We start from the raw sequence: 144,179 nt of genomic DNA, 5'->3' as shown, positions 1-144,179 counted from the left end.
TGGCAAATAACGTGTGTATAGCCTTCGAAGAAGTTATCCCAGCCTTCCTCTCAGATGACACCATTGAAACCAGGATCAACCAGACACTTGAGAAAATCATAGCAGAAGCCCATGTTAATGTCATTGTGGTGTTTCTGGGGCAAGTCCATGTTTTCAATCTCTTCAGTAAAGCCATCGAAAGGAATGTAAACAAGGTCTGGATTGCCAGTGATAACTGGTCGACTGCTACCAAGATCACCACCATTCCTAACGTTAAAAGGATTGGCAAAGTTGTGGGGTTTTCCTTTAGAAAAGGGAACGTTTCCTCTTTCCGGTCCTTTGTTCAAAGCCTGCATATGTTTCCCAGAGATCATAACAAACCCTTAAATGAATATGCCATACTCTTGTCTGCCTGTGCTCACGTCAAGGACAGTGATTTCAGTCAATGCATTTCCGACCACTCTCATGGGACTTTGGCCTACGAGGCTCACAAGGATACAGACAGGAACTTCTCCCTGAGAAATGACATTCTGTGGGATTACACTGAGCCAGGACTTGTTCACAGTATTCAGCTTGCCATGTTTGCCCTCGGTTATGCCCTTCGGGACCTGTGCCAAGCTCGAGACTGCCAGAAGCCCAACGCCTTTCAACCATGGGAGGTACTAACTCATACCCCAAGAAAATCCCCCTACCATAATCTCTTCCATCTCTTTCACTGGTTTAATTTGCAGAGTTACACGAACAGCTCTTAACATTCCTTTTAGTAGGAGATACCTTCAGTGCTTGATAACCTGCTTTTCCACCATTTGCTTTTGTTCTTCAGGATAATAGAGCAGTTATTTTACCCGCACCCACTACTCTGACCCACCAAAGTTGTGTTCCTTCTTATTTCATAGAAAATTCTGTTGATAGTGCTATTTTCCTTGAGTTCATGGATTTGTATCTGATCTACAGTTTTTAAGCCTTCATTAAGAATTACTTCCTTTAATGCTCTTATTAACAAACACAAGATCAAGCATGCTTAATGATTCTTTTTATAATTACTAAATATTATGGATTAGAAAACTAAGCAACGAAGTGCCAGAAATGTGATTCTAGTCTGGATCTTCACTCTCCATGCCCTTTCTTTTTCGTGGTGTCTCTGGTGGCTTGTGCTCTCAAAGCCTCCAATTATGACTCTTATCTAGAGCGGTCTCTCCAGGACACCAGTCTTCTTCAAATGACTGTAGGTCACTCATCACAACTCCCATGATACCTCAGTTCACTAATTTTGCATAAAAGAAGACTTTCCCTTTTTCTCTTTGATTAGTTTGTACAAACTCAAAGCTTAAGGCGGACTTATTTAGTAAAAATTTTCCATTGTGTTTTAAATGTCCCTGAACAAGTCACTTAAAAGCAAATTGCTGCTTTATATGATGATAAATTTTACTCATCAAGAACAAATTACTCAATAATGTGTATTCAAAGCCAAACTTAGCTGCCTTGAGGCAGAATCATGTTTCAAAAATATAGTTGTTTTAAACGTGTAAAGGAAAAGAAGGTGAAAGGTATTCAGTTCTTCTGATCTTACAAGTGGGAATCCAGGACAAGCTATTTCTACTTTTGTAATTTGTACTTTAAACACCTATAAACACAAGCTCCAAGGTCTGAGGTGATCAGCTTACATTTGTGCGGCTCATGTGATGGTCATGGGGTGTTTTAGTTGGCTGATTTTAAAGCTAGTTTTCAGCTTGGAAATGCAAAACACAAAACCTAATGAAGAGGTAAGATTAGAAATTAGGATCTTTTTCAAATTACAACTCTATTTTAAAATATATATTTATGTGCCTAGTAATTGTAAGATGTCTGTTTGAAAGCATACTCTTTGTAGTATGACTTTTAATAAGGGATTGGTAAAAACTATAAGTTAAGTGGACACCATAATGAAACCACAACATAGAATTTTAGGAATGAGAGATTGAGAAAGAGTAATGGAGAGAAAATAGGCCAGCATAGAGACAGGTTAAATGGGAGGAGACAGAAAAAGCCTCTTAAGGAATGCGAAATACGAATAACAAGAGCTGTTTATCCCCTCAAAACCTGGGAAAGTAGTTTCAATCAGGAATAAATCTCAAACATTCTGAGGAGAAGACTGGAGAGAGTACAATGTGAGCAGAGTCTGCTAAAATGTTTTATTTAAACACTAGAAGCCCAGGGTCATCCTTTATGTCCCTGGGACTCTGTTTATCTAGAAACAAACAAGAACAGTCTGGAAAGGAGGAAGAGGGGAGTGACTAGTTCCTTTCATCATGATGTGTGTGAGCTACATCTGCCCCATATTCAGTAGGACAAATAAAGTAATAATTTTACCTTTCTATGAGGGAATATCCACAGACATTAAATTTAAAAGATCAGCAACATATAGAATCACTATCAAAGATACATTCCTAAAGATAATTTTGTCCCCTGGCAAAGTTCACTAATACTTAAGTGAGAGTTTCTGTATGATTTTAGATCCAAATAAATTTGGAGGATTTAGTTTTTCCCAATATTGGAGGATAATCCTTACTTTGGCCCTACCTGTGGTGATATTCGTGAGCAGCACTCAGAGACAGCGCGATCAGTGACTTTGGCTTCCTTTTTTATTTCTTTTTTTTTTTTTTTGGTGATATACAAGGTAGTTCCTGAGTATGTGGGGTGAGAATGTCTGACAGTCAAACTTCTGTAAAGGCATTAATTTAGCACATACTTGTTCGATGTCTCAAGGTTCCAAGCATTGTGCTGAATGGCAAAAATATTATAGAAACGGAGGCACTTTTATCCCTAAAGGACTCATCGGTCTAGTGAGGAGGACAATCGAACCCTGAGGCGCTGACTACAATGCAGGGTAGTGCTCAATGACAATGTTACATATAAACACGAGATGGCAGAGAAGCACACAACGGAGGCATCTGATCCCATGTTGGCCACCGAGAGAACTTTCTCGTGACATCTCTGAGGAATGTGATGACTAGGTAGAAGTTAGCCAGGGCAGAAATGCTCCAGTGAAGTCCCAGAAGGGAGAGACAGCATGGTGTTTTTAGGAAGCAGAAAACAGCACCACAAAACCGGAGTCTTTTGTGGAAAGGAGAGGCAAATGTGACTGGGGCGGGGAGGGGCATGTCTGTGAAGGATCCGTCAGGAGGGTTTGTCAATTAGACCATCCCAAACTTTGATGTGCAGTTGAAATGTCTGGGAGTATTATTATAATGCAGATACTAACTCAGTAGTTCCAGGGGAGAAGTGAAAATCTGTAGTTCTCACAAGCTCTTGGGTACTACCCATCCTGCTGGTACAGGGACCCCCCTCCCAATAAAAACATCTGCAACACATGTTTAGTTTGGGAGGTGGTAGAGCCAAGGGGAGCCAATTAAAGATACTTTCAGACAGGAGAGGGATGGAACCTGCTTTCCGTGATAGAAACAGCATTCTCCCTGCAGGGTGCATTGATGGAAGAGCACAGGACTCCAGGGAGAGAGGACAATCTGGCAATCCAGGCTGAGGTAAGGATGCATCATACTGCAAGTACGACAATGAGGACGGAAAGACATACACCAGTGAGGCAAAAATCGATTTACAAGTGTTATGGAAAGCAATACAAGAATTAATAAATAATAGTACAAGAATCAACTCTATGTTTCACATACAACTGCAAACCTACTTTTGCCCCGCCCTGTACTTGGTACATCCATATATTTAAGAGGAAGGAGGAAGAGGGCATCTGAAGAGAAACTGTGTGTGAAGGATGATAGACAGAAGCAAAGGTGCCACAAATCATTTGAAAATTTGGGCAACTGGTACCATTTGTTGAGATGAAAACACAGTGAAAAGGAGAGGTGTAGGTGGAACAGGAAATAGTAAGCATCCCACTCTGAAAATGAAAAACTCATGAGACATCCTAGTGTAGTGGTGGTGGGGGGATATTAGTCCAGAAGTCAGAAGAGATGTGTTGAAAGAAGACAGTGATTTTGGAGTGAGTGGGCAAATGATAACTAAAGAAATTTAGGGCCATCTGTACTAGGCACAGACACACATTGTTTGTAGTTTTTATATTAGGACTCATATGCTTTACTCTCCATCTGAAAGACATGACAAGAGGAAGTGTTACTGGTGACTGAGACTTGCAATAATTTAGAGATGGAAGGGACCTCAGCAATAAGGCTCTGGCCCGTGGTCACCCACAGAGTTAGTAGTGAAACTGCCCCAGCCTTTGTCCAGCGGGCTTTTCACCACACCACAGACAACTTCACAAAAGAAAAATAAAAACGTGGGCTGGACGTCAGAGGTACAAGGGTGTTTCCTCTGCTACTCTGTAAACTCCTCACAGAGATACCTCTTTTCAGAAGCACAGCAGGCTTGTGGAGACAAAGCGAACATCAGAGTAGTTGGAGAAGTGGGAAACATCCACCGCACCCGCTTAGCTGGTGTGGCCTCCTGGGACTTTGTTCTCAAAAACAGGTCGTTATCATACAGAAGTGAATCAGCTGATAATGAAAATGCAAATCCTACTCTCTAAACTTTTCCGTGCTGGTTTAGAGGGGATTTCAGAGTCCCAGTGAAAAATAAGTAAATAATTGGTGGGAAAGGCATTTAATGGCTTAATAACTGGAGCTTAATGCTTAAATTCTGCCTCAATGCAGAGAAAATGTTCTATCGCATTTAACTAGTAATGAATGCACTGTTTTATTTGCCTCCACCCTCTTTCCTGTAAGAACAAGCATAGAATTGCACCAGTGTATTTACATCCTCCAATGTTATCATTATTTACAGAACGTATATGTGTCAGAACTTTACCCTGTAAAACCTGATTAAATGCTGGAAAAAGCAGGTGGCCATTACAGTTCAAACACAAAGGTGGAAAAGAACATGTTCCCTAAGAACTGAGTTACTGGGGCTTCTGTGTGTGAACTGCTTCACCAGCAACAGGAGAAAAATCAATACAGAAGCAGAGGTGGGAGCACAGACAGCAGGCCCTCACTTATCCTTTTATTTTTATTCCCTCCATTTTTTTCTTCCATGCATTTGCTAGAATAAGATTTGTTTTTGGTTGATTTCACCAGATTAGATCTAATATCCTGCTTCTTTAACGTAATGGTAATTAATTTACATTTGTTGCACTAATTTACATTCATTACAAGAACTATGAAATCTATGAGGATGCATTATAGTATCAATATACTTAGAGAGTTTACTAAAGTCACGTTTGGTCATTGACATGACTTTCATAGCTAATAGATTTACCTTAAAGTATAACCTGATTTTCTTCTATTGACAAAAAATGGAGGAAAGAAACATTCAGAAAGGATTCACTGAAAAGGAATAAAATAAGAATAATTCCATTAAAAGAGAATAATTTTTGCCTCATTTCATAGATTTTGCACCCAAGAAAAGCCACAAATCATCACAGACCTACATACTGAGTAGGTCTGGCGTGTTCACAGAGGGTATTTACTTAGCCATGACCATATATCAAGTGAGCGGTGGAGAGAGACTGGCAACCTGCTCTGTGTTCTTCTTCTGCAGCATAAGCTCAGCGTAGCTCCTTGTTTGTCAATAAAACAGTTACCGTTTTAGCTGTACTGCACACGAGTGCTCACTGAACAAACTGGGTAATGAGAAAGTAATTTTGCATTGTGTTCCTGTCCTTTCAATTAAAAAAGACATTTTATGAACTAAATTATAAATAGAGTTCAGAAGTCACTATGCTATGCATTCAGTCACTGAAGCAGAAGTGAAAACCACTGGAGATAATAAGATCCAGACCTCCCACAGGGGTAACATAGTGTGGCCTTAGGGAGGACACTACTGTGTATACCCATCAACTCAACTTCTCTGACGGGAATGCTACTCAGTGCATGCCCAAGAGCAGGCTGCTCCTGTTACTGGACTACCTCCCAGATGTTTATCTCTGTCCCCTCAGCCTTCATTTGGGGGGCAGTGAGCAGGACAATGACTGGCTTGGGTTACCCATTCAGACTGGGCCAGTGACGCAGGCCAATGGTGACTCTAGAAGGAAAAGATGCAAATGATAATGGGACAAAAATACAATAAAAATGAACTATTAAAAAGGATGCATTTTCCTGCCCTCCACAGCTCCAATGAAACATAAGTGATTACTTTGAGTCAGAAACAAAAAATAGTGAGAAGACTTTGAATTAATATATTGTTAGATGCAATGGAAAGACCACAAAATGAAAGTCAAGATGTGTGTCCTCCGATTTCACCCTTTGGCTGAGGGTCCTCATATAAGAAAACAGGAAGGTGATCCCTGCTCAATGTGCTTCACCAAGCTGTTATGGAATAAAAAGATATCACAGATTTGAGTATTAGGAAGTACTGTATGAATATCAGGTGACATTATTAGTTGACAGGCTCAAAGTATGTTTCTTTATTTGCGCAATATCCCCATTCACTAATAACAAGCATTAACAGGTATGAAGATAGCCTTTATTAACACTTAATCTGTGCCAGGTACTGGGCTACAGTCTTTACATTCAGAACTATATGTAATCCTCCCAATCACCCTACCAGGTAGATTTCATTTATTTTCTTTTGCAACTGGAGAAGCTGAGCTCTAGGGACAAATTATAATTGTCAAGATCACACTGCTAGTGAAATATAGAACCAGAATCAGAGCCTAGGCATCGCTCCAGAGGACTCATTCTGAAATTCTGCAGTGTGGGAAAATGAAGATGCTCAAGTTTCAATGGCAGGGGCGAGAACAGCTACCTCCCATAAATACTGACTTGCTTTCTCAAATTCACAGAGCAAGACCTTGGCAGAAATGAGGCTAGAATTCTCAAATTGTTGCCAGGTACTTAAGAACCTTCACAAGTAGTTACCACACTCACTGATTCAGGGTGTCTTTTTTTCTCATTTTTAAGTGATATGCCTTGTAAGGCAGTGTTATGATTGATATAATGTACACACTTACAATATTGCTACTAGTGTTTATTTCTACAATTATTTTTACAGTTACTCGGTGTACTGAAAAATGTGACATTCACGGATGGAGGGGAGCTATTCCATTTTGATACCCATGGGGATATAAACACTGGATATGATGTTGTGCTATGGAAGGAGATCAATGGCCACATGGCCATCACCAAGATTGCACAATATGACCTGAAACATGATGTCTTCACTGTCACAAACCAGGAAACAAAAAATGAGTTCAGGAATCTTAAGGTAATTCTGCTGTAAGTTGCTTTGTAGCATTCAGATTAATTGGTATCTCAATTGCAAAAGTCCTTGAGCCCAACAGGACCTCTAGTAATCCTACTGCCTGTTCACTGTCCTCAACTTCTTTCATTAAATTCCACAATCCACCTGTATGTTTTCTCCCTTGCACATGCCCTCAATTCTCTTGTCCCCTTACTCTCTCTTGGTCATTCTCATTTGACCAAAGCAAAATCCTTGTTAAAGTCTCTATGTAGTCAATGTAGCCCCCACGTAGCTGAACTTGGGAAGGGAACATCTTGCTGACCGGTCTCTCTTTAAATTCATGACCTCTGACCTCTAACAAAACGGAAACAATCAGAGAACTCCAGTGCTTCCCTGCCTTCCACCTGGCGCTGCAAAGAGATTATCTGCTTTCCTAGCCAAAGTCACCTCCTCCCATTGACCTCTGGATCCCAACCCCTCTCACTTACTCGAGGATATTGCCCTGGCAATTCTCCACTCTCTCCCCCATCCTCAGATATCTGCTCTTCTAGGTTATCTTCATGATGATATAAATATGGTCTTATTCCTCTCTTCTTAGAAAAAGAGAAGAAAATCCTTTGCTCCTTTTTGGTATCCTACTTCCCCTCCACATGCTGCCCATTCCTCTATTTCCCTTTAAGACAAAACTCCTTGAAAAATTTCAGCATAATCACTGGCCCCAGTTTCTCTCCTCTCACAATTTTTTACTTCTTCCAATCCATCAAAGCCCTTTATGTTTAATTCACCAATGTTAATAAATCCCAAAATCATCTTATTTACCAGCTAATCATGCTCCCCTCTTTGCGATGCTTCAGTTGCTTCCATGAAACCACACTTTGACTTCCTTCCTGTCTCTGGTCACTGCTTCTCAGTCTCATTGGCCGGTTCCTCCTCATTCCCACTGCCTGTAAGTACCAGTGTGCCCAGAGCTCAGATGCTCCTTTTCTGTCTTGACTTTTTCTTGATCTCGCACAGGATCATGGATTTAAACAGTGTCATTATATAGAAGACAAATGACTCCCAGACTTTTACCTTCTGAATTTCAAACCAAATAAATGCACAAGTGCCTAATGGATAGAATATCTACCTGGCTGTCTAACAGTCACATACACAGATTTTCTCTAAAACTGAGCTCCCACAAGTACCCCATCTCAATAAATGACCACTTCCTTCTAGTTGGTCACAGAAAAATCTGGTGCAATCCTTGTCACTTCTCTTTCTGTTATGTTTCAAATCTAATCAAAGTTTCACTTTCAAATGGATCCAGAATCCGACACTTTTTGGCCTCTACTTGGCTGCCACCACTCCAACTCCAAGCTGCTGTCATCCGACACCCAGACAAAGCCAATAGATTTCTAACTGTTTTCTGCTTCCACTGTTACCCACTTCAGTGTGTTCTTACAACAGCAGCCAGGGCAACCCCATAAAATATAATATTCTGCTCAGAACCCCCCACACACCCTATTTCTCTCAGAGTAAAAGGCAATGCCTTTCAAATACCTCACATGACCTGCCACCGTACCTCCCCCCCCACCCTTGTTCATCTCCTACTACCTTCCTTCCCCTTGCTCTCATCCCCTCCTACAGGCTTTCTCTCTCTTGCACACATACCTTCCCTTCTTCTAGCTCAAGGCATTCACCTGCTGTTTCCTTTGCCTGTCTCTGTGGTTTGCTTTCTTACTTCCTCTCCTAAAGCGTCACTATCTCAGGGGGTCCATCCTTTGTCACCTCGTTTACAATTGCAGTGTCAACCTAATACTTCTTAAACACCCTCCTGTCTTTCTTTTTCTTCTTAACACTTATCACTGTCTAGCATTCTACATATTTTGCTTATTTTTGTCACACTCGTTGTCACTTTGTCAACTAGAACTGAAGGTCTATGAGAACGTGGATTTTTGTGTTTTAAACCCTGCTGTGGTTTCAGCAATCACAGCGGTGCCTGGCATATAACAGGAAACCAAAAAATATGTGTTGGATGAGAGAATAAATGTAGTAATGCTGCAAGCCACTATCCTTGTTCTAATTTCCCTTCTGATGTTTCAGTAAAGCAAAGAACTGGTTCCTTGAAAGACAGAAATGAATTTGTCTTTCTGTTTCCAAGATTTATCTTCAGACTTTTTAGGAGAGATACTCAGTGAGGGGGAGGTGATACAATGACAACTAACTGATTGGTGCCTTTAGTGACTAAATGGAAGGGGATGACCACCATGAAAAGAGAGACACAAGTTTGCCTTTCTGATGGAAGGGTCATGAATATTTCAAGGAGGTAGTAGAAACTAATAATACCTGAGATCAGTTAGGTAAGATTTCATATCCCTTTGTCAATACACAGGCTAATTGGACTATCAGCATTTCTGGGGAGTCCTCAAAACTCATAGTCCAACAAATCAGATAATCCTGAATCTATTGACTTCCCAAAGTTATGGATACCATAGAATGCCTTTGCTGTCCCTTATGTGGGGGGATACAAACAACTGTGTTGCTGGGAAGAAAGGTTTCGCTTTTGTCCCTGTAATGGGTCCAGCTTATCTCGGTGTTAAACCCTTCGGTGCTCTCGGAGCATTCTATGGGAGTGTGGGCATTTCAGGTTCGACGTGGGCCCTGCAGAACAACCCACAAGGCAGTTTTACTGTCTGCAGTATTTTCTGTTTTTCAGACTGGTTCACATTTCTTCAGATGACACTATTTTTTAAAAAGACCAAAATCTATGTAGTAAATATGTCTTTAAATTAAGTCACAGTTAGTTAGAATGAATCTTTTCAAAATGTATTTGAATTTCTTTTCACTTTGCAGCAAATTCAATCCAAATGTTCCAAGGAATGCAGTCCTGGGCAAATGAAGAAAACCACGAAAAGTCAACACACCTGCTGCTATGAATGTGTGAACTGTCCCGAAAACCACTACACTAATCAGACAGGTAATACAGTCCCTATAACATGTACAGCGACACACCTGGACTGTCACTCTCAAGTTGATTTTTTTGTTTACGTGAATCCTATTTTGGATTATTTTTTCATTTGCAGGGGGGGAAAGCATCTCATGCTACTGCTAGATGAAATTCCAGGGAAATTTTATTTTATCTTGGAATTTTTTCCATTATATTAGCAGACTCACAGCCATGTATAATAGAGATATGAAAGTAACTTATCTTCCAAGGGGAAATGTCATCCCCTCATCTGGATTCCTCTCCAGCGGTTCTTAAAACAGTGGCTGTACTCTGTTAGTTGTTAGCCATGAATCTCTCTCTCTCTCACACTCACACACACACACACACACACACACACACCTCACTTGTGGTTGGGGCACAATAACTGTAAATGCATACATGCTGAGCACACTAAACTAAGTGTGCTAGAAATCTCTGTGTGCACAGAGGTTTACATACCCTGGAGATCTCACTATTCCTACCAAGAGGCGACAGTGGAGCCTAAAAAAGAACTTTCTATGAGACAAGGGGATGAACTGTTGACAGAGATGAGATGCTACTACCTGATTATTTGCCGAACCTGTTAATAATTTGACAAATCAGAGCAGAATACACAAATTTGAAAATGGAGAGAGGTCAGCAGCCTTTGGAACCCAAAAAGGGGCTGTTGGCACTTTCCCTGGAATTAAGCCTACTTTAAAAACATTATATTCCTTCATTATGGTAGCACTGCTATTCACTGTATAAACGCTGAGACCCCAGAGCCAGAATAGCTCCCAAATGCTTATTCTTTTTTTCTTATTGGCTCCAAGGGGAAGAGTATCCCAATGTAAACACTCCAATACCCATATTCTGTCATTGTTTTACAAAAATGCCATTTACCCCAAACTGAAATGGGATTTGCTCCGTAAATAATTAGGTAATGAGATTGGGGGGTGGGAGTTCCAGGCAATACGGTATCTAGCAACTCTCTGCCAAGTGGGATAAATAAAAACACCAAGAGAGTATGTAGCATTTATTTCCCATAAAGATGTACTAGAGTTTTTCAAGATAAAACCTGGGCTGTCTTTTGATAACCAGGGCAAATTGCTTCCAAGAACAAGTACAAAAGACTGACCACAAATTTGGAGGAAAAGCAAGGATTTAGGCTAATCTAGAACATAGCATCTATCCCTTTCGACGTCTCCAGTGCACAGCTGGCCACAGACAAGGCCAATAAATGTTCACTGAATGAATAAAATGGAGGACTCTAGCAGCAATGGTCAAGGAAGGACAGGGAAGAATGACTAGGGGAAATAAAGAATGACTCCTTTGCAGGGAAATTGATTTGGAAGAGGAGGAGGCTTGGAAGGGAATGAAGTTTATAAACAGAAACACAAGCTAACTGTGAGGTTAAGGAGGAAGAGACGTAGGCACTGTATGACGCTTTTTGGAAGTAGCTGGGGCCCTATCACTAGGGGATGGAAGCGGAGAGCAAATGCAACCACTCTGATATCAACTGTCTGGGTGGCACCTGCAGTCAGACTGGGCATAAATCATTTCCAACCTTATCACTGCCTGTGGGAGAGGCTCAAGCTTCCTTACCTCCCGGAGGGAAAATAAACTTTAATTCTTATCAGCTGTCATTGATGATAGTCTCGTGTTCTCTCTCTTTGAGAGGGCTTTAGGGTGACCCAGCCATACTGTCTCTGATTTAAAAGAACTGCAGCCTTATTTACAACAGCAGTTCCCGCCACAGTGAGTGTCTGCTCCATGGCAGGCACCACAAAAAGCGTTTTATAGTTATTATCTCACGGAAAGCAGCACCCCAGTGAGGAAGAGTCTTTTTTAAAAGAGAAGTGGAAAAAGGCTCAGGAAATTCAATTAACTTGTTCGAGATCGCAGCAATTATAAGTGATAAAGAGAAAGAGTCAAGATATGTCTGATTCTAAAGCCTTTATCCTTAACAGAGCCCCTGAACCGCCAGCTATGGACAGCAAGTTCACAGTAGACTAACATCTAACTCGAGTATATTAATTTCCTAAAGACTCACAGCCTAGCTGGCTTTTTTCCCCCTTTCTCTTTTTTACTCTCCCTCTCTTCCTTTTCCCTCGCCTTCATCCTTTCTCACTTTCTTTGGGTCCTGTGCATGCTTTATTTGAATAAGTAACCATTGCGACAATTATCTATAGCCATTTTCAAGTTAGAACTATTGCTGAGGAGGATTCTATTTATAGCATTCTGGACAATTGCCTAGTTTAAATGTTTGCGATGTAACCGAATCTCCTCTGTCTTTTAGACATGGATCACTGCCTTTCATGCAACAACAAAACTCACTGGGCCCCTGTAAAGAGCACAACGTGCTTTGAAAAGGAAGTGGAATATCTCAACTGGAATGACTCCTTGGCCATCCTGCTCCTGGCCCTCTCCCTACTGGGAATCGTGTTTGTTCTGGCTGTTGGCATAATATTTACAAGAAACCTGAATACACCTGTTGTGAAATCATCTGGGGGATTAATGGTCTGCTACGTGATCCTTCTCTGTCATTTCCTCAACTTTGCCAGTACAGGTTTCTTCGTTGGAGAACCTCAAGACTTCACGTGTAAAACCCGGCAGACACTGTTTGGCATGAGCTTTACTCTCTGCATCTCCTGCATTTTGACAAAGTCCCTGAAAATTCTGCTAGCCTTCAGCTTCGATCCCAAGTTACAGAACGTCCTGAAGTGCATCTATAAGCCAGTCCTCATCATCTTCACTTGCACGGGTGTCCAGGTTGTCATTTGCACACTCTGGCTAATCTTTGCAGCCCCTGCTGTGGAAGAAAACATGTCCTTGCCCAGAGTCATTATCCTGCAATGTGGGGAGGGGTCCCTCCTTGCCTTTGGCACCATGCTGGGCTATATTGCCATCCTGGCCTTCATTTGCTTCATATTTGCCTACAAAGGCAGGAAATTACCCGAGAATTACAATGAAGCCAAATTCATAACGTTTGGCATGCTCATTTACTTCATAGCCTGGATCCCATTCATCCCTGTGTACGCTACGACATTCGGCAAGTATCTGCCAGCTGTGGAGCTCATCGTTATTTTAATATCTAACTATGGGATCCTATGTTGCACATTCTTCCCCAAATGTTATGTTATTCTTTGTAAGCAAAATACTAACACAAAATCTGCCTTTCTCAAGATGATTTACAGCTATTCTTCCCACAGTGCAGACAGTCTTGCCACGAGTCATGTTTCACTGGTTTCCACTAAGAGCAACATCACCACGGCCACTCCCAGCTCTGGTGGCCAGCCTGCAGCCTGGCAGAAAAGCAAAGATCTTCAAATACCATCATGTGCACACACAGGCAAAGAAAATGCTACAAGTGCATGTAAAACTTGGCCTCGAAAAAGAACTTCAAGTATATGAATGCATCCTTAAGAGATGGCATGTTCCAGCATAAAACGTTTCTAGGGTCTCTGCATTTAAGATGTACATCTACTTTCCAAGCAAGCATATTCTATGTGTTTCTTCACTGTCAGTATTTTAACCAAAATTTTGTTGAACACTCGCCCTCTGTCCAACCAACCATTTAGCAAAGAAAGTAGATTCCTCAACCCGAACCTCGCTTCGTTCCTTATGACTTCCATCTGCCTCCATCTTGACCTCCTTCTTCACAGGCACATAGTTAAAGGTGTCTCCCCTAGTCAAAATTAGCCCACGATGTAGCATCCTTATTCTATCCTCCACCAGTTCCTTCAGACCTCTTTGTTGGGTTCTCTCCTTGTCTCTTGAGCACTTTTACTTTCCCATCTCCAGTGCCCAGTCCAGCTGAAGAGGCCTTTGGGCAGCCACCTGTGCCAGGGGATACTAAATGCAAAGGAACAGGAGGATCAAGGCATCATTTCTGACTCCCAGGAGCTCAAAATCCAGGGGGAGACTGTCACATAGAGATACCTGCAACTCAGTATGGGAATTCTATGATTGTAATCTGTGTGGGACATTCTAACCACATAGTGAAGTGGCAGTTAGCCACCGTAGGCAACGATGAAAGCCACATAAAGGGTGTGATGTTTAGTTGAAATCCTGAAAGATGAATAAGAGTTAGCTAATCAAAGCAAGTACACAAAGCTGTTCCAGATAAAGAGGGACAGCAAGAGCAGCCACAGAAAGTATGTTGAGGGAAGTGCAGTTATTTTGGTATTACTAGAGAGGAGTCCTCTTTCGCACGTGGAGGCCGGGTCATGACTGAATGCCAAAGAGCTTAGGTCTTCATCATATGGTTAGAAGGTGGCCATCAAAGTTTGTGGCAGAAATATGACAAGCTCAGTTTTATTTTAGGAAGATAACTCTGACACAAGCTAGAGGATAGAGCAAGCTGAGAGAAGACTAGGATCTATATCAGGAATAGAAAAGAGAAAATGTATATGTAATCAAACTCTATAGAAGATGATATATATTTGAAGTAGCTGGTGAAGGATAAAGTATAGGCTTCTAGTTCAGCTTATTGAAGGGTGCCGTGGAATAAAACTGAGCATTTGAAAGGACAGTGTCATTGTTGACTTGCGATCCATTAGTTCTGAAGCCACTGAAATCTGGTTCCTAGTTACATCACTCTGCTAAAATTGTCACAGAAAAGTTACCTGTGACTTTTTACTATCAAATTCAATGGTCATTAATGACACCTGTGGTATAATTCCTCCTTACTTTTTTTCTTCATTCTCATTATATTTTAAAGTTTTCAGTTACCAAAACTCTTCAATCTGATGTAAAGGCTCTTTTGGCCCTACTCTGACATCCCTGACCACTTAGTTCTGGCCTGTGCTGCTGGCATGTCCTCCTTCACTTGACTCTTCAATGTGGGTATTCCACAGAGTTCCAGCCTCAATCTAAACATCTTTTCTGTCAATACACTCTCTCGCTACAGTATTATCCAACTTCATGTCTTAACTATGACCCAGACCTCCCCAAACTACATGGTCCAGGTCACTCTCTAACCATCCCACCTGCTTGTCCCTCTAACACTTCAAAGGCAGTACGTCTAAAATTCAATTCATTATTTTCTTCTTCCAGCTCTTGCTCCTCCTGTTTTCCATTTCTCAGTATGCTGTATTACCTTTGGACTAAGCAGAACCCAGGGATTCATCCTATCCATCCTTGATGAGATTCTATGCTTCACCCTGTACATCAGCTGTTTTTCCTTTTCTAACTCCTGCACTTTCCCCAAACCTTGCCATTTTCCTTATCCCTCTCATTGCTTCCTTAACCCAGGCCTGCATCATGTCTTTCATAGATTGTTGCAATAGCCTTCTAATTTGACTCTTCTCTCCCAATGTTTCATCCCAAACTACAGACAGAAGTTTTCATTAAACCTTCCACTCATTTCCACTAGATATATTTAGATAACTTAAACACCTCTTTGCATTACTCAGTTGTTTTAAGACCTGCACTAAGTCCTAAGTTACTGCTTAGTCTAAATGCATTCACATACAATATGGTGGTAATTTCTCATTCAGTGATTTAGGGTATAAAGTATTCTGGTGAACATGAACATGGTAAGAAATGAGTGGTCTGTTTGTGATTTTACTGACTCATTGCTCTGTTGATTCCAAAACAGTTTCTCCTATCGACATGAGAGCAAAGCTGCAGGAGGGCTTTCCAGATTCTTGAGTGTGATCATGCAAAGCAGACGTCCCAGCAGTGTTGTGCCAATAGAACAATAAAAGAAATATTGTTTCATAAGAGTTGTCAGTTTTACTACAATTAGATAGCTCTCAACAATTATTCCAGAAGAAAATGCCACTCAACATAAGAAATTAAGTTCTGAGTTCCATGAAGCAAAAACTCTATCCATTCCATCATGTGAATCACACAGCTAAGAAAATGACTGTTGTACTTTTAATTTTTCTGTTAACTTTTGAGGCTTTTAAAATCAATTGGATTTTAGTTAAATGATTTACTTACTCTTTTTGTAATAAAAGGTTTCCTCTTTTTATTACAAAGGCAATACCTAAATATTTTAAAGAAATAAGAAAATAAAACTAAGCAAAAAGAACACATATTAAAAGACCCAAACTGTATAACCAACCAACAATCCTCGATTACATTAGTGGTCAACCCTTTGTGGGCAGAGTTGTCTTCATCAAGACAACCTTGATAAAGACAAAAGTTGTCTTTTTCAAGTCCAAACCACTGTTTAGCCAGAAACTTTCCCATTGCTCCAGACACAGAGAGCTGGGGGGACAGGGAGGCATCTAGAGTTCTATAACAGATTGACCCATACAGAGTTACCCTCTGACCCTGCTTGCAGAAACACACACACACAAAATTATTTTATTGTTCAAATGCAGGGGTCAGGGAATACTGCACATTGTACCACACACAGCCTGTATTGACAGAATGAAATCAGAAGCCACTCAGTCCAAGCCGTGAGGATCTCTGAGCAAAGTCCAAGCGAAATAGTTATCTGTGCACCCTGGGTTTTAAAAAGTCCACCCCCATGTCTTGGCAGGTGTGGCTCAGCTAGTTGGAGTGTGCTCCCATAGACCAAGAAGTCATGGGTTTGATTTCCAGTCAGGGCACACTTCCAGGCTTCCAGTGCAATCCCTGGTTGGGGCCATATATGAAAAGGCAGCCGATGGATGTTTGTCTCCCACATTGATGTTCCCTCTCTCTCTCTCTTCCCTTCCCTCTAAAAGTAATGAAAAAATGCCCTTGCATGAGAATTTAAAAATTTTTTTCAAAATTCAGAAGCCCACCCCCAAATTTGTATTTAAAATAATGTTGAATAAGTTTAATACTATCACAAATATTCTTTTTTCTTAATAAAATGTATTTATATTTTATTTTAATTATTTTATTGGTGTTCAATCACAGTTGTCTGCATTTGCTCCCCACCACTCCTCCCCACCCCAACAAAACCCATCTCCCTCCCTTGCTTCCATCCTCCCCCTTGGTTTTGTCCATATGTCCTTTACAGTAGCTCCTGAAAATCTCACAAATATTCTTGATATCTTGATCAGCACGGTAATTCAGTGATTTTTTTTACAACCTTTTCCTCTAATAACTGAGTGTCCACAGCTCTTGGGCTATCTTTAAACCAAAACTTCAGATAGGGCCTCAATGCCATTGCCAGCAAAATAAGACTCACACCAAGTTAGAGTAGCAAAAAATTAACTCGAAATTAGGGTTAGAAAACAGAAAGATGTCTAGTCACTGGGTCATATACCTGAAACTAATATGTCTATGTCAACTACAGCAGAAACTTTTAAAATATATTTAAAGTTTTAAAAAAAGATGGAGACAAAACATATGAATAGTTAAACATGAAAATGATTGGAACGTTAAAAGGAAAGGAGTATGCCCTTGTGGCTGACTGGCCTTAAATCCCTCCTATTGACCTGCCAACAGCAATCAAGGCTCAACTCGGCCCACATGATGGGTGCACCTTGAATATCCAGATTGCGTGATAGGGGAGGCTGTGCCACTGGACCCTACAGGACACCTACCACATTAAGCCACACTATCAAGACAGGAAGTCATAGGAGCTCTATCTAATACATAGAAACAAACACAGGAAGACTGCCAAAATGAGGAGATAAAGACACATGGCCCAAAGGAAAGAACAGATCAAAATTCCAGAAAAATAACTAAACAAAAAGGAGATAAGCAATCTATAACACTGGTTATAGGATTCTCAAGGAACTTAGGGAGGACCTTAACAGCATAAAAATATCCATTCAGAAACAAAGGATACACTAATTGAAATAAAGAACAATTTACAGGGAAACAACAGCACAGTGGATAAGCCAAGAATCAAATCAATGATTTAAAACATAAAGGAGCAAAACCAGACAATCAGAACAGTAAGAAAACAGAATCCAAAAGATGAGGATAGTGTAAGCAGCCTCTGGGATAACATCAAGCATTCCAACATTTGCATCATAGGGGTGGAAGAAGGAGAAGAAAAAGAGCAAGAAACTGGAAACCTATTTGAAAAAATAATGAAAGAAAACTTCCTAATTTGGTGAAGGAAATAGACATGCAAGTCCAGGAAGCACAGACAGTCCCAAACAAGATGTATACAAAAAGGGCCCATTCCAAGACACACCATAATTAAAATGTTGAAGGTTAAAGATAAAGAGAGAATCTTAAAAGCAGTAAGAGAAAATAAGTTAGTTACCTACAGGGGAGTTCCCAAAAGACTGTCAGCTGATTTCTCAAAAGAAACTTTGAAGGCTAAAAGTGATTGGCAAGAAATATTCAAAGTCACAAAAAGCAGGGACCTACAGCCAAGATTGATCTACCCAGCAAAGCTATCATTTAGAATTGAAGGGCAGATAAAGAGCTTCCAAGACAAGAGAAAACTAAAGGAGTTCATCATCACCAAACCATTATTATATGAAATGTTAAAGGGACTTCTTTAAGAAAAAGATCAAAACTATGAACAATAAAATGGTAATAAATACATATCTATCAACAATTGAATCTGAAAAACAAACTAAGCACAAGAGGAGCAGAGACAGAATCATGGATATGGAGAGCATTTTGATGGTTGCCAGATAGGAGGGGGCTGTGGGGGAATGGGTGAAGAGGTGAGGGGATTAGCAAGTACAAATAGGTAGTTACTTGCTATTTGTAGCAAGTACAAATAGAATAGCCATGGGAATATAAAGTACAATAAAAGAAAGGGAGTAGCCAAAGAACTTACACATATGACCCATAGATATGAACAAAGGTGTGGGGATTGCCTGAGGGAATGGGGGGTGTTGAGTATAAAGGGGCCAAGGGGGAAAAATTGGGACAACTATAATAGAATAATCAAAAAATTATATATAAAAAGATATTAAGTGAATTTTATTTAATATATATATATATACAATAAAATGCTTAAAATAAATATTTTTAAGACAAATATGTAATGGAACAGGGCAGATAACTAAATAAAGTCTAGGAATAGTGGCTGCTCTTTCATGAAATTCAGTTCTGGGCATTCAGTCAAAAGAAGTGGACACCACCACCCTCAACAGGTACAGCCAACCATCAGTGACATTGAAAAAGCCATAGTCTAGGAGGCTTGTTTTCTGGTCACAGCTTGTAACAAAGACCAGATATTTGCTATGTAACCTTACAAGTCCCCATCCTTCCTCACAATTCTTTAAAGAACTGTCTGCTCTACGTGCCACTTGGAGGGACTGTCAGTCCTGGAGGACCACAGTGGTGGAACGGTGACTCTGACTGAGCCAAAGAATTCATCTGAGTCCTTTCTGTCCTTGGAGGGAGACAGAAACACTCTCCCAGACTTCAATTTGTGAATGATAAGGTTCCAGTCATCATCTTTCTTGTTACATGAGGACACTTGTTTGAAACAGAAGAAAGCAAGTTTGAAATAAAAAGTGAAGTAAAGCCAAGTAAAGAAAAGGAGGAAGAGAGGAAAAGAAAAGGGGGGGAGGGGAGAGGAAGGGAAAGGAAAGAAAAAGGAGAGGAAGAGAGTGACTTGAGCATCTCAATTCAGCTGTGCTTAAAGCTGAACTATCCTTAAACTATTGCCAATGAGAACCAATGCATTTTTTCCCTTCACCATATTTTCTCAGATTTCTATTTTTTAAATGAAAAAATTATGATTAAAACATTTGTGCTTCACACCATTGGTTACATTTTTTTCTATCCATAAAATGAAAAGGAACGAAATAAATTTATTTCAAATTTTCCTTTCAAGTCTAAAGTTCCATAGTTTTCCCTACATTAATTGTGTGAACTTCTGGACAGGGGTATTATCTGACTTATTTTGGTACCCCAAATTCCTGACAATTAGTAGGCTTTCAACAACTATTTCTTTTAGTCAATTAAAAAAACAGGCTGGCCATTCTCAAACATATCCTTTTATAAAGCATTTACCTTTATCATTTTTGTTTGCTTATTTCCTTCCGTGTTTATAATAAAGTGGTGTCAGACAAGAGCTTACAGGTTTCCCTTTTCTGGGAAGGGAGCTAATAACGTAGTTAAATCACTGACTGTGTTTAATCACTAACTGAGAAATATGCATTGTACTGTAAATTTGATTCCATGGAAAATACAATATTCCAAAAGTTATGTATTATTGACATAATCCAAGCTAGAGAAAAAATATTACTATAATTTATGTACATTATAATATAATAAATTATTAATTATGCAATCATTCTATCATAATGGACTTTAGGATTTAATATTTCTTGCTTTCTGCCCATAGAAAACAAAGAAATGTGAAGGAATTTATTGGAACTGTACATTTTTTTTTAAAGGATAAGCCAACTTTTGGAACTTTAGGTTATAGTTCTGTTAATGTCTGTACTTTTATTTTCAAGTATCTTAACTCCCCCCCCCCTCAAAATATATATATACTTTAACTGACCCTGCAGGTTGGGCAAGAAAATAACAAATCACTTTGCTAAGCACATAAGTTCTTTTCTTGTTCTCCTCTAAGACCGTATGCACAGTGTGCTGGGGCTAACTCTTAGAACCTGGTGTGCAACCCACCCAGAATGAGTTTAGCCGTGCCCTAAATCACTGCTTGTAATGAAGGTCTATGGGAAGCTAAGAAAATATAAGTTACTAGTTAGATGGACAACCAAGGCTTCCCATGGTGGTGGAGAGAAGAAAACTTAACTATCCTATTTCCACTGGGCATGGGTAACAAGAATTTCTGTATAAAAGCAATGATTGTTCAATAATTTTCGGTATTCATATAATGTATACATTTATAAATCAAACACATACCTATCTTATGGAACTTAATTTTTTCTCTATAACCATGCACAGGGAGTTTGGGTGGGAAAAGCAGAAAGAAAAGGGTCCTCAGAAATGGTGGAAGAAATGCTGTACGCACACGCTATTCCCTTGAAGTGCCTTGCTAGGAACACTATACAAGTGTGTCCGTGTCCTTGGTATTACATCTGCATAGTAACTTGAACATCTCAAAAACATTTCTCGATATTGTTACCAAGCCTTAACTGTGCCTTAGTTTTCTTATGTGAAAAAATGATGATAAATACACTTGCCTTGTCCACCACATAAAGTTCTCATGAAGATCAAAAGAGATAATGCACATTAAAGTGCTTTGAAAGCTATAAGTCACTATTCAAAATATTATTACTATCCTCATCACTGTTCTTATTTGTTTTCACAACAATCTGGTGAGGTTGGTAGCTATTACTAAGGAGGAAATTAAGGAACAGTAAGATTACATGTTTTGCCTGAAGTCAAACAGCTATTTGGTGGCCAAGTTGTTATGAATTCAGGCTTGTTTACCTACTAGTACACTATACAAATTTATGCACACTGAAAATCAGAAAAAGAAGAGATTTTCAGAGTGGTATATGAACACTTTTTCACTCATTTGACCTAAGATGTTTAAACTTTTAGAAAGATTTATTAATAATCTTACAGACATCCAAGTCAAACTATCAGGTTAAAATCATAAACCTGTTTTTCCAGTGAAGCATCAAAACCAGATATGGCAAAAAAAAACAGATACTGTATTCTCAGAGTTCAAAATTTGTGACATTTTCCGAACAACTTTAGGGGGATGGATTTGTCAATATTCATCACAATCAAAGAAACAGTCTCTGATTTATCAATTCCTCTGCTAAGAATTTAATCTTCAGAAATATAATCTGACCTACTCAGAGATTTTTTACACTGTATTCTTTGTAACAATCTTTATAATAATTTTAAAAAGGTAAAAATTTTAAACACTTAAACTGTCTATAAAGAATCCACTATAAAATGGAACATTTGTTTAACAAAAGACTGTCCAACCATTTGAAAAAGTGAGGTAAGTTTATGTAAACGGACACTAAAAGAGCCTGCCATTCATTGTGAATGACAGAAACCAATGGCAGAAAAGTCTGATTTTTGCATATATTATATATATAAGATTGGAAAGAAGTATCTAGCTGATAACATTAGTTTCCCCTCAAGAGCACACAATCGAGTAGACTCACTCTCTATGTTGCATGATTGTTTGAATTTTCATGACAATGAGCATGTTTTATTTCAGAATGAAAAACTGAATAAAAATAACTTCTTAACCAGTCCATTTGCTGATTTATTTTTATCTCAATGAAAATCATGTTTTATACAATAAAAATAGAAAAATAAATGATAAAGAATATTCTAACACAGAATGATAATGATAAACATAAAATTAGAAATATTCCATGTCCACCATAGCAATAAATTAAAATATAACCTATTTTATAACTAAATATTATGACACTATTTAAAACGATAAAGATTAGGAGGCAAAATAGAAATTGCTTATGAGGTCATAAGTAAAAATTTGTAAATGTTTTGGGTACTATAACTAGAACTCTATAAATATGGATAAAAACTCTATAGAAAAATAGAAAAAAATTTTCAGGATATATGAATATGGGATAATTCTGTTACCTTTAATGTTATTTTAATAGTATATATTTAAGTACCCTAATGGAGTACATAGACATTTACAGATTACAAGAGTAAGATTGTTCCCATCAACGTGCAACTCCATTGCTACTAGTTAGGGTGAAAGAATACACTATACAGTGAATGTAATCAATGTGAACTGGATGCCGTAAATCACAACTGTTTTCTATTAAATAAATTCCAGTTTCAATTGTCTGGAGGTAGAGAAAAAATCCTAAAAAAATGCAATGTCTGAAACCACATCTGTTTTTAGTGGAAAGATTATTACAGAATATCTAATAGATTTACTTCTGAGGGGCCGGGGGTTTGACATTAAGCTCATAATTGGACTCCAGGCACATCACGTAACTCACTGGTCGTTCAGGCTACATGGCAATAGTGTACTCACACTTTTTTCTGAAACGTGAGAAGAGTCTCTACTTAGAATTTTTAACTACCAGAAGAAAAAACAAGACAAAAAATACATGTATTTGAGACTCAGAATACAAACTGTGAATTAGTTGAGGGCAAGGACAGAACTTATCCTCATCATATTCCTGGAATTTCGTGAAGTGCCCCTACTGTCTGGGTGTTTGGAGAACAATTTGAAATACTACTGCCACCTGGTGGGAAATTACATTTTTACTGTTTTTATTTATAGACAATACCGTCACGGTTAAAAGTAGGTTTGCAGTTGTATGTGAAAGTATTACCATTTATTAATTATTGTATCATGTATTTCTATTATAACCATAAACCTAATTTTGCCTGTCCCTGTGTAACTGGAACTAAGACCCTCATGGAATACCTGTAGAGCAATTTCATGATAAACCCTAATATTGATGTTTTCATTTAGTCCAATACTGACAAATGCAGGTATTAAACTAAAAATTACATTTTACTAGTTTACTAAACATAAGGAAATGTAAAAATAGAAATGCAAAGATAAATTCTTAAAAGCAAAATTTTTTTCTATCTTAAAATTTTACGCCTAGCAAATTTCTGATGAAGAATGAGGCTTCTCTGATAATTACAGGGGGCAGGGAGGGTATGTGGAGGTGAAAGAAGGTATGTAGGAGATAAATGGTGATGAAAATATAAAATAATTTTTTAAATAAGGAAAAGAAGAATAAATGTCTTTTAAAGAAATCTATTGGCTAATTGAAATTCATTAGTATATCAAAAATAATACAACTTCACAATCAGCTTTTAATCTAAGCATCCAAAGTTTGCTACTGTAATAACCCCATTTTACCTGAAAAAAAGTATAGAATCTCTTAATGAGTTCCACTCTTTTATTCTTTTAAAAATATCTGTACAAATTAAGCCCTGGCTGGTGTGGCTCAGTGGAATGAGTGCTGGCCTGCAAACCGATGGGTTGCTGGGTCAATTCCCAGGCAGGGCACATGCCTAGGTTGCAGGCCAGGTCTCCAGTAGGGGGTGTGCAAGAGGCAACCGTACATTGATGTTTCTCTCCCTCTCTTTCCCCATCCCTTCCCCTTTCTAAAAATAAATAGATAGATAGATAGATAGATAGATAGATAGATAGATAGACAGATAGATAAAATATCATTGCAAATTAAGAACCGAAGAAACATTCTTTACCTGATCAAATCTATCTACTTTACTGGGTTGAATAGTACCTCCCCAACTCCAAATTCACATGTATCTGGAACCTATGAATATGACTTTATTTGGAAATGAGAGCCTTGTAGATGTAGTCTGGTTAAGACATTCACACTGGGTTAATGTACACCCTAAACCCAGTATGACTGGTGTATTTATAAGAAGAAAATTTGGAAACTGAGATAAACACACAGGAGAGAAGGTGATGTAAAGACAGAAGAAAAATTGGAAAGATGCATTTATAACCAAGAACTCCAAGAAATGCTAGAAACCACCAGAAGGTAGAGGAGACAAGGAAACATTCTTCCCCATAGTCTTTGGAGGAAGGAGGGCCCTGCCAACACCTTGATTTTGGACTTCTAGCCTCCAGAACTGAGATAATACATTGATACTGTTTCAAGGCACTCTGACTGTGATAATTTGTTATGGTAGCCTTAGGAAACTAATACTCCACACTAGCTTCCAAGCCAATTGTCTTAGTACATTCAGGCTGCTATAACAAAAAAAAATGCCATAGACTAGGTGGTTTATAAACAGCAAACATTTATTTCTCACAGTTTTGGAGGCTGGGAAGTCGGCAAGATCAAGGTGCTGGCAGAGTCCATATCTGCTGAAATCCCACTTCCTAAATGGCTGTCTTTTTACTGTAACTTCGCATAGCAGAAGGGGCGAGGGAGCTTTCTTGGTCGTTTTCAATAAAAGTACTAATCCCATTCCCAAGGGCTTCATGATCATGACCTACTGACTTCCCAAAGGACCCACCTCATCACACCACCATCTTGGCTTTTAGGATTTCAACACCCCAGATTGGAAGGGGGGTCATGGAATGAGGTCATAAATACTCAGATCATAGCACCGGTATTAGACTTCATGGTGAGATGTGAAAAGTTTCCCATTAAATTCAGGGACAAAATCCACTATCCTATCTTCTCATAAACATTGTTCTGTAGGTCACAGCCAATGATTACAAGGAGGTATAAAAGTGGGAAGGAAACAATGCCTAGTTTTTTTAATATTATTAGATAAATAGAAAATTGAACACCTGCAAAGCAGTTAATAGTATTGTAAGAAAGTCTAACAAGATTGATGGATACAAGATCAGGATAGAAAACAACATAGCATTTCCATTCATGGGTAATAACCCATCAAATAAGAATCATTAATAATAGTCATTTCCTGAAGTAATAATTATAAGGTACCTAAGAATAAATCAACTGAAATACAGAGAAATACTTTACAGAGAAATAACTAAGTGTTTACTAAGGATATAAAAGAAAATCTGGATAAATGCAGACTTCAAATCACAGATTAGACAACTTACTACCACAGGGACAGTAAACACTGCCTACTCAAGACTCTTCAAGATTCTTCAGACTGATCAACTCTTCAAGACTGATTTCAGCAAACATCTCAACAGGACTGGCAAACAGACTCTAAGATACATAGGGCAGAACAAAGAGTCTAGATCCTCCTGAAGAACAAGGTAAAGGGATCTAAGATAACACAGAGGCTGGTGAAGGGATAGTGATGTGACCAAAGAAACAGAAATGAATACCAGATCTGTTCTAGTCATATTAAAAATCAATGCAGAAATATGGATGGCAGAAATATTAATGATGGTGGGAAAAATGGCTCTCTCTGTTGAAAAAATAAATAAATTAGAGCCCTAACTCACAACATACACAAAGCAATAGGTGCTAAATATCCCCATGTCTCAAAGCAAGGCACTGTGCTATCTTTGAAGACACGAAAAAGAAATCACCATCCTGGCCAGGGAGCTAAGTAGGTTAGAATGTTGTCCTGATAATCCAAGGTTCTGGGCTCCATCCCCCATCAGGGCTCCATCCCCCATCAGGGCACATACAAAATTCAACCAATGAATGCATAAATGAGTAGAGCACCAAATCAATATTTCTCTCTCCGCTCTCTTTCTGTCTCCCTTCCTCTCTCTAAAATCAAAAAATAAAAATAAAAATAAAAATAGCCCTGGCTGGCGTAGCTCAGTGGCTTGAGTGCGGGCCTGTGAACCGGAGGATCGCGGTTCAATTCCCAGTCAGGGCACATGCCTGGGTTGCAGGCTGGTTCCCTGCAGGCTAACTCCCAGCAGGGGACGCACGAAAGGCAACCATACATTGATGTTCCTCTCCCTCTCTCCTTCCCCTCTAAAGATAAATAAATAAATAAAATCTTTTAAAAAAATAAAAAATAAAAATAAAAACAGAAGAAAAGAAAAATAAATCGCCAAAAAGAACTTTGTGGTTTATATTGGACATGTGGACATACTCATGGATGTCCATTATGAATGCTGCCTTTTCGAGATGAAATAAAAAAACAACAGCATATATTTCCCATCTTCCTCACTGTTGTTATGCCCTCCTACGAGATTTTGGTTGAGCAGTGACCTATATATGGAGAATTGGGAAGAGGCAACGTGTTCTGAGGTCAACTGCTGCCCAACTGGAACAGAGCTCCAAAGTCGTAGGAGGCAGAGCTCCCACTAGGCCAATTCTGTGGGTGGTTCCAAGTGTATTGGGAATCTCAGCTGAGAGTCCAGTCCCCCAGCATTCCCATGATACCACGAGCTTTATAACATCCTTAACAAAATCTGCAGTTTGACAAATTAGAAAGCATTCTGTCACACTCAAAAGACCCAAAATCATCACTTACCTTATGAATTCTTAAGATGTTGGAAAGGCCAGGAGAGTAGGATGGGGAAGAGTTCTTTTCTCTCACCTCAAACCAAAGAAGTGAAATTTTGAAAGAACTGCCTGGAGAACTTGACACATGCAGCCTGGAGTCTGACCCATCCCTGTGAAATTTAAATGCAAAATGTTGTGACTAAAGCAGCAAAGAAGAGATGTATCTGCAAGCTCTAACTCCACTGATGGTGGTGGGAGGGGAAGAGGGTATTCAAAGGAGCCCACACGAAGCAGCTTACCTCTTAGACAAAGAGTCAGCTGGAAACAGCCATCAAAGACAGAGAGTGCCACATCAGATCACAAACGAATCTCTTCAGGCAGACCTCTCCTGTGCCTTTCCTCTTCTCCCAACCTTTCTCATTCCCAAATTTAAAGAATCCCTATAGGACCAGTGAAAAGGGCGAGGAGTTTGGGCCAGTCAGAGCATCAAAAGAAGTGTAGGTGGGGAAGTGATGGAAAAGAAACTGATGGCACACTCCCTTCTTTGGAAGGCTTTCCTTGGAAAATAGACCTGAGCTCAGAGAGGGAGGAGAGTTTAATTTTAAGGAAAGTTCAGAAAATCTACCTCACAAGGCTGACTCCGGTGTACAGTCAGGATTTCGGCAAGTCCAAGTGGCTTCTGTATTAAGAAATCTACTTGTCTTGTAGATGCCCCACTCTCCAATCAATTTCATAAATAATACAGGTAAAACTTTAGTCTCCTGTCCACAAACTCTTATTTCTTGATTGCTTTACAATTGGCAGGAAACAGAGGTATCATTTATTGGGCCTCCTCAAATACCCTAATATTCTATTGTTAGAAGAGGGTCCATAAGTCTGTATTTAGGGACCTGTTACTGACTTTAACATTTTTCTTCTTGTATTTTATTATATGATTCACATTTTAATTTTTCTCTAAAATTTCACAGTAGTCTTCTCTGTGCATTTTTTGTATATTTTTGTGCATTTTGAACATTGTGGTAAAGATTCATCTTATGGTTAATTACAGCCAATTACTCCATGAGGCGGGAGATTTTTCACTTACCTGTAACCAAATTTATTCTATAACGGCAATTGAGATAGCACACATAAAAGTGACCTCACAGTTCAGTTTTTCACAAAACACCTGCACAACTACTAAGTGCTGCAAGCCCTTCTTTAATGGCCTCTTCAAACAGCCTAGCCCCTCGTGAGCTAGCTGTCAAGATTTTAGAGGACTACTAGAGGAAGCTACTTCAATCTCAGACCATGATGGTTGTAACAGAAGCAAAGACTAATTAACTTTTAGGTATGTACACCTCCATCCCATTTAATCTGCTTTTGCATGATCTAAACAGAACTTTACTACTGAATAATGGATGTCAATGTCATAAATGCTTTTGTTTTAGAGTTAGTATTTAGTCTAAGTACACATAATACATTAAAATTGACTATACATTCAAGGAAACAGTTATTTTACATATTTTTAATGACTGATTTGGGGGTAGCCTAGTAGGGATAACTCTTGCATATGCAGTAATACATATTTAATCTCCACTTTCTGGTTGAATGAAGAAATAAATTATTTTTAACTCTTTCACACTCTGTCTCTTGGTTATCCAGTTCAACCTTTAAAAAATTCCTGTAGATTTTGTTTTTTTAACCCAACCCAGACCACTTCTTGGAGAACTCTGATAATTTATGTGATTTGTAATACTAGTGCCCTGCTAATTATATTTAACAAATTCTCTTGTAAATTTTCATTATAATTATCATAAATAACGGTTAAGTTTTAATTAGTAAATGGTGATATAATGGGAAATGTACAAAACAAACAAAAAGCAACTTAATCTCAGCTTTTTAACTTAGTTCTGTCTCAATATAAGTATATTTCACACTGAAAATTAGAAATCAGTGTGAGCAATCCCAAGGAAAAAATGTCTGAAAGAGAAAAAGAAATTCTCCCAATAAGTTGGGGTCTTCTTTTAGCCTTAAAGAAGCAACACATTCAAATAGGCCAGTTCCCAATTTCTGAGAAAATATGAGCATATAAGCTAAGAGTGAGACAAGCAGCTGAGAGAAGCCGAAGAAGAATTGTACAAACACATGTAAGACAAGAGGTTACTGGTTTAAGGGAATTTGGGGTAGTGTCATTCACATCATGCTTATGAACAACCGTCTTAATTTGTAACCAGATAAGGTGCTATATTGTACATTTATAGTGGGTGTGGTTGATTTTGCAAGTCCCGTTTCCTATGTGTACTCGAATGCATACGTGTATGTGAAGGGTGGTGTGGGCCTGGGAGCTGGAGAAGTACCAGCAAGTCATCATAGAACTCTACTGAAGCATGCAGATTTGAACCAAGTAAAGTCCTCATTGTGCCTCAAGGGTGAAAAGTCTGTAGCAGATTTACCACTTCTTGGGACCACAAAATGCTAACTTTGTCATACAGTATGGTTACCAGAACTTGGGAGTTTGAAATTAATCAGTAGGGGCCATAGCAGATGCCCCTTAACTGTACTGAGGGCAGTTTACATAAACAGTACTTCATAAATATGCATGGATTTGATATTTGTTATTGCTAGAACAAATAAAAGCTATGTAGCATGGAAAACATAAAAGACTTTGAACAGTGCCGGCAGCAGTCAACCTAAGCCTCTTTTCTTCTGCATGTATTTCTCAGACTAATGTCTATAACAATGGGACAGCAGGTAACTCAACCAGTCAGAACTCAGCGGGGCCCTGGAGAGCGCATACGCAGTGCGTACTCTGCCATCTGAGCCAGAACTACACAAACTGTGATGTTAGTTGATTGCTGCTATGCATCACCATTACCACAGAGAAATTCAGTGTGACCTACCTACCTGTGGCTGGTGCCATTTTAATTATCTGGGACAGTGATTTTCAACCTTTTTCATCTCATGGCACACATTAACTAATGAGTAAAATTCTATGGCACACCAAGAAATATATTTTGGCCAGTCTGACCAAAAATTGGCATAATTTTTAGTCATTTACACCAGACAGCTATTGTTGTGTTAGCTATTGTCATTTTTTTTTATTTCACAATCTAAGGCAAAAGTAGTCAGTACCCCTGACTATTTTAAATAGTTAAGTATTACTTGTGTGTTTTAAAAACTCTTACAGCACATCATTGAACGTTGCTGGTCTAAGGACATGACAAGGGCAGAAAATTTGAATCAGACTATGCAAAATACCAAAGAAGGAGACTTGCAAAGAGTTCTCCCTGGCTCATCATGATTTTTTTCAGAGTTATTTTTGTAGTCTGTGGATAAGGATATAGGCTACAGGGGTAGAGACGGAGTAAGAAAGAGAGTAGCACCGTGAAAGTTTTACATGATTGTTTTAGAAAACAATCTTTGAAGTCTAGGCAGAAAAAGGATTGGAGGAAGAATTGACCAGAGGTGGGGAAGAATTGACCAATACTTTGTTGGTCATTATAATATGATGGTTGAAAGAGAATAAACGACTGAACTACAATGAAAACAATGAAAATGGGAATTAAGAGGAATAACTTGAAGACCTGTGTGTGTAGGAACTCACTAAAGGTTTTCGAGATCTCATGTTGAGCTTTGGCTGGTGTCCTAAGCCCACGCTTAGCACCAGTAAGCGACTGGCCCTGGCCTAGACCACCCACTGCCAAGGTTGCCACAAGTCCTGGAGACAACTGTGAGCTGGGTCTGCAGGCGAACTGTCACTTTAGAACGTCCCCTACAAAGAGAAGAGTACAGGTTTGGACAAGTTAGTTAGGGCCCCTCCCAGCTGGTCCTCTCCGAGCGAGGCATCTCCTGATGAGGGAACACCCCGGCCAGACTGGGGCTTCCCAGGGACAGCTCTGCAGCAATCTTCAAATTTCCTGCCTTAGCGCAGGAAAAGCACATGGCAGCTTTTAATAATGAAAAATAATAATGATTTTGAAATGATCCACACTTTCCACTCGATCTACATAATGACTTTATTTAGAATGTATTCCTAGTTACAACAGTATACCTTAAGAAGTAACTATTTTACTCTAAGAAATGGAAACATAAACCATACTAATCAAAAACAAGCCTTGAGGGAGGGACTCTCAGGGGAAAAGGGGAAGGGTTTACAGGAACAAGTATAAAAGACACATGGACAAAAACTAAGGGGGGTGGAAATGAGAGGGAGGTGGGGAGGGCTGGGAGGGCAGGCTGGGACGGGAGTAAAAGACAGAAAACTGTACTTGAACAACAATTAAAATAAAATAATTAAAAAAACAAGCCTTGAAGGAACAAAACTGAAAGTGCTATACACAAATCAGATGAACCATAAGATTGAAAAACAATACAGTATGGAATAAACTGAAAACACCGTGGATTAACAAACTTTGTGAGGGGCAAAGATTTTTGTGTGCTTACCTGCTGCAACCTCAGAGCCCAGAAAAGTGCCCAGCACATAGGAGACACCCAGTGAATAAACGAGCTATCCTGGTGGAAGAGGAAGGAGGAGGAGGAGAAGGGGTAGGGAAAGGGGAGGGGTAATGTAATACAATTAGCTTTTTCTTTTATTAGAAATTGATTCAAGTCTCTTTTGAATTTGTTCCAATTCTAGAACTAAAGAAAACATCTCTCACGCAGCTGTAATTTTTAAATGTAGCTCACTGCCAAGAGTGGTATTTTAATCCCATCAGGAATAGAGACTAGAATGGAAATTGTCCTTTCTCTCATGACAGAAGCCCTTATTCTCTTGCCTGTCCTTCAATGCTAGAAAAACATGAAATAGAAAATCACGTGTAGATGCCTGACATTTGGATCTCTCCAGGGAAATAAACTTACTTAGCTAGTTCTATATTCCTTAGTGAACTATTAATGATTGGCTGTCTCCCAGAGATGTTTTCCTCTACCTGTATGGATAGTTCTTCTCAGTAACATGAAGAAAAATAAAGTATTAAAAGCAAAAATAATACATTTAAATAATGGAAGAATAATTCCATTTAATAATGGAATAATAACACATTTGAATAATTGTCAAGTAGCATATTCCTGGAACAATCAAATATTATGTACGGCAGCCTTCTTTGTCAGGCAGGCATTCTCTCAGTTCGTTTTGTAGCAAGTCCTCAAGCGTTTCATTCTTTTCTGAAACTAGCCCAGAGAGAGTCCATTTACTATTGAAGACTTGCACTCATGTATCCATTTATTTAACAAATTAAGCATCTGCTAAATGCCAAATTTTCAGCAATGTCCTGAGGAATCCTTACAATCAGGGAGCTCAGTCCCCTACAATTCCCCACAAAAGATGTCATGAATTACAATGCCTTTGCGTTTGGGGGCGAGTTAAACAAACAAGAAAATGTGAAAGGAAAGAAACCATACATTTTCTGAAGTGCTCTTTTGAGCCAGGCACGTTTCAGAAGGGAATCCCTAATCATTCTTTCTAAATAGCTTCCACCCCACCCCTGCTTACTTTTTTAAATTGTTTTTTTTTCTTCCTCTATTAATCCTCACTTGACGTCGTCCACAGTTCTGTCCAGCTCTGAGAATGGCTGCCATATAGCAGGGTTTTTGTAGTCACTGCATGAATGAACTTAAGAGATAGTAATCTTTGTTTTACAAATGAGACTGAGATTGATGATGTAAATGATTTGTTCATGATCGTGCAACAACTAAGTCACAGATCGGGAGTTTAAACCTCAGTACAAAGGCAAAGCCCGCTTTTTTTCTGCAATGATTCCGCTCATTGCACATTTCTTTACAGAGGTAAGGCTGTCTTCTTTTGTTAAACATCATTATGTGAAAGACACAGGTATAGAGATCTTGCCTTCAAGAGCCTGACACTATATAGTTGCTAAGAAAAAAAAAAGCATATCTGGAGATCCAAGTGAAAGTACCAGGCAATGTCTAGGTGTGGAAGGAGTCTTAGCCACAGTGGACAAGCAGAGGGTAGGCTGGGCCTGGTCTGGGTCTCCAGAGCACTTTCACCTGCCTGGGGCCTGACCCTGCAATAGGAGAAAGTAAATTCCTTCAGCATAGACAGCTTTCCTACAAGCCCTTTTCTGAGTCCCTGTTCCCATTTAGACACCACAGAACAGTTGATAGATACGTCCTGCTTTTCATAGAGGGGGGATGGGGGAAGGTAAAAGAAAGGCTCATTTTGAAGCAAGTTTGGGGAGTCTGGTCTTACTAAGAGGTGGAGGAAAACAATTGTAACAACTGAGGTGGTGTTGCCTGGAAACGAGAAAAAGGATGGGCACAGAGTGGGGGGTGGTGAGGAACTAACTTCAAAATCAGAAGCGTGTGCCTGTCTTTACACTCACTTGGCAAACATGTGCAGCGTCCTCCGGCACTTGCATTTACTGTGCTCTTGTATATCAAAAAGTGGAACCGAAGGGAGAAAGCCTGATGGAAACACGTTTCTATTCAATACAAAGATATATACATGTCTTTAAATGAACCTTTAAAAACAGATGATGGGTCTAAGTGCTCAGAGCTTTCAAGCAGAGGCGGCTCCTCCCCGGGCCCAGCTTGCAGAAGGAATCTGCGTCTAGGGTCGTGACCCCCTATTCCCCGGTCGCCCGCCGGGTGGGGCAGGCAAGGGGGGCCGGACCGAGAGCCGACTGTACGTGCGTCAGAGGCTCCAGCTGCGCGTCTCAGCTCCCCTGGGAGCGCCACAGGCTGAGACTGTAGTGCAGGGAGGTAGTGCCCTGGTCCGACCTGTAGCTGCCGGCGCGGGAGCAGGGCCCAGCATGCCGTCCGGGAGCCTCCTGCGCCTCCTCTCCCGGCGCATCCTCCGCTGCGCCCCGGGGGCTCTTCGAGAAGCCGCACGGGGGCGGGGGGCGGATGTCCGTCCCCAGGGTCTCCCCCGCTACTGCAGCAGCGGGACCCCCAGCAATTCTGGGCCCCAGGGTGCGGGTGAGTCAGGCGTGGGAAGAGGGTTGGGACCGGGCGGGCGAGGAGCCAGGGCTGGGGGTCCAGGCGTGAGCGCGCGCTCATCTGCTGTGCCGTCGCTGTCTCGGTTCTTCTGTCCATCTCCGCTGCTTTCGCAGCAGGGAAGGTTCACAGGGTTCCCGCCGAGCACAAGCCCTCCCAATTCGACAAGAAAATCTTGCTGTGGACCGGGCGTTTCAAATCGATGGAGGACATCCCGCCTCGAATCCCGTAAGTGTGTTCCGTTCCGGCCCCGAGTTGGGTGTGGGGTCCATCCATAACCCGACCTGGGCGCGCCCTGGAACGGAGGCCGCCTTAGTGCTACACAGTGCTTTACCCTAACACCTACTATTTTAAGGAATTTACCTACGGCCCCCATTCGGGTAAACGTCCAGTTTCCAGGCTGCGCAGTGGGCAGCAAAGCGTACAGGGAAATTGCTGAAGTTGCGTGAAAACCCAGAAATTGAATAAGCACTTACCCTGAAGCTCAGACACGCGCCTCCGGCTGGCTCCCAGCGAGCTCCCAGCCTAGAGGACTCTCAGACAGAACTGAAGGCGCGGTCCCTGTCTGTACCGTGGGCGGCTACGGGGGCTCCCGGGGTTGGGGCCGGAGCGGCTGGACGTTCCCAGCAACACCCAAAGAAGGATCGTGGCCCAAGTGTGGGCTGGAAGATCCCCGGGAAGGGGTAGCATCGTGCTACCTCCTTTTCTGGGGTAGCGGACGCCTGGCCTGTGTGATGGCTTTAATGCCGTCGGAGCGCTGGCTCTAGTCGGGCTGGGACGCCAGCATCGCTGAGTTGTTCACCATCCCAAAAAGAAGAAAAAGGTTCTATAAATGATAAAGCAAGCTGACAACTTCATCTCTAGGGTAAATGCAACCTGTTAAAAAAAAAAAGTAAATGTAAACTAAAGAAAAGTAAACTATTCTTTCTGCAGTTTCAGTCTATGCAAAGCAAAACGACGCAGCATTTTGGCGAGGTAGTGGGTAAAAAGGGAAGGAAAATAAATAAAATCAATCCAGTACTTTTTAAATTGATTTTAAAATAGACTAGAACTACAACATCAAATAAGAACTTAAGATGGACTGTATGTTATCTTTATACAATATAATCAATTCCTTTTAGACTAGATAATGAAACCTGGGCGTACATCTTGTCTTGCACACATTACCTACACTTTTATTGCTTATTAACTTACAAGTCACCAAAAGCGTCTTAATTAAATGAAAAAATAAAACGTGCTGAAAAATGTTCACTCAGTAATGAATTCTCAAACATTTATTCCTTTCTTGAATGAAAGTATTCAATGAAGAATAGATTAAAATTTTGAAATACCGTGGAATATAAAATGTGTTTTCAGCCTTTATCCATACACAGAGATGGATGGATAATATTATAAATATTATAAAATTGGGTAATTTTTAAATTTTTAATGGATAATATTTTAAATATTATAAAACAAATTTTCTTTCTTTTTCTTTGAGATCTATACACTCCAAACTGCAGACAGCCCGAAGAGGAAATTAGCCTCAGCAAGCTAAAACACCACCCTCGATTTTGGGGGGGTTGAGTTCTAGTGCTGTAAACAAAGAAATCAAGAATGTGAAGAACCATAAATGAGACTAGGCCCTGGAGGTGGAAGAGGGGATTAGGGGGATAAATAGTGTTGGGGGTGGGGAATTTAACTTAATTTAATTAATTTAATTTAAAAAGAGACACTAGTCCCAGTATTGCATTAACATATCTGTGTGTGTGAAGAGCCCATTGTATAGCAATAATTTCCTCAGGATCACAATTAAAAGTAGTATTATAAACAGGAAACTTTTTCTTTTTTAGACTTTCAATCTTTTATTTATTATTATTTTTTAATTATCATTTAGTCCCCATATACCCCCCTCACCCTGCAACACCAAACAGGGAAATTTCACTTGAAACAGGATGCTTATGCAAAGTATTATAGTTTTGTAGTGGAAACGTGTAACTATTTGAATATTTTTCATTTTTTTTATTTTGAATAATTTTAAAAGCATTATTCCCTAGAAGGGATATTCCTGTTGTGCTAAGTGTTAGACTTACAGGGTAAACAGCTTCCACTGTGTATGCTCTTAATGGGCATATAATTGCCAAGTGACCTATAATTGTTGTACCAGCTATTAATGAGATTTAATAAAGACTGTTCTCTTTCTTGTTCTTTCAGTGCTAAACTAATTTGGTATAGTAGATCAAAGCCAGATGGATGGGTAAAAAATATCAGATCTTTTAGGTTCCATCTGGAACAAAAGCCAACAACAAATATAATCTAATAATGTCTTCATATTCACCTGTTTGCAATTAACATCTTAAAACTTACACCAGTCTGCCTCAAATCTAAGGAAAACAGGCTAGGTGTTGGTTTTCTGTGTTCTTTCAACTAGTAGAAAAGTTTTTCTTTTTTTTAAAGATTTTATTTATTTATTTTTAGAGAGAGGGGAAGGAAGGGAGGGTGAAAGAGAGGGAGAGAAACATCAATGTGTGGTTGCCTCTCACATGCCCCCTACTGGGGACCTGGCCTGCAACCCAGGCATGTGCCCTGACTGAGAATGGAACCCACAACTCTTTGGTTCACAGCCCACGCTCAATCCACTGAGGCAACACCAACCAGGGCATGTTTTTTTTATTTTTAAGAGAAATTGCAACTTGTCTTTATGGAATTTTTTAATGTAACTGTATTTTATTTAAACTTGACATTAGATAAGAAAGAGTACTGCTGAGTACATTCTCCAGAATCACTTTTTAATTATCTGTAAACTGGTACTTCATATTATTGCAAATTTTTGAAGTTGATTTAAAATAAAAGGCTTACAGACATAATTAGTCTTGTAACACTACTTTGTAAGTAGTATATCTAAAATTTTGGACAACTTGCATATAACTTTATTAATGTATAGGACTACCCAATTTCAAGTAAGCATATCAAAGTTCAGAATAATAATAAGAAAATGGAATCTTCTCCTTTTTTGACAAATTGTTGTCATTTTAATCATTTTTTAAAACTTCATGCGAAAGCCATGAAGGAAATGCCTTTTCTGTATAGTTATTCTCATAAAAATATGTAATGTATTATAATAGTATCGTAAGTCATCCTCACAAAAAGTATAATAGTCTCTTTAATTTGGATGCCGTGGGAGGTGACAAGAAGATATTGGGAGGCCAGTAAAATGATGAAAATGAGTTTTAAAAAACTGCTTGTTTAAAACTGAAAACAAAGACCACAAGGACCAACTGAACATGAGTCATAGACTTTAATTCTTACTTTTACCCCCCCCCCCCCACCTATCAGTGGAGGGGACAGGTCGGAGAGTCGGGCTGTACTATCTAGTAGTTCTATTTTGAGCTGTTGAAAACTAAATACTACACTGTGGTTTCTCAATGGCTGACATTAGTAAACACCTAAATAAATACCCGTCCTTTTGAAGTTGATAAGATAATGACCTAGCATTTGGAGACCTTCATTGTCTGCAATTTGCATTAAGGGAAATTTTTGGAATAGTAACATCACAAATCATTGCCTATTATGCCAGTCTGAAAATCACCTTGCTTTAATACAATTAACAGAATACATATCTTGATTTAGGCCAGAAATGATAGATGCCGCAAGAAACAGAGCTCGAGTGAAAGCTTGTTACATAATGATTGGACTCACTATTATCGCCTGCTTTGCGGTGATAGCGTCCGCCAAAAGGGTGAGTACCTCTTTAAAAATAAAGATAGACTTAAAAATAAAAGACAGACGGAAGTACAGTATGTTCTCACTTGGGATCGTGGGGAAAAAATAGAAGTGAATTTTAAGAAATATTATGAGCTTTCTCAATTTGAGGACTATTGCTGTTCTTTCAACCTAAGAACAGTGTTGTCTTAGATGCCTTCAGCCACCCACATATATATGTCTACACTGGAAATAAACTTGTTCATGGAAATTTGAATCAGCTAATTAACTATATGAGCAGGAGGCACAAAAGCTTGTTTCCATTTGTGAGATAAGCAAAAACCAAAACCCAGAACAATATATTACCTGATTAAAACTCTGCAGAACAAGAACTTTGCTGTATGAAAGTTATCCAGACTAGATCATTCTTTAAATTAAGAAGTCAATTAGCTATTGCATAGAATTGTGAAATGCAAAAGTTGGAAGTAATCACAAAGGCTGACTACTTTGTCTGTATCCCTGTATCTAAGCACTTTTCTTGCCATCTTTAGTTCGGGGTTTCTAGATTGAAATTAAAAGCTAATTCATTCTTCTCTAATTTTTTTCTTGCTTACCCAGATCCTTCCATCTGCTTATCACTTTTTACCACGTATAGCAGCCCCACGAATATTGGGAGACATCTAATACATCCTTGCGAGTCTTCCCCAGTTTTAATTACTCTCCAGTCTCCCTAAAAACTTTCCTCTATTTGAAGCTCTCCTGTGGACACATTCTGGTTTATTAGTGTCTCTATTCATGGTGATACTAAGCCTGTTAGTGATTATCTTTCTTGTTTAGGAATATTATGTTTTAGTAGTGCAGTAAGAGTTGGAACTAGATTTTGACAGCTGCATACACAGAATGGTTGGCTTGGATCCATACATCTTAATTCTCTGGGCTGGTGCCCAGGGAATGGTAACTTAGATTGGTAATTGTTTGTATTGCTCTTCTCTACTTCTCAGGTTTTCAAGGGCGATTGAGCCCGATGATTCACATATGGCCTAGGGTCTGTAAGCTTACTGATGCTATGATGTGTCCATTTATTTCTATTATCTTATCTTGGCAAAGGACTTCTACTTTGAAATTATTCTCACCAGATGGAAAGTTTCTTAAACATTGGCTGGGCTGAACACTTACTTAAACAGAAATAAAGCAATTTGGTCATCTCTTTTTTTAGCCTACCCTAATTAAAATGACTGCCCACCAAGTCGAAGGTTTTCTGGCTGTTAAATGACAGATCGAAGCCTGTGACTGTCTGGACCCTCCTCATTTCATACCATCTTCTCTTTGTTCATTGTGCTCCATCCACACTGGTTCTTTTCTATTTTTTAATACACCAAACTCCTCCTCCTCTCTGGGCTTTCCTTCCTTTCCTTGTTCTCGCCTTAGATGGCTTCCTCTCATTGTCCTTGGAGAAAACTTCACTAACCACCCCATCCATGATGGCCTCTTCCAGATATTCACTATATTATCATCTTTCCGGCTGCTCATGAGTAAGTCGTGACAAGTCATCAATCCTGTTGGGTGTATTTGAAAATATATCCACAATTGGACCCATCCTCACTCTCTCTCTTGATATTGCCCTGGTCTGTTGCCTAATTTATTGCAGTATCTTCTAAAATGGTCTCCCTGCTGTCCTGTCCCTCTTGCCTCTCTCTAATTCACCTTTTATTTTGAGTTGTTGATGCAATTACCTTAACTAAGATTGTGGCAGATGGAGGTGGAGGTTAGAAATTTGAAATATATTTGGGGAGGCACAAAGAATAGACCTTTGTGATAAATTCAAAGTGAGAAGATGTGAGAAAATGGAACAAAGAAACCCCAAAGCCTGGGTTTTTGACTTGAACAACTAGATGGAATCCAGCGCCGTCCTTGAGGTAAGGCTGGAGAAAGAACTCGGTGGCATGACAGTCCTCAATTTTAGATGTGTTAGGTGAGGCGCATGTTAGCCACCAATGTCAAACTTTTACTTATTCTGCTTAGGACATTGTATGCTCTTTAGTCTGAGAATCTACAAGGGGGAGCCCCTCCAAATCATAATTATCTCCTAGAGGGCAGGCCCTTTGTAGTATAGGCTTCCCTGCTAGGTGAGGAGGGTTCTAGGAACCCATCTGTATCAGTACACCAGCTGGCGTTGTTGTGAGAGGCTGCATTTGGCCTCATTGAATTTTGGGGAAGACTCAAAAATTGGGAGAGTGTTTGCCCATTCCATGGATCTACAAGTGCACCTGCCCACACCACACTGAGTACTCCACAGTTTTGACCAAAAATGACATGACGACTCTGCTCCATCCTCCCTATTTATCTGATCTCACTCTAAGCAACTTAACTTTTTTTTGTTTCCCTGGATGAAAAAGTCCTCAAAGGGAAACATTTTGCCCCTGTGAAAGAGGAGAAACCAAAAATGGCAGAAGCACTAAAAGGCATCAAAATCAACAAGTGGAAAAACTGTTTTAAGCAGTAGAAAAAACATCTTGCTAGGTGTTCTGCATCAAAAGGGAGTTCTTTAAAGGTGACTGAAGATTAAACATGTGAGAATAAATACACAGTTTTTATAAATAAATTCTGTTTGGGGGGGTCTCCCCTCACATGACTTCCCTTACTCCTGAAAAAGTCTAAGCTGTCATGGCTTTAAATACAGCCCCTCGCCGCAGTGTATCTACTGTCTCTCTACTACTATGTGTGTTGCATATATGTTACGAGTGTGTGTTGCAACTCCTCATTCTGTCCTCCGTATCTCTTCTCTTTTCTATTCTTTGTGTCTTTATCTCTATGCTGCATTTAGATTTACTTCCTCAGATCTATTTTCTAGCCAGAGTTCTTCCTATTAAGATACTAATTATCTTTCCACAGGTGATTTTTTTCCTTCTCACATAAATGCCTATTTTCTTTGCCAGTTCCTATGGCTGGTGAGAAGAGTTTTAAAACTTCATTTCCTGATACTTCTGATTTTTTATTGGTAGCTCAACTCTATTCCCAGCACCCAAATCCTGGATATTCCTGTTGGTATGGAGGTTAAATTCCCAGGCCACTGCTGTGAAAGCCAGGATTTTTTGCTAACACTCCCAGAATGAAACCATTTCCTTCTATCCTGGCTCCAGTCCTTCTCATTCCCCCATCAATTCATGCCTTTTCAGTTCTTTTCATTTCTGGCACCTGAGGACTTCCCTTTATTTATTTTGAGCTAGCATTTTTGTTACTTTTTATCCAACAGTATTATCTATGTGTGCCAAGAGAGGGTGGGACGGATTTCTGATACCATCTGCCCTGTTGACTGGAAGTGGAATAACTGAAGCAATTTTTTTCCTGTACCAAAGGATCATTTTCTTGGGTACTACGTGTGATGGATGTTTTAAATTACTTTTCTCCTCTTCACAAAATCTCTTCTATATATGTTTACCTAAAACACAAATTTTTTCTCAAGAGTTACAATGCTTTTTTTTTTTGTAGGCTGTAGAAAGACATGAATCTTTAACAAGTTGGAACCTGGCCAAGAAAGCTAAGTGGCGTGAAGAAGCTGCATTGGCTGCACAGGCTAAGGCTAAATGATACTCTGAGTGATGAAGAATTGATCAGAATATGATCACTATTATTAGCAGCAATAAAAGATAGGTAAAATGGAATATTTAACAAAATATTTGCCACTGCATTTTTTAGTGTCAAGAAGCACAGAGCCTTCTGTATTTTTACCTTTTAGTGAACTTTTATTGAAACATACATTCAGACATGTGCACAATGAACAGATTTCACACAGTGAGCACACCTGTGTAACCACCGTCCAGGTGCGGACACCGCACACCCTCAGTGCCCCTGAAGCCTCCTCTTTCCCCTCTGCTCCTCATTGCCCTCCAAAGGGCACTGTCCCTGTGGGTTTTACCACCACACAGTGGTTTCGGACCTTACATAAATGGAATTACAGAGTATGCACTTGCGAGTATAGATTCTTACACTCAACATTATGTTGTGAGATGTATCCACAAGTTATGTATAACATTAATTCATTTACTTTCAGTGCTACAATATTCCATTGTATGAATATGTCACAATTTATCTGGCTGTTTGGTCCAGTTTCTGGTCATTACAGATAATGCCAAAATGTTATTCTGTGCATGTCATTCAAACGTTGTTAAACTAAAATCACTAAGGGGTCTTTGAAATCTAATCTTTGAGCCCACATTCTACTATATTTGGTAATTGGATAGTCCCCCTAGTTATTTTTTATAGTTTGTAACTAGGTGGAACAGAATTAAAAATTCTGATAAACCAAGAACTCTTCATTTCAAAATATATTTTAATATTATGAAAGTACTAAGACTATACTTGTATAAGCAATTTTAAAAACACAAACATTAAAGAACGAAAAATGGTGGTCTTCAAGCTCGTTTGAATAAGCCTTAGAGAAGCTTTTAAAAGTATGTATCTCCTCTTGCGGTTTTAATTTAGCATCTATGTGTTTAATTAAATTTATTGGGTTTAAAACATCACATAAATGTCATGTGTGACTTCTGTATAATTTTTAAATCATCAGTGTAAGTAGTTGAAATGGCATAATTTCCAGCTTATTGTATATTACATGTGCCTTGTACGTTTTCCATCATAACCCTGAAGCTACATAATTAGCTCCCTCATTTTAATGAGGATGTCTGCTTTGTAACCTTAAGGAAAAGGCCAATCCTCCTTGTCAAGCTGAAGAGCCAGACCACACTTGCACTTTACATTAGAAGAAGTCTGACTTTGATTTGAAAATGACAGTGTTAAAACACATTTCTGTGATGACAGTCTCACTTATGCATTCAGCTCCAGGACAGAGACGGCACGCGGCGTTGCTGCACCCGCCCCGTGGGTGAACCCGGGGGTTAGAGCCGGCTGCTCTAACTCTCCACACACCAGCTTGCTCTGCTCTGCCCCGTGGAACTCTCAGTAGGGACCCATTGCTGAAGTATCACTTTTGTCACCCAGAAGTTTCCTGCAACACAGAGAAAAGTATGAGTAAGATCCAGAGTCCAGAAATGCATGAGTAAGATGACAAGTACCCTTCTTTCTTCCTTTTCCTTCCTCCCTCCCTCCCTCCCTCTTTTCCATCCTCCTTTCCTTCCTTCTTTCCTCCCGCCCTTTCTTTTGGCATAATAGTACAAAGTTCATTAAGAAAAGAGGTGAGAGGCCCTGGCTGGTGTAGCTCAGTGGATTGAGTGCGGGCCTGCGAACCAGAGGATCGAGGTTCAATTCCCAGTCAGGGCACATGCCTGGGTTGCAGGCCAGTTCCCTGCAGGCCAACTCCCAGCAGGGGACACACAAAAGGCAACCATACATTGATGTTTCTCTCCCTCTCTCCTTCCCCTCTAAAGATAGATAAATAAATAAATTTAAAAAAAAAAGAGGTGAGAAAGAACCAGTACGCTACAGTCTTTTCTCAGACAAACCAGTTTAGGAAAGAGTATATATTCAAGTTTAAAGATCTGGAAATCACTTCTCTTAAAAATATCTTACTCTGTATGCTTCCTTGAAAGTCTTCTTGTGCACCCTGCTTGAAGACTCCTGGGACACTCTAAATGTTAGAGAAGAACTCAAAGAAAATGTTTATAAGGATAAATATGATAATTTCCATTTCCTGTTAGATGGAAAATTAGATGTCCAGAGAAGTCATCTAGTATGGAACTAAAAATTCTGAATAATTTTTAGAGCATCTTTAAAAGTACTTGGCTGAACTGTTTGGAAAAGAAGGAAGATCCTTGCTATAGATAAGGAAGTAAAAATCCGAGGCGTTAAACCAATCTAAGGTTGGCTGCTATTTGCCAAGTGGGCATCTGGCTACCCTAGGGTTTTGCACAGGAGGGAGAACAGACAAAAACGAGAGGCCTGTAAAGGCCGAGAGGATGGCTATCCACGTGAAGCCAAAATTCCAGAAAGCCTATACTGTGACAGGGTTGAACTGGGGTTTTGTGGTGACGGTCGTGTGCCTGTTATATCAATTCAGGTTCTACCACAGAAACAGAACCAGTAAAAGAAAGTTTTATATGTATATTTGGAGAGAGAAGTGAATGATTAGACTCAAGTGAAAAAAAGTAAAAATAAACATTGAATGTGTATTCTAAAAGGATCTAACTTCTGGGTCAGAAAATATGCATAGCACGTAAGTTGTAGAGAAATAAGATCTTGTATTAGTTGAGAGGAAGGTAAAGTTATCAACTTGAGATTTTGTTAAATTCAACAAGTATGTTAAAATCCCTAGGGTAACTTAGAAAAATTTGAACTTTCAAACAAGCAGAGATTGTTAAAAACCTTCCCTGCTTTTTGACTAATTGAAAGAGAGAAAAGGAAAAAACAAGGGAAACAGGACACAACAGCAGAGTCAAAATGAGTCCAGATGTAATCAGAATAATAAACCAAACTCTGGTAATAAATATAAAAATACTTAGAATGTATTAAAAATAATAATATTCTGCATACAAAGTACACAACTAAAACGACAGTAACAGAAGGTAAAATGGAGAGAATTTATAGCAGACAATTCTTAAGCAAACTATTGCTACCGTAGCTATATTAGCTGTGGGGGCAACTTTGCCCACAAGTCCGCTGTCCACCACGGATGAAAGTAACACTAGCAAGACATGATCTGCTTGGGGAGGAGAGGTGGCCAATCTCTCAGAGGAAAAAGGCCAAGGGCCCCTTCCTCAATGGCTTTTAGTAGGTTGTAATACATAGGTGATAAGGATCAAACAGTAGATAACATTTCAAAGAATCTGAGGGCTTAGTCTGAGTCAGTGTCTGTCAGGAAAGGGGGTTGTAGAAACTTTGGGAGACACACACATTTCTTGCTCGGACCCTTAACATACAAATGAAAGCACTCTTAGCAAAGCAGGCTTCACAGAACTTAGGAATTCTTTCTTATGCCCGATCACTCCACATCCCACTTTACTTGGGCAAGGGGCTGTACTGCCTCCCCCATCACAGATTTTCAGGCTTAAGTGGATTAGAGCCAGGAAGCGCTTCTCCCAGAGGACATGGGGACTTGGGCTATGTCAAAATAGCCAGGGAGCAAGGGTACAGCACTCTTTCTTTGTTGAAGCCCCCCAAGTCCTTCCATGATGGCCTCCCAAGTGATCATGTCTGGCTTAGGTTGCCCCTCCTCGGAGGAGTCGTACCTGTCTCTGACTATCTGACCGTGCACTGAGGGCAGGGGATGAAGCAGAGGCAGTGTTGCTACCAGAGACAAGTTTTGTCTCCTTGTGGCTCGCATTCCAGAGGCTGATCACTCAGCCTTAGCCATGGCGAGTAGTTGTAACTCCTGAAACCAGGCAGAGCAGTTCCCAACAATTAGCATCAAATGAAATCACCTTTAAGAGAAAAAGACTTACTCGAGATAAAGGATCACAACATATTGGTAGAAGATTTAGTACATCAAAAGGTATCATCCTCATGGTAACGAATACCATGGCACCCAGCTACAAAATTGGCCTGTGCACCCTCAACAGCAATCTGGCAAATTAGTGGCTGAGCGCCAGTAGATGCTAGACTCGAGGGCTGACTTTCCACACTTGGATGCACTTTGTTCCCAGTGTCACCTGTGGTCACCCTGGGGTAGAAAGCCTGCAAGCAGGTAGGCTTTGACATACACCAGTGTCCAGGCTGCAACAGTGAGTAAAGTGAGTATCCGAAAATAATCAATATACCTTTACTCTCAAGGTTGGTGAGAATCCAGGGCTTTGATTAAAGCTGGGGTATCAAACTCATTTTCACCTGGGACATCATGATTGCCTTCGAAGGGCGGAATTTAGAGCTCCTTGCCCCTAGTTAAGGAGTAGTTAGTTACAGAGTCCTGAGATTACATTCGGCCCTTTGAAGGTCTGCGAGGCTGATGTGGTCCCCAATGAAAATGAATTTGACACTCCTGGATTAAAGGCAGCTGTGAGAAAAAATGAAGTTGTGCTTGCCCTCAAATCAGGAACTACAGGTGAGCATTTGGCACACTGGTTAATCAGATCAAGACAGCCCTGGGTGTAACAGTGGAACCTGGGTTTGGTAGGCATGAATTCACGGAAGACAGGATGCCGAAGGTTCACTGGTTGATGGTGGAGTGGGTACTGATGCTGTCCATAAATGTATCGTCAGGAGGTAATAATGCCTGTCTGGCAACGCTATTGTGAGGAGTGAGGACATATTTGACATTGACATGTTAAAAAAATGTTTGCTCAGAGGCTGATCAGAATGGCTGCTACTAAAAAGTCAACGAGTAAGTGTTGGCGAGGATGTGGAAAAAAGGGAATCCTCGGTCACTCAGGGAAACAGAATGGAGGTTCCTCAAAAAGACTACAACCCTGCAATTCCAGTTCTGGGCATTTATCCATGTCCTGGGGCCAGGTGGCTCGTTTGGAGCGTCATCCTGTATATACACTGAACGGTATACTTGGGGATTTCTGGGAAACTGAACTCCACTGCAAACTGAAGTCTATTTATTGACCTGTACATTGTATTTTTCATGCATTTTTAGTAATTCGTTCGTCACTAAAATTGCAGACTGCCTTACCAGGTATACTGTACCCTGACAACAACTGATCCAATTACTTTCACTACTCTGATCAGCAAGTGTCAAATACTGAAGGAAATGAAGCCAGCCAAAGCAAAAAAAAAAAAAAAGTGGTGGCAAAAGAAGATAAAAACACTAGGTTAGGAAGGCTTAGGGTTGGCTACTGTGTGACCTTATGTTCCAAGTACATTAAGAAAATTAGACCCTCCGATTTCTATTTATTAGGTTTAAACTCTTCCTTAAATAAATGCATTGTACTGGTTTAAAGAGCAGAGTAGAAAAAAATATCTCAAACAGGTGAATTGTCCACAACTGTCAAGGCCTGAGATACATAGATAAATTAGATATTTCCCTATTACAGCAAAATACATAGATTCTAAAATAGCAATATACTGCTTCGAGCAGATATGCTACAGTCTTACTAGTTTTAGTGGATGGAATTTCAATCAATGCAGGCATTAGTTTTTGCTCTGCTAGGAATATACGTATTATCTAAGTGAGAACAAATGAAATAGACACATATATAAATGCAACTGTAAAATAGTACTTTATTATTTTCAATAGAGTGCTGTAACATTTCATAATATTGCATACTGTTCAAATGTTGGTTTATACAGTTAGGCAACAATATCCCCCTATCCTACTCCCCAACCAGAACTTCAAGATACATTATCCTTTTAGAGCCCTATCATGTCTTCCTATATGTCACATTAAATAAAACAGTAGTTCTGTGAACGAAAATGAGTAAAGGTTAACAATACTTAAATTTCAGTTTCACAAAGTAGCTGATAGATTGCTGAATTAGAAGAGCAACACAAAGCCATTAAGACTTTGCATTATAGTTACTTTTTCCACAATGCTCCTTAAGAGAAGAAAAATATGAAGGCAAAGGTAATGCTGCTTTTAGTCTTTTATCAAACAAATCAAGCTTTAACTGCAAATAAGTTTTACAGTTTCCAAATAATATGCTCTTTCTATGCCAGCAAATTTTATTACTTTTTATTTTTTGCTTTCTTGTTCTGATGATACCAGTAATGAATAAAATAACATTAAGAATTAAGTCCTAGGAACACCTTTCAAAGTAAAACTTACAGATAAAAAAGTTACAAATATAAAACAAGCACATTGCATAGAGTAACTAGTAAAAAATTCAAATTCAGACAAAACAAAGTTTGTGTAATTAAATGTAAAGGACTCTCAAGTATTTTCTTTATTTCTGCATTAATGTTAATGTTACACGTGTTCCCCTTTACATGTTTTAATTTTTTGGCACAATTTCTTTCAGATTTAAATATAATGAATATTAGGAAAGCAAGTTAAAAACATTTCCCCCCCCATAAGGATCAGTGAAGATTAATAAAAAAAACATTTTGGAGCATTTTAAATAGTACATTTGGAAGTAGTCATATGGAAAAAAATTTAAGAACAAAATATTAGTCTTGTTTCAATAATCACCACACCAACAGCTGGTCCCAACTATTATTGTCTCTTGAATTTAAATCTAATCAAATTAATTAACAGATCCAAGTAACAGATCCATGAAATTACATATAATTTTGTATTTGACTGCTTAAAATATGGTCACAGCTATACTCAGAGATATAATTTTTATTTTATTGGCAAAAATTTAGAAATCGTCTCCTCACAGATCATTCCATACATGTGTGTGTGCACAAACCTATATATTATTTTTTCTTCTGTAAGAACTATTTGTTCAAAAGACGTGGCTTAGAGATTTGTTAATGTGACCACAGGGTCCTCAAAAGTAGGCACAGCTGGCTAGTTTATGAATTATGCTGCATTATTAAGTTCAAGTGAATAGAAAGAGTGAAATACCCTGTCACCTTCTACTTAAAATCATCTATACCACAAAAAAGTGTTTATCTGATAAATTCACTATCAGTTTGCTGACCTTTAATATAATCACCCTGTTCTTTTGAACATACATAATGCAAAAGGAACCTTTTATACTAAACTTCATAATTTTTACTACAATAAAAAGGGCACAGATACAATCCTCTACTTACTATAAAAGAGTTTGGCAGATACAGTCAGCATTATGGACGCCAGTTAAACCTGTATTTTATAGCTGTAGGTGTTAGTGTCTTGCCAAAAGCTTGGTTTTGTGATATATAATTTACAAAGTGTCATACTATTTAAAAGTACTCATATATACATTTTCTTGTAACACACCTCTGATTTCCAGTGGAAACATTATAAATGCTATCATAAATGAAATCTTTCTTTACAGAATAGACTATGAATCATATCAAAACTGTTTTAGTTTCCATCTTAAAAGAGTTGTAAACTAATTTTTAAATAAGTATTTTAGTTATACAATTGGAATTGTAAATAACCTGAATACAACTATAAATGAAAAGACAGAGTTCAACAGTAGTTTCTGCTTAGAAAACTCTACCAAGTATACTACTGTGAGAATAACAGACACATACATATATATGTATCCATAAATAAATACATATGTAATTTTCCTATTGAAACTTTTTTAAAAGTTTGTTTGAAGAGGTTTTGCCTTTAATACATAAAACACATACATTATATTGACCAATCTGATACAAATGTAATTTAATGCACTGATTGATAACAAACAGCAGAATGAGCCTCTGAGTATTACAGAAAAAATCCTAAAATCCTTTCAACCAAATGAAAGAATTCTTAGCAATTTTCATTAATATCATCTTTTAGTGTCCAAACATTAAGTATATTTAATAAACTTTAGCACTTATCAAGGTGACTTCTTTGGGACAATTTTGCCATTCAAGTACCTAAATTCATTACTAAAAAGAAAAAGAAACTTCAATTACTGCTCTGAAAAACCAGAGAAAGAATTATAGTATTATTTTTGCTATGCAGCATTACTTTAGATTCATGATAGCATCCCTTAAAATGATGCTTTTTAAAACAAAGAGTGAAAAATTATAAAACACTATTTCAAAAATGGTAGCACATTTGGTCAAATTACAAAATATACTAATATAATAGCATTTATACATGTTAAAAACATAAATATTTAATGTTGTATAATAGTTTTAATGTGTTCAACATGAAGAATGACTTCTCTCTTCACAATTGCCACATTTTAATTGATTATCAGTTCAATATTTCTTCTGTTTCATAAGTAAATTTTATAGTTTTTGTTATAATTTTTTTGCAAAGTATAACCTACAGCACAGTGATTTATAATTTAAGGTAATAGATTATTTTCACACCTAATTTAGCTTTTACACTATTCAATGCTTCTGAAGCTTTTTTTTGTTTTGTTTTTGCTTCAGATAGAGGTAGATTTAGTAGAGATTGGGCCCATCAGACTTACTGCCAAAATACAGTTATAAAAATCTGTACTGCTGATTTGCAGTTTCCAAGAATGCTAGAAAAAATTCAGAACCATATGTAATACTTTACCAAAGTTCTCCTTTTCAAGCTTAAGTTAATAAATAATATCACAATGTACTTAAGTATTCATAAATAGGTTAAGAAATAGATAAAACAATAAAGACATAAATACAGGCACATCAAAATAAAAATCAAAACTATACTGAGAGATTGCAGCTGAATGGAAACTTTCGCTTTGCTTTTAAAAGTGCATGAACTTCTTTCTTTTCTGTTCTACATAAAAGCACATCGAACATTCCTACTGACATGGTAACAAAGAGGCAATATCTAAAACTACCCTTATTAGCCATTAATTTTTTTCCTCCACAAAGTCAAAGTTGAAACCCTTCCATGGGTGCTTCTTGCTGCTGAAATACAAACTGTTGTTGGTTTTCATCCACCTGAGGTACAACGCTGGGGTCATCATCTTCTACACCAAAGTAATGTTCAATCAGATCAAAAGCCTTTTGGTAAATTTCTTGATTTTCATGGCTTTGCAGAAATTCAATTTTATCTAGACCTATTATTCAAAACATACATATAAAAATTGTTACTCAAGTTTCAACATGTATTTAAATCAAAATAATGAATTAACAGCATCCATGGGTGCACTGGCAAAGGGACTGTTATTTTTGTCCAATTTTTGCACACACTGTAGCTAACACCGATGTCTTTTACTTCAGAAATGAGCCTACGGGACAGTCTGGTAAGAGGAAGTAAAGTAGCACAGGCCTGGAAGTAGGAAGATCACAGACTTAACTGTGTGATTTTACCCAAATAAGTCTGGTTCCTCTACAGGTCTCAATTTTATTTTTTATTACTTTCTCCCCCTAATGGCCCAAGCATTTTATTTTTTTAACATTTTTATTTGAATTTAATATTTCATTCTACTACTATTGATATTTTGCTTTGTTTTTATTTACTTATTTTTCTTTTTAAATATGCTTTACTATTTTTGCTGTTAGAGTTGTCATAGTTTTTCCCACTCTTCCCATCTCCAAGCAGCAGCCCCACCACTTCCAGCAATCCCTACACCATAAAGGGCAGTTTTAGATTGACTCCACAGGTCCTTCCTAGAGTCATTAAAAAGCACAAAAAGGGAAAGCAACAAAACAAAAATGAATGGAAAAAGTAAAATGTGTGTAAACTGACACACATATTCTCTTATATACGAGCCAGAGAATATCGATATATAGTAAGTGAGTACTATTTGCAAGTCCAATACAGCTACTGTATAATTTACAAAAAGTACAACTTACAAACTAAACTGAAAAAGCCCACTTTGATAGGAGAATATATAGCTCACAAGAAAAAAAATCTACACCTAAGTCTGGGTGATGCTGAAAATAGTTTTCATTTAATTAGAGATAATCTTCTTTAATTATATTATTGCAGAATACAAAGAATTAGCAAAGTAGTAATACCTATGTATAATCATAGAACAGCCCAAACTCTACTATAACTTGAAGTTAAAATAATGACTATAGTAAGGAAATATTCTTAAATTTTTATTTAAGAAAAGTGACATTTATGTAGAATAATGACATTATATAATTGTGAAATAAAGACAAAGTAATATCCCAGGCTTGGTTTAAGAGTCATAAATAAAAGCTTGAATCAACCATACAATGAGACTTAAGTCAGAAGTGAATATGTAATAGAAATATATTAAAAGGAAAAACTCAATTTAGATTCATGCCTTATCCTAAAATAGTTTCATTTGAGTTAAGGTCAATGGTTTAAGAATCTAATTAGAAATATCTACCCAATAAAACAGAATTCATCAAATCTCTGTAGGGGCTATGACTTAGTAAATTTTGAAGGATTAAAAGATTACACTAACTCATTTATTAAACATTAATAAATATGGTTTAGCTTATTAAAATAAAAAGGTATAAAAAGGGAGAAAAGTCACATTAAAAAACTAAAATAAAATCAGTTTAAATTTTTATAAAATAAGAAATTGAACTAAGTGTAATAAACACGCAATTCAAATGAGGAAATACACTCATACATGGAAAATACACACTACCTTCTACATGAAATAAACCAAGAGATACATAAAAGTAATTTGGTGATACCATATTATATCTGCTAAATCAGCAAACTCAACAAGAGATTATAGAGCAGATTTATACAATGCCAGTGACACTGTTAAGTAGCATGACTTTGGAAAGTAAAATGAGAAAACACACCAAAAGCTTAAAAAGAAGTCTGTGCCTAAAATTCAGCAATAGTATTTCTAAAAATTTACACCAACATATTCTTTCAACAGAAAAATATATTCTGAAAGATGCTTATTTTAGCATATGTAAAGTGGTAAAGAAAGTGGAAACAAACCAGTGACCAACTATAAAAATATGGCTAAAACTGCGCTCAACGTAGCTGAAGTGACCTGCAGTCTTCACTCAGCATTATGTGGCTATTGAAAGTTAACAAATACCAGGTAAAAATATAAAATTTCTCCAAAATGTTAAAAGGTAGAACACAGATCTATTGTGCACTGCAGTTATATCAATATAAAGTATTTGTGCATAAGGACAAAGCAAAAAGGAAGTGAAATAATGAAAAGCAATTGCTATGGTAATAAATTAAGGATAATAAAAATATTTTTAAAAATATTATACTGCTTTTACACACACACATTTCTATGGAACTGGAGGGGGAAACTGCCTATAGAAAATAATTAAGCAATGACTAACTCTCAACAAAGTGGGTATAGAGGAAATGTACCTAAAAATAATGAAGGCCATCTATGACAAGCCCATAGCTAACATCATCTCAACAATGGAAAGCTGAAAGCTTTTCCTCAAGAGCAGGAACAAGCCAAGGGTTTCCATTCTTACCACTTTAATTCAACATAGTATTGGAAATCCTAGCCAGAGCAATTAGGCAATAACGAGAAATAAAAGGATCCAACTGAGAAAAGCAGCAAAATAGTATTTGCAGATTACTTGATATTTTACATAGAAAATCCTAAAGATGCCACCAAAATAATACTGCTAGAAATAATCAATGAATTCAGTTAAGTTTCAGGATATGAAATCAATATGCAAAAATCTGTTGTGTTTCTGTACACTAATAAACTATTAAAAAATAAATTATGAAAATAATACCTTTTATAATTGCATCCAAAGAAATCTAGGAATAATAAATTTAACCAACAAAGTGAAAGACTTGTTCACTGAAAACTATAATAAAAATAACTGAAAGATGCAAATAAATGGAAATATATTTGGGGCTCATGGATTGGAAGAATTAATATTGTTAGAATAGCCATAGTACCTAAAGCAATTTACAAATTCAGTGGAATCCCTATAAAAATTCCAAAGGTACTTTCCACAGAATAGAACAAACAATCCTAAAATTTGTATGAAACCCCAAAAGATCTTGACTACCAAAGCAATCTTGATAAAAAAGAGCATAGCCCTGATTTCAAACTATATTACAAAGCTATAATAATCAACAGTATGGTACCAGCATAAAAACAAACCAATGGAACTGGACAGAGAGCCCCAAAATAAACCCACACATATATGGTAAATCGATTTACAACACGTCAAGAATAAGTCAAGAATACACAATGGGGGGTGGGGAGAATAGTATCTTCAATAAATGGTGCTGGGAAAACTGGACAGCCACATGCAAAAAATGAAACTGGATCACTACTTTTCACTATACAGAAAAATTAACTCTAAATTGGCTAAAGACTTGAACATAAGACTTGAAACCATAAGAAAACATAGGTGACAAGCTTGACATTGGCCTTGGCAATGATTTTTTTGTATTTGATACCATAGGCAAATGCATCAAAGGCAAAAATAAACAAGTAGAACTATATCAAACTAAAAAGCTTCTGCACAACAAAGGAAACCATCAACAAAATAAAAAGGCGACCTATGGAATAGGAGAAAATACTTGCTAATCATATACCTGAGAAGGGATTAATATCCACAGTACACAAAGAATTCATAAAAATTAACAGCAATAAAACAACAATTGAAAAATGGACAGATGAGCTGAAAAGACATTTATCCAAAGAAAACATACAGGTACATGTCCAACAGGGACACGAAAATGTGCTCAACATCACTAATCATCAGGGAAATACAAATCAAACACAGTGAGATACCACCTCACACATTAGAATAACTATTATCAAAAAGACAAGAGATAAGTGTTGGTAAGGACATGAATAAAAGGGGGAACCCTGTTCACCGTTGGTAAGAATGCAAGCTGATGCAGCCACTATGGCAAACAGTATAAAGTTTCCTCAAAACATTAAAAATAGAACTATCATAAGATCCAGCAATTTCACTCCTGGGAATTTATCTGAAAAAAAACAAAAATACCCAAAAAGATATATCCATCCCCATGTTCAGTACAGCATTATTTACAAAGCCAAGGCATGGAAGCAACTTAAGTGTCCATGAATGGATGAATGAAAAAATGTGATGTATTATACACATGGGATATTATTCAGCCATAAAAAAAGATCTTGTCACAATATAGGTGGACCATGAGTGTTATGCTAAGTTAAAAAAATCAGATAGACAAAGATAAATACTTTCTTACCTATGTGGAATCTGAAAAGAACACACACCCACAAAAAGAGGTTACAGATACAGAGAACAGACTGTTGTCAGAGGCAGTGGATGGAGGGTAAATGAAATGGGTGAAAGGGGCCAAAAGGCACAAACTTCCAGTTATAAATGAATAAGTCATAAGATATAATATGCAGAATGGGAACTATAGTTAACAACACTGTGCATTTTAAAGTTGTTAAGAGAGTGAATCTTAAAAGTTCTCATCACAAGAAAAAACAACTTGTTATAACCATGTATAGTGACAGATGTTAACTAGACTTAACTGTGGCGATCATTTCACACTGTATACAAACACTGAGTCATGCTGTACACATCTGAAGCCAGTGTAATGTTGTATGTCAATTATACCTTAATTTCAAAGACAATTTACTGTAATTATAAATTTTTAACTGACTGCTTACCATATGCTTCTTCAATGAGAGCACAGTATGGATTAATACCCATCCCATTCTGCTTACATTCTTGTTCTCCAAGACGTAAAATATTTTCAAGTCCATTTAAAGCCACTTGGACTATTTTAGAGTCCATAACAGTCAATAGGTCACAAAGTGGTCTAATGCAGCCTAAGGCCACCAAATACCTTTAGAGTAATTTAAAAAAAAAGTGGAGAAAGAAATAACATTGAAAAAGACTTAAATATTGTTTAAAGTGATGACATGAAAATATTCTTCAGTGAAATGCTACACAAATAATTAAGAAAAGTATTCCTGTCTACTTAAACATTAAAAACAATTAAATATTCACTTACATAGAAACCTAAAAACACTTTTACTCTATTATTCTAATAATTTAACATAATTAGCAATAAGTGGTATTACAAAAGTTATAAAAACATACATGCAAGGCATGCAAGCGAATTGGTATTTGGGCCTATTTTTTCATGGCGTGTCAACACTAAGTGGGTTAGAGGTCTTTTTGTTTGTTTTTAAGGGTTAGCCTATGTACACACATAAGGGTCACATGGGGGGGCGGTTAACTAAAAATGGAAAGGAGGGACATCCAAATCAAGCTTCAGAAAATTTTCCACAAAAATAATTGGAGGTAATGTCCCAAAATATATGTTCTGTTTCAGAAGCATAGAAGGCTTCCAGAAACAAAACAGGCCATGTTGTGAATAATTTTAATAAACAATATTCACTATAATTAATCATGTTCATAAATGCTATGTTCTTTTCTAATTCTTATTAGCTCTTTTTTCCATTCCCTATAATGTAAGTTAAGTAACTGATTTGTTCACTTGGCAAAAAGTCATTAGGCATAAATGTAAAAAAAAAGAAAACAATATATGCTCTGAAGTCAATCTGCATGGCTTCAAATCCCATTTTCACTCCGTATGTGTGACTCTGACTAACTGCTCTGTGCCTGATTCCTATCTTAAAATAGGGGTAATAACAGTACCAAACTTAGAGCATTGCTGTGAAAATACAGCAGACATTCAATAAGTTAGTTTCCATCCCTTAAAAAAAGTGTACATACCTTTACTGGAGCACTCACTTGCCATATATTATAACTAATCAAACTGAATAACGATCTCATGGAGTTATGAAGTTAAAGGAAATAAAAGACATGAAAGTACCTGATGCACTACTGGTGCTCAATAACTGAAAAGATTTAACACAACTGGCAACATGAGACATGCAACAATATTACTGGTATGCATGCAAAACTTAATCTGAGATCAACAGACCTCATCCTATATATGTAGACTTCATGAAATGGTGAAAATGGTTAGAAAAGTAATAATCTCAGTTTAGGTACTTGATTCACACTAATAAACTTAAGGAATAATATATGGAATAGACATAATGATGAAAATAAATTGAAAAAAATACAACTGTTTGTAGGTGAACAAACAAACCTTGGAGTCCCAAAGCACATAAAAGTAACAGTAGCATAAAAAAACACACGCTAGAGCAAAGGAAAGAGCTTGTTTTATTACTGCTTGTATTCATGACACAAATGAAATGAAAATATTAGTTAAAGCAAAGAAGTGAAATGGAAAATAAAAAGCAGAGAAAGATATCATTAACATATGGAGATATGAATCTGAAGAGCAAGATAATAGTACAAAGAAAGGCAATAATAAACAGTGATCTTACAATAGGTAGATTTCAAAATCCTATGAGTTATAAAATACCATTGGAGCCTGACTTTTTCTTTTACAAATTAAGAAACAAATACAATATTCATTAGAAAATACTTCCTAAATAGTCACTTCAAAAGCTTAAAGTCCTGAGTTTCATGGAAGGGTCCTCAGAACAAGAAGATTCTGTAGGAAGTCAGGCTTTTATAGAAGTACAAAGTGGAACTTTGCTACGAAGGAGGGGAAAAAAGCAAAAGCACAAGTTGAAAAGAGACTTAAAAAGCAATACTGATGATAAAAATTATGATTATTACAAATAACAATAGCAGCTAATCTTAGCATAGATGTTGTTTAGTCACCATGCTAAGCACTTTACATGTATGAATTGCATTTAGTTGTCAAGATGCTACTATAAAGTACCATCCATTATTGAATCCATTTAAAAAAGGAATAAACTGTGGATTAGGGGGGTTAAATGACCTTGTCAAGGTCACACAACTTCTACTCAAGGAACAGGATTGGGAGGGAGACTAATTTCAAAATCCATCTACCCACTATTTGTGTTGTTAGAAAAAAAAAGGCAAACAATAAAAGGGCTGGACTCAAAAAGTTATTATAAAAATAGCAGTAACAGTCAATCTACAGGTAAGGATAACGGTGATTAGAAGAGCATTATAATAAAAACAACTGTGTATTTCAATTTTATTTTATATAAATAGATATTCAAACTTATTAGTCATTTCTATACAATAAAGTTAAATGTATATGATTTTTATGATGTAAGAAATATTTAATGCCTGTAACAGTATTTATTTCAAATTGACATAGACTATTCTCTTTCAGATTTTTAATTTCTGATTTCATAGTCTGCCAAGGAGAATGATGTTAATCATATTTAAATGAAAAAAAAATAAAGCACTCTACACAAGTAATGTAACTGATATAACAAATGCTATCACTTCACATGAAACATGCTTATTAAATGGACAGAAATAACATTTTAGTGTTATCAACAAATAAAAAGTATGTATTATTTCAAGCTTGTAAACATCCCATTTACATTAAAATTTTTTTAAAATCTGTATCACACCTTATTTGTTCTGGAGTGCCTCCTGATGTTGCATTAGTTATAGCCCAAGCTGCTTCTTTTCTGGTACGAAACTCTGCTTTCTGAAGAATCTCAATCAAAATGGGAAAAATATTTGCATCTATAACAGCCTGAAGAGGAAAAATGATATAGCAAAATCAATGCAAATACAGATTTAAATATATTAGTAAGTAGAAGAATCTTGAAACTGAATGGCTTTAAAATGTCAGGCTTGCCCTGGCTGGTATGGCTCAGTGGACTGAGTGCTGATCTGTGAATCACAGGGTTGCCAGTTTGATTCCCAGTCAGGGCACATGCCTGGGTTGCAGGCAAGGTCCCCAGTAGGGGGCATGCATAAGCCAACCACACATTGGTGTTTCTCTCCTTCTCCTTTCCTTCCCTTTTCTCTAAAAATAAATAAATAAATATAAAGTCTTTTAAAAAATAAGGCTTTTTGGAAATACTAGTTCTCATCTTTCAACATTCACATACTTCCCTTTTAATACTGGAGAATACACTGGAATATAAATTTTAAAGATGATAATACATTAAGCAGAATATTGATCAAGTAATTATTGACTCAAGGAACTTGATAGGCCCCTAATATGTTTTTAGATCATTGCCTTTTTAAAAACTAAATCAATCTCTTTTGTTTTTATTTATTTTTTCCCTTGCCATTTAGTCCCCTTACACGGCCCTCCCCACAGCAATCACCACACTGTCATCCATGTTCATGAGTCCTTTTTCCTTTTTGCTCAATCCCTCCATCCTCTACCTTCCTCTCTACAGATAGCTATCATCTAGCTATCTGTTGTTTTTTTTGTTGGTTCAATCTGTTCATTAGATTCTACATGAGTGAGATCATATGGTATTTTTCTTTCTGACTGGCTTACTTCACTCAGCATAATGTTTTCCAGGTCCATCCATACTGTCACGAAGGTAAATTTTTTCCTTTTTACAGCTGAGTAGTATTCCATTGTGTAAATGTCCCATAGTTGTTTTATCCACTCATCTGCTGACGTACTCTTGCGCTGCTTCCATATATTACTGACACGTTATTTAAATATCTTATGTAAATAACAGTGCTATGAACATAGGGGTGCTTATGTTCTTTAAAATTAGTGTTCTGGGTTCCTTCAGATATATTCCCATGAGTGAGATTGCTGGGTAAAAAGGCAGATCCATTTTTAGGTTTTTTCAGCTCTCTCCATACTGCTTTCCAGTGACAACAACTGTCTNTCCATCCATACTGTCACGAAGGTAAATTTTTTCCTTTTTACAGCTGAGTAGTATTCCATTGTGTAAATGTCCCATAGTTGTTTTATCCACTCATCTGCTGACGTACTCTTGCACTGCTTCCATATATTACTGACACGTTATTTAAATATCTTATGTAAATAACAGTGCTACGAACATAGGGGTGCTTATGTTCTTTAAAATTAGTGTTCTGGGTTCCTTCAGATATATTCCCACGAGTGAGATTGCTGGGTAAAAAGGCAGATCCATTTTTAGTTTTTTTCAGCTCTCTCCATACTGCTTTCCAGTGACAACAACTGTCTGCATTCTCACCAACAGTGCAAAAGAGTTCCCTTTTCTCCACATCCTCACCAACATTTGTTTGTAGATTTGTTGATAGCTATTCTAACAGGTGTGAGATGATATCTCATTGTGGTTTTAATTGGCATTTCTCTGATGATTAGTGACACGGAACATCTTTTCATATGTCTATTGGCCGTATCTATGTCCTCTTTGGAGAAGTATCAATTCAGGTCCTTTGCCCATTTTTTAATTTGGTTGTTTTGGTGTTTAGTTTTGCAAGTTCTTTATAAAATTTTGAATGTTAACCCTTATGAGAGGTATCAGTGAATATGCTCTCCCATTCTGTGGGTTGATTTCTATTTTGTTGATGTTTTCCTTTTCTGTGTACAATTTTTAGTTTGATGTAATCTCACTTGTTTTTTTGTTGCTTGTTGTTGCTTCATTTTCTTGGGAAGATATATCTGTATTGTTATGAGCAATGTGCAAGATTTTGCTGCCTGTTTTCTTCTATAATTTTTATGTTTCAGGCCTAACATTTATGCCTTTAATCCATTTTGAATTTTTCTTGTGTGTGATGTAAGCAGGTGGTCTAGTTTCATTTTTCTACATGTATCTGACCAATTTTCCGAGCACCATTTACTGAATAAACTATAGAGAGCCCATTGTATGTGCCTGCTTCCTCTTTTGAACATAAATTGACTACAAAAGCATGGGTTTATTTCTGGGCTCTCTATTCTGTTCCATTGATTTATATGTCACTTTTATGGAAATACCATGCTGTTTTGATCACTATGGCCTTATAGTATAGATTGATATTAGGTAACATGATTCCTCCAACTTAATTCTTCTTTCTGCGGACTGCAGTTGCTATACCTGGCCTTTTGTGTTTCCATATAAATTCCTAATATATTTGTTCTAGTTCTATGAAATACATCATTGGAATCTTGATAGGAATTCTATGAATCGTATCTATACATTCTATAGATTGTTTTGGATAGTATGGACATTTTAACGATGTTAATTCTTCCTATCCATTTACTTGGTATTCACTTCCACTTGTGTCGTCTTCTACTTTTTCTTCTTCAGTGCTTTATAATTTTCTAAGTACAGGTCTTTTACAGCCTTGGTTGGGTTTATTTCTAGGTATTTTGTTCTTTTTGAAGCAATTGTGAATAAGATTGTTTTCTTCATTTCACTTTATGTTAGTTCCTTATTGGCAAAAACAGATGCAACTAATTTCTGAATATTAATTTTGTATCCTCCTACTTTGCTGAATTCATTGATCAGTTCTAGTAGTTTCTTGGTGGAATTCTTGTGGTTCGCTATGTACAGTATCACACCATCTGCAAATAAAGACAGTTTCGCTTCTTCCTTCCCAATTTAGATGCCTTTTATTTCTTCTTCTTGTCTGATTGTTGTGGATAGGACTTCCAGTACTACGTTGAATAAGACAGGTGAAAGTAGGCATCCCTGTCTTGTTATCAATCTTAAGGGGAACACACGTAGTTTGTTAGTTGAGTCATATATGGCCTTTATTGAGGTTAGGTATGTTCCCTCTAACCCCATTTTGCTGAGAGTTTTTATCATAAATGGGTGCTGGCTTTTATCAAATGCTGTTTCTGCATCTATTGGTATGATCATGTGGTTTTTATCCTTCATTTATTAATGTAGTGAATCACATTTATTGATTTGCAAATGTAACAATCATGCATTTCCAAAATAAATCCCACTTGGTCATGGTGTATAACCTTCTGATGCACTGCTGTATTTGGTTTGCTAATATCTTACTGAAGATAAATTTATTAGCACCTATATTCATCAGGGGTATTGGCCTGTAATTTTCCTTCTTTATAGTGTTTTTATCTGGGTTTAGAACTAGAATAATGCTGGCCTCATAAAATGAGCTTGGAAGCCTTCCCTCTCCTTGAATTTTTTGAAATAGTTTGAGAAGGAGGTGCTTGTTTTTCACAAAATGTGAATGTTTTCACAGACCTGTTTGGTACAGGTTACTTGTAAAGCCATCCATCCCAGAGTGTTCCTTTTTTGGAACTTTTTTGAATACTGCTTCAATTTCACAGGTTGTAATCTGTCTATTCAGATTCTCTGATTCTTCCTGATTTAGTTTTGGAAGTTGGGTCTAGGAATTTATCCATTTTGTCCATGATGTCCAGTTGGTTGACATATAGTTGTTCATATTTTCTTACAATCGTTTCAATTTCTTTGGTGTCAGTTGTTATTTCTCCTCTTTCATTTCTGATTTATTTGGGGCCTCTTTTTTATTGATGAATCTGTTTAAGATTGTCAATCTTGTTTATCTTTTCAAAGAACCAGCTCTTGGATACACTGATCTTTTATATCACGTTTAAGACTCTATTTCTTTTCTTTCTGCTCTATTATTTCCTTCCTTATATTCACTTTGGGCTTTGTTGTTCTTTTTCAAGTTTCTTTAAGTGTAAAGTTAGATGTTATTAGCTTTTTCTTGTTTTTTGAGCTAAGCCTGTAATGCTCTGAATTTCCCTCTTAGGGTTGCTTTCCCAGTGTCCCACAGATTTTGGATTGTTGTGTCCTCATTTCCATTTGTTTCAAGGTATCTTTTGATTTCTTCCTTGATACTGTTGTTGACCTATTCATTATTTAAATGTTATTTAGCTTACATCTTTGCAGGTTTTTCAGTGTTTTTCCTGTGATTGATTCCTAGTTTCATAGTATTGTGGTCAGAGATGTCTGATATGTTTTTAATCTCCTTAAATTTACTGAGACTTGTTTTGTGCCCGAGCATGTGCTCTGTCCTAGAAAATACTCCATGTACACCTGAAAAGTATATTATTATTTTGGGATGAAATGTTCTGAAGATAGCAATTAAATCCATTTGATCTAGAGTGTGGTGTAAGACTGCTGTTCGTTCTGTGTTGTTCCTTGTCTGATCCTTGTGTTGTTCCTTGTTGATCTTGTCTGAAAAATCCATTCATTGAAGTCAATGGGATGTTAAAACTATGTAAATACAGACTACTACTGTATTTCTGTTTATCTCTACCTTTATGCCCATCAAGATTTGCTTCACTTATTTAGGTGCTATGTTGGGTGTGTAAATGTTTATAAGGGTTATATCCTCTTGTTGGATTGTTCCCTTTATCATTATGTAGTGTCCTTCCTCATCTCTTACTATAACCTTGGTTTTAAAGTCTATTTTGTCAGATATAAGTACTGCTACCCAAGCTTTTTTTACCTTTCCACTTGCATGAAATATCTTTCTCCACCCTTTACTTTTGGTCTGTGTGTATGTTTTGATCTGAGATGTGTCTCTTGGAGGCAGCATTTATATGGGCCTTGTTCTCTTATATATTCATCTACCCTGTTTTTGATTTGGAGCATTTATGCCATTTATATTTAAGGTAATTATTCATAGATATGTGTTTATTGACATTTCATTGTTAGACTATTTTCCTCTCTCCTTCTTCTTTTAGCATGCCCTTTAACATTCGTTGCATTACTGGTTTGGTATTAACAAACTCCTTTAGCTTTTTCTTGTCTAGGAGGGTTGTTTTTCCTTCAAATTAAATGACAGCCTTGCTGGGTAAAGTAGCCTTCATTCTAGGTCCTTTCTTTTCATCACCTTGAATATTTCACAACACTCCCTTCAGGCCTAAATTGTTTGTTGAGCAATCAGATGACAATTTACCATAATTAGTGCTCCTTTGTTATGTAACTACCTGCTTTTTCCATAGCAGCTTTTAGGATTCTCTCCTTGTCTTTAAGTCTTGCCAATTTAATTCTGGTATGTCTCAGTGTAGACTTCTTTGGGTCCAATGAAGCCTACAGTTTGGGGGATTCTCTGAGCTTCCTACTTATGTGTCTTTTCCTTCATCAGATTAATGAAGATTTTGGTCATTATTTCTTCAAATAGGTTCTCAATTCCCTGCTTGTTCTCTCTCTCCTGGTATTCACTTGATGTTCATGTATTCTCTCTCCTGGTATTTGAAACAGCTTCATGCTATTTCAAAATGTCTCTCATTTTTTTATTTTTTCTGCACTGAGTGCTTTTTTCTACCTTGTCTTCCAAACCACCGATCTGATCTTCTGCTTCATCTAACCTAGTGTTCATTCCTTCCAGTGTACCATTTATTTCAGATACTGCATTCCTTATTTCTGACTGGTCGTTTTTTTTTAATGCATTCTATGTCTTTTTTCAGGCCACTGACTCTCTGAAAAACTGCTTGCCTCCATTTCACGTAGTTCTTCTGGAGAACTGTGTTGTTCCTTCATTAGGGGTCTGTTTCTTTGTCTTTCCATTTTGGCAGCTTCTTTGTATATGTTTTTACGTATTAGGTAGATCTGCAAAGACTCCAGTGCAGACTTTTGTCAGACACTCCTTGTGTCTGACCCTGGTCAATCTATTTGGAGCTATCCACTATTCACAGCTTGTGGCTTCCTCTGCTAGGCTTGAGTGTGTACAAAAAGAGTCAGGTTGCACACCAAGGCCAGCTTTCACCAGCACCAGATCCCAGGAAGGATCAGCTGAAGTCTCAGAGTTCCCCAAGATCTACCATAGTTGTTAAACTAATCAGTTATATAGCTGTACTCAGCAGCCCATCTTAAGCTCCACGGGGTAGCACAGAGTAATTCCTTCAGGTGGGGCTATTGCTTCCCCTCAGGCTGATGCCACTTGGAGGGGGAGTACTATGCCTGAGAACAATGGCTCCTGCTGTATGGGGAACACCTCAGCACAGGGATTCTCTTGGCTGTTCCTTCAGTCCTCTCCCCAGAGCCATCAACCCCAGGTTTTCCTCAAGTGTATCCTATTCTGCCTTCCCTCTGTGAGAGCCCAGGGTAAGGAGCTGCAGACAAAATATTGTGTGTTGGCCCTTTAAGATGTTCTCTGTTTCTCCAGCCATCTCTTCCTGGTGAACAGAAACCCCACTGATTTTCACAGCTGGATATTATCTGGGTCCTTTCCAGCTCTGGTGATGTAGGCCAGTGAGCCCAGCTTGGGGTTTAGACTCCACACCGCTCTGGGGAAATCCCTGGGCACTGAAATATCTCCGGCACTTCAGCTGCCACCTGTGGAGCCCAGCCAGCCTTCTCACGCCTCCTCAACACTCCCTACCAGTCCCATTGTAGTGATGTGGCTTCTTCCATCTGTCTGTGGTTATAAGGTTTGTCTCCAGCTAGTGTTCAGTTGGTTATTCTGGTTGATTTCTCTACAATTTAATTGTTATTTCAGATTGGTCCTGGGAGGGGATTAGTATAGCTTCCACTTACTTCTCTGCCATCTTGGTTCAGCCAAACTAATCCACCACAGGGCTCAGCAAGATGCAGCTGATCCAGAGGTATCCATGCTTCACCTTAACCAACCTCTTTTTAAGATTAACAAATGTTTATGTGTCCAGCACTGTGACAGACAATTTTATACATATATCTGCTATTCCAATGATATATTTATATAACTGCTATTCCTCATTAGAAATGTATAATAGCTTTAGAAAAAAAGGCTATGTTCTTTAAAATACTTTTTAAGAATCTTTTAATAATCTTTTTCAGTAATTCACTAAAAAACATCACTGATAAAATGCTGACTTTTTTCCAAACTAACTTCTAAGATCTTCCTGTTTTCTCAGATCTGAAAGGTATGTACCTGAATCTGAGCTCTATTTCCAGCCGTAATATTAGATATAGTCCAGCAGGCTTCTTTTCTTATGGACTCCTTTGGGCTACTCAGTAAGTGTAAAAGACAGGGTAACGCAGAGCAATTCAAAATTACCTAAAACAAAAGTTAGAAATGAAAACAGTTTTTTAGCAAAAAAAAAAAAAAAGAGAGAGAGAGAGAGAGAGAGAAAACTAAAGTATACTAAAAATTGTTTAGAAATATAAAAACCATTCTGAAAAACTGGAATCAAGACAAGAGCTGGGGGACAGCTTTCTCCAGACAGAAAGGTGGGCAGAGGCCATTTGTACCTCTCTTAGCCCTCCCCTTGTACAGCCACAGAGTCAGGAGGCAGGTGCCATATGTGAGATTCCATCAACCTGGCTAACACTGTCTGCCCACACCAGAGATCCTGAGACTCTGCCCATCCAACTTACGGGACCACACAAAGTGTTAACCGTGACCTTTCATATGAATAGCTGGTCTTGGTTCATGCTTCACAACTTCCTAAATCCTATCAAAAAAGCAAGAGCTGGCCTCAGTAAGTCTCCAGTCCCCACAACGCTTGCCAAGTGGCCCTAGGTCTGGCACTAGGAACAGTCTTCCTAGATTCACAGTTTGGCTTTGCCTGGGAATCTCTAAGCCCAGCACAAGTAGCAGCTATCTCAGATTGCTTTATACTTCATGCAGGGTGCCCAAAGGCAGAACATAATTGGGGCCTGACATTGACCTTCATCACCCAGGAAATCCCAGAGCCTATGCACCCAGGGGACAGCTACAGACCTTGTCAGAGCTCCATCACTGTGACCCTGCATACCTCCATGGAGGGTGGAGGTTGGTGGAAAGTGGTCACAGTAAGCTCCATCACTGTGACCCCACACATTCTCCATGGAGGGTGGACATTGGTGGAAAGTGGTCACAGTAAGCTCCATTATTGTGACCCTTCACATACCTCCATGGAGGGTGGAGGTTGGTGGCAAGTGGTCATAGTAAGCTCTTGTAACTGACTGGCCTGGGTAAATCCCTCCCATTGACCTGCCAACAGTAATCACAGGTCAACTACAAGATGATGGTGTTCTCAGCCCACACAAAAGGTATACCTTGAGTACACAGCTTGCATGATAGGGAAGTCTCTGTCACTGGACCCAACAGGACACCTACATTAGGCCACACTACCAAGACAGGGAGTCACAGCAGCTCTACCTAATACACAGAAACAAACACAGGGAGGCTGCCAAAACGAGGAGATAAAGACACATAGCCCAAATGAAATAACAGATCAAAACTCCAGAAAAAGAACTAAACAAAAGGGTGATAAGCAATCTATCAAATGCAGAGTCAAAACACTGGTTATAAGAATGCTCAAGGAACTTGGTAAGGACCACAACAGCATCAAAAAGATCCTGTAAGAAAGAAAGGATTGAAATACAGAACAATTTACAGAGAAATGACAGTAGTGTGGATAAGCCAAGGATCAAACTAATGAGTTGGGACAAAACAAGCAATCAGAATAATAAGAAGAAAAAAGAATCCAAAAAAATGGGGATAGTGTAAGCAGCTTTTGGGACAATCTCAAGTATTACAACATTCACACCACTGGGGTGCCAGAAAGTAAAGACAAAGGGCAAGAAATTGGAAATGTACTTAAAAAATAATGAAACAAAACTTCCCTAATTTGGTGAAGGAAATAGATAAGCAAGCCTAGAAAGCACAGAGATCCATCCAAACAAGATGGATGCAAAGAGGATCACTCCAAGACACATGATAATTAAAATGACAAAAGTTAAAGAGAGAATCTTAAAAGTATCAAAAGAAAAGCAGTTAGTTACCTAGGGGACAGTTCCCATAAGACTGTCAGCTGATTTCTCAAAAGAAACTTTGCATGCTGGAAGGGACTGACAAGAAATATTCAAAATCATGAAAAGGAGAGACCTACAGTGAAGATTGCTCCACCCAACAAAGCTATCATTTAGAATCAAAGAGCAGATAAAGAGCTTCCAAGACAAGAAAAAAACTAAAGAAGGTCATCATCATCAAACCATTATTATATGAAATGTTAAAGGGACTCCTTTAAGAAAAAGATCAAAACTATGAACAATAAAATGGCAATAAAAAAAAACTATGGTACATTTACCCAATAGTACATGGCAGAAAGAAAGGAGCTCCTACTATTTGCAACAGCATGCATGGGACTGGAGAGCATTATGCTAAGTGAAATAAGCCAGGTGGTGAAAGACAAATACCATATGCTCTCACCTTTAAGTGGAACCTAATTAACAAAAAAACAAGTAGGCAAAACATAACCAGAGACATTGAAATTAAGAACAAACTGACAGTAACCAAAGGAGAGATGGGGGGGGATGATGGGGGGGGAAGGGTGAAGGGTTTTCAGGAAAAACTATAAAGGACACATGGACAAAACCAAGTGGGGGTGGAATCAGGGGAGGGAGGTGGGGATGGCTGAAGTGGTAGGGAGAGGTGGGGGAAAATGTCAGACAACTGTATTTGAACAACAATAAAAAAAAGATTTAAAATGTTTATATATATCGACAACTGAATCTAGAAGACAAACAAAGCAAACAAGAACAGAGACAAAACCATGGATACGGAGAGCATTTTGATGGTTGCCAAATGGAAGGGGATGTGAGAAATGGGTGAAGATGTGAGGGGATTAAGAAATACAAATAGGTAGTTACAGAATAGCCATGGGGAGATAAAGTACAGTATAGGAAATGGAGTAGCCAAAGAACTTGTATGCATGACTCAGAAAAATGAACACAGGGAAGGGGATTTTCTTGAAGGGGTGGGGGTGCTAGGGAAAGGGGAGCAGTTGGGGAAAATTGGGACAACTATAATAGCATAGTCAATGCAATATAATTTGGAAAAAATATATATATATCAAACTGTTTGAAAATACCTAATTCCATAACTGTTAAGAAATTTGAACATGAAGAGATAAGTCTATTAGTTTCATTAAAAAATTTACTGTTCCACCTTTGTAAAGAGGTATATTCTGCTTTGTTCCTTTATGTTTCTTATTCCATGGCAAGATTATGTACTTATTTTCAAAATACCCACAATGATTTAAATTAAATATATCTGGTGAAGACTGTATGAAGCAGAATATCAAAATTCTGGGGAAAACACCCTGGCTGGTGTAGCTCAGTGGATTGAGCATGGGCCTGCGAACTAAGGAATCATGGTTTGATTCCCAGTCAGGGCACATGCCTGGGATGCAGGCCAGTTCCCAGTGGGGGACACATCAGAGGCAACCACACATTGATATTTCTCTCCCTCTCTCCTTCCCTTCCCCTCTAAAGATAAATGAATAAAATCTTTAAAAAAATTCTGTGGAAAACAGTGTATGTTTTGGAAGGCATTTTCATTTCAAAAGCTGTGTTTATAAAACCATCAATTACTAAGGATCAACTGTTTAATAAGTTAGGTAGGTATCTAAACAGAACTTGTAAAGATTAAAATGGAACAAAATAATGTAGGTAAGAATAAAAGTTTTACTATATGGTGGCAAACAAAAGAGAATGTAATGTGTCCAGAATCTAAATTTCTAGAGAGACTATTCCAGATCTGACGCCAATCCTGACATCATACCTAAAAAGGTCATCTCAAAAATGAGATCTCATACACATAGTTACTTACAAACTCAGGAATGTTTCCTGGCTATCTTTCTTTTCATTCTTATAATTTAGGTCTTCAATCTACTATTAAAGGCCCTTCAATTTCTAACTCTACTACCATCCTAGTTATAATCAATCATCCTTTCACTAACAGTTTCTGTTCCAGTCAAGTTTAATGCCTCTTACACATACCTCACATGTCTGCCATATAAATCCCTTCTAGAATATTTAAATTCTCTACTTTTAAGATCTAGATTTAGTTCCAGCTCTTTTAAGGAATCTACAACAATGTCTTATTAGCACAATGATTTCTTTTTTAAACTTGTATAGCATTTACTGACCCAACAGCTCTCAGAAAACATACACTACACAGGGTAATTACTTCATTTTAATATACATTTTCTCTCCTATTGAATTATAAGTCCCTTAAGAGCCGAACTCCTACTTTGTTCAACTTCGTAATGACGTGGGTCTAGGGCAGTGCTTTTACATATCTGTATTTGAATTGGAATATGCTTACGTGCCCTGGCCTGTGTGGCTCAGCTGGTTGTAGCACAGTCCCATACCCAAAGGGCTACAGGTTTGATTACTGGTCAGGGCACATACCTAGACTGTGGTTTTGATCATAGGTCTGTATATGTACAATCCCAAACCCAGGTGCATACAATCCCTAGTCTGGGAGCTTACGGGAGAAAACCAACTGATGCTTCTCTCTCTCTCTCGCATTGATGCTTTTCTCTCTCTCCCTTCCTCTAATCTCTCTATAAAGCAATGAAAAAATGTCCTCAGGTGAGGATGAAAAAAAAAAGAATATGCTTACATTATAGATACCTATATAATTATATTAACTGTAAAATCTTGACTAAATCAAGTGGTATAAATATAACAAACTTCTTAAAGTCCTTTATGTTAATTTGTCACATTAAAATGTCTGAACTCACCTGTGTTTGAATATCATCACCAGTCACAATATTACCAACTGCTCTTAATGCAGGTGATACAACTTTATAATCATTGTGCCTAAAATAATAAAAATATTAACTTACACATTATATAAGAATTTAAAATTTACAGAAAATTTGCAAAAATAGTACCAAAAATTCTGTATACTTTTAATCCAAAGAGCCCATTCAAGTTTCACTAATTAGGCCATAATTATCTCCACAGTAAAGAATCTCATCCAGGATCATGTGTTGCACCTAGCTGTCTTGCCTTTGATTTTCATGGTCCTGACACTTTTGAAGCTCACAAGCCTGTTATCTGGTCTTGACCACTGTTTCCCCATGATTAAGACCCAATATACTCTAGCTGGAATAATACAAATGCTATAGTCCTTTCATTGCACAGAACTGAATGGTATGTGGTATCTGTTTTGCCATTTTATCATGGCATTGAATTCTGGTCATTTAATTAAGACTGTTTGTCAGATTAAGACTGTTTGTCAAATTTCTCCAATTTGACATTACTATTTCTCTCACTGTAATTCATATTTTGTGAAGAAATACTTTTAGACTATGTAAAATCCCATCTCTTTCACCAACAGTTCTAGCATCTCTTGATGTTTAGAGTCTGAATTATTAATAATTATCAGTATTGTTGCCAATGGTGATTTTCTAGTACTATCATTTCAACTACATGCTTTTCTATCTATCAGCCTATCTACTTATTTTGGTGTGGACTCACGGAGTCTTATTTTATTCAATGTTATAATATATTATTACTATAATTTATTTCAATGCTCAAATCATCCCCGGTTTGAACAGCAGGAACCCCTTCAAGAGGGCGTCTGTGTTAACATTTATCTATTCTTTTAGCACCTATTACTTTCTATGTTCATCTTATTTTTTTATCAGTCTCAGCCCTAGAATCAGCTATTTCTCCAAGAATCCTGGTTCCTATTAATGGCGAGCAGTATTTCAAAATCAAGCCCTGGGCATTTGTGTGCTCAGCTTGTAGTATAAATGTGTCACTGCTCCCAGGCCCTTTAAAGGGGAACACAAACATACACACATTTTCACTATATATTTGTTTCCAGATATATTTCTTTCATGTAGAAAGTCATAAGTTCACACTGATAACCTCTGACTCTAATTATATGTCACAAGATTTTTCTGGCCTTCCTCCTTCCCATATTTATTAATTCATTCTCTTAAAGTAAGAAATTGGCTTCTTTATCCAAATCTCTCCCTATAAACGACCAATCTTCTGATCCAGCTGGGCTGCTGTGGCACGGTGTGCTATCTCCCACCCCTGCTACAGCCTGTCGATCTGCTCTGCTGGCACCTCCTCAAGTGTGGACCCTGACCCCCCCCAGGACAAGCCTGCCCCCCTCCTCCTCCGATGATGTCCTCATGCTGGAATCCCAACCCCTATCCTACCTCTTGTTTTTGTGCCATCTACCTTGCTTGGGCTTACCTAATGGTTTTTTTTGAGAAAAGAAGAACTGGAAATAATATATTTTTAAAGAAAAAGATGAGGAAATTGTGATACCTTTTTAAAATAAGTTTTCTTGTAAGTTTTTAACTTCTAACAAAAATCTGTTCTTTATAAAAATAGTAGCAATAGTAGCTCAGCACAGAGAAACATATTATCTTTAATACAAGTGAAATACTAAACAATTTCTTACTATGTGATCTTTTATACAAATTAATTATTGCAATGAACAATTAACTAGATTACTCATTCTGTGAGAGCAGGAACTATGTCCCATATTTCAGTAACAGTATCTTGCACAACAGTCTAACAGGTAACAGGCATTCCATACATACTTCTTGAATTAAGTCCCTCTCATTCATAAATAGCTTAAAACTAATGGAATATATTAACAAAGTGATTAGTCCCAAGTTAAGGATATAAGATACAAGTTTAAGGGTCAACTTTTCAGTAGTACTGCTATTCTGCAAAGTGGGTCAGTTACTTTTCAACCCTTCCTATAGGTAGTGATTCTTGAGATGTTTATGAGGCCATTACTATAACTTGCTAAAATCACAATCAGATACCAGGAATTATTAATTATAAATTATAGTTACATCAAAAGTTCCACCAATCTTCGACAAACTCCAGAATCGATGACTGCTTGAATTTTATCATTGGGTCCATCGGATAGATAAGAAAGGGCCCAACACACATCTGCTAATACATCTGAGTCACTGCTAAACAACAATCGTGATAGGACATTTAAGCAAGGTGAAACCTGTAAGGGAAGAAAGAGCCAATGTTTAAAATTTCCCTCTATCTAAAACCAAATTCCTTTAGGAAAATATAGAAACTTGTTTTAAAACTAAAATTTAATGCTACAAAAATACTAGAGAAATTAAACATTCTACTGTTTTAAAGTTATGATCAGATATAAACATGAGACTAATTATAACCCCCATTAATCTTATACTGACTAAGATGTGATAATTTAATGTTTTTTTATAAGGAAACATGTACTTGGGATCCTCTATGTCTAAACCATACACATACACACACACACACACACACCAAAATGGCATACCAAAACTGAGAGAAGTAAAAATGTTTCCATTAAGTGTTTAATATGACATAGGTTTTTGATCCACTCATTTACTAATGGGCACCTTAGGCTGCTTCCAGTACTTGGCTATTGTAAATTATGCTGCTGGGAACACTGGGGTGCATAGGTTGTTTTGAATTAGTGTTTCAGAATTCTTAGGGTATAATACCAGCAGTGGAACTGCCAGGTCAAAAGGCAGTTCCATTTTTAGTTTTTTGAGGAAACTCCATACTGTTTTCCACAATGGCTGCACCTGTCTGTATTCCCACCAACAATGTAATAGGGTTCCTTTACCTCCACAACCTCTCCAGCACTTGTTTGTTGATTTGCTAAGTGTCCATCAGTAAATGAGTGAATCAAAAAACTATGGTACATTTACACAATGCAATACTAGGCAGCAGAAAGAAGGAAGGAGCTACTACCCTTCACAACGGCATGGATGGAACTGGAGAGCATTATGCTGAGTAAAGTAAGCCAAGTGGTAAAAGACAAATACCATATGATCTTACATAGAAGAAGAACCTAATCAACAAAACAAATAAGCAAGCAAAATACAACCACAGACATGGAAATAAAGAACAAAGTGACAGTAACCAGAGAGGAAGGGGGAGGGGTAATAGGGAAAGGGCCATCAAGGAACATGAATATCTCTTTAATACCTCCAAATATTAAAGAGCTCTGTAAAAATATAAACTCACAGTACTCTTTTCATAAAATTTTTGTTTTGAAAAGCGTTTTTCATAGAAAAAAGGTTATTTAACATGCAAGGGGTTTGTTATTGTTATTTTAAAATGAATTAATACATAGTTAAAATTCTGTTTCCATTTCTAAAATAGTAAATACTAGTATATATAAACCACATTAAGTAAAAGCAACAGGGTCCCCATACTTTTTAAGAGTGAAAAGGGGTCCTAAGATTTAAAAAATATCTTGTTCCAGGCAGAGGGAACAGTTAGAGCAAAGAAAGGGGCATGCTTAGTGACTCTGAGACAGTGAGCCAGCCAGCTGGTTGGAGCGAACTGAGAAGAAAACCAGTAGGACACGAATAAGACTGATAACAGAAGAGCTAGATGATGAAAATTCTCACAAAATATTTAACATTTTTCTTTTACTCTGAATAAAATATGGGGAGCAGGGTTCTGAACAGAGATGTAGCACTAACTAACAGTTTAACAGGATCATCCTGGCCACTACCTTGGGTATAGAAAATGATGAGTGGGCAGAAAAGAGAGATCGGTTAGGAGACCACTGCAGTGACCAAGGCCGTAGACAGATGGCAGCATGGACGATGATATCAAGGGAGGTGATACACCCATATTCCTTACTCAATACATTATTTTGATAAAATCCAAAATTACATAAAATTTACAAAAAAAGTACAATAAACACTCATAAGCTTCTCGTCTATATTCACCAGTTAACATTTTGCTATATTTGCTTTTTCCTCAGCTTCACATATACAAAAAATATGTATTTAAAAAAATTTTTACTGGCTTATTTAAGCCAATTGCAGATATTATCATGACACTTCAACCCTAAATACTTTAGCATATATGTCTTAAGAAAAATGGCATTCTTCTACATTCGTCTATCACAGTATAATTACTTTTTTCCATACTACAATTATTACATTGAGGGAATTTTATACTGGTGTAATAAAGGTAGTAATTTTTAAAAGGAACTTAGAAAAATGTGGTTTATACCACAGGTTTTATAGATAATCAATTTTATACATTTCAGTTTTGTTTAAAAGGCAACTTCTTCAAGAAAAACATACCACATCAATTTAAAAGGTTATAACCCAAATGAAAAAACTTTTAAAAAATAAGTAATTTATATAAGGTGCTTGTTATTACAAACTTTTTTTTAAAATATATTTTATTGATTATACCATTTACAGTTGTTCTATTCCCCCCCTTCAATCCCCTCCACCCACACCCTCCCTCCCCCACCATTCTCCCCCCTTAGTTTATAACCACGTGTCTCAAGTTCTTTGGATTCTATATTTCCCCCACTATTCTCGCCCTCCCCCCTATCTATTTTCTGCCTACCATCTATGCTATTCTCTGTGCCTTCTCCCCTCTTCTCCCCCTCCCACCCCCCTGTTTCTAACCCTCCATGTGTTCTTCATTTCTATGGTTCCACTCCTGATCTAGCTGTCTTCTTGGTTTGCTTTTGTTTTAGGTGTGGTTGTTAATAACTGTGTGTTTGCTGTCCTTTCACTGTTCATCTTTTTCATCTTCTTTTTCTTATATAAGTCCCTTTAGCATTTCATATAATAAGGGCTTGGTGATGATGAACTCCTTGAACTTGACCTTATCTGAGAAGCACTTTATCTGTCCTTCCATTCTAAATGAAAGTTTTGCTGGATAAAGCAATCTTGGCTGTAGGTCTTTGGATTTCATGACTTGGAATACTTCTTTCCAGCCCCTTCTTGCCTGTAAGGTCTCTTTTGAGAAATCCGCTGACAGTCTGATGGGTACTCCTTTGTAGGTGACTGTCCCCTTATCCCTTGCTGCTTCTAGGATTCTCTCCTTCATTTTGGTCTTGGCTAATGTAATTATGATGTGCCTTGGTGTGTTCCTTCTTGGGTCCAACTTCTTTGGCACTCTCTGAGCTTCCTGGATTTCCTGGAAGTCTATTTCCTTTGCCAGACTGGGGAAGTTCTCCTTTATTATTTGTTCAAATAAGTTTTCCACTCGTGGCTGTTTCTTTCCCCCTTCTGGTACCCCTATAATCCGGATGTTGGAACGTTTAAAGATGTCCTGGAGGTTCCTAAGCCTCTCCTCATTTTTTTGAATTCTCATTTCTTCATTCCTTTCTGGTGGGATGTTTTGTTCTTCCTTCTGGTCCATTCCATTGATTTGTGTCCCCGTTTCCTTTCCATCGCTATTGGTTTCCTGTGCATCTCCCTTCATTTCAATCAGTCCAGCCCTCACACGTTCCTCTAATTTGTAACTTTGTTCCTCTAATTTGTGACTATAATCAACCAGTTCTGTGAGCATCCTGATAAATAGTGTCCTGAATTGTGCTTGAGATGCTGGCAATTTCTTGGTCACTTAGAGTTATTGGCTCTGGGACTTTGAGTTTTTCTTGTGCCATCTTTCGGGTTGTTCGTGCCTGTTCCATAGCAGGATCAGAGCCCTAAAGTGTTCACTAGAACGGGGCAACTAAGTCGCTGGGTTGTGACATTGTATGTGGGGGCGGGGTCAAAGAGGGACTCTGGCGTCCTGTCCGCCGCCTGCAGCCACGGCCCTCACCGGTGCCGCAGTTGCTGCCGTCACCGGGCCCACGCGTTTCGTCCCACTGCACGCGAGTGTGCCACCGCCGTCAGCCCTCGCCCCCCTGGGGCCTGCGTGGTCTGTCTCACTGTGCGCGAATATGCACCCGTGGTCTGCCCCGCACCCCAACTGGTTCCCGTCCGCCTGCGCACCTGGGTCGGGGGCCCTGCCCTGCCCGACCCTGCTCGCTGCTGGCTCCGCCCCTCTTACTGTCCCCATTGAACGGTTAGATGTAGTCGGACTTCCGTATAATTCAATTTTCTGTCCTTTGGTTGTGTCTTTGTTTCTCCAAACCTTTGTTGTATTCAAACTTGGTTGTGGGAGAAAGCACCGTGTTTCCACCTATGCCTCCATCTTGGCGGACAATACTCTGTTATTACAAACTTAAAAAAAATCTCTACTGCTTGCCTATGGCTAAGAACTCTGAAAATCCATGTAATATAATTAGAACAAAAAAATCTCAAAATGTAAATACCGCTTTAAAAAAATCCAACACTGTTATAAGCACAAAAAAGAAAAACCAAACATGACATTTTAAACTAATTATGTCTTTACAACATTATCACATAATTAACTCAAAATACACACATACAGATTTATTTTAAAAAGGAAAAACTCTTAAAAATATATTTTAAAAAACTGAGAAAAGCAATGCATAATCCAAAGTTCCTTTAGTAAAAATTCAATTATGGGTATTCCATATTATTTTTAGAGGGAAAATTTTAAAAATTTCTAAGACTGCTAAACCATGAATATAAATAGCATACATAGCATTATATGTGCAAGTCTAAACATACAAATAGCAGGTAAAGGAATCATCAGTATCAGATGCACTGACCCTCATCTTCTCAAAATATGGATATTTTCTCTCCTTACAATTCTAAAACAATCACTGCCAAATCACCGGTTTTTTAATGTAATACATTTTTTAAAAAGCCATTTGAATGATACTTGTGAACCTCATAAAGTTTTTTTTCTTGTATTATAACCATCTAAATATTCATTTTTTCCCCTTCCATTATTAAACTGAAAATCATACAAAATCCTTTTAAACCGAATAAGGCAATGGCTACAATATTATTTCATAATGTGTTTCCATAAAGTATAGCTTACTCAAAACTTTTAAAAGATGTTCAGTTAGCCCTTGAAAACATAGGTTTTAGCTACACAGATCCACATATATGTGAAATTTTTTCATAAATAACAGTAGTGTTTCCATGCACAGTTGAGAGTCCACAGATGTGGAAGGCCAAGTATATGTACTGATCTTTGCCAATATCATAGGGAACTTGAGCATCCACAGATTTTGGTATTCAAGTGGGTTCCTGGAATCAAATCCTAGTGGATACTGAGGGACAACTAAGTTTTGGGGGAGTCAAAAGTTATGTGCAGATTTTGTCTGTGAGCAGGGGTTGGTGCCCCAACCAGTGCATCATTCAAGGGTCAATTGTATACTGATTAAACTCAGTTTCTGCTTACAATAATCAATTTGTTGCCCCTTTTACTTTTAACATGCTTTACAATGTTTTAAACCAGCTTTTTAGGCACATTATGTATCTTTCAATAAACACAGAACAGAATAGGCATGGAAGGTTGTGGAAGAATTTCATGAACTATGATTGGACCCATAATATCTATGGGGTGTGGTAAAAGATCAACAGACAATGAGATTTTAAAATCATGTTGGCAGTTCAGATGAAATGTGATTAAATCATACATTCTCAAAGCTACAATGATGAAAGTATTAACGAGAAGGCATACTAATTCATGCATCATCTTTTCTGAATTAGATATTTATTACCTTTGCCTCCAGAAACTATTACTATATCTTTACCAGACTTTGAGCTTCTTTTAGTGTGGCAGTCATTGTTCCCTTTAATTCACAAAGACACTGAATACAAAAAGAGTTAAATGGTATCCCCAAAATTTACCCATAGTCTATCTTTCTAACAACATCTCACTGGTAAGACAACTAGTTTGGGAATTTATAAATACTCTATTCTTTTAGCAGCAGAATCTTAGTAGATAGGGGGAAAATATTTTAACAGCTAAAAAGTACAATGTGAAAGCACAATCCACTCTGGACTAGCCACTTTTCTAATTTTATAACAGCAGACCTGGATAAACTACCTTAATATTTTGTGGGGCTTCAATTTCGTAAATAAGAAGTAGACTAGGAGATTTCTCAAGTCAACCCTAAGATACGTAAATACCTGGTGATAGTGGTTGCCTCTGAGGAAAGACAACTGTGGGGTGAGGAAAGAGCAGAAAGGAAAACCTCCTTTCCACTGTATATCCCTTGATTTTTTATAAGTACAAATACTGTCTAGACAATAAGGAAAACAATTGCAAAATAAGAGTAAAGTCCCTTCGATCTCTAAAAATCATTACAAGAAGACTTAAAAGTTTGTGTAAACAGATTCTTTAATCTATGTATTTTACTCATACCTTACTAAAGTTTGGAGGAGGGTTTTTGCCTCTACATAAATTTGAGAGGGCCCATACGGCATTTCTGGTCGTTGTAAGTCTGTTTGAATTTGTTAATAACCTGCCAAGAAAAAAAAGAAACTGTTACTTTACTTTAATTTTTCCTCTTCAGCTATTTTCTATTTTAACATAATTCTTAATATACAAGATATGGCACAAATAATGCCCCTCTTTTATTATAAAATCTTTTATTACAAAATCATAAGCATATAGTTATGTAACAGAACAATACCACACTCAAGCACACCATATGACATTTTATGTGAAATGTTCAAATTAAAACTATAAATTATTACAGCCTTATTATTACCCTACCAACCACACTCAAGCAGGTGTTACTTCTGCTATACCCTGCATTTTATAAGGCCTTTGAAATAAACTGGGAAAATAAGTAAAGGGAGTTTTAAAAATTCGTTATATTTCCAGAAACAAAAATAAATATAACATGACTTTATTTTTTTAAATTTGAATCTATAATCTGAGTGGATTCTTACAAGACATAAAACATGTTCAAAATAAATGGTGTCACAGGAAACTGACTTACTTATCTCTATATACTTTAAAAGAGTATTAGATTACTTTTACTTTTTTAACCATGAAAATAATACATTATACAAATTCATTAGCAAGGAATGTAGCGTCAAACCGAATAAAGATCAGCTGTTAATGAGAGATGCTGGGTTTTGTTTTTGTTTTTTGTAACAAACTGTCCATCTATCCATCTTATTATTTTTTAATCTCCAACCTACTAGAAGTATAGAAAACCTAGGTTTCAAAAAAAAAAATCCCTATTCTGTGATGACATCAGCAAAAACAGTGGAGAAGGGAACTCTGGGGTCTATCCCTCTCCAGAAACAGGGGAAAAAATTACAAGTCCTGTCAGTATCAACTTTATCCAAACTCTCAAAGATAGTCAAAAGTTTATAGTAACCAAGAAAACTTCTAACCAGAAAAGAGTTGCCATGCAGTGGAAGATCTTTCTGGCAGGATAACTTACCCTTACCCAATCCCCTCCCCAGTCTGGCAGGACACTTTTATACAAAAGCTGGAGTTCCCATTGTGAGTTCCTGGTTCCAAATGAGCTAGGGAGACATTGTTTTCAAGGAATTGTGTTTGCCTATTTTGACCACTCAGGGTGCCTCCTGACGGACTAGTGCAAGAAGCTTGCCTTTGTTTTGACTAATAGGGAACTCTCTTATTAAGATAAAAAAAAAACATAAAGGTTTTCTCATAAAAAACCATACAGGTTAGAGACAATGCAATTATATATTTAAAGTGCCAAGAGAAAAAAACTGTCAACCAAAAATTCTATATCCAGCAAAACTATCTTTAAAAAATAAAGTAGAAAATAAAAGATTCTCAGAACAAGGGATAAAGAAATTTTTTTTGAAAATTTTTAAAAGATTTTATTTCTTTATCTTTAGAGGGGAAGGGAAGGAGAGAGGGAGAGAAATATCAATGTATGGTTGCCTTTCATGCGTCCCCTGCTGGGAACTGGCCTGCAACTCAGGCATGTGCCCTGGCTGGGAATCGACCCACGATCCTTTCGTTCACAGGCCTGTGCTCAGTCCCCTGAGCTACGGATGCCAGCCAGGGCAGAATGAAGAAATTTGTCATAGCAGTCTGCTTTGCAAGAATCATTTAGGTTGAAATGAAAGGACAATAAATAAAAAACCCTAAGTAGAAATAAATAACAATGCTAAAAATAACTACATAGGTAAATATAAAAAGCAGTATTATCATATTTTTGGCTTTTAATTTTTCTTTATTTCTATATGAATTAAAAGTAAATACATAAAGCAATAATTATAAATTTATATTAATGGGAGCACAATGTATAATGATGTAATCTGTGACAACAACAACTCACGGGGAAAGACAGAGATGTACAGGACTTTTTGTACAATATTGAGAGTAAAGTGATATTAATCCCAACAAAGTTGTTATAAGTTTAAAACATTAATTATACTTCATTAGTTAGCAATTAAGAAAATAACCAAAAAATATACAGAAAAGGAGAAGAGAAGGGAATCAACGCTGTATATTTTAAAGGAGAAGGATTTACAGGAACTAGCATAGAGGACACATGGACAACAACAAAGAGGGGTGGAAATGGGAGGGAGGTGGCGAACACTGCGGGGGCAGGGCTGGCATGGGAGTAAAAGACAGAAAATTGTACTTGAACAATAATTAAATTTAAAAAATTATATTAAAAAAATAAAAAATAAAAAAATCAATTAAACCAAACGAAGGTAATAAGGAATTGAGAAAAAATATGTAAGATATATAGAAAACACCAAAGTGGCAGAAATTCTTCCTCACTAATATTTACATTGAATGTAAATATAAATGGATTAACTCACAAAGTAAAAGTCACACTGCCAGAGTGCATTAAAATAAACAAAAATAAACAATCCATGAGCCATCTTTAATATATTCTGCAAGACTCACTTTAGAGTCAAAGACATAAGTAGGTTGAAAGTGAAAGGACAGAAAAAGATATGCCATGCAAATGATAACCAAAACCCAGGATAGCTATAGTTGTATCAGAGAAATTGAATTTAAGTAAAAAATTGTTGTAAGTAAGAAACAAAGAACATTATATATTGATAAAAAGTCAATCCATCATGAAGACAGGACACATAAACTTGTACAATCTTACAATGTAGCAAAATATACAGACAAAAATGGACAGAACTAACTACAGACAGTGTAGTTAGAGACTTTACTACACTGTTTTCAATAATGGACAGAACAACCAGATAGAAGAGCAGTAGGAAAACGGAGGACTTCATAACACTGTAAATGAACTAATACACCAGACACTATGCAACCCTATAATCAACAGCACCATAGGCTCTATTCTTCTCAAGTGCACGTAGAACATTCTCCAAGGTACACCATACGTCAAGCAACAAAGCAAATCTGATATATTTTAAATACTAAAATTATACAAAGTATATTCTCTGACCACAAAAAAATGAAACTAAAAATCACCAAAAGAAGGAAAAGTGGAAAATTCACAAATACGTGGAAATTAAGTAACACACTCTTAACCAATTGGACAAAAAAATCACAGTTACAAAATACTTTTAAATAAATTAAAATGAAAATGCAACACACAGGATGTAGTGAAAGCAATGCTCAGAGACAAATAGCAATACCCCCCAAAATAATTCAATGTAATCCTTAATCTTGAAAAAGGGAAACAGAAAACTGAAGTACTCACACCAGCTTTTTTCTCTGAACATTTAAAAATCAAATATAAAAATATGAAATCTTAAATATACCACTTGTTCATGTATTAAAGACTCCCTGCTTTAGCAACATTTTAATCTTTATTGTATTAAAGATTGCAGCCCTGGCTGGTGTAGCTCAGTGGATTGAGAGCGGGCCTGTGAACCAGATGATCGCGGTTCGATTCCCAGTCAGGGCACATGCTTGGGTTGCAGGCCAGTTCCTGGCAGGGGCCAGTTCCCTGCAGGAGATGCACAAGAAGCAACCATACATTAATGTTTCCTTCCTCTCTCTTTCCCTTCCCCTCTAAAGATAAATAAATATAATATTAAAAAAAAAAAATTGCAACATACCCTTTTTTTGTAGAGTACTTATTTTAACACCACGTAAGCGTCNAGGATAGCTATAGTTGTATCAGAGAAATTGAATTTAAGTAAAAAATTGTTGTAAGTAAGAAACAAAGAACATTATATATTGATAAAAAGTCAACCCATCATGAAGACAGGACACATAAACTTGTACAATCTTACAATGTAGCAAAATACACAGACAAAAATGGACAGAACTGAAGAAAGAAACAGACAGTGTAGTTAGAGACTTTACTACACTGTTTTCAATAATGGACAGAGCAACCAGATAGAAGATCAGTAGGAAAACGGAGGACTTCCATAACACTGTAAATGAACTAATACACCAGACACTATGCAACCCTATAATCAACAGCACCATAGGCTCTATTCTTCTCAAGTACGCGTAGAACATTCTCCAAGGTACACCATACGTCAAGCAACAAAGCAAATCTGATATATTTTAAATACTAAAATTATACAAAGTATATTCTCTGACCACAAAAACATGAAACTAAAAATCACCAAAAGAAGGAAAAGTGGAAAATTCACAAATACGTGGAAATTAAGTAACACACTCTTAACCAATTGGACAAAAAAGTCACAGTTACAAAATACTTTTAAATAAATTAAAATGAAAATGCAACACACAGGATGTAGTGAAAGCAATGCTCAGAGACAAATAGCAATACTCCCCAAAATAATTCAATGCAATCCTTAATCTTGAAAAAGGGAAACAGAAAACTGAAGTACTCACACCAGCTTTTTTCTCTGAACATTTAAAAATCAAATATAAAAATATGAAATCTTAAATATACCACTTGTTCATGTATTAAAGACTCCCTGCTTTAGCAACATTTTAATCTTTATTGTATTAAAGATTGCAGCCCTGGCTGGTGTAGCTCAGTGGATTGAGAGCGGGCCTGTGAACCAGATGATCGCGGTTCGATTCCCAGTCAGGGCACATGCTTGGGTTGCAGGCCAGTTCCTGGCAGGGGCCAGTTCCCTGCAGGAGATGCACAAGAAGCAACCATACATTAATGTTTCCTTCCTCTCTCTTTCCCTTCCCCTCTAAAGATAAATAAATATAATATTAAAAAAAAAAAGATTGCAACATACCCTTTTTTTGTAGAGTACTTATTTTAACACCAAGTAAGCGTCAAGTTAGCAATGACCATTGTCAAATATGGCTTTAGAACATAAGAGACAGATATGCAAGAGGAAAAAAATTTTCAAATATTTTCAAGCTACTGCAGACATGGCTAAACATAAGCCAAATGTTTTTTGTTTTGTTTTATTTTCTATTTTTAAAGATTTTATTTATTTATTTTTAGAGATGGGAAGAGAGGGAGAAAGAGAGGGAGAGAAATATACATGTGTGGTTGACTCTTACGTGGCCCCCACTGGGCACCTAGCCAGCAACCCAGGCGTGCCCTGACTGGGAATCAGATCGGTGACCCTTGGTTTCACAGCCCAAACTCAATCCAGTGAGCTATGCCAGCCAGGGTCATAAGCCAAATGTTAATCAATAAAACAAACAAGTAAGCAAAATATAACCAGAGATATTGAAGTAAAGAACAAACTGACAGTAACCAGAAGGGAGGAGGGGGGCAGATAACAGGAAGAAGTAGGGGAAGGATCCTCTAGGAATATATTTCAAGAACATATGAACAAAGCCAAAGATGGTAGGATTGAGGGTGGGAGGCAGGAATATGTGGGGTCCGGGGGAGAAGTGGGGGAAAAATGAAGACAACTGTACTTGAACAACAATTTAAAAAATAATAAAATTTTAAAAATAAAAATAAAAAATAGTATTCTTTAAAAAATAAAATATCACTTAAGAACTTAATGATGTATATAGAAATACACCACAGAGTAGCATTACTTTAACTCTGATAAGTTTAAAGTACTTACTCTAAAAGAGGTGGGAGTATTTCACAACTCAAAACGAAATCTCTACATTCTGCATTGTCACCAGCAATGTTACCAAGTGCCCAAACAGCCTTAGAAAAGAAAGAAGAAAAAAAAAAGGATTCCATAATCACAATATTCAATAAGATGCTCCCTCTTAAGATGAGATTTTAGAACAGAATGAATAAAGTTTTGAAGACATTAAAAAAAAATTCCAGAACAATAAGAAAGGAAAACTTTAGAAATGTTATTAATAATGTTTCTAATCAAATTGAAGGATAGTACATTTTAAAACATTTCCTTATATACTACTGAAATGTTTATTGTGTTCAATAAAGAAATACCAGATCTTCACAGAGAGACAAAATATATCTATTTACTGAATTTTCCAATTATCTAGAGGTTTGCTTCTATGACAAGGAATCTACTCATTGGGAAGAAACTGATTTGCAAAAGAAGAAAAAGACAAAGCATAGAAAAGTTAGGTAAAGCTAATTTGAGAATTGGCTTGGATTGATCCTTAAAAATAAGTTTAGGCCCTGGCTGGTGTGGCTCAGTGGACTGAGTGCTGGTCTGCAAACTAAAGGGTTACCAGTTCAATTCCCAGTCAGGACACATGCCTGGGTTGCAGGCCAGGTCCCCAGTAGGGGGCGTGGGAGAGGCAACCATGCACTGATGCTTCCCTCTCTCCCTTTCTCCCTCCCTTTTCCTCTCTCGAAAAATTAATAAGTAAAATCTTTAAAAAGTAAAAAATAAAACAAGTAAGCTTAAAATGAGTCCAGGTTCATTACTTTTTTAAATAAGTGGCAGCAAAAGATCAAAATATTTACTTATTAAATTTCAATCAGATGAGAAATTACATAAATGTGAATTATCCTTTTATTATATTCTCACTTCAAATTTTTCTTTTTTTTTAAAAGATTTTATTTATTTATCTTAGAGGGGAAGGAAAGGAGAGAAAGAGAGAGAAATATCAATGTATGGTTGCCTCTCATGTATCCCCTGCTGGGAACTGGGAACTGGCCTGCAACCCAGGCATGTGCCCTGACTGGGAATCGAACCACGATCCTCTGGTTCACAGGCCCGTGCTCAATCCACTGAGCTACACCAGCCAGGGCAAATTTTTCAATAAGTACAAAAGTAGATATGTTATCCTTTCCCTTTCCTTGGGAAAACTTTAACTTTTAAAGCATGAGTTAACAGTTTTAACATCTACTCTAGACCTACGTTTATTTTTATTTAAGAAAATTCTTTTAAAGTAATAACATTTTTCTCCCTGTGAAGTCTAATAATTTGTTGGTGGGGATGTTAACTGCTATAACTTTTTTGGAGGTCAACTTTGAAATATGTAATAAGAACTTTAAAAATTTTTCTTTTGACAGGGCAAAGTCATTCTTCCCTAATGAAATAATCAAGAGGTACATAAAAGTTAATATGTAATGATGGTATCATAATATTAATAACACTACTAAACTAGAAATAACTCCAATATACACAATTGAGAAACAGATAAATTGTGATATATACTTTAATGGATAATGAGTAATCAGTAAAATTTTCTTGAAATATAATTAATATCATAAGAAAGGGTTCCCAATATCAGTATTAAGTGGGAAAGTATAAATAAATATGTATGTGTATCAGATCAATTTACATTAAAAGGATTCAAAACAAAAATACCAAAACATTTGGTTTTCTTTGAATGGCACAAATTACATGTGTTTAAATTTTTTCTGTTACAACTCTGAGAATTTATTCGTAAAGTTTATCTTAAAATGGTTCTCTCCAAAATCATTTTTTAAGAGAAAAATGATTTTTTAAGAGAAACAACAAAATATTAACATGCGAAGAATAACAAGTCAGAAGAGCCCAGGTTTAAAATTTGGTTCAGCCCTTTACTGTGACCTTGGGTACATGACTAACTTTTCTGGGTCTCAGCGTGCTTTTATAAATGGGTATGGTGCTTCCTTATAATCAAGACCACACATGTACAACGCAGGTGATGCCCGAGACTCTTAGTTCTCCCTTCCAACTGGACATGATAGAAACTACTGCATTTTAACAAATGTAATATACAGGCAATTTGGTAAAAAAAAATTTAAGTCATAATCACAATTGGTACTTTCATGAGAAAATTAAAATCTGGTAAATATAGTAATTCAAACAGAAACTTACCTGTTCTTGAACATCTTCATGCTCTGAATTAAGAAGTCTGATAAAAATTGGAACAGCCCCAGTTTCAATCACTACCTTGGTATGTAGAAAAGTTCCAGAAGCTATATTAGTTAATGCCCATGCAGCTTCAAACTAAGGAAAAATAAAAGTAGAATGAAAGCATCAAATAAATGTCAGAAAAAGGAATAAGGGAAGAAGGGGAGTGCAGACTCAGGTGGACAAGTCTGAGAAAAAGACTACTTCATATTTGATAAGATTCAGTGTGAAATCAGATTTCACAGATAAAAACCCTTAATTGTATTTTAAAAAAACCCTCTTCAATCTGGACAAAAATAAGAACTGAGAAAAATATAATAACAATTGAAACTCATGAACAATGAATGAACACATTTGAATTTATAATTCACAAAACTCTTAATGTCTACTATTAGAGAGCCAAGTATTCTAAAGCAAACAGTTTAAAATTAAGGACATACTATGTAATAGAACAACAGTATATTTATAAAACTTAGAATCACAAAAGGTAGTTTTATTTTCCTAGGGATCATCTAGTCAGAACTTCCTCATTTAAAAAATGAGAAAATTAGATATCCAGAGATTTAGGTGATTTGTTCAAGGTCAGAGTTCACTATCAGCAGAGCCACAGACTGGTGTTCTTTTAAACAGCAGAGCCACTGAGAGGTTAGTCATAACAATTCGATTAAAATTTGAATATATTTACATGTGATGGATTTAAAATAGAAGCCATTGAAAAAATTTGACCCAAATAAACTACATGACCTGCAAATCCACAGGCAAACGAAGGAGAACTACAGTTTTAAAAGTATTTGGCACAGACGACTTTTCATCTTAAAGTAGATATCATTATGATTAATTAAACAAAACTGTAACTAAAAACATTGCCAAAAGGCATGAAAAGTACAGTTACTACTTTATGTGAGAGTAAGAAAAAAATTTAAGAAAGAAATTTATGTTTTTAAAAAATGGAGAACACAGTTCTAACCAATTATAGATAATGGAATAAACTAAATAACAATTAAAAGGTTACTCCATTAAAATCTCCTAGGTATATAGCACGGGAAATGCATTAGTGAAGAGTGATGAATTCACAAGTCTATAGAACAGATACTAACATAAAAAGAGCCATATGAGCAAGTGGGAAACTGTGGCAAACTGGAGAGCACGGCTATGACTTTTTAAAAAGAGGGAGAGAGACAGAGCATCTATTCAGGTCTACATCTTTATTATGTGCTAACAATGCCACCTCTTGCGATTTGTCAAAAGAAGCCAAAAATCTAGATTTCCCTTTGATATTTCCCAATGTTTTTGAAGTCCAATATTTGATTCACATCTTTTAAGACAGGTACAAACAAAACAAAACCTGTTTGTGGGCCAAACTAACCTGTGGGCCCCCCGGGTTAAGCCCTCTACGTTAGACTGTTTGGAGCTGGCGTATTTCATACCCACTTGGCTAATACAGCCCAGCACATGGCTGTCCCAAGACCGTACTATTGAATTTCATTGGGTTTTAATTACAGTAACTAAGTAAGTGCTCGAGTCCCCATTACTCTTGAATACTCTGTGTTCTCTACACATGCAGTTCTCACAACCTGAAATTAATTTTCCTCTTTTCAGCCTGCAAATCTCTCATTTATCCTCAAGATTAGCTATATGACACTACCTTTATGAAGCCTCCCTCAATTTTCCCTAAACAGGTAAGTTATTAAAGGTTGACAACACTACAAAGTCTTTTGTTAACATTAGAAATAACTTTATAAACTTTTCCCAATATTAATAAACTAATAGTTCCAGTAAGAAACTAGCATTACAACCATGACCAAAGTATTCATTAAAACTTACAATACAGTCAGTATTGCAGAAGTTTCTTTCACTAGAAACTTTAATCATGTCATTTCTGGAAAGCAATAAAGAAAGAAAACTATAGAACTCACTTGTAAAGTACAATTTTCATTTCTTTCAAGAAACTTCACAAATCTCTGTACAACTCCTGGTTTCTGTATAACTTGATCAATTGGTGGATTAGGTTCTAAAAAATTTAAAGATTTGTTATTACACAGACAAAAAAAGACAATGATCTGGCATCTGCGCCAAATAACCAGCACACAGACGAAGTTTAAAACTTAGCAGGAGCCCTGGCTGGGGTAGCTCAGTGGATTGAGCACGGGCCTGTGAACCAGAGGATCGTGGTTCGATTCCCAGTCAGGGCACATGCCTGGGTTGCAGGCCAGTTCCCGGCAGGGGACACATGATACATTGTGTGTCCTCGGCAGAGGCAACCATACATTGATATTTCTCTCCCTCTCTCCTTCCCTTCCCCTCTAAAGACTAAAGATAAAGAAATAAAATATTAAAAAAACAAACAAAAAAAAAAAACTTAGCTGGATGTAACCGAAGAAAACAAATGTTCTCATAATCGCAATGTTTACTGAAAAACAAATTGTTGCAACAGCCATAATAACAAGAAAATTTAGAAAAAAGGAGGTGGAGGGTAGGTGGAGGTGAGCAAAGGGAGGGCAGGGAGTACTGCTTGGGGGAATGGGGATGTTTTGTTGAGTTGTAACTTGAAACCTGGTGTAGTTTTGCAAACCAATGTCATGCCAGTAAGTTAAAAAGACCAAAATAAATAAATAAAAATAATAAATTAAGTATTCACAAGTACAAATATTTAAATTTTACAAGTAACAGTCTACTTAGGAGGTCACCTTCACAATATGGGAGCTAGTTCAGTCCAAAACTCAAAATGCCACTAAAGAATAATGTTCCCACTACTTTTTTATAACCATACCCCAATTTCCAGGGATGTCTCCTTCACTATGGGCCATGAATTGTCTAATGTCTCTCACTTTGTTAGAGTATTATTTATTATTTACAGCAATGCTATTGGACTATCTGGAATTCTTGATGTATTTTCATGAAGTACAGAGGGATTTGAGAATCATAAATCTCAAGAAATTTTAAAACAAACACATTCAAAATTTTTTTAAAAGATACTTCAGCTGCTCCGATCTAAGTACTAAGAAGTCTTTCTTTGCCTCTGGCTTCAGCAAAAAGTATACTCCTGGAGTTCTCCGGGAGCTTTTCTGTCGATGCTTCTTTGGGTTAGTTTTCTGCCTGTTATTTATTCTTTCTAGAGAATGTACCTGTTTTGCTAATTCACTTATCACTCACAATTATCACTGGTGATAATTCAAAATCTAACCCCTATAACTGAATTATTCTTAGATTCTAGACCATATTTTAACTGTCTACAGGTCCTATTTTTTTATTCACAGCTTTTTCAAAAGGTAGTGTAACCAAAACCAAACTCATAATATCCCTACGTTTATACCTTCCCCTTGCCCTATACCTACCACCCAAATTTATCTTTTATTTAGTAATCTGTCCACCTACTCAAACAAGAAAAATCTCATGTTCACTTTTCACTCCTCCTTTTCTTAATTCTGTTTGATTATGTTATTGGTCATAAATAACTCATATATAAATGTGAACATACTATATAATCAGTAGAATGAATAAATCAAGGGTAACCATGAAAGACTTGTATCTATCCTATCTTTTTGATATAGAAAAACTTTATTATTAAGTTTTAAATCAGTTTAAATCTTAGAAATCATGTTCTCAATTGTTAAAAGGTTTATTTAGGAATGGATTTTCTTCCTTTTCTTTTTTCCATAAATGTGCTATCCTTCTAATTTGTTCAAATATTAGGTTATTTGTACAAAGTTAATATAGCCATACACACCAAGTTTTGTTTGGGTGTTCTATTTTTTTTGGCACGGATAACACCACTTTTTATTACAAAGTCTTTCATTACAAAATCCTAGGCATGTAATTCTGTAACAACGCAATATCACACTCAAGTCCACCATATGACATTTCAGGCGAAACATTCAAACTCCTGTCCCTCTTGCGTGAGATATTCACATACCCTACCAACCACACTCAAGCAGGCTTTACTTCTGCCGGGCCTTGTATATACTATACTAGAGTGCAAATATGCATTTCCTTTCCCTCTTCCAACAAGCTTATACATTTATAAACTTACAGAATTTTATGACACAAAGAAGCATAAAATGTATGTCAAGTGATTTGCCCAAGGATGTATAATTGAAACTTATTGAGCCTTCTTTGTAAAAGCTTGTCTTCATTTTTACAAAAAAAAAACTATTAAATGAAAAGTCTGAATTCTTGCCTGGCTGGTGTAGCTCAGTGGACTGAGCACAGGCCTGCGAACCACATGATCATGGTTCGATTCCCAGTCAGGGCACATGCCTGGGTTGCAGGCCAGTTCCTAGCAGGGGACTCACAAGAAACAACCATACATTAGTGTTTCCCTCCTTCTCTCCTTCCCTTCCTCTCTAAAGACAAATAAATAAAATCTTTTTAAAAAAAGAGAAAAGTCTGAATTCTTCAAAATATAAACTCTAGATACCAGCTTGAAATAAAAATTATCTCATACATAAAACACTATTAAAGAATGTTGTAATATCAAATAAGCATATTGAAAATAAGTCTTGCCTTTAGAAAGCAGTTTTCTAAATTTCTGTGTGGCTGTTAGTTGTTGATCAATATTATTAGAAAAAATCATCTGAACCATATCTGTGGTAATAACATCTTCCTAAAACACAGAAAAGAAAATATAATTAATTTATCACTTAAATACTTCATATGGAAAATATTTGTTGTGTCCATTATTTCTGAAATACTGTTGAGATGTAATTTGAAACAGATTTTTGTAATATCTACCTCTGGAATGGGTACAGTGGAACTGATATCCGGATCCTGAATAGGACTTTCTAGCATAGATTCATCATTTCTGGGCAAAGAGACATTTCTGCGTTTGAACAGCTGAAATAAAGAGAAATCACTGTAAACATTGAGTTTTCTACAAAACAATGAATTCTCATGAAATTATATTTTTCGTTGAAGTGACCAAAACAAGCTAGTAATTTTATCATTAAAAACCTAAATATTTTAGTATTTCCCAATCATTTTACATGAAGACCTACATTACTACGAGAAGTTAGAATTTCTGAGCTAGGTTAGCTCTTTTCCTGCAGACTGCTTTGGGCCATTCTTAATCTCAGATCTTTTACCAAAGGCCAGTCCCAGGAGAATACACATTCATATTTTACAACATCTGAAAAAGCACATATGCCCACAGTAGATGATGATATGTCTAAGAATTTTTCCAAAAAAATCTTAATTAAAAAGTAAACCTGTTACATGGGAGAGATAAAGTGGTATAGTAACAGAGTTAGTGTATCAGATCAACAAGGAATAGAGAACTCTCAGGAAAGATGGCCCTTTGCTTATTAATTCATGAAGGGATAAAAATAAAGAAAATAAGAGGGAAGGAAAGAGACACGGTGAGGTAACTAAGGGAAATTTAATGGTACATTTCATGGGTCACTTCATCATACAAGAACCCCACAAAATAATACAGGCAGTGTTTTATCCTTCTCTGCCAGGTAGGTAAGTTGAGAGACAGCAAGTCTGTTCAAAATCACAGATAGAATAAAAGTTGAGCTGAAAGTAAAACGCAGTTATTCAGTGTCCAAAATCTTTGCTCTTTTTACTCCAGCACACCAGCTTCATGGTGTGTCAGCCCAAATATTATAGTGCCTTATTCTTTGCTCTCCTTTTCATCTACTCGCCTCTCCTTCCCTTCCTGCCCCTTCTTCTTCCTCACTCCATTCCCCATTTCTCATTCTTTGTCTTCCCTTTCACTTCTTTTCCCTCTCCTGCCCTTTTATATTCTTCTGCTTGAAATTTATAGCCTGACATTGGCTAGCTGAGGAAAGACCTTCTTGATTAAACAGTTGCCACTTTAGTGGTTTCAATCAGCAGGACTATCAATTTCAAAGAAGTATATAGAAAGGATTATATTTATTAACCAAGACATGTAGAATATCTGAGTTGGAATGGGACTTCAGTCATTTCTGGTTCTACCACCAAGCAGTTTATCTCCCTTAGTCCTAATATTCAAGCCTCTAAGGGGCAGAGGGCTGGCAGCCAAGGTGGCAAGGAAAGGTGTTTTCTCACCTTCCATGAGAAAACAGCAAGAAGTAATACGGATTTTTTTTATGACAGCTCTTGAAAACAGTACCAATGTTGTTTTCTGTCTGCTCCTGCCCATTTCTGGGAGAGTCAGAGCAAAACAAGACCCATTAAGAACATCTGTGTATGAAGTATAAAAATTACATGTACATATATGCAACACAGATGATACAAGAATGACTTATTGCTAGTGGTTTGCAATTACTGTCTTGGAAGAATAGCTAAGAAGTGGAAGATCGAATAGCAAAGTTATCCTAAGCACAGTATTCCCATTCTTCTTTTCTAAACATGAAAAAAAATGAGCCTTCCATTTTCTTTGCCTATTTTGTTAATGCCTCTTTAAAATAAAACACCTATTAAGATTTGCATTTGAAACTATTTTTGGAAATAACTCAAGCATGTAATCACTTGAGTAACACACCAAACATTTAGTCCCCTTCTCTCCAGAGCTCTAGAACTGTCCCTTCTGGAATTTGCAACTCATCAACCCATGTGTGCATTTGGCCCCCAAAGATCACTGTAAAGCCAAAAAGATAAAAGTCCTTGGAAGTCATTAGTGTTTTTAACATTAAAACCATTGGATTTGTGGCAGAACAGTTCTGGATTCTGGGTCTAAGATCTGCCGTTAGCACTCTGTGACCTTGGGGAAGAAACACTAGATTTCTGTGCAATTTTCTTATCTGCAAAGTGAAGAGCCTGAATTAGGACAAAATTCTATGATTTCATGATACTGTAGGAATAATCTGTGTTTGCAAAGCCCTGAAATGCCACAGGAGATGTGGTAAGCCACTTTGGTAGATGGAAATCACTTTCTGGTTTACCCATCATTGATGTTTACAATAACACTGTAATAGAACAGATGTTTTTGATGTTTAATAAATGATTAATATAAATTGCCATAATAATAATTGCTTTACTGTCTTCATCCTGGATCATTAGCTGTAATTAAACATACCACATGACTTATAAAAACATAAAATAAAATAAATAAAGGTACATTTCCCGAACTAAAATTGAGAGTAAAAAAAGCTGTTGTTTTTTATAGCTAAATAAATATTACTCTTCTTCAATCATTTATTCAACATATCTCTCTTTTTTTTAGTACTTATTGTAATAAAATAGGGACTGTGCTAGATACTACAGACAGGGAGATGCAAATCATAGTCACATTTCTAAAACAGGCCTTTTCTCTATCTTCTTCATTGCTAGTCCTTTTCACACATTAGTTTTATTTCCTGTATGTGAGGCCTACATCCTCTTTATTATTTGTAAGTACTTCTTTTTTTAAAAAAGATTTTATTTATTTATCTTTAGGAGGGAAGGGAAGGAGAGGGGGAGAGAAATATCAATGTATGGTTGCCTCTCATTCGTCCCCTGCAGGGAACCACGAACTGGCCTGCAACCCAGGCATGTGCCCTGACTGGGAGTCGAACCGCGATCGTGTGGTTCACAGGCCCATGCTCAATCCACTGAGCTACACCAGCCAGGTGTAAGTACTTCTAAATGTAAGTTTATCTTGGGGCCCTGGCTGGTATGGCTCAGTAGATTGAGCACCAACCTGGGAACCAAAGGGTCGCTGGTTCGATTCCTAGTCAGGGCACATACCTGAACTGCAAGCCAAGTCAGGTCCCCAGTAGGGGATATGCAAGAGGCAACCACACATTGATGTTTCTCTCCCTCTCTTTCTCCTTCCCTTCCCCTCTCTAAAAATAAATAAATAAAATATATTTTTTAAAATGTAAGTATATCTTGGAATGAAAAATGTTAAGATGTACTCTTTTAAAAGATTTTTCTATTCCTTATGCCATACAAAGTTCAAACACAGAGAGCTAAAATACCTGGATGATGAGACTAGGAGGATTCGTGTGATTAGCTTAGGAGGAAATTATAATTAACTTAGGGGCAAAAGCTCTGAAAACTACAAAGGAACAAATGAATGTAATTAATGTTTTTTAGGACGCAAATTTTATAATGACAAACAGAAGTGATCTAAATAAGCTCAAGAATAAAAATGTCTTGGCACAGGGGTACAAATATGATTAACATAAAATATTTATCAATAAAATAGAAAAGCTATTCCTGTCAGGAATTAAAAATAGCACAGGGTTCTGATTCATAAATTTGCTAATATTATTTTAAGGTCCAATAAATTAAAGAATAAATGTATCTATATTCACTTTCCTAAAACACTTTTTCACTTAAAAATATCTATCAACGATAATGACTTCTAAATATATGACTTCTAAAATCTGTATATGTTTTTGTGTTAAACAGAATTATTTTAAAACACCTACCTGTTCTTCTCTTTTTTGTTTGCGAAGTTGTATTCCTTCTTCTTCTCTTCGTCTACGCATCTCTTGGGGATTTAGGGCTTTATTCTTATAACTTTTCATTCTATAGTTATCTCTCCCTGGACTAGCCATGGCATCTTAAGATTAGGAGAGAAAAAAATGGATACTGATAACTCTCAAACAACATGAGATGTTTATCCTAGGGCAACTAAATTCACCAAAAAAGCCCGCTCTGAAAATTATGTACAAAGAACACATTCCCATACTTCCATATCAAATTGGAGCAAAATGACCCAATATTTTAGGACTAAACTATAAAACAAATAATAGATTCCATTCTAAACACAAAGTCATTACCCTAAGTTCATTGCTTCTAAGGTATATGCCCCCATGCCTCATATTTCAACCTTTCTGAAGTGGTACGTATCTTAAAACCAGTCACACAGGAAATAGTCATGAAATATGGGGGTAAAAAAACATCTAAATCACAGCTCCTGATCAAGAACTAGCCAGCAATAAAGTGTCTTACTTTCATTGGAATAGGGCATTAGGCTTGATAAGCACACCTCAAACATTTATTGAGGTCTGGCCTCTTTCACTTTCTTTGGGTACTGCTTAAGAACTAAGGCCACACAGGTCATGACTTGAGTTATGACTGCCATACCAGATTTCGTGACTACAGTATAATTAGTTCTTTTTAAATGCTGAAATCTTTTATACTTTATTTTAAAATAGTTTTATTATAAATGTATTTTTAAAACATTAACATTTATGTAAATATTTTATAAGCATATTTAAAATATTTTATGTAAATATGAAACTTTATATTTTAAATATATATAGTAGTTTTACTTTTAGAAGAATTATAAGCACTTTTTAAAAACAGTATTATATTGATATTTTAATATCTGAAATAATACTAAATTACTGATATTGTAACCTATCTTGGATTTACACATAAAAAATGGGTGTAATGCAGGGTTTCAACTTGAACTTAATAAGAGAGATAATTAATGGCCACTTCAAATGTTATTCTGACAAATTCTGAGAATACACTCAAGTCCGACCAGAGAAAATGTTGTGACCAATTAGCACTTACGAAGTAAACACAGAGAAGAGGCTGACGTTTATCTGACTCCATGATGTCGAAGAGATGGACTGATGAACTGGCAAATTATACTGTAAGTAGTAAGGCGCAAACATATGCATTAAATGTTGTGAAAATATAAAATATATAGGAACAGACTGTGCTTTAAGGAGCTCTGAAAGTACTTATGGTTACCCTCTCATAAAGAATGAGCAAGACTTTCCCAGGAAATGGGATGAAAATGGAATAAACATGCCAAGCAGAGAGAACACATGTAAAGGCAGAGTTCTTGAAGAAGCCTGGCATAAACACAAAACAGTAAGAAACTGAGTGTGCCTGAGTAAGGGAACCCCTGGGGGAATGGGCAAGAGATAAAGCCAGAAAAGTAGGTAAGAGCACATACAGAGCCTGTAATCTGGCAGAGAAATTTGGACTAAATCCTAAGGAACAGAATTTCAAAAACTAAAGAGAAGGTTGTTTCAGACCTTGATGATGAAGACCTGAACTAATAAGTAGTTGCGCTAGAAATATAGAAGACAGGTTGATTCCAAAAACATTTTGAAAAATGATTCAATTAGAGGTCACGTGAGTGTAAAGAGTATGTGGTAAAGAAGAAAAAGGAGTTGAGGATGACCACATGGTTTTTAGCTTGCACTGCTTTAATATAATGACAAACTAACCTATGACAGGGAATATAGGTGGCAGATCAGAGTGATGGTTCTGTTTGTTTCCCCACTTTTTTTGAAACAATGCATTTAACTCTTTTATTTTTTGATTTACATACAGAAAAAATCACTTTTGGTATATAGTCCTATGAATTTGACAAATGCACTGGCATATAACCATCACAATCAAGGTCCAAAACAGCTCTATTGCCTCAAAAAAAGTTCCTCAAGCTACCCCTATTAGCTCTCTTCCAACCCTTAACACCTGGTAACCACTGTTTGTGGTCCACCTCCACAGTTCTGCCTTTTCCTGATTTCACATAAATGGAATAACAACAGTATGTAGTATTAAACTGGCTTCTTTCTATCTGCATAGTGCATTTGTGGGTCATCCATATTGTGGGCACATACAAATAATCTATTCCTTATTTTGAGTAGTTTTCTAGGTATGGGTATAACAAGTTTATTCATTCACTAGTTGAAGAGCATTTAAGTTATTCCTAGTTTAAAGCAGTTACAAACAAATCTGTTATCAAAATTAATGTACAGGTTTTTGTGTGACTATAAGTTTTCATTTTTCTTAAGTAGGAACTGGACTGACAGATGATGATATGGCAAGTATAAGCTTCACATTTTATAACAAAGTGCCAAACTGAAGAGTAACTAATGGCTCTGAATTCTCACCAACAATGTATAGAACTTTCTGTTGCTCTGCATCCTGTCAACAGTTGGTATTGTCAGGATTTTTTTTGTTGTTTTTAATTGTAGCCATTCAAATAGTTGTACAGTGATGTTCATTTTAAATATGTTAAATTTATAGTACTTAGGGTACATATAGGAAATTCTGATCTATAGATGATTAAAAATGTGGTTCAAAAGTCAGAACAGTCTTGATTAATCATCCAACACCATGTAGAGCTATAAAAGAAAGATGACCAAAGGAGAAATCTTGAGGATGTTCATATTTTAGCAGAAGAAGGAAGAGCAAAGGAAGCCAAAAAGAAAGAGGTCAGCCCAGATCAGGTGGCTCAGTTGCTTGGAGCGTCATCCCGTACATCGAAAGGCTGCAGGTTCCATTCCTGGTCAGAGCACGTACCTAGGTTGCGGCTTCCATCCCCAGCCAGGATGCATACGGGAGGCAACCAATCGATGTTTCTCTCTCACATCAATGTCAATGTCTCTGTCTCTTTCTCTCTTTTCCTGTCTCTCTAAAATCAATATACATGCCCTTGGGTGAAGACAAAATAAAAAAATAAAAGAAATAGGTAGAAAGAATAAGAATAAAATAAGTCACAAGAGAGAAGGGAATTAAAAAGATAAAGGAATATTTCACTTATCGTAGCACCAAAAACAGGCCACTCAATTTCACTGCATTCATTGATGCATCCAACACATGTGTCTACAATAAGCCAAGTACTTTATGAGACATAAGATTTGATAATTGTCACTGCTAAAAACAGTGAGAGAAATTTCATTAAGTGGTGGAGCTAAAGGTAGAACAGAATGGGCTGAGGACTTCAGAGTGATTTAAAAGGAACTCTGTGCCTTTCAACTTATAGCAATTAAATTATATTTATAATCCACCTAAATCCCTCTAAAATATTTAATGAATTGATTTCAGCAATACTGTGTGTACCAACAATAGTTTATTAGAAATAGCTGGTCAAGCTTTATTAATTACAATGTTCAGCATTGTTCTCTAATTATTTTACATACAAAAGCTGTCTCAGTAAGAGCTTAGTCCCTTGGAGGGGAAAAATAGAAATCAGAATTCATAACTAATTTTCAACAAACTGCGCTTCACCATTAGTTGTTGAATTATACGGTGGGGCAAAAGTAGGTTCACAGTTGTCATATGGAAAATAATACAAGAATAAACACTTGTGTTTCCCATACAACTGTAAACCTACTTTTGCCCCACCCTGTATGCTCAATAAGTATAAAATATTTTAACAGAATAAAATCTTCAAAGCAATAATGCTCTTAAAAATATTTATCACCTATACATTAGACATCATCTAAGTAGTCTAAACTTTTTTGATCACATATCCTTTTGTACGCAAAATATATTTGGGTATTAATTCTCAGTATGTTTATTTATATACATGTATTACTAGCCTAGTAAACTACCCATTACAAAATTCACAAAAGTAGTACTACAAAATAGAAAAAAATTTTAAAGTAATAGTTTTAAAAGTTAAACTAACTTAAGTTCTAATATTTACTACCCATGTCTGATTGAATCACCTTTTGCCACCCCAACACACACACCACACACTATTCCAAAACCATTAAGCTAGGTCAGCTGTTTTCAACCTTTTCATCTCATGGCACATATAAACTAATCACTAAATTTCTGTGGCACAACAAAAAATATATTAAATTATTTGTCTATTTGACAAAAAAAGGTATAATTTTGATTCAGTAACACTGAACGGCTATTGTTGTGTTGACTGTTGTTATTTTATTTGACAATCTAAGGGAAATGAGGTCAGTGCCCCTGACTAGTCATGTTTTAAAAATTCTTGTGACACACCAGTGTCTCTTGCAGCACACCAGCTGAAATCTCTGATCTAGGTGGCCACGTTAAAATCTTTTTATATAAACACACTAACCAAATAAATATACTCTCAACAACTAATATGTCATTCCTTTTTCTTCTACAGTACTAACTTTTTGCCTGCCTCCTCACTGCAGTTGCTTTAAAGAGGACATAAATTCTAAGGAAAATGATCTCTAAAGGTTCCTCACCCAATGGGATTGTTTTGTTCTCTGGAAAATAACTTTGAAGACTATACTTTAAAGGCTGCTGTCCTGCGTAAGTTATTAAAAATACAAGAAATGCTATTCAGGCACTCTAAAGTTGGAGAACAGGGAAATTTCCTCAGTCACGCTTATTTTTGACTCAGCTCTTTGAAAACCTGTGTTGAGGTTGGGCAAATAACTGGAATCTAAAATTTTTCTAATAACTCATCATAATTTCTTGTATCAGTAAAACCTCCACCTCCGTGCGTTTGGGTGCCTACTAGTAACAACAGGATTGCTACAAAGGGGAAAGTGGACCGACTACAGACCCTACCGCTCTACAAGCTTCAAGATCGGAAGGACAGAACCATTTCTTATTTACCCAGAAAGTAAACCATTTTCCTACAGAATGTGAGTCATTCAGAGTTGTAACGAAAAGACATCAAATCAGGGGTTTTCTTATGTGTTCAAAAAGTTCAAGAGCAAATGACAGTGTCATATTCTTTTGAAATATCACTATCTGATTTTACAGCTTCCAGATCCTCTTAGACATTATCGAGGAAACACTATTCAACTCTCGTGGACAGACTAGCAGAGACCGGCAGTAGACCCACACTTGGCGGCGTAGGGACCGAGCCCCTCCAGGCACCTGCATCCTAGCGGAGGACCGCAGCTGGCGGAGGCCCCCAGGACAGACCCTGCCTTACTCTGGACACTACGGTACTCCTAATAAGCTGCCGGACACAAACGCTGAGTCCCAGCAGAGAGTGGGAACGTCTGCAAGAACACGTACGGAGAAGAGAAACTACCGAGAAAGGCAGCAGAGCTGCGAGAGGATGAGATTGGCTGCCCCCAGCTTCTTCCGAGGGCGAGCCTGGCAGTCTAGGAGGATCTGGACTCCCCGCGCCTCCGCGACTGCAGAGAACGGTCCTGCTGCCACACCCCCGCCACCGTGCTTCCCTCAGGGGATCCTGAGAAAACCCGGCTGTCCCGGTTCTGAACCCTTGGCGAGGAAAGGAGTAAATAAAAACTGCGGCCCGAGAAACTAGGAGCTCCCAAAGGGACCAAACCTGAGGTTCATTCAACCTGGCCTGTGTCACTCCCACTTACCCATTAATGTGGCACTACCTGATGCCCTGACTTCCAGTCCCCAGCTGCGGCGTCTGCTGCGGGTTAATAGTGGGGTCGCCACTCCGCCCCTAGCGTTGAAGGTAGCGACCAGGTTCGAAGCTCAAGATGGCGGCCACCTGCGCCCCTTCCCCCAGACCCCGAGGCTTGGCTCCCAGAATCCCTTGCTCGCAGCAGCTGCGGTTGCACAGACCCGCAGAGGGGCGGAGAGGAGGCCCCTGCCGCGCCCACCGGAGGAGCCGGTCACTGCACTGACTGCAAGATTTTAAACCCGCGCGGTCCAGGAGGTTGGAGCGTGTCCTACAGCCCTGATCCTCCGGACAAGTTCTCAGTCGATCATTCACTCGTTCCTTCTTCTTTCATCCACCCATCCATCCATTCATTCAACCTCCATTCATCCTTCAACATGGTGTTGATGGAGGCCTAATCGGAGCACTGTTTCAGATAATAGGAGCTACAACAGCGTACACAATGGATCAAAATACTAACCTCTTGGAGCTTTACAAGGCTTTTTCCGTCTTCAGCTGCATTAACTTTTTTCTGCATGCTCCCCTTTGTCTCAAGCTTTTCAATTTGCCATTTATTTAAACTTGAATTCTATCACATCTGTGGATTTTTAACGAAAGAGTAGTCACTGCTATATGAAATAAGAAACTCCAGATAAAGCACTCTAAATTATTCATTGTAAACCATCCTCAAGTTCAACCGTGTTGAAAACTGACTTTTCCAGATTCAATTCTAGGAACAGAACACACAAGATGAAAAGCACATGATTCCTACCCCTAAGAAGCTCCTGTTTTCCAACTCTTGTTCTTTCTGTTTTCTGAGAAATTTTTGGTTATCTTCCAGCTCTCTATTGAATATGTGTGTGTGTGTGTGTTACTTTTTTAATCTCAAAAGCTACTTTCTATTTTTGATTCAAGGATTAAATATTTTTTCTCACTTTTCTGAAGATATTGTCATTTCCTTGAAGCATTTTTCCTCCTTTATTTATTGTCTGTTTCTTCAGTTTATTTTTCCTTTATCATTTTGGTTTTTATCTTTCCTGCAATAAGCTGCACTGTAATGCCAGGTGATTCTTGAGTATCCATGTTTAAGAATGAGGCACTAAAGAAACTTATTTTGGAAGCCAGTGTATCAGGGAGGCTTGTTTACTCACTGATTGTAGGCCTCCCCACAGAGTGATAAAATGAGATCTTGACTGTTTCATTGGAGGATTTTCTAAAAGTTATTATCTGTAGGTCTTTGATCTTGGACCAGTAGAGAATTCTCCACGGAGAATTCTGACTTGGAGGCACATATCAGACATCAGAATGTGATGGGAGGAAATGGTTAGGGACCTCATAATCAGTATTTAGCTTTCATTATATCTCCCTTTCAGTCTCTACACCTTGACCCTCACTCTTAGTGGTACATTTCTGACTTCATAGCCTCTCTGGTTCATTTTCTTCATAAACTAAACCTGTAGTGTTCTCTCTGGGAGGACAAATGAGTCACTTGGCAATCTTGTGATGGAGAGAGGACATGTGGAAAGAAGGTTCTAACTGCTCCTTATCCAGAATTTCAGCAAAATTTTCTTCTTTTCAGGCCCAAATTTACCATCCTTCTTGGAAGTATCTGGTCTTTAATTTCTGAACATCCCCAGAGTTCTGGCATATGAATTGACTTGGTTTTGTGGACTTCCCTACTTACTAATTTTGTTACTACTCAGCCATCCTTTTTCTCTCTTTTGAACTTTGTTACACTCTAATTAGCATTTATTTCTATTATTTTTATTTTTCTACTGTCATTTTAGCAGATTTTGAGAGGTAGGGGATATAAATGTACATGTTCAACTCACCACGTTTAACTACTTAACACCTAGAATAGTTTTTAAAATATATATAGTAGATCATCAGATCATGCTACCCTCCTATTTAAATATTCCAATAGTTTTCTACCAAGCCCTACCTTATATGGCCCCTGTCTGCAACTCTGACATCATGTTGTAACCACTTCTAGAATGTTACACACAGGTCGCAAAGTGTTCTTTTTGTTGCAGTCTTAAAGGCTTTGTTCTTGTTATTTTCTGTGCCTGGCATACTCTTCATCCTGTTGGTGCAAAGTTTGTTCATAAGCACACTCACCACCTCAGAAAGACTTCTGTTAACTACATTCGTCCTTTCTATGAATAACCCAGTTTTATTTTCTTCATAGTACTTACCATGATCAGTTTATTTGTTCATTTTCTCTTGACCTCAGAGTGTAATTTTGTGTGTTTTGGCCTGAGTTCTGTGTATTTTGATTACTGCTGCAGCTCCACTTCCAAGAAGAATGCCTTTCTAATAGACACTCATTAAATATTTGAGTGAAATAAGAGCTGAACAATAGAAACAAGGTATGTATGATCTTGGAACCTTGAGACAAGAAGCTGTCTTAGTCACCTTCCACCTGCAGAGCACAGTTTGCGGTGTGACACCTAGTGGCATTAGAATGCCTTAATTGATAATACGATAGAATGCTACTCGGGCCCTAGGACTCCGATGACGCTCTAGGACCTGCCCTTTCATTCAGAAAGACATCAGATTCTCCAGTCTCTCAGACAGTTAGGGATCCGAGCCCTGATAGGAAGATGGAAAAATGACTACGACTTCCAGAATGCACCACAACCTGGCCCGGCGTGGAGCGGTGGATGCTGGGAGTCCTTCCCTTCCGTGACCAGAGGAAAAGCTTTTTTGAATGTGATACTGGAGACTGAAGTCTCCTGCTTTTGTAGTCGCCAGTTCTTTTCACGGTTAACTGTGAACCTCTGGGTGAAGAGGGGGCCTGCCTTCGTCTTTCAAGCCGGGAAAGGTCATCGAGGCCGCACACGCACTCCCCTGCGGGCAGCCGGACGGTTTCAGCCGCAGGACCAAAGAAGCAGCCCAGCCCTGGGCGCTGCGGCCGCTTTCGGATCTCGGGGTATGACGTTCTTTCCACTGGAGCTATGGGGGAATTTGCTTCTAAATCCAGCGACTGTTTTCACTTGTCTGAAGGAAAATGAGAAAAATAAAGACAGCGTAGGGAGTTCTTATAAAACCAAATTTATTTAAGTGATGGGAATAGTTTTCTTATCTTTTCCTGTTTATTTTAAAGCTAACGCTTAGCTGAATGATGGACTGTAGTAGGAAGGTTGTGATGTGACTGCTTTTAAAAAAATTATATTAGAAAAATCACCTTTTGTTTATAGTTAGTACTTTATTAGTCCACAAAGCTCAAAAGTGACTGTTGATTTCTTACAACTCATTTTATAGACCCAACGTCAAAGAGGTGAGATGTTTTACCTAAAATTCCGAAACCTGAGATTATAATCCAGTTCTCTGGACTCTAGAGTCAGTGCTCTTCTCTCCTGAGCTCACTCAGCTTCCGTTCTTCAGGTCAGAGTACAGACTCTGGAGCCAGACTGGGTTAGCACTTCGGCTAACCATTTTCCAGCTGCGGTGACACACCTGAGCTGGGATGTACTCCATGTAGAATTAGACCTAAATTAGTTTGATATACATAAAGCTCTTTAACTGGTTACTGCTATTGTTAAGATGTATTTATCCTCATTGTTAACAACTTAAAGTTTCTGTATTTAGATATGTCAGTTGATAAGGCTTCTTTGTTTTCTCTGATTTATCTGGACGATTTTATAAACCTTTTCTCTGCCTCAAATCACACTTTTAGAAGTATTTGAAAAATCACTTTAATTTTCCTTATTGCATTTGTTTTATTAAGGTCATAAAATTGAAACAGGGCAATTTTGGTTGAGATTTATTAAGTCTGTTTTCAGGAATAGTTAAGTACATGGAAAATGTATTCATCTAAATAATCACGTTTTGAGCACGTTTCATTGTTCCAAGTCATTTAATAAAATGTATTTTCTTTTCCTTCAACTCTTACTTTGTAACTTAAAATAATATTGTGTTATTTTATAGCTACATGATCTACTATGTTGTCTTGTGATATTTGTGGTGAAACAGTAACCTCAGAACTGGACATGAAGTCTCATCTCCTGATTGTTCACATGGAAAATGAAGTTATATGCCCATTTTGCAAGTTGTCAGGTGTGAATTATGATGAAGTGTGTTTTCATATCGAAACTGCTCATTTCGAGCAAAATGAACTAGAAAAAAACTTTGAGAAGAGCAGTGAAATGCAGAATGGGACTTCTGGTAACAGAAAGGATAACACCCAACAGTGCAGAATGGATGTTAAATTAAGTATGCCTTCCGCTTGTGCAGCCAATCCAAAAATTTCAGCTCAAAGCCTCCCTGAGGACAGTACTTTAAAACATAAAACCTTTTATTCAGAGAACTTGACTGAACCTAGAAAACTGAAAAGTAAGGAAAAACAGTGTGACCTATCCCAGGTAAAAGGATCAATTTATGACACAATGTATAGTCCTCCTGAATGTCCATTCTGTGGGAAAACAGAAGATTGCACTCAAGATATGGAAACTCATGTGAAGACAGAGCATGCCAGTTTTTTGGACCCTGCAGTAGAAGGTAAAGTATTCTCATCTTAAATAATAAGTAACACCAGTCTCTGTTTAACATATGGTGTCCTAAAAGTTGGTTTGTAAATCAGGTTACTACTGTGTTTTAAAAATCAGTGTATATTATTTGCAGTTTTTGCAATATAAAAATACAATAGTGGAAAAGAATTTGGATGCCAATACTAAATGTTTCAGCTACACTGAGAGTAGTTGTATTACCTTCCAGAGGAGGAATACACCACCAACCCAATGGCAGCTGGGCTGTCTCTGACTGTGATTTTTTGTTACTGAGTTTAATTGAGTTCTAGTTTGATTCCGTTATTATCAAAAGACACTGTGATTTCATTTCTTGCCAGCATTTGCTGTTTTCAGTATTCCAGATTTTGGCCATTTTAATGTGTGTGTAGTAGTATCTTATTTTAATTTGTAATTTCCTACTATATATGATGAAAATCTTTTCATCTGCTTCTTTTCACCTTACCTGTATATCTTCGGTGAGTTGTCTGTGGAGGTCCTTGGCCCATATTTTAATCTGGTTGTTGCTTCCTGTTGATTTTTAAGAGTTCTTCGGGTACTTTGTTCTTTTTTTCCTCTTTTTTCCCCTCTCTTTTCAGTTTGGGAAATACCTCTAGTGATACCCTCAAGTTCAGACTTTCTTTAGCCATATCCAGCCTACTAATGAGCCCATCAAATGCTTCTGTGGGTGTTTTATCTCTAGAATTTCTTTCACTTAATGATTTTAATTGTTCGCGTTCAGATTTACAGCACTGAATGTATTTTCACTTGTATGCATGAAGGTTAAAGAATGTCTTTTTTCTCCCCATAAAATGCAAGAGCGGCCAATTTTGCCATCAAATAAAAGCAGAAACTGGATTTCTTTTTAAATTAGTCCAAAATGGTGTTTAGGAACTTAGGCTGCTATGCTAACACCACAACAAACCAAAGTATAGGGTTAGGTATGGTTTTGTCTTCTTTTCAGCATCCAATACTCGCATATTAAATTCTGAGAATAGTCCAGTTGTAAGGCAGGGATCTCTTTGGCTTCCACAAAGGATGTCCTCCCTGGGTTGGATGCTGAAGGGTGAAGCACATTTTGCAGAACCCATGAAAACTACCTGGTATTCATCAAGGTAAAAAAAATTATGTTTCCTTCTTGGTATTCCATTCCCTGGAAATCTACCTGGTACTGCATGATAATTCATATAAAGCCATTCACACACTGGGATGCTTGTTGTGAATTTTCCCAAAATTTTTTATAGTGGTTAGCAGACCATTCCAACAGTGGCATGTTCTCACTCATATTTCTGTCCTTCCTGTGAAATGAAAATGTATACTTGCCTTGTTCTACAGTTAGATTGAGAAGTTTCCCCTCTTATGTGCCTTGGCAATGAGAAACGTATCTCTTTTTATCCAGATTTGCATAAACTGTTAGAATCTTTACAGCCTTTACTTCCAAAGCCTGTGGCGTATCTTCATCTCCAAAATAGTACTTGTCAGAGTACTTGTCAAGGTATTGTTGAATTCATTTCTTCTTTTGAATAAATTTCACCTTGGAGAGGCTATCAGTAGGTAGCTCACTACCTTAGTTTTCATTTTCACCACTGTAGCATATATCAACTAATTTTTAAGACTTGATTGCAACCTTTGATCAAACATATCAGATTGATTTAGTTCAGTTTTAAAGTCAGCTGATCCAGCTAAAACAAGACTAGTCACATTCATTTTGTCTACAGAATAAACAGCTATGCAGCAATCTAAACTAATTTCTGAATGTAGTTACTCCACTTCCAAACCAAACCTTAATGTATGGATTACTCAGGCTTTCACTGTGTGTATCTGAGTTCCTCTTTGGTGCCCAGTCTCGGTACCTTGGTATTGCAGAGGTACCACTGCTTATGTCCTGGACACACTGCACTACCTGCCTTCAGTGCTGGTGGATGGATCCAACTCTTTGATTTCCTGCTCCCAGCTAGGTAGGAGAATCCAAATTCCTAGCTTGATGCTGAATGCTTGAATTCTGTATCTCACCGCTTAGTTGGAGAATGATGAGCATTTAGTCCATGAAGTCCGTTTTCTAGACTGGCTCCTACTTACCATTTTAATTTTCCTTTCTACTTTTCTTCTTTTGAGTATAGATCTTCATTTGTCATTGATATTATTTTTTTATTATAGTGGTAAGAAGGTTTGCGATTATGCTCATCTTCCATCTTAACTCTAGAAGTAGAAAAATAGCTTTAAATCCAACTACAAATAACTTTTATTTATTTAACAATGTTAGTGAATAGTAGATGTTGTACATACATACAGTGGAATATTAACCATAAAAATAAGGAAATTTTGCCATTTGTGTTTATATGGATGGACCTTGATGGCATCGTGCTAAGTGAAATAAGTTAGACATAAAAAAACAAATTCTGTACAATCTCACTTATATGTGGAATCTAAAAAATAAAAAAAATTTCAGAGAAAAAGATTCAGTTTGTGATTACCAGAGGCAGGGGTGAGTGGTGAGGAAATTAAATATAGGTGACCAAAAGTACGAACTTGCAGTTATAGGGTGAGTAAGTTTTGAGGTCATAAAGTACAATGGGCTGACTATAACTAACACTGCTGTATGGGGTTTAAAAGTTGCTAAGAGAGTCAACCCTAAATGTTCGCATCACATTGGGGAAAAACATTATTTTTCTTATTTCTATATGATGTGATGAACACTAACTGAACTTATCGTAGTAATCATTTCACAATATGTGTAAGTCAAGTTATTATTCTGCACACCTTAAACTTACCGTATTTTTCAGACCATAAGATGCACTTAGGTTTTAGAGGAGGAAAGTAGGGGGAAAATTTTTGAAGCAAAAAATGTGGTAAAATATTTAATAACATAAATAACAATATTTCACCCATGTAAATGTAAACAGAACTCAACAGCAGCATTAACAACCATTATTTCTCCCAAATTTGGGGGGTTGCGTCTTATAGTCTGAAAAATACAGTATATACTGCTGTGTGTCAATTATATCTCAAAACTGAAAGAAGAATATTTTAGTGTTTTCAATTATCTGAGTACTCTCGGCAGCTTTATTATCATCATACAGATAATATAACTAAATAGTTCCAAGTTCTTTCCTAAATCGAGAGTACATGTGCTGCATCAAATATTTCTTTTTTCTTTTTAAATTTTCAAGTGACCGAGAAAAATCTTTCCTTTTTTCTTTTTTTTTTTTGTTCTTTTTTTTAATGGGAAAATAGATGTTTTATTTATTTGTATTTAAACTTACAAACCAGAAAAATCTTTTATGTGCTGCTTAAAAATAAAGAAGATGGAAGTAGGAAAAGAGTGTGCTGGAGCGTGTCTATAAATGTCTGTCTTTTAAACTGTGGCTTCAAATCATCAGACAGGAGGAGCATTCAAACACTCAACTTTTCAAGTTGTAGAAATTTTCTGGCATGAAACCAAAACACTCAGACTCGGGGTGAAAATCTGGGAGTTTTAAAAATAAAACCAATTGAATTATCTCTAATACAGACTGTGACCAGCCACTGTATGACTGTCCTATGTGTGGGCTCATCTGTACAAATTACCATATTCTCCAGGAACATGTTGACTTGCATTTGGAAGAAAGCAGCTTTAGACAAGGTACGTGTATATGTTTTAAAATAAGAATGTCATTATTTAATTTCCACTTCCTAAGACACATCTAATTTTTAGATTAGTGATGTGGGCCAGGGGCGGGGGGGGAAGCATACTGGTTAAAAGTTAATCTGTCCCTTTAAACAATGCGAATATAGTTCCACCTTTTTAAAAGAAGTTTTTTTGCAGAGAAATTGTGGAGGATAAACTGATGTGACGAAAGATGAAGTAGAAGTGTGCATCCCGAGTTTCGCCCCAGAGCAACAGTATTCAGAAGACAAAGAGATAGTGCGCATTTTTTAAAAATGTTTCATTTTTAAGTTGAGGCCATTTTTTGAGCAGCTAGAAGTAACCGAATTTAGCATTTTGTCAGCCAGAATTGTTTGTGAACTAGGAAGGAAACTGCCATGTGGCATTTATAATTTTTAAAAAGAATGTGAACTGTGTGACTAAAAGGTTTTTCAAGTGCCTTTCCAGCTGCTAGCCCAGTTTCTTACATTACCACTTTTTAGTTTTATATGCGACTCTACAAAAAGTTTTCCTCTGTCTCCTATTTTTTTAACATATTGTTTAAATAATCACTACGGTGACTTTGAAGTCGAAAAATTTTATGTGAGTTGCATGGTCCCACTGAAATGAAATATAGGGACCCTAATAGAAACCAATTATATTCTAATGGATTTTAGTTTCTTTTTTTTTTTTAAGTTTTTACTTTATTTATTTTTAAAGAGGGGAAGGGAGGGAAATAGTTTGAGAAACATCAATGTGTGGTTGCCTCTCACACACCCCCTACTGGGAACCTGGCCCACAACCCAGGCATGTGCCCTGACTGGAAATCAAACCTGCTATTGTTTGGCTCACAGGCCTGCACTCAATCCACTGAGCCACACCAGCCAGGGCAGAATTTCAGTTTTTTAGGTACATAGATACCACCTGTTAATGCAGGAGCCTTTAGTGTCCAGTACCAGTGATCCTATACCAACCAGCTATCTCTGTGGGCAGACAGCATTACCTGCTACTTAAACTTCACTCAAATGAATCCCAAGATGAGTACTGTAGCAAAGATGGAACAATTTTTTTAAAGATTTTATTTATTTTTCAGAGAAAGGGACGGAGAAAAAGAGGGGGAGAAACATCAACATGTGGTTGCCTCTCACGTTTTCCCAACTGGGGACCTGGCCCACAGTGCAGGCATGTGCTCTGACAGGAATCGAACCAGCAACCTATTGGTTCACAGGCCAGTGCTCAATCCACTGAGCCACACCAGCCAGGGCAGAATAGTTTTCTACTCTGTTGGTTCTTCACCAACTACTGTAGAAGAATAACCCTCTGAAGCTTAATATCTTATCATTCATACTTTGGTAGGTTTTCTGTGGGTACATAAATTATTCTGTGACCCTGTAGTGAATAATAAGAGAAAGATATGATCTGAATGTATCACTGCAGATAGCCTCAGAAGTACACTAAAAATCAGTTGTGAATTGCACATCTCCAACAATAGGTGTGGGAACCCAATAGGAAGGTGTAGTGGAAGCTGAGAGATTTGAAAGGAAAGAAAGAATATTCAAATACATAAACCACCAAATTGGAAGGTCGAGAAGATAAGATACTGGCCAGAAACCAATGGGATAATTAATGAATCCAAATGAGGTAATTAATGAAAAGTCCTTGTCACAACCTAAACACTCAGTGAATATTAGTGATTTAAATGGAGTTTATACCCATATAGATTAAGTTCTGCTGGATTTGTACATAATGTTTTTGTGACATTACAGGCATGTACAAATGGCAAAGTGATAGCATTTGCTACATTTTAAAGTATATATATATTGGCACATAATAGATAAGCTTTGACTTCAGTAGTTATTCTAAACACTGAAAATATCAACCAGGCATGGAGAGAGTCCAGTGTTCTAGAGATCTGGAACTGGCTCACCAACTTCAGCAAGAAGAAGACCAGAAGAGGAGATCTGAAGAATCAACACAAGAACGGGACGAATTTCAGAAGCTGCAGGTACATGGATTGTAACTGTTACAATGCTGGTAGAATTCTTAATTTTCTCCTGTGCTGTCAGGACTTCAGTGTCTTTTGTCCTAGTTATTAAACTAAATAACATGTATTCAATATTTTGTAGTTCATAACAGCCACCATTTTTAAGTACTCATTCTGGTCATGTACTGGGGTAAGCGCTTCATGTATAAATCTCAAAATCCTTACAACAACTCCATGAAGAAATGATTTTATTTTTTTATTAGGTATTTTATTGTCCTGTTACAGTTGTCCCAGTTTTTCCCACTTTCCTCTCCTCTGCCCAGCCCACCCCTTCTCCCATTGTCATTCCTCACCCTGTTGTCCACGGGTCATTCATACTTGTTGCTTGACTAGTCACTTCCCCTTCTTTCCACAGTTACCCACCTCCCCTCTGGTTGAAGTCATTCTATTCCTTATTTCCATGCCTCTGGTTCTGTTTTGCTTGTTTATTTTGTTCATTAGGCTCCTCCTATAGATGAGATCATACAGTATTTGTCTTTCTCCACCTGGCTTAGTTCACTTAGCATAATGTTCTGTAGTTCCAGCCATGCTGTCATGAAGGGTAAGAGTTCTTTCTTTCTGCTGCATAGAATTCCACTATGTAAATGTACCACAGTTTTTGATCCACCCATTTACTGATGGGCACTTAGGTTGCTCCCAGCACTTGGCTATTGTAAATAACACTACTGTGTTCTTTAAATCTTTGGTAAAATTCACCAATGAAGACATCCTGTCCAGGGCTTTTCTGTACCAGGAGTTTTTGATTACTGCTTCAATTTCACCAGGTGTTATCAGTCTAGGCAGGCTTTCTGCTTCTTCTTGATTCAGTTTTGGAAGATTGTATGTTTCTAGAAATTTGTCCATTTTGCTCTTTTTCGTCCAGTTTCTTGGCACATAGTTCATAGTAATTTCTTATAATCCTTTGTACTTCTGTAGTATTGGTTGTATGTGTACTCTTTCATTTCTGATTTTACTTATTTGGGTTCTTTCTTTATTTTTTTGATGAGTCTAGTTAAAAGTTTATCAATTTTGTTTACCTTTTCAAAGGACCAGCTCCTGGATATATTGATCCTTTAAATTGTTCTTATAGTCTCTATGTCATTTAATTCTGCTCTGACCTTGATTATTTCCTTCCTTCTACTTGCTCTGGGCTTTGTTGGTGGTTGTTCCTCTAGTTCTTATAGATGTAGGGTTAGGTTGTTTATTTCAGATTTTTCTTTTTTTTTTTTTTAGGTAGGACTGCATTGCTATGAACTTCCCTCTCAGGACTACCTTCATTGTGTCCCATAGGTTTGGGGCTGTTGTGTGTTCATTTTCATTTGTTTCAAGATACTTTTTGATTTCTTCCTTGATCTCATTGTTAACCCATTCATTCTACTGTTCGCCCATGATCACCCATGCTTTAATGGCATGTTATTCAGTCTCCATATATTTGAATTTTTTTGAGTTTTAAAATTTGAGATTTGAAATACAAAAATAGTGAAGATCTAGGAATAAAATGGAAGAAATGCAACAACCACCATATCAACAACCAACCAATGAAGACTGATGAAGGTGGAGAGAGAATACTGATAACATTTTAATAATATTTTAAGAACAGGATGAAGAATGTGAGATGAGTAATGACAGGGAAAGTGGTTTTGAGAGGCTGGAGTGGGGAGAAATAGTAAGAGTGTACAATAGAAACAAGTGGTAGCCCGAGAAAAAATAAAATTTAAAATAAAAATAAGAGGAATAAAGAAGGTAAAATGAATAAGATAAGGGAGGAGCAAACTATGAGATTTGAAATAAACTAAAATTAAAAAACTAGTAAAATAATAGGCACAAGCTTGAAGGGAAAGAAATGAATGTTAAAAAGCTGTGCAGGAGAGAGAATAACTCGAATACTGAAGAAGACCGCAGTGGGATTCATCCCCATAGAATCCAGTGTTTACCACTGTCCTCTCTGGATCTGCCCCTGGTGATGTCAGATGGTGTCCTAGTCTAGCCCCAAGCATCCTGTTCGAGACTCCAAGTGATCCATAGTCCGTGCCTGTCCCCTGCAGCTTTGGCTGGTCCCCACTGTTCCGTTTTGCTAGCTTTGCGTCCACCCACAGCCCAGGAGTGGTTCATTTAACAATCCGAGGGGACTGCCAGCACTTTCTGCACCTGCCCGCAGAGGGGCCTCTGGTGCAGCTGGGAGAGTGGAAACCCTGGGGCACCTCCTGGAAGTGCTGTTCAGTTTTCAGGGAAGATAGTGGGAATGTATCCTGGCCCCTTGCTACATGACTTGGTCTGTCTAGAAGCCAAGGCGGGGCAGAGCCCTGAACACCCCTTGTTCCGTTGTCTCTCTGCTATGCTGGTTTCAGTGGATCAGGGCCTAGGGAACAGTGTAGCTTAAATCTTACTTTGGAATATCTAATTTAAGCTATTTTTCTCATTGGTGATTCATTTACTTGCAAAATATTTGGCTTTTACCAAGTCTTCTTGCCTAATGTAATTTTGAACATTATGAATTCAAAAAGTTTCCAATATTAAAAGGAATTTAATTTTATTATGTAGCTTTGCAAATTAGTTGTTTAGATCTCAGACACTCTTTCAAAGAGGGCTGTTTTATACATATTTGAAATTCTCTGTTCAGTGTGCCAAAATGGTTCATTTACTATGTAGAATGAATGCCTGCATGAATTATGAATTAAGTAGGCTGTTGTGGGCTCGCCTGGGAACCCAATGTCAAGTAAGGACAGGTTTCCCTGAAAAAGTCAGCAGTATGTTCAGAATTCGTCTGCCTTTCGCAGTTCTTCTAGTAGGAAGACAGGATTCTCTACTTTCCCTACTGCAAGAAAAGCAAGTCTCTTGCCATGATGGCTGTTTCTAGAGAAAGGCTGTTACCAAGGCAGGGATTCTGTGTGTGTGTGTGTGTGTGTGTGTGTGTGTGTGTGAGATTTATTTTTCATAAAAATCTTGAAGTTGACTTTTATAAAAGTCTAAACCAGAATGTTTCGAAATGCATTTTCAGATAAATAAAACTGTGGTAAATCTCCTTCCACAATTTTATTGTAGACATAAAGGGTCATGAAAATTAACTTATTTGTTTTTATGTTTAATAGCGACAATACGGTTTAGACAATTCTGGAGGGTACAAGCGACAGCAACTCCAAAGTATGGAGAGAGAAGTGAATAGTGGAAGAATGCCCCCGTCTGAATTTCACAAAAGGAAAGCCGACCTGATGGAATCACTAGCTGTTGGTATTGATGATGGAAAAACAAGAACTTCTGGTGAGTACTTACACACCAAAACCACAGTCTGAATATTATATATGTTACTGAAGTAATAATTGGAGTTACTGGAACTTTGCCTGCTTTTCATAAGCCACATTTATATAGTTTTAGGTTTGACTGTGTTCAAATATTTTTTTAAGGTGTGTTGTTTTGAAACTTCTAAACTTTTGTTTTTATAGTAAATAATTCACTTTTATATTGTGTAAATTTACTTCGTATTTGAAAATTAGCCATTTAAAACAGTTTTTATTAAGTGCTTCCTATGTTCTAGATAAATGCCATCTAACAAATATAAATGGGCCACAGATACAACTTTAAATTTTCAGTAGTTAACATTAGAAAAAGTAAAAAGGACCACAAAAAATTAATGTTAATACTTTAAGTCCATTGGGTTCCTAATGTTATTTTAATGTGTAACCAACATTAAAAACTATTAACAAGGTACTTTGCAGTCTTTGTGCCTTCGTCAGAACCCAGCGTGTATTTTTTCTTGGGCACAACACCCCCAGGGCCACACCGCATATCGAGCGCTCAGTAGCCCCATGTAGGTAATGGCTGCTGTGTTGCTCAGCACAGTTGAAAGAGCACAGCTGTGCTGAGCAACTGTATCATTGCACTTCCTGATTAGTCCTGAGGCAGGGGTTTCTTTAGTGAATAACCTATTCCATTCATTTGTCCTTCTCTGTCGGATTGTTTTTTGTATTAATTTGTGGGACTCCTTTTAGTGTTCAGGATTCTAATTCTTTGCTGATTTTATGAGGTGTAAATATTGACTTCAAGTCTTGCCTTTAAATTTTGTATATAGTATGTATTTTTTATTTTAATTTTCAGTTACAGTTTGTAGTCAGTGTTACTTTGTATTAGTTTCAAGTGTACAGCATAGTGGTGAGATAATCATCCTTTACAGAGTGGTCCCCCTGATATTTCCAGTTCCCACCTAGTACCACACACAGTTAGTACAGTATTATTCACTGTATTCCCTATGCTGTTCCCTATTGACTATTCCCTATTGACTTTATATCCCTGTGACTGTTTCATAACTACCAATTTGAACTTCTTAATCTCTTCACTTTTTTCACCCATCCCCCAATCTCCCTCCTCTCTGGCTATCATCAGTCTGTTCTCTATATCTCTGAGTCTGTCAAATTTATTTGTTAATTTATTTTGCTCTTTAGATTCCACATACAAAAGAAATCATATGGTATCTCTTTCTCTGACTGATTTACTTCATTTTAACATAGTGCCCTATAGGCCCATCCAAGCTCTAGCAGGTAGTCAGATTTCATTTTTTATAGGGCCAAGTAATACTCCATTGCATATATATACCACAGCTTTTTTTATCCAGTTATCTAGTGATGAACACTTGGGTTGCATACATTCTTTTGAATTAGTGTTTTGGATTTCTTCAGGTATATATCCAGAGGTAGAATCGCTGGATCATAAGACACCATTTTTAGTATTTTTTTTTAAATATTTTATTTATTTATCTTTAGAGGGGAAGGGAAGGAGAGAGGAAGGAAACATCAATGTATGGTTGCTTCTGGTGCATCCCCTGCAGGGAACTGACCCCTGCCGGAAACTGGCCTGCAACCCAAGCATGTGCCCTGACTGGGAATCGAACCGCGATCGTCTGGTTCGCAGGCCCGCGCTCAATCCACTGAGCTACACCAGCTAGGGCCATTTTTAGTATTTTTATATATGATGTCTCATACAGAGTTTTAAATTTGAACATAATATTTCTCAATCTTTCCCTTTATTTGTATCCCAAGTGTCTTGTTTAAGAAACTCCCTCATCTTTTAGATTATAAACATATTTCTTTTCATTTTCTTTAAATATTCATACTTTTATTTTTATATTTTGGCTTTAAGCCACTTGAAATTTATTTGTACATACGTGTGTGAGCGAGAAAGAGAAGGTATGGATCAAATATTTTCCCCTTATTTATAACAGTACTTAAATTTCTTGCTGCTTATATTTCTCAGCACCAGCTTAGTGAATCTGCACTTTCTCCGTGTGTCCTTCTCTAAGGGTCTTCACATAAAAAGTTTCTATGGGGAAAAGCAGATCCTGGGAAATGCGTAACATGATTCCATTGGGGTGTACAGGGAGAAAATATTAGAACTTCCATTTGTTTTTAATTTGTGTTCTTTAATTTCTATTTGTGCATATATTTTAAGATTTCATTTATTTGCTTTTAGAGACAGGGGAAGGAAGGGAGAAACATCAATGTGTGAGAGAGAGATCAATCTGTTGCCTCTCACACAGCCCCAACTGGTTACCTAGCCCACAATGCAGGCATGTGCTCTGACTGGGAATCGAACCAGCGAGCTTTTGGTTCACAGGCCAACACTCAGTCCACTGAGCCACACCAGCCACGGCTGTGCATATGTTTTAAAGTTACTATAGAACTACTAGTTTATATATAATTTAAAATAATATAAATGTAAAAGGTTATAGAACACAGCACTATCATATAATATGTCCTTTTGATAAGCTGCCTTGAAATTTAGAAGTGATTGATTTAATGGCAAAGCAGGATATGAATTGAGGTTCTATCACTAAAAAGTTAAAGAAGACCCAGCCAGTGTGCCTCAGTAAGGGCATTGTCATGCAAACCAAAAGGTTGCTGGTTTGATTCCCAGTCAGGGCATGTGCTTGGGTTGCAAGTTCAGTTCCCAGTCAGGGTACATATGGAAGGCAGCCAGTCATTGTTTCCCTCACACTGATGTTTCTGTCCCCCTTTTTTCCCTTCCCCTCTCTAAAATTTATAGGGGGAAAAAAAGACGAGATGGAATTGACAGGTTTTAGGTGTGGTGCTTGAGGGACAGATTAATATTAGAACTATATTAGACGGCCATAGGAAGATAACTGATTCTTCTAAATCTTCCAAATCTCTTTCCTACTTTAGGAGTTATTGAAGCACTTCATAGGTCTTATCAGAATGCTGCCCCAGATGTGAGGCGTGTGTGGCTTTCTGCAGGGCTGGATCACTTTCATTCATCTTTTGGTGACAAAGGCTGGGGTTGCGGTTACAGAAATTTCCAGATGCTCCTGTCATCATTATTACAAAATGATGCTTATGATGATTGCTTGAAAGGTATGTGAAGTGCAGTTCTTTGAAGGTGTCATCTGAGGAACTACATACAGTATAGAATGAATTCATATATAGTGGGCACAATTAATAACTTTAATGAAGAAGTCTTTTGGTGGATATTTACATTAAAACCTGAATTCTGATTGGAGGAAGAGAAACTGATACAATAGAAGAGTCAGCCCTGGCTGGTGTGGCTCCATGGATTGAGTGCCAGCCTGCCACTCAAACAGCGAACCAAAGGGTCGCTGTCTCTATTCCCAGTCAGGGCATATGCCTGGGTTGTGGGCCAGGCCCCCAGTAGGAGACGCGGGAGAAGCAACCACTTTCTCCTCTTTCTAAAAATAAATAAAGTATTTTTTAAAAAGAGAAGAAGATGTCAGGAATGATCATCTTAACTGTTTTGTTGAGTTCCCTAGAATAAATGGTATATTGCCAAATGATACTATTCAGCACTTTAGTACCTGTCATGTAACATGTTTGCTTGTATGATTTTAGGTATGTCAATTCCTTGTATTCCAAAAATTCAGTCTATGATTGAAGATGCGTGGAGGGAAGGTTTTGATCCTCAGGGTGCCTCTCAACTCAATAACAAGTTACAGGGAACAAAGGCCTGGATCGGAGCATGTGAAATATATACACTTCTGACCTCCCTAAGGGTAAAGTATGTACCTAAAAAAGCCAGGTTACTATTACTGACATATCTGGCAGGGTTTATTGTTCCTTTTTGTGTGTTTGTTTTTCTATCAAAGTGGTAGTTAAAAAATAAAGTTTAAGTAGTACTAAAAAGTTTGTAATGAAAACCAGCAATTTGTTTCCTATTTCATGCTCCTCTGTCTTAGAGGCAGCTGTTGCTTCCATTGTTTTTAAATAACATGCTTCCATGTTTTGTTTTGTTTTTGGTGTTGTTTGTCTGTTTATCAGTTTTAGACACTGTCTGCTGCGTTCCCCTTATGTCTCCCTTTTGTTCACTCACAGTCCTTCTAACATGGTTGAATCTCAGTGTTCATTGAGTTTGCATTATGACTGTAAACACTATTCATCGCTGATTTTATTTTCTTTCCTAAAGGTTTAATGTTTGTTCCTTGAGTTAAAAATTGCCTTTCCTTTTCCTTTTTACTGTTTCACTCCATCGTGGTCTTAAGTTTTCCTGAACACTTGGCATGCCTACTCCTGGACCCCTCCATGTGAAGCCATCCATCCTCTTTGCTCCAGTCTGGATTATTTCACACCGAGATCCTTCCCATGGCTAATATGTAGCACTTCATCACTTTTTTCTTGAATTGGAGACTGGGTTTTTCCTAAATTCCATGTCTTTCTCTTTTAGGATTACTCTCTTTTGCTTAAACACTTCCTTCGTTAACTTTCTAAAAAAAGTGCCTAGTCCCTATTACTTAAATGATACTATACTATTCTAAATTCAAAATCATTTTCAGATCATATTAAGTTTTTACTGTGTTGACTTTTAGCAATTAGTATTACTATTGAAAAGATAAGCACTGGCTGATATAGCTCAGTGGATTTAGCACGGGCTGTGAACCACAGGGTCGCTGGTTCAATTCCCAGTCAGGGTACATGCCTGGGTTGCAGGCCAGGTTTCTAGTGGGGGCCACATTAGAAGCAACCACACACTGATGTTTCTCTCTCTCTCTTTCTCCCTCCTTTCCCCTCTCTCTAAAAATAAATAAATAAAAGCCTTTAAAAAGATAAACCTTAAGTTTTTAAAAAAGAAAAGATGCCACATGATTTTCATTCCTGAATATATAATCTATTTATTTTCTTTGGAAGTTTTTTGCATCTTTTTTTAGTCCTGGTAATGTGACATTTCACTCTGGAACGTGGGGCTTTGAGCATCTGTTTTTCTTTCCGAATCTGAAATGGTGAGTTGTAAGATCTCAGTATAGTGTTTAAAAGCTGGACTTTGGAGTCAGACTGCCTGTAAATGCTGCAGGCTTTCCAATCTCCCTGCTCTGTGACTTAACCCTTATTTACTTTGTTGACAAAGTATTTCTGCCCTAGTTCCACCATTGATAAAAGAATACGTAAATAGTAACTGCTTCACAGAGTTACAGTGATAATTAAATGAGATAGTGAAGTGCTTGGAATTTTGACTGGAATGTAGTAATAGGTAAGATTTTAACTGTCGTAATTTTATTGGTCATGTCTCATTTTTCATATTTGCTTTCTGTGTTACTCTCTGTCTAGATTCACTCAACTCTACTTCCCAGCTACTCTATTGAAATGTTTACTATAGCAATTGTGTATTTAATTCTAAAGCTCAATTTTATAGCATCATATTCTTTATGATTGCAAAGTTTTTTCCAGCATTTTGCATCTTTCTATTCCTTGCATTTTTCTGTTTCCTCCATGTTAATTTGTTTTCATGTCTATATTCATTTTAGTCTTTTTCCATTTTGAAGGCATTCTAACTTTTCTAAATCCCTAATTGTCTGTTCCTAGAGTGAGGAATGAGGTTCTAAAAAGCTGTTTGGAGGTCCTGTAGGACTGCATGGAGCTTGCAGATTAGCAGACCTTGTTTAAGGAGTCTTAGGTGGAAACTTGCTGCTTGGCTGGGCAATTCTCAAATATCCATATAGAGAGATCTTTTCTCAGAAGCCATTCAGAGAAGAGTTCTCCACTCTGCTGCGGCAGCTCCTGCCTTTGTGTGCGTGGTAGGGGGTAGAAGGAATGGGGGGGTGAGGGGTGATTTGCCTTCTTTATGCAAATTTACAATTAATCTCAAATTCTTATTCCCATTTCTACTTTCCCCAATACCTTGTGCCTCTAACCTTTCAGCCTCTCTGGAGTTTTAAGACAGTTGTCTTTGTGTCTTTACATTCAGTTTCATGCAGTTTTCCATTTTTCAGATTTGTGTGGCAGTTTCTTGTCTGTGCTCATTCTCCTTGTCCCTGGGTGTTTAAATCTCTTTTTCCTTCATTATTATGTTGTTGGACTCTCAAGAGGGAGCAAAGATACACACTTGTGGGAGCATCTTGAATGGAAAGTTTGCCCTAAGCATCCTGAATCCGTATTTTCTTTTATGTTTGTTCCTACATAATTTAGCCAGTGTTTCACACCATTTGTACCATATTAATTGATTAGATTTAGAGGTGAAGCTCTTTTTAAAATTTTAAATAAAAACACTAATGTGTATAATAACTTTCTTGAATTACTTAAATTGAAGGAACTATATTTATGCCCTCTAAATTTCTTTCTTCCTTTTTTTCTTTTTGCCAATAAGTTTACATATTTATATTACATATTCTATATCATGTTTCAGCTTTTAAGTAAGTTTTAAGGAAAGGAAAATTTTCATCTAAAATACCTGATATATCCAGTTTCTTTTCTTGGTACCTAGAATACTTTAGCCTTCCTTTTAAGAAGGCCCTTTTATTACTAAACCCTGAATTTCTTTACTAGTTATTTAAGTGTCTTGTTTTTGCACTTGTGAATTGGTTACTATTCACATTCTAAATATCAATATATAGTCAACTGCAAACCCAAGCACTGTTTCTACTTTTTAACAATTACACAAAACTTCATTTCAACATTTAAAACACAGTAGTAATCAGTTTGAAAGTTATCAACATTAGATTTACCAGTTCAAGATTAACAACCATTACAGTTTGGGTGTATTTGAAGATTTTATTGCCAAGAGAGATAAGGACAGGATATATGTGCTATATTTTAAAGTGAAAATAAAGATTTTAATTGGCTTTTGTTTATACCTGACCTTTTTAAAATAGTTGTTGAAGAATATAAACAGTGTTTCTGGTTAAAATGATTTTGTTTATTCAAGGTTGACTTCCTTTTGAGAAAACAATACCACCCCTAGAGTCTGGTGACAAATAGAAGAAGATAGATAGATAGACAGACATATAGATAGGGATAAATCCAGGTTTTTCTGTGATTTTTACAGGTATTCTTTTCTCATTTATTATTAGAATTTTGGAGAGCTGACAGGAAAAATATTCGGGATATATTTTGATAGATATGAATGGCTGTTGAAGAATTAAAATTAGAATTCTGCTTCTAATTGATTATGAGGTTCAGAGGCCTTAGAATAAAAGTTGTGTCTCAAGTTGTATGTTGATGACTTTTAAAGGTAAAATATGATCCTTATTTACTATTCATAGAGATTTTATGTCAGAAAATCTTTATAACTTTTAGATCAGTCATCAACCTTATGAAGTTATTTAAATAATTATTCCCTCATATAAAATGATAGTTTTCCATGTAAATAATAAAGTTTGTATATTTTTTCTTTTTAGGAAAATAAGATAGAATTAGTTCTAAACTAAAAATTTTTTTCTATTTGATAACTCCACTGATGAAAATAATTTGAAAATATTTTATAAATAATCTATTTTGTCCTTTTTCTATAGGTGCCGTATTGTGGATTTTCACAAGTCAACTGGTCCTTTGGGTACACACCCTCGTTTATTTGAATGGATATTGAACTATTATTCTTCAGAGAGGGAAGGGGGTCCGAAAGTAGTTTGTACATCTAAACCCCCTATCTATCTTCAGCATCAAGGTTAGTAAATCTCATAGGTAATAAGTATAGTTTATAAGACCATCTCTTTATAGGACAATGAATTGGCTTTTGCTTTAGGACAGGTTACAATTCTGATAATAAAGAAGAGGGCAGTATTGTGACAATAGTCTGTCGATTTTCATAGTTACATTTTCATTACAGTTCATTTCTGGGTAACGAAGGATGATAACCCTGTACCTTCAGGGTTGCCTGGTTCACTTCCTTTATTGTTTGTTCACCCACTCCCCACCCCCAGTCTTTACCCATATGTCACTTGAGTGAGGCCTTCCCTAACCACCTTATTGAAAATCTCATTATCTTAACCTCCTACCACTAGTTCTATCACAGCTTTTTAAAATATATATATAGCATAATAAATACTTATTTATCTTGTTTATTGAGTATTTCTTCCTACTGTAATTTAAGCTCCATGACAGCAGGAATGTTTGTTTTGTTTGCTCCTGTATCATAACTGCCCATAGTAGTGCCTGGCGTGTGCATGTGTGATAAATTTTTTGGAACAGATGATCTGGATTGACAGGAATAAGGAAAAGTAAATGTTGGGCATTTCATCATTTCGGAACATATGCTGTAAAGGTTGATCCCTCCATATTGAAATTCGAGTAGGCAGCACTTACAGTACCCGTGTAGGTGTGTCCAGTGTGTGTGTCATTACTTCAGACATGTAACAGGATGATACACTCTGGACATGAAGTGATAGCTCTTTAATATTCTTTAATTAAGGCGAAAGAGTTAGCTGATTTCCTAGCCCCTGAATGGTGGAGAAGAAGTCACATAGACACTTATAAATGTTGGCTCCGGGTGCTTGTATTACTTTCCTATTGATAACATAACAAAATACCACAAACTCTGTGGCTTAAAACAACACAGATTTATTATCTTACACTTTTTTAGGTCAGAAGTCTGCTTTGCCTCTAACAAGACTAAAATTAAGCGGTCAGCAGGCTGAAATTTCCTCTCAAGGTCTAGGAGATAGTCCTTTCCTGCCTGTTCCGTTGTTGGCAGCAGTCTGTTCCTTGTGGTTGTAGGACTGATTTTCCTGCTTCCTTGATGACCGTCAGGTGATGGCTGTTCTCGGGTTCCAGATGCCACCACATTCCTTGTCTCATGGCCCCTTCCTCCATCTTCAAAGCCAGTAATGGCCAACTGAGTCTCCACATTTCATTTTTCTGACACAGCCCTAAAAAGTTCTCCACTTTTAAGGGTTCATGTGATTAGATTTGGCCCATCAGGATGAGCCATGAAAATCTCCACGTCTCCTGATCCATAGTCTCAATCATATCTGCAAAGTTCCTTTTGCCCTATAAGTTCTAAAGCCCAAGTCTTTTGACTTCCAGTAGGTTTTCTAGAGAACCAGGGTATTTAGTGTTATATTCCGTGACATTTTTGGCTGTTTTTAGACATGTGAAGGCGAGGATTACTTCACAAGGCTGTCTGGTTTTGAATCTCAGTTCTGACTTATTAGCTGGGGAAGTCATGTAACCTTTCTGTCCCTAACATTGATTGTGTAAAATATAGTTACTATTAGTATTCACTGCAGGGTGTTAAATATTCATATATTTTTACTGAAAATTGTTTGTGCCTAGCATTACATAAGAGTTATGTCCAATTATTATAGAACTGTACATTGCTACTAAGTACCACCAATTCCCTTCGCTTCATAAATCTTTTTCTCAATATAACAGCGTGCCCCACATGACACAGGACCCAAGTACTTTTTAAATTGGTGGCTGATTGGGCATTGGGAGTTATGAGAACTTTTTGTTTTAAAGTTGGCAGCATATTTTATATTTCTCAGAAGATTGAATTTACCTAAGAGGGTACAATGTCCCTTTGTTTGGGGGGAAATTGTCACTGGGCTTTTTTATTTCAGTAAAACTAAAGTCAAAATATTGGTTTGGCCAAGAAGTTTGTTTAGTTTTTCCATAAAGTAAAAGACACATTTTTTGTTTTCTCCAATAACTTTATTGATTGGGATATCTTGACTATGTCGGCTCTGTCCCTGGTGGTAGAGCGTTGATTGTTCTCAGTTAATGTCTTGACTTGATCGCTCTCACCTTCAATTGTTCTACCCAACAGTGGAGCATCGTCCAGTGAGAAATCACTACTTTTGACACGTTCAGTCAGCCATAGCACCTTCTCCACATACTACACAAATTTGTGTGTGTGTTTCTACCTTTCTTGAAATAATAAAGCATTCTATGCCGAAAATGTACCATATTTTGTCCCAGCTTCAATATTAAAATGACTACACAAAAATCCACCAATTTTGATAAGTTTTTTTTAAATGCATGCTAATATGACAGCTGTCACAATACAACCTAACAGAATTGTTTTGAATGAAGTTAAAGACAACTAAGCGCTGCTAGAGCGATCATATAGGAAAAAAACTTTTTGGCCAACCCAAAGTATACAGGGTTTCCATGTACATTTACGGTTGTTCACATGGAAAATAATATAATAATAAATTATAATACGAGAATAAACTCGTTCACATACAACTGTACACCTACTTTTGCCCCTCATATAAATTTACTTTTGTTTACCTTTTAGAACTGTTAGAGTTTTGTTTTATGACAGAGCAATTTCAAATCCTTTCATATGAGATACTTAAATTGAAAGGATCAAAGGATTAGGAAGGGAAAACTAAAATGCATGGTATGGTAGAGAATTTTTTGTAATGAAAGCTTTAGAAAACTAAAATTGAACATGGGAAAACCGACGGTTAGGAAGTAGAACTGAAACTCTTACATCTGAGGAGTGAGAGCTCAGGTGCCTCCCTGTCAGAGGGACTGTTTGCTAAACACGCATTTCTGTGCGCACTGTACACAGACAGTGTACAGTGTGTGTGTACACAGTTCCGTATCTCTGTGTGAATAGTCACACAGACTTACACATATAGAGCTGTTATTTTACTTTTTGATAGGTCATAGTCGAACAGTTATTGGAATTGAAGAGAGAAGAAACCGAACATTATGTCTACTGATACTTGATCCTGGATGTCCTTCCCGAGAAATGCAGAAACTGCTAAAGCAGGACACGGAGGCTAGCAGTCTCAAGCAACTTCGGAAATTTGTGGGAAATTTAAAGCACAAACAGTACCAGATAGTGGCAGTAGAGGGTGTTCTTACTGCAGAGGAGAAAATTGTAAGTACCTAAATATATATTATGTGAAGCTTAAACAAGTTGAACTTCAGAGTTTGAAGTTGTTAGTTAAAGTCAACATTATTATCCCTTTGTGCCTCCTGATATATTCTATATCATTAAGTTGACAAAGATGTATTGTTTTTATGTCATTTAATTTCGCTAATGGATATCTTTAAATTTCAAATGGTACCTAATTACTTTCAAATACTTTTCTCAGAGCTTAATAAAATATTTCATTTTATAATGAATACTTTAATTTCTAATGTCAGGTGAGTGGTGAAAAATGCCAGCATATGTAAGATATAGGGTAAGAAAACCTAATTTAATCCAGAAAAACCTAGCTTATGTTGACCTTGCAGTTAATGTGTATTAAGTGTGATTCGTGTGATTTCTGAGGCTCTGTTACACGCTTGGGCTTATTGGATACACACAGCTCTAGAATTCAGCTTCGACACAGTTGCCTCTTTATCAGTGTAGTTAAGTGATAAGTGGTACATTACAGGAAAAATTTAGGTATTGCAAGCCCTCCGCTTGGTATAAAGAAGTTACGAGGTAGCATACCAAATCTAGAAAATGTATAGTTCTCAGAATTTTAAAGAAAAAAATGTCCCCTCAGAGTACTTCACATTGATTTGTTTCTCTTTAAAGAGCGAGGACAACTAAAGAGTAACATTTAGGGAGAATAACCGATCATAAAAGAAAAGATTAAAAATGTTTGAAATAAGAGCTAGGGCTAGGGTAATAATCTTTTTAGGTTCCCAGTGTGAGATATAAAGGCAAGGATTGTTCAATAAAGTTTCTTTACAGCGACCTGAATACCAAAATTACATTCATTTTTTACCCTATGATTAATTTGATTAGGTAAAATTATAGGTTAATTTTAATTATTGTACAATACCAAGATGCTTGTTCACCAGAATATAGAGAACTTTTGAGAGCATAGATGAAGTAGAAACTGAGACCTTGGTAGTGTTAGAATACTAAAAATGTACAAATGTACACGCGGTACTCTTCCTTTTTGGGAGGAGGGATCATGGAGAATAGCTGTATCTTTAACCATAAGAATCAAAACTTGGCTGACAGTGTACAGTGCTGCCAGATAGAGAAGGGATAATAATATGATTATAATTGTAGTACAGCAGGTCCTCGAATAACATTGTTTTGTTCAATGTTGTTTTGTTAAAATAACATGGATGAGATACCATAGAAATGTAATCCTTATTTATATCAATTAGCCTATGGTAAAAATTGGTTTTGTTATACATCATTCATTTAAAGTCACAGACTTCATACATGATGTTAAGTGAGGACTTACTGTAGTAATAAAAGTAACATTTCTATAATACTTTCTACTAGGTGCTATCCTAAGCACTTCACATATGTTAACTAATTTAATCCACACAATGGCCCTGTAAAGTAGCCACCATTTTTGTTTTATAGATGAACATACCTATTTTCAGAGAAGTTGTTCCATTCCTAAAACCACAAAGCTACTAAGTAACGAGTCCAGATTCCAGTTCAGGCACTTTATAGAGCCTTGTCCTGTATTACTTCTTCTGCGAGGATACAGAGTCCCACAATTTTATGTCTGCTAAGCTTTTGTGTGAACAATTTCACAGTGTGTTGTTGAAAAGATAGGATATTATATTTTGAAAAATGAAGAAAATCTTAACCACCTTAACATAACATTGCTTTTGCATATTATTTTAAAAGCTGTGTTTTAATTTTTTCTTTTCACCATCTGCCTTACAGTTACTTTGTCCTTTTTAACAGTGCTTTATACATTGCAGGAATTTAGCAAATATTGACGTACTGATTTATATCTTCAGATAGAAATATGCAGCTTTTAAAAAAGATGCAGCTTTAAATATGGGCAAAATAATGTTTTCACTTTTATCTGTGTTTTTACAGCTCATTTTTAAAACATCTTTTTTGTCTGTAGTAATAGTTACAGTTTTAAATTGTAGCAATTTCAGAACAAGATTGCTGTTTAAAGTATCTTAAAATGTAGATGTATATAACAGCATTTTATGTTTTGTGCTTCATATTTGACTTAGATTTACTATATTTTAATAATCATGTGGCTGTTACTCAAGGATTAAATCAGTTTTTCCAAAAAATTTTACCCTGGTAACTCTCTTATAATTACCATATTTTTGCCACAAACATGTTTTGTAATAGCAATTCTAAATTCTGTTCTGGATGTTGGAGCAATTATTTTAAAAAGTACCTCCTAATGAAATTCGATCAAATAATACGTATAGATCTACTTAATAGCCATATTCTTCAGGTTTAATGTGTTCTAGGTAAATTACACCACTGCTTCCACTGTGTGACCCGTCTACTCTTAACTCGATTTAACTTTGTTTTAGTTTGGTATATAATATGCCTTGATTTGTAACTCAAGTTGTACAAATAGCACCAATGTTTAAGGTTTTTAAGTGGCATTTTTAAGGCCATAAAGTGTGAGATAATTTTTTTAAAGTTTCTCTATTCATAGCCCTCTCTGTTTCTCCTTCTCTCTTTTTTCTCTGAGTGTGAGCCAGCATTTTCACTGGTGACTCATTATGCCATTTTTAAAATGAGATGTTCTCTTTACTTCTGTTTTGTTTTTCTCTGAAATTTTATTTAATTTTTTTATGGCTTGAATTCAAGCATATTATTCTTGTTAAATTTAAAATTGTGATTTTACTTAAGAAATTTTTATTATCTTGAAAAAAATTCCAGATTTTTTTTCACTTCATATGCTTTTTTTTAATGAAGGATTGTGATTTTTATTTTTCTATTTTTAGTATTTGAAACGTTTAATAATACAATATGGGATAATAATAGCTCTCTGTACTCTTCTCAGTTATGCTGTAAACTTAGAACTATTATTAATTAATTAATTAATTTTTATTACTTCTTATTGTTCTAGTTTTCTACCTTTCCCCCCCACCCCTCCCCACCACCCAAACCCTCCCCACCTCCTTCTCTCATTTCCACCCCCCCTTGTTATTGTCCATATGTCCTTTATAATTGATCCTGTAAGCCCTTTACCCTTTCCCCCATCCTCTCTCCTCTGATCACTGCAGATTTTATTTTTTAACATTAGAATGATAATATGTATTCTAATTAATTGATTTCTTATAACAATTTTTAAAATTTCTTTTCAAGGCCAGGAGACAAGCATCTCAAGTCTTTACAGCCGAGAAGATTCCTTGAAGAATCAAGCATTTGGGTGATTGTGGAATTTTATTTTGCATATTCAAATATTAAAATCCTTAATAAAACTTACAAATCTGTGAATTTTCTAAATACTCAACTTTAATTTTTAAAATGTCTAAATTATATTCTTAGTGATTCATTGTTTAGAAATTATTTCAAAAAATATCTTGTTTTCATTGTGGCTTTTATAGTTTCTTATCCATGTTTCATAAACTGGTTTTTTATTATGTCATATGTAAGATTTATTGGGTCCTCACTTGTGTTAGGTATTCTTAGTATTTTTTCATGTATTAATTAGTTTAATATTCAGAGTAGTTCTGTGACACAAGTACTTTTATTAGCTGTATGAGGAAACTGAGGTTCTGAAAATTAATAATTTGGCTGGAAAAATTATCATAATCCAGAGTGCTTGTGTCACAGAACACCCAGAGACCCAAGCTGTCTCACTTCCAAATTCTTACCAATGAAACATTGTTTTCTTTTTTTGTAGAAATTCCCTTCTCACCACTTAAAATCACCTTAATATTTAACAAGGATAGCTCTGAAAAGAGGGATTTGCTTTTGTTAAATATTCACACTTTTACCTATATAGCTGAGATTTAGAGTCTTATATTGAATGTGTCCCATAGGAGAGAAATTTTCAGATTTGTGTTGGATGTGCCATGTAAGGTTGCAAGAAAGAATTCTACTCTGGCTGATTTAAGCAGAAGGGAATTCATGGAAAGACTATTGGAGAAGCTCACGGAATCCATAGGAACTAGGCTCTGTGCAGGAACCAGGGCAACTGTAGAGGCCAGACTGTGGTCTACTTGACAGCAGGAATGGGCTTAGGAGCTGGGGTAGAATGGCCGTGCTCACAACTCAGATTCCAGAGGGCGCAGTGGGTGCCACAAGGCATGCCATGCACAGAGGTGATTTCTCAAAAGGGAGTCGTGTGGATGAGGAACTGATATGAAACATGAAAAAAGAAAAGTAGCAACTGTCTACCATGAAAAGTGAACAAAATGTACTTGGGTGAAGTTTTATAAATATTAACTGCTCTATCAAATACCTTAAGCTGCACTCCAAAAATGAACAGTATTGCCAAGTAAGAAATTCTGGAAATCACCCTTTCTAATATTTTGTCGTTTAGACCGGTATGCAGGCCTCGACTTCATCTCCTGGGCAGTAATCCTCTTTCATGCCATCATTATGCTTTACCTAGACGAGATAGCCTACTAACTGGTCTCCCTGTGTCAGTCCTCTGTCAGTCCCTCTGCTACCTTGAAGTTGACACGTGCACCAGCCTGGGGTATGCGCAGCATGGATGGGATGGGATTCGAGACAAATTTACATGGACTACCGAGTCCTGTGGAGGAAAAGGGGTAGTCCCCTCTTGAGGGGAGAACCTGCTGACCCTTGCCAGGACAGGCTTTCATTAGGTTCAGTTAGCACAGGAATACGGGTAAAGTTCATTAATCATTGTTAGGCAGTGAGAATCAAACAATAGATAACTTACAAAGAACTATGAGGGCCTATTCTGAATCAGGGTCTGTTACCTAAAGGGCTACAAAACTTTGGGAAACAAACTTGTTTCCTGTTCGGACCATTGTCATTTAATTGAGAGCATTCTTAGCAAAGCAGGTCTCACATGATTTTACATATTCTTTCTCAGGCCTGATCTCCTGGGGATCCCGCCCTTTCCAGCACAGGACTGCACCGCCCTATGTCATGTTTCAGGCTTAAGTCAGGCAGAGGAGGCAAGATAGTCAAGAAATTAGGAGACTTCTCACAGACAGAATGAGGACTCAGGCTTTGTCAAAGCCTAGGGGCAAGGGTCCATCACCCTCTTTCTCCATAGCCCCCAAGTCCTTCCCTGGGGCCTCCACGTGATCATGCCTGTCTTAGGTCATTCCCCCCTTAGGGAGTCTTATCCATTGGCTAACTGATCAAGCATTGGGGGCCAGTTATGGATGAAGTGAAAGGAGGAGAAGCAGTGCTCCTGCCAGGGAGATAAGCTTTTGTCTCCTTAGCGGCTTATGGTCCAAAGGTCGCTCACTCAGCCTTAGCTGAGGAGGGTTACGGCAGCTGAAACCAGGGAGGGCGGTTTCCAACAGAAGCCAAAACATTCATTACAAATTTGATTTTGTCACTTGCTAGTTGAGTCCTCTTCCTTGTCCATGGATAAAATCCAGACATCGCACACAATCTGGGCCCTGCTTACCTATGCAGGCTTGTCTCTTACCACTCAAAATTCCACTCCTTTTAGCCCAAAGTCCTTCCCAAAACACAGTTGCTGCTGCTTATGACCTTTTTACCTTTAGTTCACTTGGAAGTGCTTCCTGTACTGCTCAATTTTGAGTAAATGTACCTTCTATGTGTTTGACAAGCAATGTTTGTAGATCAGTGATCTGCAAACTGCTGGTCAGTAGCTTTGGTGAACATATAACAGGGCTTAAAATACTTTTGTAAGTGAAATGAAAATACAGTTTTAGAGAAGCAGTGGTAGAAAATACTAGTCTGAAGTACCCCAGCTAGGCATCTCTGCAAACTACTGTTTCCCCAAACAAAGCAAACCAATTTCTGTAGGGTAAAGACGTCTCTGAGAAAGTTATTTAAGCAATAACAGGTAAAAGATTAAAAATTTTAATGTTCCTGAAGTCTTTGAGCAGGTGATAGAATTATAAATTCTCTCCTAATCAATATTTTGGCCTCAATACCCCTTGACACGCAAAAAATACACGCCAAGAAGCTTTGGTGGGTGATACAGTTTCGTGTTTGTCACAATAGAAATTAAACCTGAGATTTGAAAAAAAATACAGGAGCCTGATTTCACTAATTGTAGCTATCAGAATAGTGATGTGGAACATGTCACTTAGCCTCTGGAAAATCCATTGTACATTTTTATAAGCATATTAATAGTTCCAAATATGAAATTCCAAGTGTGCTGTTTTCAGAGAATGACATTTTACACATGAATAGTTGCCAATTACATACATACATAATTAGACCCACATGAGGAGTATGTATATCTCAAAACTGGGCCAATTTTATTTTACTATGTATGCTGCTGAAGTAAGCATCCAATTTTATTTGTATTAGTCATAATCATCCTCATCTTCATCAGTGTCTTCATCTTCCTCAGCTGGAGGTACAGCTGCTTCTTGGGCAGCCCTGAATGCCTGCTCCTCTTCCACACTGGGGTCATCCATTTCTGCAAGCTCTGGTCCACTGGGGTATTCTTGACAAACTGGTGGCGGAACTGGGGGTGTGTAGCTGTCTGGACTGTATTTGTGACCCCAGCCTATGTAGATATTTTCGAACTTCCTATAAGTTTTTTAAAAATGTAGACCATTATTGTATTATTTTTCAGTAAGAAAAGTTGACCTTTCTCTTCTATGATGATAAAGTGTGTAAACTATCATACTCCCATAATTTTAAAACAATGCATTTGAATGTATGAGAGATGAAATATCTAGCACAGGAAATTTTTATGACCCAAACCAGCTTAAGCTGGTTAAGAAAACCATGGGGCCAGACCCTGTCACAATGTACCCAAACCCAAACCACAACCTTTAATCATTTAATTATTTTCTGGGGAGAAAAAGCTAAATTAAAAAGTTACTACCTTTGTTAGAATTAGAAAAAGTTCAAAAGTTTAACTAGCAAACGCTTGTCTGGGTGATAAGTGGGCTTGTGGTTAAAGACCTACTATGTGCGAATTTTCAGACCCAACCACGGGCAATGACAAAGGCGCTTCCCAGCATGCCTAAAGGGAAAATTGCCCTCTCCACCCCAGGTTTGGTGCATGCTCAGTGCCCTGCAGTCTCTGAGGGGAGTTGCTTCAAGGACTCTGGACCCTCTGGCCTCATGCGCTTCACATAGTTCCGCTCCTGGCACGGGTGCCTGCACTCCTAGGTCTCTGAGAGAGGGGTCTTCCAGGTCCCTCTGCCAAGGCCTCCTTACGGCAGCTGTGGGAGAGGGGGAAACCCTAAAGGCTCTTTTCCCCAATCTCTGTATCCAGTACTTCTCCTTAGTACTCCTCCTCTTCCCCTGCCTCCTCCCCCACTGCCACCCCTCCCCCACATGTCAGGGACTTTCTTATCATTGAGATGACCCCATATCTCTAAGCTGATCCACAAGACCTCCACTGGGACACCATTTCATGGGGAAAAAGTAAAAGAGGGGCGGGGTGCAAGATATCTGTTTTGGGGGGTTTGTGACGGTTTTTTTTTTTTTGGCTTGTTGGGTACTCTGGCATTTAGCCCGCTTAGCTCTCTCCCCCACTCAGCTGATCTTTTGACATTGTGTTATTAAGTAAAAACTGGAGCATAAGACAGAGAGGGGAGTGAGGGATAAAAGGACAATTAGTATCGTCTTGTTCCTAATTCTCTTGAAGGTGATAGCCTACATAGCACATATTTTAAATTCTCTTTTATCAAGATGTCCAACAAAAATAATGGATTTAAACTAATTTAAACACTGCTCAGAATTACTTCCACAAAATGAATAAGACCATTATTGAAATAATTATAGACAGAAAACCATATTTTAGCTTCACTAATTAAGTCAGATGAACAGGAGGAAGTCTAAATTACTCTGATATTCTTATCTAATTGGATGCTTTACTGTATGATACAGATGTGTGGATAAATCTTGCTAAAAATTAGTTCAAACAATAGTAAGATTCCAGTGATAACTTATGCTTTCCAAAAATAACTCTGAAAACTGTCATTTACTTACTTGCCATTGCAAAAGGCATATGCTCCCGGCCAGAGGTTGGATCTGAGAACAGCAACAGCATACTGAGGAATGAGATTTGAACACAGTCGTGTTGTCCAAGGTGGTATGCTCTGGATCTCTGTAAATCAATGAGAAACTCAAAAGCTTAGCTCCTAAATAGACAAGGATATGCACTATAACAAAGAAGCAATTTTTATAAATCATAAAGCACCCACACTTGATATAGAAAAGTTAAAAATGCCCTATATCGTTCGGCTCAGTTGACTGATCACTGGCCTGAGAACTGAAAGGTTGCTGGTTTGATTCCTAGTCAGGACACACGCCTGGGTTGAGGGCAGGGTCCCCAGTTTGGGGTATACGAGAGGTAATGATTGATACATCTCTCACACATCGATGTTTCTCTTCCTGTCTTTCTCCCTTCCCCTCCCTCTAAAAATTAATAAATAAATAAAATCTAATTTAAAAAAACACAGCAGTTTGACATAAAATTAAAAGGGAATTTTGTGAACATTCTGGAACAATGAAGCTTGGATATTTACGCACTATATCACAATGTCATCTGTTTATGGTCATCTGTCTATGGTCTGCAGAATGAAAGGCAGGAGCAAAATGCAAGATAACAATCAGCATTTCAGTGAAAGCTACAGCCAACTCATGCTTCCTCCCTGCCTGGCCCTTCTTTTACTTCCATCAGAGGAAGTTGGTGGTTCGGCCAGGTATATTCTTTATTCTTCACCATATGCTATAGTGTGTGTGTGTGTATAAATCTATAGATATATTATATATGCATAGAATATACACACCATGTATACATATATGCTATATAAATATAGTACATCGTATATACTATGTATACTTAATATATATGTACATAGTATATTACATATAAACTTTGTGAAAATACCTAAATCTTCAGAGATCGGTGTCAAGAGAGGGGGCCCTACTTCCTGTTCTATGTAGTCAAGTTCTTCTTTTTCTTCTTCTTCTTTTTCTTCATCATCATCTTCTTCCTCCTCTTCACTTCTTTGTATGGGGTTGAACCAATTACAGCGACCCTGAGTATGAATATTACAAGATGAGGACTTTAAAATATCAAAAGTGTTCATTTACATTGAAGCAATTATCTGCACAAGATTCTACTCTGTGGTAATTTAATCTTTCATTTATTCATTTATTCCACATACATTTGCCAAATGCTATTATGATCCAGGTTTTTTTCAAGCAAAAGATTGTATTACTTATTCCAAGAATTTGCCAATTTCTTAAAGGTACAGAACATTTATATTTTAAAATTAGCAGTGCCTTAGTAAAATAAAAGTAATAGCGCATTTTACTAATTTGTAATGAGTTTGTAAGAAAGAGATAAGGTACTGTTATTAATAATAGACATTAAAATATGATAAGATTAGGTATGGACCTTTGGAGTTATGATTTCTGATCTAATTAACTTATCTAAAGATGTGTAAGAATATCTCAATATAGGTCAAAGTATAATGAAGGTTTTTCTACCTGCAGGTAAGGCAGTATAGCAGACTCACTAAGAAGATGGACTCTTGATCCATTCTGCCTACTCATATCTGACCCTGTTGCTTATTATCCATGTTACCCTTTTAACATTCCCTAAACTCTGCCTCAGTTTCTTCACCTGTAAACTAAGGCTAATACTAGTTTTCATACAGTTATGCGTATTATAAGGTAATGCATATAAAGTGCTATTAAGGGCACCTAGCAGAATGTGTGCTACGTAACTACTATTTAGCACTATTTGCTTGTTTTTCTTTTTATCATAATATTTTATTGCTCAGCATAAAATCTCTATGTGTTATAGAAATAGAATTAAAAAAATATTTCCATAATTGGTACACCATCTATATTAACATATGAAAAGATAACTTCATGACACACATACATTGAAATCCTTATATGACTTGTCAGATACTTCATAGAACTAATTATCTTATTTCTGTTTGGAAATGAAAGTCTGCTTGAAGATCCCAGGTTTGTAGTCCTTGGCAATTATATAGTACTTTGTATTTTTACTTGACTTTTTAAATTTTTTTTATTAATTTATTTTTAGAGAGAGGGGAAGGAAAAGAGAAAGAGAGGGAGAGAAATATCAATGTGTGGTTGCCTCTCGCCTGCCGCCACACTGGGAACTGGCCTGCAACCCAGGCATGTGCCCTGACTGGGAATCCAACCTACAACCCTTTGGTTTGCAGCCTGCGCTCAATCCTTTGAGCTACACCAGCCAGAGATTTTATTCGACTTTTCTAATGGTCTCTTTCTCTGTCTAGAGTTGAATATATGTATATATTATAGTCTGAATTTAATAAATATGTGCTGCTTGGCTGTCAGATTGAGAATGGCAAAGCCCCTACCTGAGGGAGAATATGTTGTACATGATGAACCCAGTTGGACAGGGATTCCACTAGATCAACCACTCGGATGCCTTCAAAATCAGGGTTTTCTTCAAAACTGTCTCGCCCACCTTCTACTTCTTCTTCCTCCTCTCCTTCCTCTTCACTGAACTGATAGAAACCTAGAGGGCTGACGTGGGTCCCTGCTGAAATTCTGGCAATTTGTGCCCGTAAGTAATTACTCTCATTTCCTGGGAAAGGTGGGTAGCTTATGATGGGAGTTCCCAAGTGCCCAGTGAAAAACTTCTTGATTTGTCTTGCAGTAACAATTTGTGCGGGTGTAACAGATGGTAACTTCACCCATGGTCTTCCTGGCTCGTTGCAAACAAAATAGACATATTTGTTGGCACCTGTTCTGCTTTCTTCTTTTGGTATAGCCTGTGGGGCCTTGTAGAAGGACCTTGGTAATTCATCATCTTCCTCACTTCCACTGTCTCCATTGTCTCTCTCTTCAGTTACATCTTCCTCTTCCACTTCCTCTTCATCTTCTCCCTCACGAAGCTCCGTTTCAGCTACAATGTAATTCATTTCCAGGCCTAAAATCTTGCCCCAGAAACGGCATCTTTGGATTGGGTGAGTGTCAGTAAGCTGCTTGAGGGCAAGAAATACTCGATAGGTCTCATCTGTGCCCAAACCAACTCCAGCTTGTTCAAAGTAAAATGCTGACTCCATTACATTGGAAAGAGAGTTTCCTGCCTGGGGATGCAAATACCATGGTTAACGTTTTGTGAAAAGAACTGCTTGCTTGCTGTTGACCTGTTAAATGTCTGCATATTAGCTCTACTTTCTTTCTATATCACTTCTTTGACATTTCTTCCAAGATTTAGTTCATTCTATTAATTTCCAAATTTCAGTGATCTCATCACTTATAAATGTGGCTTCAACCATTGTATTTTACACTTATCAAATACTATAATAATCATGTTGTATGTATGTATCTTAGGCAGAAAAAAGTTTAATAATCATTCTGAATGATAAAAATTCAACATTCCCTCTTTATGTAAAATGTTTAAGTGGCCTGTATACTATCCTGAAATAATAAAATATATCAAAACCTACCTACACACATGCACACACATATTTAGAAAATGAGTTATGCCTCATTTTACTGAGCTTTGCAGATACCACTTATTTTTTTTTCTTTTTACCAAATTAAAGGTTTGTGGCAACCCTGAGTCAAAAGCATTTATCAGTATTTTTCTGACAGCACTTGCTCCCTCCATGTCTTTGTGTCACATTTGGGTGATTCTAGCAATAAGTTGAACTGGTTCATTATTATTGTATCTGTTATCCTGATCAGTGATCAGTGCTTTTTGATGTTATTGCCATTGTTTGGAGCACCACAAATTATGACCCCATAAGACAGTAAACCTAATCTATAAATGTTGTTCTATCTGACTGCTCCACCAACCAACTGCTCTCCCCATCTCTCTGCCTCTCCTTGGGCCTCCTTATTCCCAGCGATACAATAATATTGAAATTAGACAAATTAATAATACTACAATGGCCTCAAGAGTTCCACATCTCTCACTCTAAATCTAAAGCTTGTAATGATGACTTCTGGCTAAGATGGAGGTGTAGGTGGAAACACTGTGCCTCCTTGTACAACCAGGTTTAAAGACAACAAGGTTTTAATAACAAAAACGCAGCCAAAACACAGAAAATTGAACTGCACAGAAGTCTGACTGCAAGGAACCATTCAGCCAGACCTGTAAGAGGGGTGGAGTCAGCAGCTGGCGGAGCGGGGTTGGGCAGGAAAAAGTGGCCTGACCTACCCAGGTGCGCAGGCAGCAGTTGGCAGATCCCAGGCATGGGGTGGCAACAGAAGGACCCAGTGGGGGCGCAAGATGGCTGGCTGAGTGTAGTCACACATTCGCGTGCAGATAAACCAAGCAAAGGAGCGAGTAGTGAGACAGACCACTCAGGCTAGTGCTCCAGGGACGGGAATTAGAGCCTGAAAGCACCAATTGATAAAACTTTTGGGGTTGAGGTGCCTGGAGAGGCACCCAGGCTCACGGAGAGTTTATTGGAGTGACTCCCAGGGTCCTGGAGGGTTCACAGACCCACAGACCTGGGAGCTGGCACCAGGGGGGCCCGGTTTGCTTGCGGGAAGCAGCAGAGGGGACTGAAATCTGAGAGAGAGCAGAACAAGAACCATTGCCCCTCTCTGACCCTGCCCCCACATACAGCGTCAAAACCCAGCGACTGGGTTGCCCCACCCTGGCGAACACCTAAGGCTCCTCCCCTCATACTTAACAGGTGCGAACAGACCAAAACATTATGGCTCAAGAATAGCTCAAAGCCCCAGAGCCAATAATTCTGAGTGACCAAGAGATAGCCAACCTTTCAGATGCACAGTTAAAAATACTGGTGATTAGGATGCTCACGGAATTGACTGATTTTAGTTACAAGTTAGAGGAACAAATGAAGGCTAAACTAATTGAAATAAATAGAAAGGCACAGGAAACCAATAGTGATGGAAAGGAAACTGGGACTCAAATCAAGGGAGTGGATCAGAGGAAGAAAAAAAATGACTAAACAGAAAAGAATGAAGAAATGAGAATTCAAAAAAATGTGGAGAGCCTTAGGAACCTCCAGGACATCTTTAAACATTCTAACATCTGAATTATAGGGGTACCAGAAGGGGAAGAGGAACAGCCATGAATGGAAAACTTACTTGAACAAATAATAAAGAAGAACTTTCCCAGTCTGGCAAAGAAAATAGACTTCCAGGAAATCCAGGAAGCTCAGAGAGTCCCAAAGAAGTTGGACCCAAGAAGGAACACACCAGGGCACATCACAATTACATTAGCCAAGATTAAAATGAAGGAGAGAATCCTAGAAGCAGCAAGAGATAAGGGGACAGTCACCTACAAAGGAGTTCCCATCAGACTGTCAGCGGATTTCTCAAAAGAGACTTTACAGGCAAGAAGGGGCTGGAAAGAAGTATACCAAGTCATGAAATCCAAAGACCTACAACCAAGATTGCTCTATCCAGCAAAGCTTTAATTTAGAATGGAAGGGCAGATAAAGTGCTTCTCAGATAAGATCAAATTCAAGGAGTTCATCATCACCAAGCCCTTCTTCTATGAAATGTTAAAGGGACTTATCTAAGAAAAAGAAGATAAAAATATGAACAGTGAAAGGATAGCAAACTCACTGTTATTAACAGCCACACCTAAAACAAAAGCCAACTAAGAGGGCAGCTAGATCAGGAGCAGAACCATAGAAATGGAGATCACATGGAGGGTTAGAAATAGGGGAGTGGGAGGAGGAGAAGGGGGAAGAAGGTACAGAGAATCAGTAGCATAGACGGTAGATAGAAAATAGACAAGGGGGAGGACAAGAATAGTATGGGAAATATAGAATCTAAAGAACTTGTAACACATGGACATAAACGAAAGGGGGGATGGTAGGGAGGGGTGTGCAGGGTGGAGGGGAATGAAGGGGGGAATAGGACACCTGTAATGGCATAATCAATAAAATATATTTTAAAATAAAAAATAAATAAAACTAGTAATGATTAATCTTAGTGAGGAAGGCATGTTGAAGGCCAAGGTAGACCAAAAGCTAGGCCTCTTGTGCCAAACAGCCAAACTATGAATGCAAAGGAAATGTGTTTGAAATATTTAAAAGTGCTACTCTAGTGAACACAGAAATGATAAGAAAGTGAAATGGATTTATTGCTATTATGAGGAAAGTTTTAGTGCTGTGGATAGAAGATCATACCAGCCAGAACATTCCCTTAAGCCAAACCTAATCTAGAGCAAGGCCCTAACTCTTCAATTCTATGAAAAATGAGGGAGATGAGGAAGTTGCAGAAGTAAAGGCTGAAACTCACAGAGGTTGGTTCATAAAGTTGAAGGAAAGGAGCCATTTCCATAACAGCAAAGTGAAGCAGCAAGTATTAATGGTAGAAGCTGTAACAAGTTATTGAGACCTAGCTAAGATAATTAATGCAGGTGGCTACCCTAAACAACAGGTTCTCAGTGTAGATGAAGAGCCTCATATTGGAAGAATACGAGGCCATCTAGGACTTTCATAGCTAGAGAGGAGATGTCAATGACTGGCTTCAACGCTTCAAAAGATGGGCTGACTCTTACTAGGGCTTAATGCAGCTGGTGACATTAAGTTGAAGCAAATACCCTTGTACAATTCCAAAAATTCTAGGGTCCTGGAGAATTATGCTAAATCTACTCTATAAATGGAACAAAGCCTACAACACAGCACATCTGCTTACAAAATAGATAACTGAATATTTTAAATGAATTGTTGGATTTACTTCCCAGAAAAAAAATATTCCTTTCGAAATATTCTGGCTCATTGACAATAACCCCTGGGGACTGGAGCCGAGATGAAAATATACAGTGAGATTATATTGTTTTCATGCCTGCTAACATTACCTCTATTCTCTAGCCAATGAATCAAGGAGTAACTTCCACTTGTACCTATGCCTGTGAAATACAAACACAATGTGAAAAAATAAGCTCTAAACAAGACAATGAGTTGTGTGAAATGAGGATGAAAATACCATCTAGAAAGCTATAAAAGACTATTGACATGAATGTAAAACCATACCCACTCATCTTGAATAAAACAAGATTGAACTAATCAAATTTACTAGTGACTTACTATTTCATCTTCCAGTTCTTGGTCAGCTCCTTCCAAATGTTCCTGAAGAAAAAGAGCCTTTTGCTTCTCTGCTATTTCATATGTTGGAAGCATCTCATACTCATTTTGGAGTGTATCTAATTTTTTACTAAAATGTGCCACCTTCACATCCTGGCTAATATTTTCAATGATGTCCACAGCATTTTCAGGTCGTTCATCTAAGATCTTGGTCAGCATATCAGAAAGATGATCATATCTACCCAAAAAAGAGAAAATTCTAGATTATGCACATGTCAAAAGCATTAGAAGAAGCATTTCATGCAAACTCAGTTAGCTGGTTTTTAGGGAATGTCCACAGTAAATCTACAAAGCCTTCATAAAGTGAATAAACACAGTAACTTCTACCACTGTTGGGAAAACCTATTCTAGAATTTTTCTTAGGAAATATCTCCAGTATGATATAAATATTTAAGATATTGAAGAAAAGCATATTATGAAAGATACTTACTTTACACCAGGAACACTTTCACATTTTGAGATCAAAATCTCTTAGTCATACATTTTAAAGTGATTAACATTTTTCTTTCTTTACCTTAATTTCTTTTCCATCCCTCTTCCCCACCCTTGCCAAATCCAATTTGATTTCTAAATTCTACTGACTCTTAAAAGATATGTTCTCTTCCGTTTCATTTCCTGGGCCAATAATCTACTTCAGTGTGTTTTAAACCTATAAGAGATACGTTTCATATTGCAACCCCTGCCCACATACAACTGAAAAAAAGTAATAATTATTCACCTTTTTAAAAAATGTAATGAATTCTACTATTAAAACTATCAAAAATGTAACAAATTCTACTATTAAAACTATTCTACTTTTTGTTCTATTAAAAACACTGTCCTAGCTTTTTATTTTATAACTGAGTAAGTGAAACATCCTCTAACCCCTCATTAATTCATCACATTTTATATATAAGGACTAAGGTGTTCCTTTTCCAATACCCGACTTACAATGTGAATGTATTATTCAAGAGCTAAATTGCCTGTCAAAGTGCTCTTAGGTTGAATGGGAACTTCTCAATCCAATATGGAAACTTGTATAAGTTTCCTCTCTGACAGATAAGCATTGTTTCCCTTCAATTCCATTTCTAACAATTAGTTCAATGGTAACTACTCTCCCAGTGAGCTAAATCTACTGAAAAATCACCCTTATGAGTTGCTAAATCCTACCTGAGAGACTTTGCTTGCTGTCCCTCATGTATAACATTTATCTGAAGAAAAAAATTGAAACCACCTTATCCTCAAGTCATCCCTCAGAACTGTTCTTCTTCAGTTTGGAGGGGGCCTTTCTGAGTTCACAAATACACTGTTATATGTGTGTATTCATCATATATTTCCCATTCAGCAACTGCATTAGGTTCTTACATTGACAAAACTATGCTTTTGTTTTTTGTTTGTTATCTTAATGTATCTCCTTCCTTATTCTAGTGAATCAAAATAGATGCTCAATAATTGCTTATTTTCTGTTCGTTGACTCTAAGTGTCATTTTTTATTTTTTACTTAATATCTGTGTTTATCCAATGGATCTTAAGAATGTCAAAGCAAAATATGCACAACCAATTTAAAGGGCAGTTTTTAAAATATTATATATAAAGAATATATCGTTACTTCTCAGAAAATTGTTATTCTTGTAAGTGAATAGAAATGTTATGACTAAGGATTTGTTTAAAACTTACTCAAGCTTTTTAAATTTTTGTTCAGTATTTAAATTCATGGAAATGCCTCCAGACCAAAAATATCGTTGCTTAGTAAGTAATAGCTGGAGTTCCAACTGGGGTCTTTAATGTGCTCAAATAGGGGCCATGTATGCTAGCAAATGAAGGACTCTAAGTCCAAATTTTTACTTTATTTTTCAGGTTTTAATATAATGTCTATATGTGTTTTGTTCATAGTTCTTTGGGCAAGGTATTGTTTTTTAAAGAGTCCACACCATTTTGTCAAAGTATCTTTTTTGTCAAATTATGAAATGTTTATTAGATATTAATTCATAATTAAAGTTTTCCAATTTCAGAGGATTAATATTTTGTTTTAATGGAATATGAGAAGGCAATTTTAGAAGGCTTCGTTTGAAGCAATACAAAAACCAATATCAGATCTTGTATTTTAGTCAGATTGTTTTAATTACAATAAAAAGTCATTTTATGGTTATCAAATAAGATCTGCATATAAGAAACTGAGGGTTTTATCTTTTAGGAAGCAGTTTTTAATTTCAAGCTCTAAAGTATTTAGAAGATAATGGTGAACATTATAGAAAATATTTGTTTATTACCTCAGAGATGTAGCATTTGGAAAGAAAATAAAACTTTGGCATTTAATAATGTCACTTATTAAACAATTCAATAAAGAAAATTTTCCCATTTTTGTGTTTTGTGCATTCAGTTTTAAATAGTGAGCTCTCAAGAATTTATGAGATTTTTTGAGTTTTAACAAAGTTGGTAAATTGATGCTTGTTATTTAACCTTGGGCATTATAACAAGAAGCATACATTAGAAATTCAAGTAGAATCCACAACTGAGCAGAAAACCACATCCCTGAAGCTTAAGTAAAGTTTAAAACAGCAATTTACAAATTACATTTTAAATCGTCATTCTTGAGTTTTGTGAAAGATTTCACACATTAAACGTTAACTTCTTTTATTCTTTAGGGCTTAAAATTATACTGACTAGTTCTCCTGATTTGCCCAGACCAAGGGGTTTTCCAGGATGCAGACCTTTTAGTGCTCCCATCAGGACAGATCCCCCAAACCCGAAAGATCTAGTCCCCCTGGACTGGCCTGGGTGAGACTCACAACCAAGCCGCAGATGCGTTAGAATACTTAGAGTCGAGTCATGCACCCCTGTCACTGGTAGAAAGTTACTTTTTACAAGCATCTTGAAGAGATGCTTGGACTTCACTGTTGTTATGGTCTCTTTCAAACCCAAGATTCCGTAATTCCTAGTTTTGTTTCTCCATGCCAAGGATCTTTCAAGAAGTAGAAGAATGCCCATCAAGGGTCTATGTGGAGTCCTGTGATGTAAAGATTGTTAAGTCACTAACTCTTACTAATACAGACTTTTCCAATATATTTTCATTCACCCACAGAAACACTCTCACATAGAGATACTCACACCCTCTTTTCTTAGGCATACTTTGCTCTTTAAAAAAATTTTTTTTTCTCCACGACTTACAGATTTAAGCCCGACTTGCTACTGGTCTTCAGGAGGTAAGCCTTGGCGTTCTGAATGGCAATCTCAAGCACGCTGGGGGCCGCTTCGGGCTCAGCCTCATCCAGACCATAGCCACTGCTTGAGTCTTCCTCCTGAAAAGTGTCAAACCTCAGCTCTTTTTGTGCAGAGTTGCTAAAGGTCACATCCCTTGGTTCATTCAAATGACCATTTGTTTGCTGAAACTGTGGAAAGGCGTCCCCCGCTGATTGGCATGTTTGATGAGTTGATTCTCCTTTATCAGATGACGGTTTCAAATTGTCAGAGTGAGGCGTCTCGGCTTCGGGAATCACACTAGCGGTCTCCAGTGCCTGCCCTGGTGCCTCAGGGCCCGGTCTGGTCGGAGCCAGGAGAGGAGAGGAAGAGGACTCCTCAGGCGGCGAAGGTGCAGATGATGCGCCCGGTCCTGTGAGGTCCCGGAGAGGTGTGCTGTCTCTAGACTGCGGGCTCCCAGGTGGGCTGCTCCGGGACTGGGGTCCAGTCTCAGGCCCCTGCTCTGACTCCGGAGGTGCAGATAACCCAGTAAGATCTTGGGAAGAAGCTGCTGTTGTTTCTCCCCATGGCCTCTCCTCTTCCCCCGATTTTTGGTTTTCTTTTTCTTGCTTCTGGGTGGTCGAGTCTTCCATAGAAAGAGTCAAAACAAAAAAAGTTCTGGATGAAAGACGTTGTGCAGAAATGGAAGGAGACAACACAGGACGGTTGCTTTGCTGAGAGATCTGCTAAGCGATTTCTGGGTCCTAGTTGCTCTGCAAGTTGCAGCGTCCTGTGTCCATAGCAACCCCAGGCAAGGTTCCGCTAAGGGAAACAGAGGAGCACATTGGTTGCCAGGATTCTAGGGAGGAGACCAAGAAAGATGAGAATCCTAGATTTGTGATTTGGTGAAGCTTCTGCTCCTCTTCCTAGCTCAGCCAATCCAACCTGCATTCGACCAGTTTGGCTGGAAACCCGTTTGGCTGGAAACCCGAGCAAGGACAGGACACCAGCGCTCAGAGGAGGAGGAGCCACGACCCAGCACCAGAGGATTTTCCAGTATCTGTTAAATTGATTCCGGCTGAGTGGTGAGGGGCGAGTTGTTCTTTAGCAGAGGAACAACGCATTTACAGGGCTATGTGTGTGAGTGTATGTGTGACAAAGAGATGAGAGAGAGAGAGAGAGAGAGAGAGAAGAAAGAAACCAGACCCGGAGATCCCAAAACTAACACTCAGAGGGCAAAGATGTCTCGCCGTTTAAACCAAACCGAGGAAATTTATGGAGAATACACAAGGAAGTCCCCCTTTTCCCCTCCCCCCTACTCCAGATGAGTAGGCAGACTATTATTACCTTCAAGGCGAAAGTAGGTTACCCCACAAAAATAAGACAGTTCGTGGGTTACCTGTTCTGTAATAATTGAAATTCCAATAACCCTAAACTATATTTGCATGGTATAATCCGTATTTGATAATATAAATGTGAATTCATAATTTTGCACTGTTTAAGGTCATGACTATGACTATTAACTCTTATCATTCAGTCTCCAATGAAAAAGGTACATAGGATGGGACTCTATCTAACCTTAGTATAAACTATAAGTTAATTAAAGTCTTTACCTTGTACTGTGTCTCTTTTTTTACAAACGAATGAACACTTTGTATTTGAGACTTTACGTTGATAGGGTTTCCAGTTAGCAACATGTTGGTCATGAATTCTTTCTTCATGTAAGAATATACTACTTCCCTTCCCCCACACTCAGCTGGGTGAGAGAGGCACAGAACCCTTCAATGGTCTGATAAAAGCTGTGGACCTTCACTCTTCCCCAAACTCACATGGGTGTAACTCACACACGCAAAATGTTGCAGGTAATTTCTGCTGGTTCAGAGACACCTTGCTGTCAGATTGCCCAAATTGGAACTCTTAGAATTCACTCAAAAACAAAACGTAAGATAAACTAGAATTATAATTTTTTCAAATCGGTGCAAAAGTTGAAGAGCTTAACATCCCCCCCCCAACCTCTTCATGGTTCTTTTCTCTCCCCCCTTGCAGCTGGCATGGTATGATGGAGGCCTTTTTTTGGAATGACAAGACAGAGCAGGGTGGTAGGAGAAAGAAAGAACCGGCCTAATGCTTGTTCTTCTCTCCACTTTAGGAGAGAAGAGTAGCTGAAAGGAACAACCGAAGAAAATGTCTGTTATAATTTCCGTTTTCATCTTCAATCAAAAGTTCTATCTAGACTTTGACTGAAGTCATCCTAGAGCTGCTTCTCATGGATTCTAGAATATGACAAAAGCTCTCAGCCCACTCACCTTCCCAGTTTAGTCTTAAGACACTCTCCCCTCTCTTTCTACAGTTTAGTCACCCTTACTCTCTTTCATTTAATTAAACGTTCCACGTTTTTCCCCACCTCAGAGCAATTGCATGTTTCCTCTGCCTGAAACACTCCCCCTGGTCTTTCACTGGGTTCTTTTCCTTAAGCCAACTTCCCTGATCCCACAAACAGTCTCAGTTTCCATGGCTTTTGTGCTGTCATAACACCCTGTACTTTTCATTCTTAGAACTGATGACAATTTGTCATTGTAATGAATGATTAGTGAGTTTTACCTCCTGGAGCCCTGCTAGGCTTTCAATGTGAAGAGCAGAGAAAAATCCCATNTACTGGCCTTCCACATTCTCCTTATCTGGCTTCATGCCTGACTGGCCTTGTACACTGAATACATTCTGGGGTGGGGGCCTAACTATATCCTGTTGAAATTTCTACTTGCAGCTGGCTCTTACACTTAACATCCCCCCCCCCCAATCCCTTCATGGTTCTTTTCTCTCCCCCCTTGCAGCTGGCATGGTATGATGGAGGGTTTTTTTTGGAATGACAAG

At 37.4% G+C, this 144,179-nt stretch overlaps 5 protein-coding genes across 8 annotated transcripts in view; 3 read left to right on the top strand and 2 right to left on the bottom strand.

The window, feature by feature from the left end:
• The window catches only part of GPRC6A (G protein-coupled receptor class C group 6 member A), a 20,098-nt gene extending 5,752 nt beyond the window's left edge, over window positions 1–14,346 (top strand). The window contains exons 3-6 of the mRNA XM_037065109.1: window positions 1–638; window positions 6,973–7,185; window positions 9,994–10,117; window positions 12,405–14,346. The exon at window positions 1–638 is cut by the window's left edge and continues 199 nt beyond it. Of these exons, the coding sequence (XP_036921004.1) occupies window positions 1–638; window positions 6,973–7,185; window positions 9,994–10,117; window positions 12,405–13,519 (2,090 nt within the window). The 3' untranslated portion in view covers window positions 13,520–14,346. The remainder of the gene's footprint in view (window positions 639–6,972; window positions 7,186–9,993; window positions 10,118–12,404) is intronic.
• Window positions 14,347–33,387: 19,041 nt separating this feature from the next.
• Window positions 33,388–41,921, top strand: FAM162B (family with sequence similarity 162 member B). The gene is made up of 4 exons (XM_037065108.1): window positions 33,388–33,699; window positions 33,834–33,945; window positions 37,327–37,435; window positions 40,888–41,921. The coding sequence occupies exons 1-4, from the start codon at window positions 33,534–33,536 to the stop codon at window positions 40,984–40,986; spliced, it is 486 nt and encodes a 161-aa protein (XP_036921003.1). The 5' UTR covers window positions 33,388–33,533; the 3' UTR covers window positions 40,987–41,921.
• Window positions 41,922–46,485: 4,564 nt separating this feature from the next.
• KPNA5 (karyopherin subunit alpha 5) lies at window positions 46,486–99,093 on the bottom strand. Of its 3 annotated transcripts, XM_037065105.1 has the most exons (15): window positions 98,881–99,093; window positions 96,122–96,233; window positions 93,277–93,410; window positions 89,669–89,770; window positions 89,441–89,540; window positions 86,854–86,948; window positions 84,902–85,033; window positions 82,730–82,818; window positions 77,193–77,292; window positions 70,976–71,139; window positions 68,888–68,966; window positions 64,303–64,428; window positions 57,135–57,262; window positions 54,363–54,541; window positions 46,486–49,874 (listed from the first exon to the last, which is right to left on the bottom strand). In XM_037065105.1, exons 3-15 carry the CDS (start codon window positions 93,403–93,405, stop codon window positions 49,687–49,689), a joined length of 1,611 nt encoding a protein of 536 aa, XP_036921000.1. In that variant the 5' UTR covers window positions 93,406–93,410; window positions 96,122–96,233; window positions 98,881–99,093; the 3' UTR covers window positions 46,486–49,686. The 3 variants fall into 3 exon arrangements, with proteins under 3 accessions (XP_036921000.1, XP_036920999.1, XP_036921002.1); XM_037065104.1 differs by lacking the exon at window positions 96,122–96,233; XM_037065107.1 differs by lacking the exons at window positions 64,303–64,428; window positions 96,122–96,233.
• A 2,479-nt stretch (window positions 99,094–101,572) lies between these two features.
• ZUP1 (zinc finger containing ubiquitin peptidase 1) lies at window positions 101,573–126,377 on the top strand. Its single transcript, XM_037065103.1, has 10 exons — window positions 101,573–101,838; window positions 102,837–103,406; window positions 106,923–107,033; window positions 108,920–109,041; window positions 112,149–112,317; window positions 115,230–115,418; window positions 115,911–116,076; window positions 119,798–119,949; window positions 122,897–123,117; window positions 126,274–126,377. Exons 2-10 carry the CDS (start codon window positions 102,851–102,853, stop codon window positions 126,319–126,321), a joined length of 1,734 nt encoding a protein of 577 aa, XP_036920998.1. The 5' UTR covers window positions 101,573–101,838; window positions 102,837–102,850; the 3' UTR covers window positions 126,322–126,377.
• A 1,969-nt stretch (window positions 126,378–128,346) lies between these two features.
• Window positions 128,347–142,190, bottom strand: RSPH4A (radial spoke head component 4A). Of its 2 annotated transcripts, none has more exons than XM_037065101.1 (6): window positions 141,300–142,182; window positions 138,096–138,330; window positions 133,425–134,159; window positions 131,951–132,101; window positions 131,047–131,164; window positions 128,347–129,630 (listed from the first exon to the last, which is right to left on the bottom strand). In XM_037065101.1, the coding sequence occupies exons 1-6, from the start codon at window positions 141,959–141,961 to the stop codon at window positions 129,402–129,404; spliced, it is 2,130 nt and encodes a 709-aa protein (XP_036920996.1). In that variant the 5' UTR covers window positions 141,962–142,182; the 3' UTR covers window positions 128,347–129,401. The 2 variants fall into 2 exon arrangements, with proteins under 2 accessions (XP_036920996.1, XP_036920997.1); XM_037065102.1 differs by having other exon boundaries at window positions 129,409–129,607; window positions 141,300–142,190.
• Between the last annotated feature and the right edge of the window lie 1,989 nt (window positions 142,191–144,179).

Source organism: Sturnira hondurensis, unplaced genomic scaffold (assembly GCF_014824575.4).
Source record: "Sturnira hondurensis isolate 20B ecotype Veracruz unplaced genomic scaffold, ASM1482457v3 Scaffold0015596, whole genome shotgun sequence".
Taxonomy (NCBI): domain Eukaryota; kingdom Metazoa; phylum Chordata; class Mammalia; order Chiroptera; family Phyllostomidae; genus Sturnira; species Sturnira hondurensis.
The sequence above is the reverse complement of the archived record's forward strand: the minus strand, read 5'-3'. Positions and strand labels throughout refer to the sequence as shown.

Coding starts and splice junctions, on each gene's coding strand:
- KPNA5 (XM_037065104.1), bottom strand. Junction 89,771..93,276: donor AACAAAAAAGAGAAGAACAG/GTAGGTGTTTTA, acceptor TCTTTATTTCAG/CTGTTCAAACGCAGAAATGT. Junction 77,293..82,729: donor ATACTCCCACCTCTTTTAGA/GTAAGTACTTTA, acceptor TTTTCTTGGCAG/GTTATTAACAAATTCAAACA.
- FAM162B (XM_037065108.1), top strand. CDS start 33,534: ATGCCGTCCGGGAGCCTCCTGCGCCTCCTCTCCCGGCGCATCCTCCGC. Junction 33,946..37,326: donor GACATCCCGCCTCGAATCCC/GTAAGTGTGTTC, acceptor ATCTTGATTTAG/GCCAGAAATGATAGATGCCG. Junction 37,436..40,887: donor TGATAGCGTCCGCCAAAAGG/GTGAGTACCTCT, acceptor TTTTTTTTGTAG/GCTGTAGAAAGACATGAATC.
- ZUP1 (XM_037065103.1), top strand. CDS start 102,851: ATGTTGTCTTGTGATATTTGTGGTGAAACAGTAACCTCAGAACTGGAC. Junction 107,034..108,919: donor AGAAAGCAGCTTTAGACAAG/GTACGTGTATAT, acceptor AATATCAACCAG/GCATGGAGAGAGTCCAGTGT. Junction 119,950..122,896: donor TATCTATCTTCAGCATCAAG/GTTAGTAAATCT, acceptor ACTTTTTGATAG/GTCATAGTCGAACAGTTATT.
- RSPH4A (XM_037065101.1), bottom strand. CDS start 141,961: ATGGAAGACTCGACCACCCAGAAGCAAGAAAAAGAAAACCAAAAATCG. Junction 134,160..138,095: donor AAGAACTGGAAGATGAAATA/GTAAGTCACTAG, acceptor TTGCATCCCCAG/GCAGGAAACTCTCTTTCCAA. Junction 131,165..131,950: donor ACCGATCTCTGAAGATTTAG/GTATTTTCACAA, acceptor ATTGATTTACAG/AGATCCAGAGCATACCACCT.